The 144179-nt window shown below is 40.4% G+C and overlaps 2 protein-coding genes across 8 annotated transcripts; both read right to left on the bottom strand.

Moving 5' to 3' along the window:
- Positions 1–42440: 42440 nt before the first annotated feature.
- Positions 42441–127692, bottom strand: OMA1 (OMA1 zinc metallopeptidase). 6 transcript variants are annotated; one of them, XM_029229786.1, is made up of 10 exons: positions 127654–127692; positions 124874–124960; positions 109321–109839; positions 106647–106875; positions 103451–103624; positions 103244–103351; positions 100348–100476; positions 96544–96618; positions 69349–69498; positions 42441–42898 (listed from the first exon to the last, which is right to left on the bottom strand). In XM_029229786.1, the coding sequence occupies exons 3-10, from the start codon at positions 109818–109820 to the stop codon at positions 42689–42691; spliced, it is 1575 nt and encodes a 524-aa protein (XP_029085619.1). In that variant the 5' UTR covers positions 109821–109839; positions 124874–124960; positions 127654–127692; the 3' UTR covers positions 42441–42688. The 6 variants fall into 6 exon arrangements, with proteins under 6 accessions (XP_029085619.1, XP_029085616.1, XP_029085621.1 ...); XM_029229783.1 differs by lacking the exons at positions 124874–124960; positions 127654–127692 and adding an exon at positions 116142–116207; XM_029229788.1 differs by lacking the exons at positions 124874–124960; positions 127654–127692 and adding an exon at positions 116180–116201.
- TACSTD2 (tumor associated calcium signal transducer 2) lies at positions 109761–132334 on the bottom strand. Of its 2 annotated transcripts, XR_003794537.1 has the most exons (4): positions 131095–132334; positions 127654–127773; positions 124874–124960; positions 109761–109839 (listed from the first exon to the last, which is right to left on the bottom strand). XR_003794537.1 is itself a non-coding variant. In XM_029229790.1 (2 exons), the coding sequence occupies exon 1, from the start codon at positions 132060–132062 to the stop codon at positions 131091–131093; it is 972 nt and encodes a 323-aa protein (XP_029085623.1). In that variant the 5' UTR covers positions 132063–132334; the 3' UTR covers positions 127636–127773. The 2 variants fall into 2 exon arrangements, 1 of the variants encoding a protein (XP_029085623.1); XM_029229790.1 differs by lacking the exons at positions 109761–109839; positions 124874–124960 and having other exon boundaries at positions 127636–127773; positions 131091–132334.
- Between the last annotated feature and the right edge of the window lie 11845 nt (positions 132335–144179).

Below are 144179 nucleotides of genomic sequence, written 5' to 3'. Positions count from 1 at the left end.
TTCCAGAGAGCTAAAATTGTCCACACTTTATTCCTTAAAGTCTTATTCAGTGCCTAGTAAAAATGAACAATTGCCTACTTGCTTCCTATGTGTCAGGCCACTGTCCCAAGCATTTCACACGCTTTTGTATTTATGACAAACCCGTGAGGAAGGTACGTGTTATCCCTGTTTTATAAATAAGAAAAGTGAGGCACAGACAGACTAAATAATTCACCCAAGATCACACAGCTAGTGAGTGGGATTCACTCTCAAGGGATACTGACTCCAGAACCTGGACTCTTAAACAACATGTTGAAACCAACCCACAGCACCAGCATTAAAAGGAGGTGGGCCTGATGCTCATCATCGCTGTCGTTACAAGATCCCTGCATTCCCAGCCTCATTCTGGTCTCCTTCTTCCCTGCTGGACCTCATCTTGGTCATGCCAATACACCTTTCATCTCCTGCCTGCTTTTTCTTATACACCTTAACAGTCCTTGAAAGCTTCTGTAGCTCCATCAGGCCCTCACAATGGGACGTTCCTGGGATTAGAGTCTCATTTATCTCTATGTGGTACCACGTGAGATCCTTGTCTTCCCGACAAAATTTTAGGGAGGACTAGACACATTGATGAAATTTTGGAACCCCCAAGAGGCCTGTCAACCACATTTACAAACCCTTTCTGCAGCAGGAATGGGAGGAGAAGAGAATTTCCTGGAAAGATTCCCAAGATGCTCCCAGTTGAAATCCGAAGGCCGTGAGACCCATACACAGACTTACACCCTGGGGTTTACGGCGAAGGTTGGGGATGCGGGGGCGGGGGGGAGGGTTCCCTGCCTTGTTTGCTGCTGCTTTATTCAGCCCTCAGTAGAAGCCTACTACATGCAGGGTACCAGGCTAGATGCTGAGTTTACAGAGATGCCAAGGAGGGAAGGTCACAGGCCCCAAGGAGCTCCAAGCCTAGGCAGAAATTCTGACAAGAAAGCAGACCATTTTAATACACTGAGGCAAGTGTATTAAAGTGTATGCTTCCCATCACAATGGAAGCACAGAGGAAGGACCCATGACCTGACCCAGATTGGGAGTATCAGGGAAAACCTCCTGGAAGAGGCCAGATTTGGAGTATCAGGGAAAACCTCCTGGAAGAGGCCAGAAAATGGAAGGAACTTCAAAGATGGATTTGTGTTAAGATCAGGACATTATTCCTTATTAAGCTGCATGACTTTGGGAACATTGCTTAACCTCTATGAGCTTGAATGATCTTATTTGTATAATGGGGGTAATTGTGTGTATAGCATGGAATTCATGAGATAATTAATGAGACAAGTATTTATCAGCCACACAGCTATCTGTTGAATTTCCACTAAAGTTCAGGCACGGTTCTTTGCATTTGCAGCCCACGTAACCCTAACGACAACTGTTTGATACAAAAACATCATTAATAACATTTTATAGATGAGAAAGCTGAGGCACTGTCTTAGCTTGAATGAACAAACCAGATGCAGTTCTTGAGACAAGGATCTGAGTGCAAATATTTTATGGAGAGGTGTGTGGGAAAGAAGGCAGCAATAACAGGTACATTATTAAGCCACAGCTGCTAAGGTGAGTGGATAGAGCTTAATCCTGCAGGGAACGCTGGGAAATGGTGCAAAACACATGCGTGGAAATTATCTCAGACAAGAGGCAAGGGAGCTGGGGCATTTATACCCCCATATCTGTCAGTCATTGGTCAAAGGCTGCCCCCAGAAGACTCGGCCTTCATGTATACTGATAAATTGAGTTCTGGAGGCCCAAGGATAGCCCTCCAACAAAGATGCAGGTGCTGGCCATGGAAAGTTGGGCTGGATTGAATGGGAATATGAAGGGGATGTGAAGAGATAGGTACCAAGAACTGACAATGTCTGCTGTAGGTCCCAGAGGTTAAGTAACTTGCTAAGGTCACATAGCTAGTAAGTAACAGAACAGGGATTTGAACCCAGGCAACCTGGCTCCAGAGCCCATTCTGTTAACTCCACACTAAACTGCTCCTAGATTGTTGGTCACATAAAGTGTAGCTCTTGTGGTTGTCATTGCCATCATGATTGTTGTTCTTTGATCCTGCCTTTAGAGATCAAACCCAAGGGCAAGTAGTCAAGTCATTCATTTTACCGTGTGTGCGTTTGGGAATATAGGGCTGCTTAGTTCAAGCCCTAACTCTGCCCTGCCTAGCTAGACAGATCATTTCCCCTCTACAATCTCGATTTCCTCTTTTATAAAAGGAGGTGTCAGATTGGATGATCTCTATGGAAGTTTCCTGTCTGACAGTCTTTGCTCCTTTCATATGGCTTTTTCACCAAAGTGCAGGGTGCCCTCTGGTAAGCCCAGGTCAGTGGGCTTCTCCGGCTTGACCGTCTCTGCCCCTTCAGACAGCAAGTGCCTGATTAACCAGCACTGATGGTAATTTATGTTCTTACAAAATCCTCCTCATTGGGAACAAGAGAAAATTAAATTGCTCACTGGAGTCCGTAACAGATGGTTGGCTCCATCTTCTTCTGACTGGGACCCCCCCAGAGAGAGTAATTGAGGGCATCCTGTCATATGAAAGGGACTGAGGGGGTGAGGGAGGCTGAAGGATGGTCAGGAGTCCTCTCTTTGGCACATAGTAATTCTGATGTCTCCCCATTTCTCAGTGAAGGACAAAATCAAATACAACCCAGAAGGAACTAAAGCAGTTTGTAAATAGGGCACGCTGGGGTGCCTCCAGCTTTTTAATTCCACGTTATTTGGTTTTGATGTGTGTACGCGCGCGCACATGTGTGTATACCCCCAAAGGCAAGTTGGAGGTTTCCCAAGCATCTGGCCCAGGAAACTCAACTTGGCCAGTCCCAGGGGAACCCCTGGATGGATGCAGAGGCTGACTGGGCCCTGCTCATTCATGCCAGTGCTGGCCACCCTCCAAAAACTCCGAAATGCTAGTTTTAACCAAGAGTTGACACACGATTCCTTATCATTACCCAACTGAGGAAGAAAGGAAGGAGAGGGTGAAATCATTTTCAAGCAATAGTTTCTACTCAGCAACCCACTGACGACATTCACACACACAACCCTACTGTACCTTCTGAAGCTTCTGTCTCCCTTCCTATAGCATCCCTTCAGGCCTTTTACCCAAATGCCTATCAGAGTAGAAGGGTTCTCCTTTGATGCCAAAGTCCAAAGAGGCTTTTTTGAGAGGATGTCAAACAAGTACAATTTGGAACATAAAAGACCAATAGTGTCCTACAGATCTAGTTCTGACCCTCACTCTGCCACTGACAATCTGTGTGTCCTTGGGCAAGTCACTTAGCCTCCCTGACCTCACTCTTCTGATCTGTAGGGACATCTTATTTTGAGGATTACAGGAAACAGCGTAGGTAAAGCATCCAACAAAGGGCCTGGCACACTAAAGATACTTAATACATTTTTGTTCGAAGAATCACAGAATCTCAAGCTAAAAGAACCCACAAAAAACCTTTGGAGTCACTCTCCTAGATTTACTAGGCACCGGTAATGGACCCACAAGGTAAAATTTAAATGCATCCAGCATGTAAATTGATACAGCCACTATGGAGAACAGTATGGAGGTTCCTTAAAAAACTAAAAATAGAACTACCATACGACCCAGTAATCCCACTACTGGGCATATACCCTGAGATAACCATAATTCAAAAAGAGTCATGTACCACAATGTTCATTACAGCTCTATTTACAATAGCCAGGACATGGAAGCAACCTAAGTGTCCATCGACAGATGAACGGATAAAGAAGATGTGGCACATATATACAATGGAATATTACTCAGCCATTAAAAAAATGAAATGGAGTTATTTGTAGTGAGGTGCATGGACCTAGAGACTGTCATACAGGGTGAAGTAAGTCAGAAAGAGAAAAACAAATACCATATGCTAACACATATATATGGAATCTGAAAAAAAAAAAAAGGTTCTGAAGAGCCTAGGGGCAGGACAGGAATAAAGATGCAGACCTACAGAATGGACTTGAGCACATGGGGAGGCGGAAGGGTAAACTGGGACTAAATGAGAGAGTGGCATGGACTTATATTTACTACCAAATGTAAAATAGCTAGTGGGAAGCAGCCGCATAGCACAGGGAGATCAGCTTGGTGCTTTGTGACCACCTAGAGGGGTGGGATAGGGAGGGTGGGAGGGAGATGCAAGAGGGAGGAGATACGGGGATATATGTATATGTATAGCTGATTCACTTTGTTATACAGCAGAAACTAACACACCATTGTAAAGCAATTATACTCCAATAAAGATGTTAAATAAATAAATAAATAAATGCATCCAGCCCCTCCATCTTCCTGTCCTCTCCTTGTGACAATGGTGGTGGCTCAGTCGCCCATCACCTGCCTCTCCCACAGCACACACATACATGCTTCTCCTTTACCCCATGGGGCCAGTAGATAATTTAAGGACTTTTCCAATCCATAACCTGGTTTGTGCTCAACAGTGCCAAATGCCCACAGTCCAGGAGCCTTCTTGTAGTAACATTTCCCATAGAGTTCATGTAACAAGAGTGTTAAAGTTTTGAACACAGAAAAAAAAAAATCACCTATAATTCTACTGCCCTAATATCAAATCCTGATTCCATTAGCAAACAAGCTTTCCCATCATTTCTAAGGCTTTTCTTCACTTAAAATTCAGTAAGCCCTGGATTGGATCCTACAATAGACAAATAACTTTCGTGGAAAAACTGATGGAATCTGAAAACAAGTCTGGAGTTTAGTTAATAGTAGTGTACCAATAGTTTTGACAAATGTACCAGAGTAAAGTAAGATGTTAAAATTAGGCAAAGCTAGTTGAAGGGTGTGTGGGAACTCCCTGCACTGTCTTTGCAAGCTTTCTCTAAAGTTATTCTGAAATGAAGAATTCATTTTTTAAAAGGCAATGTATAGAATAGGAGATGTCGTGTGTTACGCTGTGTAAATAAATGAACAAACATGTTTGCTCTCCTACAAAAACCTTAGTAACCAACACTTTTCATTGTTTAAACATAGTAATCATACTTGATTTTTGTTGCTAAATAACAGTTCACCTCAAAATATCTCATTTCTACTTTTTTCTGACTCTTGCCACCACTTCGTAGTTGTGAAACTTTTTTTTTTCACCTCTCCTGCCTCTGTTTCCACAACTGTAAAATGGGGGTTATAGTAATTTCCAGATGTTACTATGAAGATTGAATGGGATAATGCAGTGCCTGGCAAATGGTAAGTACTGATTAGTGTTATTATTCCCCCGTATTGGCTCTTAATCCAAATCCAGCATTAAAGCCCCATGTGACACTGAACAGACTATTAAACATCTCAGCATTTAGTTTCCTCATCTGTTGCTCAAAACCATTCTTTTGGAGGCAACCTAAATGTCCATCGACAGATGAATGGATAAAGAAGACGTGGTACACATACACACTGGAATATTACTCAGCAATAAAAAAGAATGAAATAATGCCATTTGCAGCAACATAGATGGAACTAGAGATTGTCGTACTGAGTGAAGTAAGCCAGACAGAAAAAGGCAAATATCATATGATATCATTTATATGTAGAATCTTAAAAAAAAAGGCACAAATGAACTTATTTCCAAAACAGATAGAAACTCAGAGACATAGAAAACAAACTTATGGTTACCAGAGGAGAAAGAGGGTGGTGGGGAGAAATAAATTAGGAGTTTGGGATTAATATATACACACTACTACATATAAAATAGATAACCAACAAGGACCTACTGTAGAGCACAGGTAACGATACTCAATATTTTGTAATAACCTATAAGGGAAAAGACTCTGAAAAAGAATATATATATATGTGTGTGGGTATACACACACACACACACACACACACACACATAACTGAATCACTGCGCTGTACACCTGAAACTAACACGATATTGTAAATCAACTATACCTCAATTTAAAAAAAGCCAAAAGAAAAAAAAGAAGAAATCTAAGTGATGATCACTTAAAATTACCATCAGCTAAATACACCAGAGTTATCATATTAAAAAAAAATCATCTGTGACAGCATTAGCGCCATTGGTATGGGTTGTCATACTATCCTAGAGGTAGAGTAAAGCAGGAGAAATAAAAATAGCCAACCAGAGAGCTTACCATCTGCCAAACTGTTATAAGAGCCTTACATGTATTACTCCTTTAATCCTCACATCAGCACCATGAGGTAGGGAATTTCCCTTTTAAAGATCCCAAGACTCAGAGAAGTTAAGTAAGTACCCAGGGTTATTCCTGGTTGAGTTGGGCTTGAACCAGGTCATCTGGCTCTAGATTTGGTCCTCTCAGCCTTGCTGAGCAAGGACAGCTCTGAGCTCTGTCCGACTCTCTCAGCAGCTGGGGGGTGAGTGCACCAGCCAGCAAAAGGGATCTGGGAGAGGCATCTCCAGCATCCACTGTAGGGAAGATGGAGAACTGCACACAGGTTCTCACCTGTTTCTGCCCTGAAGTGACGCCTATCACTTCCAATCACACGCCATTGGTCAAAACAAGTCCTTTGGTCATGCTTAACATCAAAGATTCTGCGCCCAGAAGGAAGAAAACTACAAATATTGCTGAGTAGCAAAAATGTCTGCTGAGCATTATTAAAATAAAGGGGTTTTCTTAAAAGGCTAGAAGCACTTGGCTTATATTGAAAAGGAAGCTGATTTAATAATGATTATTACTATATATTATTATTTAAAAATATAATTATATCAAATTTTTGTTGTTATAATTTTCGTTAACAGTTTAACAAATAATCGTCTTCTTCAAATATTTACAAGCTCACCACTTACTAATTATGCGACCTTGTAACATCACCAACCACTCCAGGCTGTCTGGGACTGAGGGTTTCCAAAAACACGGGACTTTCAGTGCTCAAATCAGAATAGTCCCAGGCAAATCAGGACAGTCGGTCACCCTACCTTTGACAAGTATTTAACCTCTCTAAGCCCATTTTTTACATTTGTAACATGAAAGATAATAATAAAATCTACTTTTCTGTGGGGATTAAATGTATATGTAAACACAACGCAACTCCTTGGGCATGGTAAATTCATTACATTCTGACCATATCGTAAATATTTTTTCCACTTTATAGATGAAAAGCCTGAAACCCCAGCAGGTGATGAGAATCACCCAATGTGCGCGAGTCCATGTGCGAGGTTGTTCTTTGGGCTGTAGAGACCAGGCACTGCCCTCGGCCTGGCCCTGAACAGTGCCACTGGGCTCTGGCCCCTCTTGGGCCTGGGGAAAATTGTTACCCTATAGCATCCAGATGGCTTCCTGCTCCGTGATTTATGCCTCCTGTGGTGAGCTTGCACATGCACTCCTGTTCTTGCATCTGTGGAAAATGTCTCTTGCTGTTGGATTTAGAAACTCAGCTGTATGGCTAGTGACGCTCTCAGAAAATCCTCTCCTGGATGAATGGGGACTTTCCTTCAGGGAGTGATGAATTACAGTTCCCCTGCAGGAATAGTAATTCCTGGCACTTAGGACGCACGTTATACCTGGCAAAGGTCTTCCCCAGCAATCATCCCACTTGCCATTCCAACAACCTGTGAGAAAGCAGAAGAGCCATCACCCCCTTCATTGCTCAGATAGGGAAAGGCAGGCCCAGGGCGGTGAAGCAGCTCCAGAAGACAGCTCTCCACCCTACCAGAGTTCTCTCTGCCACAGTAAGATCCTCAGATAGAACCTCAGAAGTCACGTTCTGCTAAGGTGACCAACCATCCTGGTTTGCCTGACACAGTCCCAATTTTAGCTGTTAAGGTCACCCATCACAGGACACTCCTAGTCCTGGGGAAACCAGGCTGGTTGGTGCATGGCCTCCCTGATTGCCTTCCAAACCGCCTCCCTTATCCTGTTGTATAAATTTATATGCACCCTACACTGCTCTTCTGTAGCACCCATCACAGCTGTAATTTAGCAGTCAATTGTGAAGTGTGTTATTTAATTTTGTCTCGTCCACTAGACTATAGCTTTCAGCAGGCAATGATCAAATCTGCATCCTTTGCTCCTAGCCCATTACATTATGCAGAGTAGTCTCTCAATAGATCTTTCTCAACTAAATGAATAATTATGTGAATGAATGAATGAATGAATGAATTGCTCAGTAAATGTTTGTGGTACGAGAATACCTAGCAACCACCTTTGCTCATATTGGCATTTCCCAAAATGTTCCTTCCAGGAGTCATTAATACATTAGTTACAAAAATTAAGTGTTTCCTTGGTGAAATAAGCACCAGAGCTCTGTGTTAAACAAAGTCCATCAGGTTTCTTTATTTTTCAGGGAACTTTGTGTTTACTGAGTGAAGTATAACTATGTTTTCCAAACAGTTTCACCATGAGCTCTTTTAGCAAAGAGCATTTGGGGGACTTATGCTCTGAAAAGCATCTTTTGAGAAATGCTGGGCTGGATAATGTGTGTGCTTGCTGCCAACGCCATTTCCAGTCTCCTCTGAGGCTGTAGTTATTACTGCTGTTATTGATGCCATCATTGTTAGCTCCTTGTCTATGGATAAGAGAAAGCTGAGGACGAGCTCTGCCTCTCACAACAAGCCCTGACTCTCCAAACTCCCATACCTCCACCTTCCAAGGCAAACTAACGCTTCATGAAAATAAATCACCATGATATGCTGGCTTGTTTCTCTGAAATATTCCAGAGGGATGACAAGACTGTTTCAGCTCTTCTTCCCAAAGCCCCCATATCCCTGTGCAATCGTGGGCCCCATGGCTATTACTGGATAGTAAAAGACAGCTCTTTGGACATCCCGTAAGATTGGAGTTGGTGACAAAACTTCCTTCATTTCATTAGCTAAGAGCTGAGGGCTCAATGGTGAGGTAGCTAGACTCCTACATCGCTTAGCAACCTCCCTGGTCATTATTCACAGGTAATGACTGATCAGTCTCCTAGAGCCTGCAGAAGAAGAAAAATCAAAGAAGGGGTTTGCTTAGCTGTCATGAATGCTAAAGAACAGAAGCGAGAGGGGTGTGGGGAGGAATAAATAGCACCTGCTCCTGAGGGGATGAAATAATGGTGCATTTCAAGGTAAATGTAAAACTGTTTTGAAACCTATCAGCCAATGGTGGGGTACAAAGTCATTTGTCAAGATGAAAAATAAGGAGAGAGTTGATCAACTTTTCAGTCTCAGAAAGGGCATGAAGGTAGACTTTCCTGCCAATGCCAGCTCTTTTCTAAATATGTTCATGCATTAATTTATTCTTTCATTCAACAAAGATTTATTGAGGGTCGATGAGCTGTTGGATGGACACTGCTAGTAGCCATGGGAGATACAAAGGTCAGCAAAAGGAACACCACCTTTGCCTTCAAAGAGCCTAGAGGTCAGTGAGAGAGGGTGTAAATAATTAGGTAGGCAAACTGTGACAAGTGCGATGAAAGAAAAGAAGGAAAGTTACATGGTGCTAGTGACTGATGCATGACAGGATGATATGACCTACTATGAGCAATCAGGGGAGGCTTCCTTGAGGAGGTGACATTTGGGCTGAGCTCTAAAGGATGAGCAGAAAGTCTCACTTGAACTTTGTGAGACAGGCATTATAATGCCACATATCAGGATGTTTTTGGCAGTGAGTGGGAGCAAACCCAACTAAAAATGATGGAAGTGAAAGGAAATTTATCTTGCATAACAAAAAGACCAGAGGAAGTACAGCTTCTGGGTTGCTCAATTAAGTGGCTTAACAACGTCATCCAGAACTAGGTTTTTCCATCTTTCCTCCCTGTTGTCTTCTTCAGGCTGTGGGCTTGTGCTTTTGGTCTGCACCGTGCAGCCTCATGCAATGGCTGTCGTAACTCCAGGCATCACACAAAGGACAGCATTATGAGGCAGAAGGGTGAATGCTTCCTCCCCTGAGACTTTTTCCATTGAAGAAATCCTTTCCCAAAGCCCCCAGCAGACATCCGCCTCATGCCTCATTGACCAGAATTTCATCCCATGTCCTTTCCTAAACCAATCACTGGTAAGAAGAAAGGAATTACCACCACAATCAGCTTAGCTCAAGACTTCAACTCCCAGCCCCCAGAAGTCTGTGACTGCTTAATAGCTAAACAAAGACAGGGTTTTATTAGCAACGTAGAAGGTAAGAATTTTGCTCACAATCAATTTTACAATTAGAAAATTGATATCAGAGAGTTAAACAACTTATCTCCTGCAACCTTAGATTGCAGCATGGATGAATCTGATACCGATTTCACGTTCTCTTCTCATCCAAGCATGCAATGAGGAATGGACTAGATCCAGGGAGGCTTCATGCTGTAACTCAAGATCTGGAGCTGGTCCTGCTGTTGAGTCTGCAGGTGAAGGAGCCCCCATTGTGGGAAGAGCCAACATGCTCAGAGCAGAGAGGGCCCAACACATTTTGTGAGTAGAAGAAACTACTGTGAGCAGAAGAAACTACTGTAACTAGAGATCCCATCAGGGTCTCAGAAATGAGGCAAAAATCACAGCTATTAGAACTGAAGCACTAGAAGCTGGGCTCAGTGACTGAGTAAAACCCTTGTGAGCTCCCCCCATCTCAGCACTGGATTGCACAGCTGCCTCAGCTGGGAGGACAAGAGGGCCAGAGGAGGATGGGGCAGGGAAGACTTCAAGAACAGTTCAAAGGTGAGCCATCCACACTTGTAAAGAAGAGAAAGAAAGGGAGTCCATCAGAAGAGACAGGAAAGAATGGTCAGAGAGGTAGAAAAGAAATGGGAATAGTGTAGAAGGCAGAAGAAGATTTCCATAGAAGGGGATAGTCAAACAAGGTCTGGCATAGAATGTGAGTGGAATACACTTGGATGTACTTGTGCATGTATGAGTGAATTCATGAATGATTGAATACATAAGCAAATATAGGGAAACTGGCAGATCAGATGCAGGTACTGTATATATCAGGGGATGAATGAGCTCCCAGGGGTTGGGATCCAGGACAGAAGTGGGAGATGGAAGGTTATTGAAGATGACTGAGAAATCTCAGGACTTGGCACCTCTTGGATCTGAACATCAGTAGGAGTCAGGTTACACCCCCCCCCACACACACACACGTATTTTCTAGATGCAGCTGCAAAAGCAGGCTCTGTTGCTTCCCTCCTGTTTACGGATGACAGACCGGATGGGCTCCTTGGACAAAGCGTACATTTTTGCTTTGACAGAATACCAAGTAGATGGAACCCACCAGGATGGGTAGGAATAGGAAAGGAGAGACCACCAAATACCAATTTTCTAAACTCAAGGATTATCTTGGAGGAGTCCTTATGTTCTGCTCCAGGATTATTTTCAGTCACACCCCTGTCCTGAAATCCTAGGAAGGCCAAGGTCAAAGACAAGAGACATTACTTCTTCAAACACACCCCCTTGATTTCCCAATCTCATGCTCTATATTCATGCTGTCCTTTCAAAGTGAAGTACCTTCTTACCGCAAATTTACACGTCTCCAAGAGACAACTTCCAGAAGCTAGGCTGCCTTCTTATGGATCCCTTCATTTAAGGCAGTTGATTGCTCTTACACTATCACAGTATCATTCCACTATATTTATATTTATCTGATAATTAATCTCCTTTTTCTCTAGCCCAAATTATTTCGAGGCAGGAACTGTATCTATTTCATGTCTGTATCTGCAGTGAGTAACATAGTACCTGATTAATAGTAAGGGCTCCAAGCAGGTATACTGATTAAAATACATACGACTTCTGAGCAAATAAGTAATAATAAATGAAAGAATTAACAAATGAAGGACGAATGAGTGAACGTGAGTGAGTGAAAAAATTAGTGAATACAAAATGAATGAGTGTTTTCTGGTTCTAGTCAAGATGGAGTCAAGACACTCTCCACTCTGTCTCTCTCCCACTGAAAGCAACTAAAAACTCCAGAAAGAAAGCATGGGGCAGCTCTCTGAGGACTCTGAAAAGAAAATGGTAGCAAAAGAAACAGAACTTCAAGTGAAGCCAAACTACTGGTGAGTTTCCCATTGATTTTTTTTCTCTAGTATTTCCCAGCCTGGACTCGAAGGCAGCCTGAAATCTAGACTATGCATTGGAAGACCATGAAGCTCCTTTTAATTCTGGCTCGAGGAGCTACATGGCTCCAATTTTACACATGGCAAATAAGACATACGGGGTCTCTTTTGTTAGGGCATGAATCTCATTCATGAGTGGAAATGCAAAATGGTACAGCCACTCCGTAAAACAGTCTGCAGTTTCTTATAAAGTTAAACCTACACTTATCACATGATCCAGCAGTCCCACTCCTAGGCATTTACGTGGAGAAATAAAAATATCTTCACACAGAGCCCTGTGCAAAAATGTTATAGCAGCTCTATTCATAGTTACCAAAAATAGGAAACCATGTGGATTGGATAAACAAAGTATGATACGTCCATACAATGGGATACTACTCAGCAATCAATAACAGCAAATAACAACAGCTATGAATGTCAAAGGCATTATGCTGAGTGAAACAAGATGGTCTCAAAAGGTTACGTACTGGGCTTCCCTGGTGGCGCAGTGGTTGGGAGTCCGCCTGCAGATACAGGGGACACGGGTTCATGCCCCGGTCCGGGAAGATCCCACATGCCGCGGAGCGGCTGAGCCCATGAGCCATGGCCGCTGAGCCTGCGCGTCTGGAGCCTGTGCTCCGCAACGGGAGAGGCCACAACAGTGAGAGGCCCGTGTAACGCAAAAAAAAAAAAAAAAAAAAAAAAAAAAAAAAAGGTTACATACTGTATGATTCAATTTATATGACATTCTGGAAAAGGCAAAAGTGCAATGACAGAGAAGTGGTTGCCAGGGGTTAGAGGTGGGAGGAAGGTTTGACCACATAGGGGCACAAGGGTGTTTTTGAGGTGCTGAGCTGTCTGTGTTCTGGTTGTGATGACGATTATATAAATCTCTATGTGTATTAAAACTCCTAGAACTGTACACCCAGAAAAAGGAAGTCAATTTGACTGTATGTAAATTTATATAATAATAATAATTAATAATAATAGTGAATGAATATATTCATATTCCCATGTCTTTGCTCACACTGTCCCCATCCGCAAAGGACTGTTTTCCGTCCGCTCAGCCTATGTGAATCTCTGGCCATCTCCACTAATTACCTGGAATCCCACCTCTCGAGATGCCTCTCCTATTGCAACTCAGGGGTCCCTTGTAGCCTGAGGCATGCTGCCGAGAAGACCTGGTGCAATAAGGCACTCTGGGGTCAGCTTCTCTAGTATGCTGGTGGGAGGGAGTCCAGCCGCACCTCCCTCAGGCTGCCCTCCAGGGCTGCTACATGTTGCAGCGGCAGCTACCCTTGGGTTCTATTTCCTTTAAGACTCTTAACTGTGTGGAAGAGAAACCCACCTGAGCTAGCCTGGGGGAAAGGCATTAACCGTAGGGCTTCTTAGAGGTCTTGAGAACCTATGAGAGACAATTAAGCAGAGCCAGTCCCAGGGGATCTGACACCTGGCCTCTCTTTTTTTTGTTTGTTTTTTGCGGTACGCGGGCCTCTCACCGCTGTGGCCTCTCCCGTTGTGGAGCACAGGCTCCGGACACGCAGGCTCAGTGGCCATGGCTCACGGGGCCAGCCGCTCCGCGGCATGTGGGATCTTCCCGGACCGGGGCACGAACCTGTGTCCCCTACATCGGCAGGCAGACTCTCAACCACTGCACCACCAGGGAAGCCCCTGGCCTCTCTCTTGCAGGGCCTGCGGCTCTCTGCTTCTCTCCATGGGCCTGCTCCATCCTCTGGACTCGCCCTGCTCTCTTCTGTTCGCACACCAGCTTGTACGTGGCCCCCCAATTCCTCCGGCTCCTGGTCCACGCAACCTTCCTGCCCCAGGGCCCACCACATGCTGGCAGCAGTCTCTTACGCTTCCAATTCCAAAGTTTGGGAAAGAAATCAATTGGCTCAGCCCAACTGTTTGTCTGCCACATAATTCCAGGCTTGGGTTATGTGTCCACCTTTGACACAGTGAGCAGCTGAGTGAAGTACAGGATCAAATGCCCTACAAGCTGCTCCTTCCAGGAGCCGTGACAAGGGCAGGCACTTCTAAAAGTGCTGTGAAAAACCAGAATGGAAAAGAATATGAAAAGGAATGCATATATATGTACAACTGAATCACTTTGCTGTTCAGCAGAAATTAAAAACATTGTAAATCAACTCTACTTCAATAAAGCAAATTTTTTAAAAAGTGCTGCTCAAATGAGTGCACTGGTATGTCAGGCTATAAAAACACAACTCCCCCACCGCACAAAGTCAATGCCACGTGTCCAGCTACAGGGGCGACTGCAGTTTGGGGAGAGCCAATGGAGGAGCCTCAGCGTTAAGACACATTGTCCAGCCGCTGCCTGGTGACCAGAAATTCCTTTCAGACAAGCCAGAGCACGAGGACTCAGAAAGAGCGAGGTCAGAAGGCCGGCTGGCTCAGGAGGCCTGGAGCAGTCGATGATCCAGACTCAAAGTTCATCTTGAGCAGAGGCCACGCAGAACAGCTCTGCCGACAGACGAAGGGGCTGGGAAGGGGAGGGTGTAGGAGGTGGGCCTGTGAAGGGCAGACAGATGCCAGGGCACTGGGGGATGAGAGGAGAGGAAATGGGCATCCTAGGGACACCCGCCCTTGCTTTCTGAGTGTCAGCCTCCTCCTTGCCTCTACCTCGGGCCCCTCACTCCTCACCTAGGTCTTGATGGAGAGCCTACCGCCTGTCACCTCTGTTCACACCTATCTGAGACTTCCTCAGCACCGCTTGTTCCCAGACACGATCCTCCAGACCCGGTCGGTGACAGTACGGTGCTGTCCTCCTTTCCTAGGAAAGGAGATATTTTGTCATACACTCTTCCCACCTTTCAGTATTTATTTATTCTATAAAACTCCAATACCTCTCCTTCCCTACCAACTCAAAAGCAGAGCTGAGGGCTTCCCTGGTGGCGCAATGGTTGAGAGTCCGCCTGCCGATGCAGGGGACACGGGTTCGTGCCCCGGTCCGGGAAGATCCTACGTGCCGCGGAGCGACTGGGCCTGTGAGCCATGGCCGCTGAGCCTGCGCGTCCGGAGCCTGTGCTGCGCAACGGGAGGGGCCGTGGCGGTGAGAGCCCCGCGTACCGCAAAAAAAAAAAAAAAAAAAAAAAAGCAGAGCTGACCCGGCCTGCTCTTGGTGCCTCTGGGCCACACCTCAACAGTGACTTGTAGCATCCTGACCTGAGCTGTGTTTGTGTTCCTTCTTCTCCCTCCGTGGTTCGTGAGCTCCTCAAAGATAGTGCATCCTTCTTGTGTGTTTCTCCACCGCCTAGCGCAATTCTGAATAGCGTCTGCATCTGGGTTCCTGCAGAAGCGATTCTGAGATATGGATTTGAGGGCGAGTATCTCATTTGGGAGGGGATCCCAGGAAACATCTGTGGGGCTGGGAGAGTAATAGAGGGAAGGAAGGGAAGGCAGCCAATCGATGGGTCCATTAAAACTCAGCTACTACTGGGGACAGGTGAGGCTTAATCCTCCTGGGAGAACTCTGGCAGGGAAGCATATGCCTCTCAGAGCTACCCCACCAGAGGGGTGAGGCAGCTGGCTGTTATAAACCAACACGTATCAGTCATCAGGCCAGGGCTGCTTCTAGGGGGCCTTAATTCCCTGGGATTACAGCCCACCAAAGCAGGACAGGCAAAGCAGGCTTTGGCAGTCAGAAAAAGCCCTCAGGGCTTCCCTGGTGGCGCAGTGGTTGAGAATCTGCCTGCTAATGCAGGGGACACGGGTTCGAGCCCTGGTCTGGGAGGATCCCACATGCCGCGGAGTAACTAGGCCCGTGAGCCACAACTACTGAGCCTGCGCATCTGGAGCCTGTGCTCCGCAACAAGAGAGGCCGCGACAGTGAGAGGCCCACGCACTGCGATGAAGAGTGGCCCCCGCTTGCCACAGCTAGAGAAAGCCCTCGCACAGAAACGAAGACCCAACACAGCAAAAATAAATAAACAAGTTAATAAACTCCTACCGAAAAAAAAAAAAAGCCCTCAGCAGAGACAGGCAGGCACTGGCCAGTGGAACTCGGTACAATGGAAAATGAAGTCGTAAGGATGTGGGGATAGGGTGAGGTGTGTGTTAAACATCTACCGCACTATGCTCAATTAAGTTCGCTCAGAGTTCTTCGGGAATTAACTTCTGTATTACTACGGAGTGATGTACAAAAGAAGGAATCAATGTTATTATATTTAATTCTTGCCAAGGCACCACAGTATGGTTACTCAAGTATTCTATTTCCTCTTAGCTGTCCTTCTGCTGTACATCTGAAACTAACACAACATTGTACATCAATTATACTTCAATGAAAAAAAATTTTAAATAAAAAAAGGTTTTTTTAAAAAAAGCCACAAATATATCTTCTAATTTGATATATGTCACCCAATGGGCAGTTGTTTCAGAAACTGTGGTTGAGCATCTATGGGTGGGTGTCTCTTTCTTCCCCATCTCCATACCCCCCAGCATCCCTCCCAGAGCTGTGAGGTCAAAGCAGATAAACGTCCCCAAAGAGGTGGCCTTTCTCCCATCAGAAGCACACAGCACAGACTCTGGAGTCAGACAGGCTTGGGCAGGACCCTGGCTCTGCCTCTACTCACTGCATGATTTTGGTTAAACAACTTTTCTGTGCCTTGTTTTTGTCGTCTAATAAACGAGCATATCTTTCTTGCTTATTTTTGTGGGGATGAAATGTCATAGGTATGGAAAATATTCAACATTGTGTCAATACTTTATTTCTCAATTCTCTTTCATTCCCCTACTACAAGGTAACCCTGTTAGAAGGTCTAATGGGGGGAAAAACTGATTTCAAAGATTGCGATCTTTGGGATCCTCAGTAAACAGATGAGGTTACTGAGCACAGAGAGGTTAAGAAAAATATTCAAAGTCACACAGCTAATAAATGGCTCAGCTAGGATTAGAGCCCAGACAATCTGGCTCCAGAGTCTATGCTCATATGCTCATGATATTTTACTGATTCATCTGAGAAGCAGAAAGATAACAGGCTACTGAAAGCATCCCAAAGTGCAATAATGCTTGATGGTCCAGAGCAGAGCAGGGGAAAGGAGGCATGGAGAGGAGAGTCATGGCAATGGAGGAGTATGAGGTCTAGGAAAAGGAGAAAAAAGGAGGAACCAATGGGCATATGTATTTTGCAAGCCCGGGGCTATATTTTGGCTCCTGTAACTTAGGGCCAGAGAGCCAGGTTTCGGAAAAGAGGATGACACAAATGACCTTAAAAAAATCCACTGAGTCACCAAATACTCATTAAGCTTCTGCTAAATATGAAAACCCTCACCAAGCCTTAAACATGATTTAGAAGCACTTGAGAAGTTCATTTTTAAAATCTTAGTGCTTAGACCTCCACACAGGCAATTAAGTCAGTATCTCTGAGGCTGAAGCTGTAGGCATTGGTATTTTTAAAAAGTAACCCAGGTGATTCTAATATGCAGCCAGGGCTGAGACCACCGGAATTCATTATCTCATTTAATCCTCACAGCATCCCTGTGAAGTTCTATTATTATTGTCTCAGAGAGGCTAAGTCATAGCCAAGAGAGAGCAGAGCCAGGGTTCAAACTTTATGTAACTGCAAAGTCCATACTTTCAGCCACTCTGCAAGTTTAGAGGCTTAAAGAGGTCTTAAAGATTGCCGTGTCCAGTCCCATTTCATAGAATAGAAAATGGAGGTCCAGGGAGGGGAAGTGAATTGCCAGAGGTCACCCACACCAGTCGTGTCAGAGTCCAGACTCCTACCTGGATCCCCAGACCCCCAGCCCAAAACTCACTGCTCCCAGCCATGCCGTGTTCTGTTTCAGACTAGAATATTGATGCAGAGAAGGAGTAGTGAGGAAAACCACCCGAGTGCTGGGTCAGAGTGTCAGAGGGCGCTCCCTCACTCTCACGTCTGGGAAGGCAGACTCCGTATTACAGGGAGGAAGCGAGAAAGGGAGCCCTAGCAGGCCACCCTCACTCTGTCCCCTCCCCACATCTACACAGTAGTTCCTGCTCAGTGACAGCCAAAACCCTTATTAAGCGTCCTGTGCCATCTCATCTCCTGCCCCTGCTGAACTTACACCATGCGTGTGGTAAGGATTAGGGGGAAAAAAATCCCTCCACCCCGAGGCAGAACAATAACAACATGGACGTTGACTGGGAAGGCAGTTCTTCGTGTGGGCTTGAGAAATAACGAAGGTGACATTTAGGGGGTCCGCTCTGGCCTCCCTGTCACCGAGCCTCATCATTAATTTAACCATCTCTGTTATAGACAAACTTTCTAGTCAGCCTTGGAGGGGGCTTCCTGTCCTCTGTGGCCCATTAGAGGTGCAGGGGGCTGCTTTTCCTCCTCCCCCAGTCACCTGAAATCCAGTCTCTGTCCAATTCTTGGCTCAAATGACATTTCTGCAGGAGAGCATAATTGGCTGCTGTGGATGAGGGGAGAAAAGGCGAGAAGCGCACAGGCAGGAGGGGCCCGAGAAACATCAATGCTCTGCCGCCTGATAGAAGCTATTTATCGAAGGCCCACAATGGGCCACTCGTTCATGTATATATTCATCCATGCAACAATTAATTACAGGTAGTTCTTTGGTCTCAGGCACTGTGCTAAGTGCTGACTATATGCTGGTGAGCCAAAGGGGCACAGCCCCTGCCTTCCTGGAGCTTCTGGTTTAGTTCTGTGCTACCTAGTATGGTGGCCTCTAGCCACAGGTGGCTACTTAAGTTTAAATTAAATGCAATACAAAGATTCAGTCCTTCCTTTGTACTAGCCATATTTGAGGTGCTCAATAACCACATGTGGCTAAGTGGCGACCATATTGGATAGACAGGATACATTTCCATCTTCATAGAAAGTTCAGTTGGACAGCACTGGTCTAGTGGGACAGGCAGGCACTTCCTGTGTATTCTTTCAGCTCTCCCTCACAGAATCTTTTTTTTTTGCGGTACGCGGGCCTCTCACTGTTGTGGCCTCTCCCGTTGCGGAGCACAGGCTCCGGACGCGCAGGCTCAGCGGCCACGGCTCACGGGCCCAGCCGCTCCGCGGCATGTGGGATCTTCCCGGACCGGGGCACGAACCCGTGTCCCCTGCATCGGCAGGCGGACTCTCAACCACTGCGCCACCAGGGAAGCCCCCTCACAGAATCTTTGTAGTAAGTGCAGTTTCCCCTATTTTAGAGAGGAGGGAACAGTGATCACCTGATCAGTTGTGGAGCCAGGGTTTGAACCCAGGTTTCTCCTACACCAAAACTTTTAAGTAAGTGAAAGGAAATAGGATCAAAGCCACAGGTAGAATGGCAAAGTGGTTTAAAGCACGTGGCTTGCAGTATGACCTACTAAAGTTTAAGTATCACCTTGAGCCAGGTTTTTTTAACCTTTCTGAACCTCAGTTTATTCATCATGTGGGGATAATCATAGGATCACTTCATATTCTGGTAGAGATGAATGGTAAGAAAACGTATGTGTGCACATCCCTGGTATGGGATAAATGCTCAGTGTATGGTAACAACTGTTGGTTTTGATGAGGAAGTTGAGCTCCAAATAACAGAAGTCACAATAGTGATTAAAAACCAGAAATAAAAGGGACACTCAGAAATGATTTGTCTTGGAAAACTCAAGAAAAGAAAAATTAAAATCAGTGAGGAAGGTAAGCCCAGGATTTTGAGCATTATATCATTTGTCTGTATAACAAATTACCCAAACAGTCAATGCCTTAAAACAACAGCATTCATTATTTCATAGTTTCTGAGGGTCATGAATCTGTAAGCAGGTTGTCTGGGTGGCTCTGGCACAGGGTCTCTTCCGAGGCTGCGGTGAAGCTTCTGGCTGGGGCTGCATTATCTGGAGGCTGGACTGGGGCAGAAGAATCAACTTGCAAGAGGATTTTGTCACAAGGCTGTTGGCAGGGGGTCTGGGTTTCACTCCAGCTCTGTTTGATCATCTTGGATCTTCACCATATGGGCCTCTACACATGGCCCCATGAGCGTTCTCAAGACGTGGAAGCTGGCTTTCCCCAGAGCAACTGACCCAAGGTGGAGAGAGAGCAAGTGACAGAGAGAATCCATAGACTTTTTACAAGGTAATCTCAAAAATAACACACTACCATTTTGCCATATTCTATTCATTAGAAGCAAGTTACTAAATCCAGCCCACATTGGACTGAGAGAGGAATTAAACTCCACATCTTCTAAGGAGGAGCATCAAAGAATTTGTGGACATGTGTGACAACTACCACAAGCATGAACTGGGCTGAGTGCCCAGGGCTCCCTTTCAGCAGAGTACAGGATAGCAAAAGGCCTTATCAGATGAAGTTGGCATCAGTGGGACATATCAGTAATATATATGCATATATGTGAGGTGGGGAAAGAAGGGCACATCATCTGTGTTATAATAGGATATAAACTTATTGTACATAAATCCTTTCTCCTAATTGGGGCATTGTGTTTGCAGAGGGAGGCACCAGAAACACTTCCAAAATTGCATTGTTTTATTTCTGGCCAGAGCATCTTCCCTGGATCCATCATTTTTCCTTCACTTGGCCTCAGGCTGAGCAGCAGAGAAGAGGACAGAAGGAATTAATATTTATTGAACACTTACTATGCCATTTTATTTATTTCGCACAACTATCCTATCAGATAGGAGTCAGAGACAGATTATTAAAATATGGTGTCCTCCCACTTGTGTATGTAGCTGTCCGTAGTCCTGAATCTCACTGTTCTCTGAGTGGTCTGCAGAATGAGGTTGACCTACCCAGACGGCATGCAGAATGATGTATGGGAGCTGCGGAAGAAAACATACCAGCCCTCTATTTATATGCTTAAACTTAAAATAAGTAAAATATTAATGTTTACTAAGATGTAATATACAGATGGGCCCTGATGCCCTTACTAAATCTATTTGTCACCTACTCTCCCTGAGGGATCCTGAGGAAAGTGTAAGTGTCCCACAATGCAGAAGAGCTACCCACAGAGTCCTCATTCAATTTTTGGTTTCCAACATTTCATGGTTTACTGTAGTGGACATGTGCACAGTTAAGTGGCTTTACAGATTATATTATCTGAAATACTAGAGTTGGGTGAAGACGATGAAAATCTTCTATACCAAAGAGAGGCTCACTAGTTATCCCAGAGCTGGGTACCTAAAGGGGTTGTCTAGAATAAAGCTGAGATATAAAATTGTTTTTCAAAAAGACAAAGGTTTGCAATTTACTGACATTTTCTGTGATGAAACCAGCTGTTGGCAGTCCCTTACAGCTAAGACAATGATTAAATTCAACCTCTCATATAAATTAAACGTTGGGCCAAACTTTTAAATAACTATTTCAGAAAGTGTTAAAACAAGGTTTTCAAAATCATAATATTTTAGGGCATTTCTGTCTCATTAATAAATTATTTTAAAATTATTGTTCGTTTTTATCTCATGCTTAAAAAAATCCCCATCTTAAAAATCTCCATTTGTGTATATCTTTCACACAAAATATTAGCACATATGTAACTGTACCATTTGTAGACAAAGAAATGTGCATACATTTATACTGGATGCTCAAAGTTTCCAATGCCAATAGAGGCTCATGATCAAAAGGATTGATCTAGAGCCCAGTTATTTGTCTTAATGTGGTTGAGACTCGTACTCATTCTCTTGAAACATTTCTAAATAAGGAAAAGGCAGGATGGACAAGAAAGGAGAGAGCAACGATGAAGACACACAAGAGATGGAAGCTTTGAGGAGTCAGAGCTACTCAGGGATTGCCAAGGAGAAAGCAAGATTTGTTCCTTCTGAAGTTGATTTCATATAAGCACATTAACTAAGGACAAAATCACAACTGACCCCAGCTAAACTACTAAAGAGCTTTAAAAAAAAAAAAGTCAAAATGTGTACATTAATGGATACAGAGGCAGCCAAGCATCGAGATGAGCAATGGTAGTCCCGTGGGTGCCCCAACAGAGCACCCATGAAAAGAATGAGATTTCTCTGTGGCTGAGTTATTCCAAAGGGCTCATGATTTTTCTCTGTTTTTATTTTCTATCTTGATGAGAAATGTGATGATTTCCACCCTGTCTCAGGACAAACAGAACTTTGACACATAGTTCACAATTTACATAACTTATTTCATGTACTTCTGCTGGCTGTATTGTGTTTCTGACCATTACAAATACTTCTTTCCTCACTCGGTGGTGTTGTGGGTTATCCATGATCACCTTGCTGTGCCTTGATGCTCCAGTTATGGGTGCTATTTTTTCCATCTGACACCGCAGGGAAGCAAACTGAGGCTCAGAGAGGTGTGTTACTGGACCAAGGACATATAAGGGGTAAATGGCAAATCCAGGATTTGGACCCAGATCAATAAAGGAGGTACCTTAATTAAATTCCCTTCCACATCTTAAGTGTCTCCAGCCTGAATTTTCTCAATCCCAAGGCATCTCTGTCAGTAGAAATGTTTCAGAGGTTCAGGGTAATCCAAGCTATTCTCAAAACTTCAAAAAGTCTCTTGAAATGGCATAAGACAGGCTATTTCTTAATAAATACAGGGCTTGTACTGGATAAACTCTTTCAAGGGTGGTAGATGTATGAAAATCATATATGTGGTTATTGATGGTCAGAAGAAGGAGAAGTCATTGCTTTAGATTTTTACCCGAAAGACATATACGGGGACTTCCCTGGTGGTCCAGTGGTTAAGAATACATCTTGCAATACAGGGAACACCGGTTCGGTCCCTGGTCAGGGAACTAAGATCCCACATGCCATGGGGCAACTAAGCCCATGCGTCACTACTACTGAGCCTGTGCACCACAACTAGAGAGAAGCCCGTGCACCCCCAACGAAAGATCCCATGTGCCACAACTAAGACCTGATGCATCCAAAAAAATAATAAATAAAGTAAATATTTAAAAACAAACAAACAGGGCTTCCTTGGTGGCACAGTGGTTGAGAGTCCGCCTGCCGATGCAGGGGACACGGGTTCGTGCCCCGGTCCGGGAAGATCCCACATGCCGCAGAGCGGCTGGGCCCGTGAGCTATGGCGGCTGAGCCTGCGCGTCCGGAGCCTGTGCTCTGCAACGGGAAAGGCCACAACAGTGAGAGGCTCGCGTACCGCAAAAACAAACAAACAAACAAACAAAAGACAAATACCTTGTGTCAAGTCCCTTCAACTTCATATAGCATCTGGTGAAGCCAGAAAGGTTGCTCATTAAGTAACCTCAGGCTGTGAATAACACTTTATTGTGTTCAGTTTCCTCAACTATAAAATATGGGTGAAGACAGACCTACCTCTGTGTTGTGGTAGGAATTTTTAAAAATCAAAACATGCAAAGTACTTAGACCAGTGCCTGACATGTAGCTGGAAATCAGTGACAGTTATTGTTGTTTTAGCCTCAGTTTCCCCATCAGTAAAATGGGCAAATTCATATACTACCTACTACCCACAGGCTTATTGTGAGACTCAAATGAAATGGTACAAAAGTGCCTTACAAGCTACAGCATGCTTTGAAGATGAGAAAATATGCTGTACTTTTCACTCTTCTGACTCACACATGAAACAAGTCTAAGAACAGCACATTCCAGCTGGGAAATTAAAAGCTTTGATCCTTTGGAGTCAGAGTATGTCCCTGTACAGATCAATGTTGCTGAAGTGAAAAGAGAGATTTAATTACCTCCAGCCTCCGTTCCTTCCCCGCTGAGAGCAGCAAGCTCCTGGTGCGAGGGGAGTCTACGTGTGGAGGTGACAGGCCGGGTGTGTGCACCTGGGGAATCCCAGACCAGAAGCCCTGGCTCTGTTCCCAGGGCCAGACAGCTTGACACAGGCAGAGCTGACCCCAAAGAGAAGGTGTGAACCTGTGCCTTTGAAAAGGTTACGAGCTGCGATGGAATCCTGCAGACTTAGGAGGTGGCTAAGCTTCTGTCCCTTGCCTCTGCATGCCTGTGCGTGTCTCCATGGAAGGGCACACAGCAGTGAGTTTGCATACACTGCTATCTGCATACTGAGGGGTATGAACACCACAGACTCGGTCTCAAATGCATAAGGTCACATGCACACAGGAGAGTGTGTGTGTGCATGTACCTGTGCATCTGGGCACACTTTGCATGTGAAACACGTGTGGGTTTGCATGCGGGCCCTGGGTCTGCCCCCATGGACATAAATGCATGTCTGTGTCTCTGCTCTTGGCTCAGTGGACATGGATCCGTGTGGCCTGGTGGACCCATATGTCTAAGTTCCTGGCATCACAGGCACATACGAATTTGTACAGCTCTTGCCATGCATCTCAGTAGTGCCTGGGATCTGAGACAGGGCAGGCTGTGGGCTGCTGCCCACAGGATGTCTGTGGAGCCGGGTCTGGGAGACTCTGGGTGAATGCCCCCAAACTAGGAAAAGGCAGGAAGGTGTGGTTGGGAGAAGCTGAGCTCACAGCAAGAGGGGTCAAGGAAGAGTGGATCTAAATGAGAGGAGATGTGGAGCCTGGGCTGTGGGGAGGAGAGGACAGGGAAGGACATGGTGCAGAGACGGGGAAGCAGAGCATCTGGCTGACAAATCCACCGCCACAGGCACAGGCAGAAGAGCATCTTATTTTTTAACCAGAGATGTCTTCTTAAAGGTGCCACACCAGCTGCCCTGAGTGCACACATAGGAAATACCAGTTTGAGGGCTGTCCTGCATACACGGGGTCTGTATCTACACGGGGCTTCTCTGGGGGTTGACGTATGATGCGACTGCATCTCAAGCATGTTGGCTTTTACTCAGGCAGCATTTAGACAGCACCTATTGTATACATGAGGTGTTTGGGTGGGACTAGAATGAAGTGGAATCACATCCCCTGAGCCTGAGGCTCTAAACAGAAGAATGAAACACAATGCAGATAAAGATTATAAGCGACCTAAAGAAAGTGCGTAGGCATTCTACTTTCTAGATTTGTGTTCAAGTCTGAGCTCCGCCTTTTACTACTAGCTCTGTGGTCTTGGGCAAATTTTTAACCTCTCTGAGTTTCATTTCCCTCATCTATAAGACGAGATAATAATACCAATATGACTAGGTCATTGTGAGCATTAAAGGAAGTAAGATATATGAAGTCACCTAATAAAGTATAAATTATGCAGCATATGTGGTGAATGGGGGCCTGGTCCAGCAGACTCCTGGGAGGAGGAGGAGAGGCTGACCAGGCGAGGGGCTGAGAGGATGTGCGGGATCCAGACCTCCACGTGAGTCAGCGCTTGTCCTCAGACCTTAGCAAGATCCAAACAGCCGGCTCCCTCGAGCCCTTGAACGTCAGGGCAGTGGAGGACCTTAGAGGAACACGAACCCAAGCTCTCATATTACAGAGGCAGAAAGAGACTCAAAAGGACTCATGCAAGACTTTCCAGAAGTTTCTGGAAGGAGGCGCTAACACAGTATGAGGCACCATGCCATGCTTTTGCACACATTCTAAGCCCCACTGATTGGCAGAGCTGCTGTTAGCTGGCAGCACCTTTTTCAAATAAGAAAAGGACCCTCCTCTGGGCAGGTGCAGCCCCGCGGGGCCCAGCTTGGTGAGCTGTCACCTAAGGGAGTGAATGCAGGTTAGCGCACCATACCTCCTCCAGGCAGACACATCGCCTCTCAGCACATAGCCTGGAGTCCAGAGCACGGGTGAGACTGCAGCCCCTGCCCCTCTCAAGCAGATGCCCTGCAAGATGGTACAAAGTGGACTTGTGTCTGAGCCTTGCTAGGGTAGCAACCAGCCAGCATGCCAGGCTCTGAAGGTGCAGCAGTGAGGCAGATACAGTCCCCACCCCTCAGGAACTCTCAGTTTAGTGGACAACAATGACAAAATTGCAACCAATCGTTGTGGAAAGTTCCATGGGCGAGGGAAACTGCAGGATCAGAGGAGGACCCCAAACTGAGCCTCAGGGTCAGGAGAAGCTTTGCAAAAGATGGGGAGAGTGGGGCTGGGTGTACCTGTCACATCAGTGGTAGGGCATATGGTGTTTCGCATTCGATGCAGCCCTATCAAAGTGATGCTTTGAAACAGCCTCCGAACCAAAATGGCTCCATTAAAGTCATAGTGGATAACATTTATCGAGCACTTGTCATGTGTCTTAATTCATTTAATCTTACAACAGCCCTATGACATAGTGTTAGTATCCACATTTTCAGATGAGAAAACTGGGGTGTTAAGTAGCTTGACTAAAGTACGCAGCTGGTAAGTGTCCGAGCTGGGGCAATGGCTCCAAGCTGTACCCTTATACTACCTCTGGTCAGACGTGTTTCCCCCATTAGAACTCAGGCCTTGAGGCCAAGGGAGAAGCTGGACTTTGGGGATGAACAAACCTAGGGCAGTGTGGTAGCTATAAGAACATGCCTCTCAGGTGTCCAACCTCAGGGAGTGTAACTGACCAGTGGTCCCACCCACTGTGCTCTGAAGTCCAGCACCGCCTTTGCACCACGCTGGTCCCTGGCTGCTCCCAGCCAGTGGCAGAGCCCAGCAGGGACACTCAGGCAGAGCCATTCCTGGAAGACTTGGGTCTCTTCTCCCAGGCAACTTGGGCTCAAGGACTCCCAGACAGCCTTGCCAAACTTAGGGTTCTCTAAGACCCCTCTACCCAACCCTTCTGCCTTGCCTCTGTCCTTTACTCAGGGTCACATCAACTCCACACACTGTAGCTCCTGCAGCGTCTCCTGGCTTCCCCTTCATTTTCTCTCCTGTTTCAGATTTCCTGCATGTTTAATCCTGTCTCGGTTTCTGGTTTCTACTTTCTCTAAGGACCCGGACTAATACGAATCAGGTAAGTGTGAGCAGAAGCATTGTGGGTGCCCAGCCGAAGTCCCTGGAGCACTGAATTCTGAACCTGGAAGGCAGAGGAAAGGGAGGACGTCCAAGTGGTATCACATGAAGCCCTGTCACTTTACTCTCCCTTCTTCAGGCATCAGAGAAGCAGTTCTTTCTTGAAGAAACAAGCTCCCTCCCCTGCCACACGCTCACCCCTCTTCCTTTCACCGGCTCCACCGGGGTCTCCTCTGGAGGTCACTTCCTCCAAGTAGCCGGGACAACTCGACACTGGGTGATGTGCCACTTTTTGTGCTGCCACTGCCCCTTGACCTTCACCTATCATGGAACTCATCCCACTGCACAGGCACCTGTCTGTGTCTCTGTGTCCCCTGCTAGACGGTCAGTGGGTCCGAGTCTGTGCTATGTGTTCTGGGGCCTGGGACGTAGGAGTGGTAAATGAATAACCGAACACATTATTACCTGGATGATTGGCCTCGCAGCAAACACATCACTTGACTTGTGTAAAACAGACACAGGACCCAGAGGCAGAGCCCCACAGTGGACCACTGGGACCAGAAAGCCCTTTGTGTGACCTGGCTCTGCTAGTGAGCAGCTGGGCGGCTCCAGCTGTTCTCAAATTTGCTGAGCCTCAATGTTCTCATCTGTAAAAAGGGGCTGTAATGCCGAACTCCCCAAGCTGTGAAGACTGAAAATAAAACACACGAAGCATTTAACAAAGTGGCTGGCATAGTGCTAGGAACTCAGGCATCAGACCCTCTGACCTGGCTACCCCGGTGCCCCACAGCAGACCTATCACCCACACGCAGCGCTGCTCAGACGAAGGTGCCTTCTCGGCTTTTGGAAAAGCTACCTATGCTCTGCCATCTGCTCTACCTGCCCTCTCTCTTCCCAGTCCCTCGTTTTACCACCTCCTGATTATTAAAAACATAATAAACACATATTGCTCCCCTGCTACTGTCATAACCACTGGGGATTCAGAAATAAGGAAATGAGAGTCTTCTTAGAACTCATGGCCCAGTGAGGGTCAGGGAGAGAAAGAGAGTAGAACAAGCATAAAAATAAGGAATTGCTACTCAGTGCAGGAAAAGCCACAGTAGACTAAGGCTCCGTTGCTGGCATGTGACAACATAGATCCGGGATTTTCCGAAGCAGAGCCAATTTCAAATCATTTTAATATATTTTCAAAAGAGGCGAAGCACAGGGAGATCAGCTCGGTGCTTTGTGACCGCCTGGAGCGGTGGGATAGGGAGGGTAGGAGGGAGGGAGACGCAAGAGGGAAGACATATGGGAACATATGTATATGTATAACTGATACACTTTGTTATACAGCAGAAACTAACACACCATTGTAAAGCAATTATACTCCAATAAAGATGTAAAAAAAAAGAGGCGATTTGTTGGGTATGAATTAATATATATTAATTTTTTTTATGACATACTTTAGGCAGATAAAAAGCACAGGTGCAATGAGCAACCATGTACCAACCACCCAGCTTAAAATAGAAAACCTGGCTGCATTCTCCTTTCTTTCTCTCCCCGGTGGCAGCCTCACTCCTGAAGTTGGAGCTTATTACTACCTAGTGTGCTTTTATACTTTGATTACATATGTACATATCTACAAATGATGTAATGCTTTGTTCTGCATGTTTTAAAACTTTATATACATATTACATCCTGCATCTATCACTCGCAACTTTTTTTTGTTTTTGCTCAATATTGTATTTTTGAGATGTATCCATGTTGAGGCCTTTATCTCTAATTCATTCATTTTCACTGCTCGATAGCATTCCACCGCATGTCAGTATCATCATATCGATCTGTTTTCCTGGTGATAGACATTTGGGTTGGGGAAATAGAATCACCATGTTTGTCTACTAGAGTCTCCCAAGAAGCAGACACCAAGACGGGATTAGATGTGCCAGAGATGTGTTGGAGAAATGTAGGTGAATGATGTGTGGAGGGGAGTAGGCAGGGAGAGCCTGCAGACCGTGATGAGGTCTGACGCATAGGAAGGGAGAGTGGGAAGGAAGGAGGACTGAGTCGGGAGGACTTCTGACTAGTGCCATTGTAAGAAAGTCTCAGCTAGACCAACAGGGAGTCCCCAAGCAAAGGCTGTCTATTACAGGTGCCTCCTGTGAGGCAGGAATGGCCCAGCCCAGAGCTAGCACCCCTGCTGTGCCCAGTCACTGGCTGGGAGCCATCCAGGTGAAACTTACGGATCACCAGTAAGCTAAGCTCCCCACAGCAGGTTCTCTTGAAGGGGGTGCTGAGTGGGTCCACACCCTCCGTGGCTGCCATACTGTGCATGAGCAGAGAGGAGGCAGAGTCCTACTCATCCATCCATTCATTCATTCTCTGTCTTATGAAAACATGTGAGATGTTTGAGAAGGCCACCACAGAACAGTGCCGTGAAAGCTGGCTCCTAGAGGACTGTTTCAGACGTCATTGCTGGGGCCAGCAGTCTCAGGAAACCGCTTCCAGTTTTGTCTTGGCGACTACATGGAACTCTGCTGCCAGGGATCTACAGTCAAGGTCCTGAGAGGCCCCGTGGTAAGATTTTGCAGTCATACAGACCTGCATTTTATTCTCATCTCTGCCACTTGGTCATTTGTACAAGGCATTTCCCTGCTCTAGGTCTCAAAAATGAGGGTAACCAGACCTATCTCATGGAGTTGTTATGGGGATTAAAACAGATGATGTAAACATAGCGTCTGGCACATATAGTAGGTACTTTAAAAAAACATTAGCTCCTTCCCCTGTCCTTCTAGGCCATTGTTAGGGGTATAGAAGAGTTCTGGTTGCAATAATTTTTCTCAAACAGAAATGTTAAAAACTTAGAGCCCTAGTTCTGCAAACTCCAGCTATCTATAGCAATCGGGGTAAATCGAAATGATCTCTACTGACCCTTCTTATTCACACCCATCACTCTTTCTAAAGAAGCATTTGTGATTAATCTCACTCTAGGGCTAAATTGGTCCCAAGCGCTTCCAAGGCACTTGATAAAGAAGCTCTCTGATTTATAGCAAACACCATTATTGAGCGGTGGCAGAGAGAGGCCACTGGGGGATTTGTATTGCTGGAAACTGTCTGTTGGAGCCATTTCTTCTATTTTCCTGGATAAGAGCTCAATTTCTTTCAAAATAGATAAATGGGGTCCTTGTTTTATTCCCTTGGTGGGGTGGGAAGGAGAGAAGAGTTGGACAGTTTTTTAAAATAAAGAATAATACTTAACATTTTAAATTTGGGGAACCCTTTACAGCTGACACAGACATCAGGATTCAGCAGAAGGCTAGGCACATAGTAGGTCCTCAATAAATCTTTGTGGACATGTACAATCATCTCATTTAATCCTCACAGTGGCCCTGCGAAGTATACCAAGTGCATTCTTCCCATTTGACAAAGGGGGAAGCTGAGGTTCACAGGTAAGAAATGGAAGAGCTAGGACCCTGATGTAGACTCAGACCTGACCTTTATGGGTCACCACATCATTGCCCTTGGTGGTCCAGAAGCAGAGCCATCATACCTGTTCCTTGAGCACAGATGACTGAGATGCTGTCTCAGACTGAAACCCTGGTTAGCCAGGGCTGCAACTTCTTTTTACCTAGTCTTTGGATCCACTTGGTTCTAATCCAGAACACATTCACAGAACATTTGCCTCTCACTCACAGTCCCACTTCCTCACTTGTCCCTACTCAGAGCCAGACTCTCTTTTCCAACAAACCTTACGGATGGTAGTCTTGTCTTTGCTTGACTATTTCCAGTAACCTAGAGCTCCCTCCCCGTCGAAACTGTCTACTGTTGAGAGTTCTTCTTATTTGGTTGGGCCAGCATAGTGCCCTTGGAATGTAATTCCCCTGGACCTTAGACTTGGCCCCAGGCAGAATGGCGGCAGTGAAAAGCTCAGGCCCAGACAGACCTGGCTTGAAACATATTTACTCGCTGGGTGACACTGGGAGAGTTAACTAATTTGCAAAATGGAACCAAAAATGTTTTATCAGTAGGACTTCTTTCAGGTGCAAGTAAGAGAATACTTAATTAGCAGTGGCATAAACAATACAGACATTTAATTATCTCATTTCATAAAAGGTTTCAAGGGAGGCAGTGCCAGCATTGGCTCAGCAATACAGGGATGTTGGCATTCTAGGTTGGTATCTTCATGGTTCTCTTGGCCTGTTCTCAAGTTCATTAAAAGGCCACAGCAGCAACAGACATCATATCTTAACACAAAACTTGCAAAGCAGGGATAGAAGACACAGGTTTATAAAAAAAAAACAAAACAGATGAACAACAAGGTCCTACTGTATAGCACAGAGAACTATATTCAATATCCTGAGATAAACCGTAATGGAAAAGAATATATATATGTATGTATGTATAACTGAATCACTTTGCTGTCCAGCAGAAATTAACAGAACATTGTAAATCAACTATACTTCAGTTAAAAATGTAAAATAATATAAACAAACAACAACAAAAAACCAGCGTTTTCTGTGGCCTCTCTCATCTTTCTCGGCCGGGGAAAATATTTGCCATCCTGGAAAACATTAGACTTTTCTCTATTTCTCATTGGCCAGATCTGGTCACATACCTACTCCTAGACCAATCACTGGCTTAGGGAGACAGCATTGCTATGACTGACTTAGATGATCATGATTTATCTCCTTGGGCAAGGCACACTGCCATTTAAACAAAATAAAGCTTTGCTGGAAGGGGTGGGGAAGAACGGCTGTTGGCAACAATATTATACTTGAGGGTAAAATGGGATAATATATGCAAAGTGCTTAGTAGAATTTCTGACAAGTTTTACTCCTTAAGTGTTAACTATTACTATTGCCTACTGTGATTATAAACATTAATAAAGGCATCCAGGTTCTCTCTGACCATCTCTTCTTCCACCTAGAACTTCAGTTCACCCTTAATTATGTTCTACCCTGATGATCATTCTCCTTGACAGAAAGGATAAAAGCATCATAGGTAGGGCTGCCTTGTTGTATAACTCTACCAGGTGTTGTCCACATTGTAGTTTGGGTGGATGGCGCCCTTTGGAGGTGTGCAGCATATAACTTGTGTGACCATTAGCCTCAGTCCTATGAGTAGTAAACCAGCTCTGTCTGTGTCGTCCACCTTCACCATACCATCTTCTCCAAGAAGTGGCCCTCTCCTGTTTGTGGTATATTTGGCCCTAAGAAAACTTTAGTTTTAATTTTTGTTTTATTTTGATCATTATTACTTTTCATAAGTCTCACGTAGAAACTTAGCCTAGTTCAACATCTTATCAACATCTTGAGTAAAAACAGGGAGAGGCAGTTCCCTTTAAGGAAGAGAGTCAGTGACCAGTTGTGGTCATTGAACTTGACCATGGGACCTCTGTCTGCCATTCATATGTCAGCGAGGCTGGGGGTAAGGAAGGCGCTCCAGCTCTGCTGCCACCTTTGTAATAGTTCAAAGAGAGACAGCTCACTGGCAGAGGGCAGAGAAACCAGGGAAGGTATTGCCTGAATATTATGTAATATTACCTTGAGTAGAAAACAAAAGACCTCATTGAAAAACCCGTCTTGTATTTGTCTCTTGACATTCTCTGCCTTACAAAAGAATCTCTTAAACCATTTGAAGCCTGGCAAGAAGTGAATCTCCTCTTAGATTTTGGCCCCAAACTTTCCTTTGCAAATCATCTTTGGAAGTAACTGGACTATAAGCCATAAGTTTGAAAGGGAAAGAGAAACATCAAGTGGTGATTGGTCACCATGTGCCAGGCACATACATGCATAAACTCACTACCTTCTCGTGGCTGCTCTGTGAAGAAGATATCACTGAATATTTGGTAGGGGTGAAATTAGTCCTGGGAAAGTGAGGGAATTTGTCTAAGGTCTGTCTGATTCAAAAGACACTTCTCCACATCACACTGTATTTTTGTGCATTATAAACCAACCAACAAGCCAAACAGCTAACGCACCCTCATCTAATGGCATCAGATGGCCTTAAATCTGGGGCCCACGAGCTTGGAGGATGGGGACAGTCCACACTGTGACTCTGGGTCAAGTCACCCAAGCTCTCTAGGCTCTGATTTCTGCATTCATCTATAAAGTGAGACGATCACATCCACTTCACAGAATGGCTGCAGGAATCAAAGCAGCTCCTGCACGTCAAGTGCTTTCGGCGCCTGGCTCGTAAGAGGTGATTCATTATTCATCCACTCACGAATGGTGGCTCTTGTTATTGCTCTGGTTACTGGTCTTATTGTCAGTGACTCAGGACCTTGCTGAGCCCTAGTGACCGCATTTCCAGAACAATCCAGCCTGAATGTCCCCTGCAGAGTAAGTTGGAGCGCTTCTGAGCAGGATTCCCCAAAACTGGTTTGTCTCCCCAGCCTGCGTTTCCTTCACATTTCGACCCCCGACAGATTTCTGCGTTCTGGACAAGGCCTTTGAGTGTTACTCCGCAATCTCTTCCGGCTGTTAAATAAACTTCTCCTGCCCCCAGGCGGGCTGTCGCGTGTGTGTAAAAACCACTTTATGCCTGGACTATGATTTCCAGGTCAAAACTCCCACTGCAGGGGCGGCTATTAGGGTCACTCCACGTCCAGAGTCTATGAATCACGGGTAACACGTTCAAACTCTGAGGCTGCTCTGGGGACTGATTACGGGGCCTGAATGAGGAATGATTAGCTATTGTACTTGGGCATCAGAGGATCACTTTCCGTGTCACCATCATTAGAAGAGGTGGCATTATGAAGGGACAATAAACAACTCGTGCCCAATACTACAGTTTATGAAGCCCATTTATATTTGAGAGTTGACTCATTACTTCCTCATAACAACCCTGAGAGGTAAGGATTATTAGAACTATGTGCTGCGTAACCATGGGCCAGTTCCCACCTCTCTGAACCTCAGTTTTGTCATCTGTTAAGTGGGATTGTTATGGGGACTCAATAATAATAATAATGTTTGATAGCTAACTTCCCAGTTTGGGTCTCCCCAAAAGCAGGCCCTCAGACAGGCACCAGGGGAAAGTAGGTAGGCACCAGGTCGTTTATCTGGCCTTGCTCTCAGGAAGCTCACATAAGGAAGTGGACACAGAGTGGGGAGGGAGAAAGCCAATGCAGGATGCATTAATGAGTGGGTTAAAGCTGTGGGCGACTGGGACTCAGTCCCACAGGGGACCCTATGATAGACTGGGGAACACAACCTAGAATCATCCCAAGAGGATGTGACATTTATCCACTGACTCTGATGCCCCACTGTTTGTGGAATACCCCGGGGAGCTCCCCTCACCCTGCACTTGTGGGTTGCCCCTGCTTGAGGCTGAGCGAAATCCTGTAGTGCCAGAGAAATGCCTCAGGAGGGGCATTTCAGGAAGCAGGAGGGTGAGGAGAGCAGTGGAAAAGAAACTCTCCACTGCTGCTGCAGGCCAGCCCGGGGGGCTGAGGGCACACGGGTGTGGCCTCACCTGTGACGCTGACACTCACTGCTGGCACTGACTTCTTCATGCCAGCACTGGACACACATGTGGTCCTCACACCGACCCCCAGGAAGCATCGACTCCATTTTCCAGAAGAAGCAGATTGAGCCTTACAGAGTAAAGTAAGTCACCTAGAATGAGCCAGCCTCAGATCCGGGTCTGTCTGGCTGCAGAGGCTGGACTATGGCAGGATTTGGTGGGATTTGTCCATACCCTGCCATGGAGTGTTTGTGGTAGAGCCGAGGCTTACACAACCCTAGGGCTGGGAGGGGGTGAAGTAGAAACACCCCTGTGCACAAACGTTAGGGCAAACCTAAAAGGAAAATTAGCCTCTTCCACAGAAAGATGGAGACTCCCATTGTGAGGAATTTGCCAGACAACATTAAAGAGTTAATACTAGTACATATAAATTAGGTAATAAACAAGGACCTACTGTATAGCACAGGGAACTATACTCAATATCTTGTAATAAACGATACTGGAAAAGAATCTGAAAAAGTATGTGTGTGTGTATACTGATCGCTTTGCTATACACTTGAAACTAACACAACTTTGTAAATGAACTAGACTTCGATAAATAAAAAAGGTAATGTTAGTTACTATTCTTTATACTGATTTAGGAAACAGGTATGGAGCAGACCTTTGGCTTGAGGATAAAAAAGAAGGCTGTGATGGAGCCCCTGCCCTCGAGGAGGACCCGGGCACGGGGCGGGCTTGCAGTGCCATGAGGCAGGGGTAGTGGCAAAGCTCTCTCCAGCCTCACAACGTACAGTAAGGATAAGCTGAGGCCCAAAGGTGCAGAGTGACCCGAGCCGTCACACAGTGGTGAGGAAGGCAGGATCTGAACCCACATCTTCAGCCCTTGAATCGTCAGTGTTTCCTGAACCAGTTCCCTTGGGAGGAGGAGTTAGCTACTTGTGATCAGCTCAGATCAAACCTGGTGACCCCAATGACCTTGGGTAGCCATAGAGTCAAAGAGGTCTATCACTTCTGATGGAGAGAAGTCCTATGAAGACACATAAAGCAGAGCAGAGGGTGAGTGAGATATTAGAGCATGCAGAACTGGCGGGGTTTGTCCATCCCCTGCCATGGAGTGTTTGTGGTAGAGCCGAGGCTTACACGACCCGGGGGCTGGGAGGGCGTGAAGTAGAAACACCCCTGTGCGCATGCGTGAGACTTTCCAAATCTTCACTATATTATAAATAAAGCTCACCCCGAAACTGTCTCAGCATTAAAATGACTCCTATAGCTTGCTTGTTTGGATTCATTTATACATCCCTCCAGTCACTCATTCTTTCAATCCTTGGACTTGAATTCACTGAGCACTTACTATGGGCCAGTTTGTGTTCCCGAGGGCTGCTGGGCCTTTGTCGTGAACACCCTTCAGTTAGCTGGTTGCCTCCTGGCAAGAGATGAGTGTTGAGAGGTGAGATCATGGGAAGTTTCAGAGCTTATGGAGCACAAGAAAAGCCCTGGGTGCAAGAATGAAGGGCCCCGAATACATGTTTCCCATGTTGCCCTGGCAACTGCTCTCATGTTCAGTGTGAGAGACAGCGTGTGAAGGGCAGTAAAGTCTTGTGAGTCTCACAAACCCAGTTAAACTCCTGGACTATCTGTGTGACCTTGGCCCAGTTACCCAGCCCTGGGAGCCTCCGTTTCCTTATACGTAGGTGGGGAGAATGCCCTGTGCCTTGAGAGCTGCTGCCAGGATTAAAAGGAGGAAACGTTGTGGCATCTTGTCCTCAGTAGTACTCCGCAAATATTAGTCCCCATCCTCCCAATCCATCATCTGGAGAATGGGCTGGCCCTTCCAGAAAACATTGATCTTAGTTCTCTAGATTTAGGCATCAGAATGTTGAAATTGATGGAAATCAGGGACACTGATTAATTATTACTCATAGTAGGATTAATAGAATAACTAGGTTAAACACACACACACACATGCACATTCCTAAATTAGACTAAGCCAAAACATGCTACAAATAAGTTTCCCTTTTTCTCACCCTTGGATAAGAACAGATCATCATCAATTCTGGGTTGTATCGCATCAGGCAAACGGCCATCCTTTTGGAAATGGCCTATCCTAAATAATAATCTTATCACCCAGGCTAAGACAACGCTAGAATCAACCCGGGCACAGCATTTTGGATGTTGTACAAAGCAGATACACATTATTTTACTTAAAACCCCTAATAACCCTAGGAAGCAGGCAGGGAAAATGTTATCATCCCATTTTCCCAAATTAAAAATAAGACTAGTCATGTTGCCCTTGCTTCTTCTCAAGGTATTCTAACATCAGAGGGGAAGAGTTGTGGAAAAAATTAAATTCCACTTGTTTCTCCGCAAAAATAATACTTTAAAAAATCCTTAAATATGGAACAACAGAATCCTTGGGTAGACCATCCATCATCACTAACCCACAAAAATATGGTTATAATTTGATATATTGGTCAAAATTAATACATGTTAATTTTACTTTCTTTTATATTCTGGAGAGAAAAAAGCAAATCTGATTGTAAACCCACGCTGCCCAGGAAGAAGTCCCAGGCCCCTTGGGGCCTGTGAAGTTGTTATTGGAATCTGCCAGTTATGCTTAATATTTCAAAGAACCTAACTAAAAATGTTATATTTTCTCTCATATAATTAGGCCACTCAGACTAATTAAAATCACCAATCTTGCTTTTGGCTGGAATTTGGTAGCACCAGAGATCACATGATGATCAGCGGTCCTGATTGGTCTTTGATGACATCATAGCAACTCTGAGACCTGGAAGCAGGACCACACTGTGACTTATGTGCCCCATGCCCAAGGATCTCAGCTCCTAAACAGCCAGCGCAGCAAGAGGCCCTGGTCATGTGTCTAGACCCTCCAACCCTTCAAGATAGAGAGAACTTGTTTGCACAAGTCCATGCACGTACAGCCAGGTCATATAAAAGGAGTTCTTTGTCATTAAAAAGCTAGAGTCGCTGGCCTACCTTTGAAGGCTATTGGTTTTACGATGGAAGTTAGGGAGTAAGGTACAAAGGGGAAGCACACTGATGGTGTTTTCTTTCCACAGTGAAATGAGAGATATTTCTTACCAGATTAAGGAACTCTCTCGGTCTCAAATAAAAACACGTTATACAAATGCTGGAGAGGGTGCAGAGAAAAGAGAACTCTCCTACACTGCTGGTGGGAATGTAAGTTGGTGCAGCCACTATGGAAAGCAGTATGGAGGTTCCTCAGAAAACTAAAAATAGGATTACCATATGATCCAGCAATCCGACTCCTGGGCATACATCCAGACAAAACTCTAATTTGAAAAGATACCTGCACCCCAATGTTCACAGCAGCACTATTCGCAATAGCCAAGACATGGAAACAACCTAAATGTCCATCAGCAGATGAATGGATAGAGAAGATGTGGTGTGTATACACACACACACACACACACACACACACACAATGGAATATTACTCAGCCATAAAAAAGAATGAAATAATGCCATTTGCGGCAACATGGATGCAACTAGAGATTATCATACTAAGTCAAGTAAGTCTGAAAGAGAAAAACAAATACCACATGATGTCAATTATATGTGGAAACTAAAATATGACACAAATGAACCTATCTACGAAACAGAAACAGACTCACAAAGAGAACAGACTTGTGGTTGCCAAGAGGGAGGGGGAAGAGGGAGGGGATGGACTAGGAGTTTGGGGTTAACAGATGCAAACTATTACATGTAGGGCTTTCCTGGCGGCACAGTGGTTGAGAGTCCGCCTGCCGATGCAGGGGACACGGGTTCGTGCCCCGGTCTGGGAAGATCCCACATGCCATGGAGCGGCTGGGCCCGTGAGCCATGGCCACTGAGCCTGCGCGTCCGGAGCCTGTGCTCCGCGGCGGGAGAGGCCACAAAAGTGAGAGGCCCGGGTACCGCAAAAAAAAAAAAAAAGAAGAAAAAAACATAATGGCAAAGAATATAAAAAAGAATGTATATATGTATAACTGAGTCTCTCTGCTGTACAGCAGAAATTAACACAACATTGTAAATCAACTATACTTCAATTAAAAAAAAACATTATAGGACAATTACCAGGAATTTTATCTCCATGTATTGGAATATACTTAAAATAGATAATTTTTACCACCTGCCATAGAGTATTACAGTGAGTGCTTTTAAGTGAGGGAAGAGAGGGTATTGCCCCACTGTTCACAGGAGAGGGGTGAAGGGAAAGAAACCCTTTGCATTCCCACTTCCTTTATGAGATTTGCCAACTGAAGTAGTAAATGGTTGAGCACAGACTCTGGAGTCAGAAGATGAGGGTTTGAATCTCAATTCTGCTGTTACTTGCTGAGTAGTGCTGGGCACACAGTTGCTTAATATCTTTGAGCTTCGGTTTCCAGATAAAAAATGGAGGTAACGCCTCTCTCTCCAAAGAATGTGGTATTGCTGAATGAGCACAAGATTACAAACCAATGAATCCTTTCCTTCCAATCCCAGTTCAGCCATTTACTTGGAGTGCATACTTGGGTAATTTGCCTAATTACTCCAAGCTTTAGTTTTCTCCCCTGTGAGTAAATGCCACTTGTCCTTCCAATCTCATAGGTTGGTGTTGAGGATATAATTCAGGTCAGAAAAAAATACCTTGTAAATAGTAAAGCAAATGTGTCAATGCAAATCCACTATCATATCAATGTAAAATTTTGCTACATTGTTTTTGTTCAGATTAAATATACTTTCAGACCAATCTTCAAAGGATCATCTTGTTACTTTTTTTGCTCAAAGAGGACAAAGGTAACAGGTTTTTATTCATTACTTACAGACCTCGTGGTTGCATGTCCCTCACCATGCGGTAGAGCTCTGTTTAGGTACTGTTGACTGTGCCCATCCTTGGCTCCAGTCAGTTAGGACAATCCCATCCCCTGCCATGGTGATTGCTTCTGGGATGCTCTTTAGAGGCTGCAGTTAGTGTTGAAGGCTTTGTTTCAAAAGTTGCAAGATGGGTCACTCTTTCCATCTAGATGTGAAGTAAACCTGGCAGCTGCCTACAGCCATGTTGGTATCATCAGGGGAGAGAAGCCAGAGCTGAGAAAAATCACAGGGAGAGAGCCATTGCTCTGATGATATCGTGATCCTCTGGACCAAACTGTGTCCAAAGCTAGTGCACTTCTGGGCTTTTCTGTTAGGTGAGGCAATAACTTTTCTTGATTGAGTTGGTTTTTCTGTTCTTGCAAGTAAAATAATCTTAAGAAATATACTGTGTAACCTTGAGCAAGTTTCGTTAACCCCCTAAACTTCAGTTTCCTGATCTGTAATGGGGGATCATATAATACCCATCATCTATCAACTATTACTGCAACCGCAGTGAGGTGCAATAGTGCTTGAAAAATGCATAGCACAGTGCTTAGTACAAAGTAAGAATTCAATAAATTGGAGCTATTTTTATTATGTTTGGAGCTCTAGACACTGTGCTAAATGCTTTCAGTACATCATTTCCCTTAATCATCACGTCAACCTATAAGGTAGGATTTATTATCGCCATTTTAGAAATGAAGAAATGAGGGTTAGAGGGTTTAAGTGACTTGCCCATGCTACCAAGAGGCAGAGATTTCACCAGGTATGATTATTTCTTTTTTTAAAAATCTTTTGACCAGATGATGTTGAGGGTACGTTATCAGTAAAACGCTAATATGCCAAAAATGGTTAGGTATTAGGGACATAGCAGTAAATACACATATTTTCTTTGAGTTTAGTTTTAGAGGATACAGTCTTACAACTATCTGGATTATAAGAGATTAGACTGAATTTGTGCCTTGGATTTACTAGCATCATGTTTCTTACAACTAAGCTAACCAGCCAATAACATCTAAATCTTACAGGCACGTAAAAAGCAATAAAAGTAAGTTATGAAACTAAATGCTGGACATACAGAGGTCGTTTCCATGTACAACTTAAAGCATACATACACATATTACATTCCAATTGTTATTTAATTTCTCCTAAAACCCTGAGCTGAAATGTAACGTTTCTCTTACATTTGATTCCATGGGTTAAAAAAAAATCTTTTTCATATGTACTATAAAGGTATTATCTCTATATTTTCTCTGCTCTTTCTGACATGATGTCAACTTGTACGTGGTTCTAGGAAGTCTGAACAATTAGACGTGATAATGGAAGAAAAAAAAATAGACTTAGGATCCCCACTACACTATTTTCTTAGGAAACCTACAGGGAAATCTAATGGTGTGTTTTACTGTTTACCTGTAGGTGACATTCTCCAGATGTCTTTACATGTCATGGAGTGCCCGTGACAGAACATCAATCACTAGGGAGAGGAAAGAACAACCGTATGGAGAACAGTTAACCTGAACCTCTGCCTTACAAGTGTTGTCTTGCGGGCGGATCAGGAAATTCCTTACAAGCAATCTATAGTAAACCCCGAGAAACATAAATAGGCTCTGGACTTGTCTTCTTAACAACTAGGTCAATATTTTGTCTAAGAAAATGTAATAGTGTCAGGACACACCCCCAATGAGAAGTCACAGGCTTTCATCCTGCCTCACTCCAGGCTTTCGATGTGAAGTTAGATGGAAGGGTCTGAGAGGAGGACCTGGAAAATCGTCCTAGAGATAATATAAGCGATCACTGATTTTGTACTGAGGAGATTTTCATCTGTATCGAAGTCATACATGAGGAAGCTAACAAACAACTGAAAAGAGTTTGTTCTTTTCCTTTTGATAGCTTAGTTTTTAGATACCGAGAGTGTGGAAGTGGACAGATTTGTAGTCAGACAGATCTAGCTTTGATCTTTCTAGATGAGAGACTTTGAGTATATCATTTAACCTCTCCAAGCCTAATTCTCATCGTAAAATGAAAATACAGGCATACCTTGTTTTATTGTGCTTCACTTTATTGCACTTCACAGATATCATGTTTTTTACAAATTGAAGATTTGTGGCAATCCTGAGTCACAGTTTCCCAACAGCATTACTTTTTAAGTAAGGTATGTACATTGTTTTTTAGATATAATGCTATTGCACACTTAACAGACTACAGTATAGTATAAACATAACTTTTATATGCACTGGGAAGCCAAAATATTTGCGACTCACTTGATTGCGATATTCGCTTTCTTTCAGTGGTCTGGAACCGAACCCACAGTATCTCTGGGGTATGCCTGTAATAAAACCTGCTTCACAGGGTTGTGTAATACATGGACACAGCTCATAGTAGAAACTCAATAAAAGGTAGTTTATTTCCCTTTGATTCTAAGAAATGATTTATTTGATTTAATGTCTTATAAGAAAAATGTCTGTCTTAGAAATATAACCTCAACATCACTGGACTTCACCAGCATGGGAATACTAATAATACATAAATACTAATACATTTTTAAAACCTATTTCCACATTTAACTAATACAGTGATTCCTGGGTATCACTAGGGATGTGTCTTGTGCGTCTCTCATCTTCATTCAGCACTTTGCCGATGTCTGCTGCCCAGGAAGATCAACTTGGGGGCCGCGCCTCGCCCCTGCGTCTCCTGGTGATCCTCAATGAGAATACGCTGGTTGTGTTTTCTCTGAGAACCCTAGAGATACCCAAACTAATACCGTCAAGAGGCCAAGATGACATGACTTCCTGTTAAGATTTCAGTGCAACACAAGCACACTATGTATGCAGAGATTATCCTCTCTCCCCATTTTCTCCCTTGGCCACTTGGACCACAAACAGCACTACTTGTGCCTCCCTATGAAAAAAGCTTCTTCAGCTTCTTCTTAATCCCTCATCAGCCATAAGCAAGGACCAGGAATCTCTCTATCTCAAGGTCCCCTATTCCATATAATCCCACCCTAATGCAAACCGATTTCTGCATATTTCAGACTGTCAGTTTCCCAGTTCATCATAACCATCCAGACTCTGAAATGCAGTTTAGGCTCAGTTGGAACCCTCTCGACAGTAACAATTACCGCACATTCCGATATTCTGATTCTTCATCCACTAGAGTTCTGCCCTCCAAATCAAAAGTATACAACAGAGGGCTTCCCTGGTGGCGCAGTGGTTGACAGTCCACCTGCCGATGCAGGGGACACGGGTTCGTGCCCTGGTCTGGGAGGATCCCACATGCCGCGGAGCAGCTGGGCCCGTGAGCCATGGCCGCTGAGCTTGCGCGTCCGGAGCCTGTGCTCTGCAACGGGAGAGGCCGCAACAGTGAGAGGCCCGCGAACCCCAAAAAAAAAAAAAAAAAAAGTATACAACAGAGTAAAATGTGTAATATAAATTTATTCTGTGACATTTTCCTCATTGAAGACATTTTAAAATAGATTAACATATATCAATATTTTATGAAAAATAAATACCTAGTATAAGAATTTAGATAATACCTGTAATATACATGATTTGACCCTGAGTATCCTTTTTTTCATTTCAAACAATATTTTTTAAAAAGTAACATGAAAATGATAAGGATTACTGCATTCTTCATATACCTGGTGTCTCATAAATTTTAATTCAACTGCCAGTTCTTTTCTCAACTATACACGTTAGTGCTATTTGCTTCTCGTTTTGAATGGGGAGAGTATCCATTTTCGGTTTAACAGTGATATTTAGGTCTTCTTTCTCTGCTTCTTCAAGAAAATTCTTCATGCTGAGTTTGAACAGTAATCGAGGGTCTGGTCCAGAAAGTGGTGGGCAATTACAGATCTCTCTAATTTTGAGTGCCTATAAAGAAAGGATACAACACAGAATATATACACATATATAAATTAATTAAGGTTATTCCAGTAATTCCTAATATGCTCTATGTAAAACAATGAAATATAAGAATACATTCTGTATTTTTGCAATAAAAGGTATCTTAATTACAACATATGAAAGAGAACCATATATAAATTCATAGTAAATAGTTATATCTACATGATTTGTTTATATAATAACATATCTGCAAAAAACAACTGTATTTGCAATGACTGCCCACTGTCCTATTGGGGATAAATAAGCCTTCTTGGAAGTATCTCTATGATTTGTCAAACTCGAGCCAATCCTGAGAACATTATTCAGATTAGAGAATATCTGAAGACGCAGAGAGATTTTTTTCAAGAGAGAGAAAACAACAGAAAATAGATGTGAACATACTGAAAGAAGATATACATGACTGGGACAGTCTGGGGTGGAAATGATGCTAATAATCTAGAAAAGTAAGCAAATCAAAATCATGACAACTTTTAACTCCAGGAAAAATAAAATGATGCAGGGAAAAGCAAGCACAGTATACGACATGGCTCAGCTGTGATTAGTGTTTACAGTTTTAAAAAACTGCATCTTTATCTAACCAAAATCACAACTTAACCATATTGGGAAGGGGGAGAGCTGGATACATGTGTGCGTGTGCACAGGGTGTGACAGTGGTAAGGGAGAACTTAATTCTCATCCTCTATGGGGGAAAAGAAATAGATAATACCTAAAACCGAAAAGTTAGGAAGTAGCCATATAAGCACGTTATACAGATAAGGTGGGAAATACCAAAAGAATCATTTAACAGAGTTGCAAATGGTTACCCTTGAAACTGAAGGCAGGATCGGGAGACTGCAGCTTTAAGTACTAGCCTTAGAGAACTATGTGCTTCTTCAAAGCGGGTACATGAATGACTTTAAGACATGAAAACTAAAATAGCAATTTTTTTAAGGGAAAAAAGTCTTAATACCCAAGGGGTTTTAAAAGAAAGATGTTTAAGGGGAAAAGCTAGTTTAGGTTTTTACTACTTCTAAATGTTTGATAGTGATGCATGTTAAGGGAGGAAAAGCAGGGGAGGGGAGAGTCAGTGCTTGGGGAGTAGGAAAGTTTTAAAAATGTAAGGTCTCACTGATGAAATAATGACTTGGAGCAGTGGGGAGAAGACCTAAAGGACAAGGACCTGAGGGAAGAGGTCGCATGGGTACCTAGAAGAAGAGAATTCCAAGAAGCAGCAGTGAGTGCCAGAACCTGAGAAGGGAGCATGGCTGGAGTGCTGTGGAGGAAGCCAGGGCAGCCGCAGCAGAGGCGGGAAGGAGGCAGGAGCAGACTGCGGGATCTCACAGGTCACGCTGCGGATTTTAGGTTTTCCTCTGAGTGGGCCTGCTCCTGATATGTGTGGGGTCCATGGCCAGAATGCAAATGGAGGCTCAGATACCATATATTTAAACATCTAAAATGACTACATAAAAAAATGTTCTATTCTACTTTGAGGAACAGACAATCAAAATGACTCTGACGGGGACGTTCCTGGTGGTCCAGTGGTTGAGAATCCACGTTCCAATGCAGGGGACGCGGGTTCAATCCCTGGTTGGGGAACTAAAATCCCACATGCCGCAGGGTCAACTAAGCCCGCCCACCGCAACTACAGAGCCCATGCCCCACCTAGAGAGAAGCCCGCGCACCACAACAAAAGATCCCGTGTGCTGCAACTAAGACGCAATGCAGCCAGAAATAAATTAATTAATATTAAAAAAAAAAGTAGCTGTACCTTTTTAAAAAAAATGACTCGGACAGCCAAGTGCAAAATTAGAATTCTTTAATTTCACATGTAAGGTTGCAGGGAGCCTACCCCAGCTGCTGCCACTGGCCTGCTGTCCACTCCCTTCTCCTCCCACCCCTGGCCTACCTGGCACAGTGAGGGACCTTGTGTGCGTGCGTCCAAAGGAAGAGGTCCATGCAGGCCCTGAAAGCGGGCTCCAAAGTGTTTGGGCGAGGAATTCCACTATCCCAAATACCAGAGTGCCATGTGGTGAGGGCACAGGTTCTTAAAACAGACTACTCCCTTAGCTCCCATGGGAGAGGGGGGCATGCAACCAGAGGCAAGCCAGAAAAGGGTCTTTTTAAATGGTCGAGGCCAGGGCAAGAGCTTGGGTCTAGGAGACCTTTGACCCTGAATGAGGCTATAAGTTACCAAAATAAACTGAAGAGGAAAAAGCATTAAAGTGAAATTCTTTGGTGATAGGGGCCTTGTCTGAAGTTTCTTTGTATCTCACAATACAGTAGATTTAATATGTATTGAGTGTTAAATAAATGTTAGTTAAAGTAAATTGAACTGAAAAAAGGAAGAAATGTTTCCCAACTATAGCACTAAAGTAAAAAGAAATTCAGGCCCTCAGCTAAATGGTGACCTACTGTCCAAACAAGGATACCTTTGGGAGTGAAAGGAAATGCTATTAAAATAAGATTTACACTGAGACATCAGGCATAAACTGAGATTGTCTTGTCAAAACTGGGACGCACAGTTTACTCTTGCTTTAACTCCTTTACAACCATGTTGATGTTCTTTTCCAAGTGAGAAGCCAACCTGTCACGGCTGGTACATCACATGCCTAAGGCCTTCAGTGGTATCAGTAAAGGGCCAGGTGTGGAGTTCAGCAGGTAGTAGCTGGCACAGCTGAATTTAGCAATGAGAGATGCAAAGCAGCAAACAAAGAGAAGAGTGCCATATCCTACAACCTTTTATATTCAGTAAAAGCTCTTCTCTTTCCCTTAAATTATTTTATTCAGGACTTTCACGTTCAACAAATATTTAGAACGTCACACTGAGTAAGGTGATAGGTACACATTGATCAGAACAAAGTCATGATCCCTGCCCTCATGCAATTTACTTTGCGTTTCCCCACGACTGGGCATTTGAATTGTTTCCATAGTTTTGTTTTATGTGGGTTTTATAAATTACCCTGCTATGAAAACCTTTGTTTAAAAAAAAGATGTTATTTTTCTAACCTCCATTTGGGTTTACTTGAGGGAGACTCCCTAAAATAGAATGATCTAATCAAAGAGTAAGAATAGAGTAAAATGTTTGTTATATAGGACCAGACTGCTTTCACCAGAAAGGCTTTACCACCTTATAATGTCATCCGCGTACATACATACCTGAGTTATTCATAATCAACAGAACATAAGATTTTATGATTTCTATCTAGATAACCACATAATTTCAAACCTCAGAATCCTTAGAAATCATCAGTTAAATTTTACGGAGAAGAAATTGAGCCCTAGAGAGGTTAAGTGACTGGCAGGAAACAAAAAACTGCTTAGCATTTGTTTATTCACTTGTAATTGCCAAAATTGGAAGCAACCAGGATGTCCTTTAGTAGGTTACTGCATACCTGTGATGCAAGCAGACAATGAAATATTATTCAGCACTAATAAGAAATAGTGTTGGCTACTTTTATGGCTCTTATCAAGCCATAAAAAGACATGGAAGAACCTTAAATGTATGTTTTTAAGTGAAAAAACAAAAGCTAATCTGCAAAGGCTACATAGTGTATGACCCTAGTTACATACATGACATTCTGGAAAAGGCAAAACTATGGAGACACTAAAAAGATCCATGGTTGTCAGGGGCTGGCGGGAAGACAGGGAGGAAAAGGCAGAGCAGAGAGCATTTTTAGGGCAATGAAACTACTCTATGTGGTACTATAATGATAAACACATGTCATTATACATTTGTCAAAACCCATCGAATGTACAACACTAAGAGTGAACCCTAACGTAAACTATGGACTTTGGGTCATAATAATGGGGCAATATAGGTTCAACTAGTGTAACAAATGTAGCACTCTGGTGCAGGATTTTGATAGTGGGGGGAGCCTGTTTCCATATGGAAGCAAGAGGTATATGGGAAATCTCTACCTTCCACTCAATTTTGCTATGAATCTAAAATTGCTCTTAAAAATAAAGTCTGTTTTTTAAAAAGCTGGCATGGAAGTACTGATAAAAAGGCTTAGAAAAAAGGGATTAGAACACACTTTTGTTGTTTTTAATACTTTTGCATTACATGTACTAATGGGGTTTTTTGTTTTTTTGGGTTTTTTTGCACCACATTATATGTTTCTTGAGTAAATCTTTTACTGAATAAAATGCACTTTGGAGATGTCTGAGCTACATTTCCTTAATTGCTAGAAAAACTATACATACTTTATAAAGGTTTTCTGTTACTATCTATTCATCTGTGAACTGTTTTTCTCCTCTACCCATCAAGCAGAATCCTGTTACAGACCATACATATTTCCATCAAATCTTCACCTGCTTTGCATAGTAAGATTTTATTGCATATGTTGGTAAAATATTATTTTCTCACTTTCGTTTCCACATTAATTTTATTACGTTTTGCCGTGTCAACATCTTTTATTTTTTATAAATTCAAATCTTAGTAAATATGCCTTCATCTCTTTTAAAGTAAGCAAAGTTTTCCCACTCTACAGCTAGAATATGCCTTTCTATTTCCTTTGTTTTCTGTGTTTAACTTCATGCACTGCACATAATAGGTACTTAATAAATGCAGGCTGAATTTTAAACAACCATTTATAGAACACAAGCTATGAATAAATAGTTATGATAAATGTCATAAGAAAAACACTCTTAAGAGTTTACAGTCTAAGAGAAAACAGGAACACACTCTCATAATAAGAATATACAGTTCTAAGAATCCCATGTAGGGCTTCCCTGGCAGCGCAGTGGTTGATAATCTGCCTGCCAATGCAGGGGACATAGGTTCGAGCCCTGGTCTGGGAAGATCCCACATGCTGCAGAGCAACTGGGCCCGTGAGCCACAACTACTGAGCCTGCGCAGCTGGAGCCTGTGCTCCGCAACAAGAGAGGCCACAATAGTGAGAGGCCCGCGCACTGCGATGAAGAGTGGCCCCCGCTTGCCGCAACTAGAGAAAGCCCTCGCACAGAAACGAAGACCCAACACAGCCAAAAATAAACATACAAATAAATTAATTAAAAAAAAAAAAGAATCCCATGTAAGATCTAGAGTTAAATATGGGATTATGGGATTAGCCAGCCTAAAGATTCCAACTAGGAGTAAAAGGAACTAACATTTACTGTTCATTTTCTATGTACCTTGCACTGTGCCAGGCATTTAACCTGTTATCTAAATTGGTATTATGATATGAACCACTTTTGAAATCTTGGGCTCAGTGTTGAATACTTATCATTAAAGTGTCTTATAAGGGAGGGAGGGAGGGAAGGAGGCAGGACCTTACCCCACAAACATACAAGTACATACATAAAACATCCAGGACTTATGGCTATCCTAATATTACAGATGAAGAAAGCTGAATGTTAGATTAGGTAGCTACCTCAAAGTTAGGTGAGTGGGTCAGATTAAAACCCCAAACTCCTTAGACCACTGCTATTTTTTCACTACTTCCTATAAGCATTCTTCTCCCATCATGGACTATTAATCTGCTGCATGCTAAACTTCTGAAAGAATGTAACTGTTATTCAACTGCATTGCCCAATTTTTCTATTTTTAACACAATATTTTATTACTTACCTTTCCTATTATTACCATCATGCAATAATTTAACAAATATTCGCTAAGTATCTCAGAAATGGTCTCAGGCACTACGGATATAGCAGTGAAAAGGGGCCTTACATTCTGGGGGAGGAGACAGATAATAAGTAAACAAGGGAACTTTAGTTACGTACACAAAGAAATTAAACAGTAAACTGCGTTATAGAATGACTGCATGGAAGAGAGGCTACTGGAGATTGGGGGATCAGGAAAAGCCTCCCTAGGCACATAACATTTGTGTAAAGAGCTGAGGGAAGAATGTTCCAGGCTGAGAAATCGGCAAGTAGAGGGGTTGTAAGGAGGAAAGAGGCTCCACGTGAAATAGCTGGAATCAAGGAAAACCTGGGGAGAGTGGCACGTGAAAAAGCTGGAGAGGCAGGCAGTGGCCAAATTACATGATTTAAAGACCAAGTAAGGAGTTTGGATTTTTATTCAAAGTTAAATGAGAAACCACTGAAAGCATGGAAATGACATTAAAAAGAGCATTCTGGCTACTGTATTGAAAATACGTTGTTAGGGGTTGAGGTGAAAAGTGGAACAAGAAGATTAAAATAGGAGATGGCTGCAGTTAACCTAGGGAAGAGATGATGGTGACTTTTACTAGGGCAGTAGCAATGCTGATGGAGAAGGGAATACATCCCTAATGCCTTGTGGAGGCTATCGACAAAATTTTCTAGTTGGCAAGATACAGAGAGGAAGGGAAGAGAGAAATTAAAGATGAGTCCTAAATTTCCTCCTCTGTGTTAATAGCTTCTTTTATTATGCTATCCGTGCATCTGGGGATAGTTTACTTGCTCACTGTAAATCATTATTGTTAAGCAGTATTGTATCGTTGGCTGGTTAATGACACCAGTCCATAAATTCTTTTAAAGGTGTTGTTCTTATCAAATTGTCAAAACAAAATCTTTTTACTCACAAAATGATTAACATTTTGCTCATCAAATAATTAACAATGCCCCTTTCTATATTTTGAAGCTAGAATTAATTATTCACCGAATATTTGTTCTTTGAACTTTTAAAAAAATTCTCCAAAGTTAATCCCCATCAGGGCTAGGTGTCCTTTTCTCTACTTATTTGTTATGACTCTTTGGGTTTCTAATACAGTTGTTTTTATTTATTTGATTTAATTACACCTTACCACTTTCCTCAAAATTTAATTTGAGGAGGTTCATTCTAGTTATAATTTCTACTTCTAGCTACATCCATTTTGGCAATACTCACAAACACACACACACTCATGCATGCACACACTTTATTTCTGATTTTTGACCTGGCCCATTAACTAATATCCAACTAAAAATAACATTCTTCGAAATATTTTTGGTTCTCCTGTGTGTTAATTATTGTAGCTCCTCTCCTGATCATATTTACATTTCATTCTTTGTCTAACTAACCAATGATTCTCACTTTGACTAAATTTTCCAAAGAAACAACTATTGTAATTTTGCTTATTTCTGCTTAATTTTATTAATGGTATTTTCCCTATCTGGGACACATTACTCTCTTTCTTTTCTCTTCTTCTGTCTTATTAATATAGACATTTAAATTGATAAAATTTCCTTTACAAATCAGTTTGACAGCAACCCATGAAAACATAACTATATCACTGCTCTTATTGTTTATGGATTTCTCTCTTGCCTTATACACAATTTTATTTTAACTTTCACCCATCTTTTATTTTTTGTTATGCTAACTTTAATGTACTGTGTTCTGTCAATTTGAACCATAACACTTTTTATATTACATACACATATTTTTTGTCCAAAAAAGTTGTATGACCAATATTGCTATAAAAGATTTATGCACATTTAAGAAGAAAATATACATCTATTTCTAAGCATTTAGTCTCTAATGTTGGTTAAATCTTATTTTTGTCCTATTCAACTCATTTCTTTGTTAATTCCTTTACATGATCTGTGGTTTTCTAAGAACAGCAGGGTGCAAGCTATAATCACAATCATACATAAACAAACGAAACTATATATTTTATCTAATTCTCGAGAGTCAGTGGATTCTGTAAAGAGCACTACTGCTTCTGAGCACTTCACTGACAGATTGTTTTATGTGTTTCATTTATTAAGGGATCTTCCACCTTAAAAGAAAGAAAAGTTGGTTTGGCTAGATACCATAGCAAAGTGTATTAGCTCCGCTGGTTTCTGTTTGGTTGGTTGGTTTTGTTTCTTTCCCCCTTAAGCCCTTACAGTTCTCCAAAGTCTGAAAAGTAAGATCCAAAGTCACTCTTACTATTGTTTTTAAATTTTCTCTTTATACCTTGGCATCTTTAAGAGCCTATCTTTGCAATGACGATTAAACACTTGATAAATTAACTATATAGGGATGTTCATATCAGGCTTCTCATGCATGATGCTCTGGGATTCTTCTAAAAACCTATCTTTAGAAATGTTATCTAAATCAAAATATGGATATAGAAACCAAAGTCAAAGAAATAGAGACATGAATGAATCCTTACCACTGTTAATGCAGTTTGGATTTCCTTGTGTCTTCAATATGCTTCCATTGTTTAGACACTTTTTAGCTTTGGATGTTTTAATTTGGTTGTGCTATGTTCCTCTATCTCCAAGCATCAATGAGTCTTTGCTCTGGAGCATCAATTCTTCTCTTTACAACCTCCAATGAAAGTTTTACAAGCTTCTCTGCTGTATTCACAAGTTTAGCAATTTTTTGAAATGGATGTATCTTACATTTGTAAAGTCATTCTTCTTCTGTCACTTTCAATGTAGTTAAGTCAGCCTTATCATGCCAGCTTCACGTGGTGCTGCTTCTGTAGTTTTCATCACCTAGGCTGTCCTCTCCAATGAAGTAACATTTTTAAATTAGACTGAGATTTGAGATTTGGTTTTGTTTTTAAGATTTTTCTACTCTTTGAAGCTTATCTTACTGGGGGAAAATGGGCATTTCAGGGGCTTTGTTTTTTGGTCGTTATTGTTGGATTTAGTTTAGACGAGGGTCTTTGTGGTGGTATTAGTTAAGGACACTCACACACTACCTAGTCTTTTAAATACAATTACCTATGATCAACTTTCCTTTCTTGCCAACTCTTATGCACTCATCATCATTCTGATTTTTTTAAAAAATCTGTCGTACCTACATCTTTTTTTTTTTTTTTGCGGTATGCAGGCCTCTCACTGTTGTGGCCTCTCCCGTTGCGGAGCACAGGCTCTGGACGCGCACGCTCAGCGGCCATGGCCCACGAGCCCAGCCGCTCCGCAGCATGTGGGATCCTCCCGGACCGGGGCACGAACCCGTGTCCCCTGCATCGGCAGGCGGACTCTCAACCACTGCGCCACCAGGGAAGCCCTTACCTACATCTTAAATCTACTCTTGAGTAGGAGAAAAGTGGCTGCAACATCTTTTATTCCTTTAGAGTTGACTTGGCTGGTCTGAGCTCCTTCTTCACTGTTCTAATTCCTCCTGAAGACACACATTTAGCTAAGCCTTTAGAGACAGAGGAGGATGATATTACCTTAATCAAAAAACTTCTCAGGTTGCCAAAGAATTGGATCTTTTGCAGAGCGCCAAATCACCACTCCACAATCACTTGTTGGTCATAAGGGGGAAAACCACATTTCCAAAGGAGGCGTTAAGGCCATCACCATCCAACGCCCCTGATCAAACGTGACATCACTAAACATGGAGCAGCCAGATTAAGAGAATCCTGATGTGAAGCAATATGAAGCACAGTTGCACAACCTATAAAATATTCTTGCCAAAAACGTAACTTTCACTTACAGGTATACAGAGAAACAAGTTGGTCAAAATCACAAAGAAGCAATCAGATAAATCTACAATGTGGGACTAGATCTATTCAACACGTCAACATGTTTAGAAACAAACAAAACAGAGGGGAGGGGCACTGTTCTAAAGTCAGACTTAAGGGACACAGCAACCAGATGCTGTGTATGGATACTGATGGATTATGATTTGAACAAAACAATCAGAAAACTATATTTTGAGACAGAGAAATTTGAATATGCACAGGATACTTAACTGTGTTGAGGAGAATTACTTGATTTTCTTAGCTATGATAATGGTATGATTATGAAAGAAAATGATACTACTTTCTAAAATACATACTGAAGTAATTAGAAGGGAAAGCCCTCATGTCTAGGATTTGCATTAAAATACTTCTGGGGAAAGAAATAAGAGAGGAGGCAGATGAAGCAAGTGTATAAAAAGGTTGCTACTACTGAATGTAAGTGAAAAACGGGGGTTTATTAAATTATTCAAATTATTCTCTATCTTTACATATGTTTTTCAATTTTTATTATCAAAAGGTAAACTAAAAAATTTTTCTTTAGAACAAAACTTTTTCCTCTGTAGCTTCCCTTTTCCTCTGTCATTTTTGCATTTCTATAACTTCATTCTTGATTTTACATCTACATCTTCAGTTCTAAATGGCTCATGAGAGGTTTAAATGTTTCTTCTGAAAAATGAAAGCAGTCTCTTTACACCCTCTCAATCTCCAACTCTTTCCCTTGATTTCTGAAGGTTAAGCATATACTTTTCAAAAGATCTGAAATTTTAGCATCAATAATCTCAATGCAAAAACTCACTAGAAACAAATTTAACAGAAAATAGTGACAATAGTAGGTTACCACTTTAAGAGACAGAAAATACAAGGATAATGTCTACGTGGCTACTTAAAAATAACAAAACAAAACTTCTGTTTATTATTAGTCTGACAGGATGATTTGATTTGGTATCAACTTGAAAGGCTACTGGAAGACAACAGGAAATAAAAACAGAGAAAACTGTGAAAGAATTTGAAACGGGCATTAGAAGATCATTTGGTATCCTGTCAAATGCATCCTTTGGTATTATCCCAGCCTTTCATGGCTTTAGAGAGATTTTACCACTCTGTAAGTTGTAGAAAACTTAAAACAATGTAAATGATACTTGTCCACAGAAAAGGAAATGAACTATGTAAATGATACTTGTCCACAGAAAAGGAAACGAACTATGTCTGGTGAAATGCAACTGATTATTGCCTTACGCATGCATCAGTTTTGCACCTACTTGTACAGTCATCTGAACTAGTTGTAAGATATTACTGGCTCCCTCATTAATAATAAGTTAAATAAAATCTCAGATGTGGTTCATTTTATATTTGTGTAAGTCATGATTTTACCTTAAAAATTTTTTTTTCTCCTCTAACTCATTTCCTTTCATAAACTGCAATGGAAATTGGAGTCTGACTAATTTTTTAAGTGGTCTAATTAAGTATAAATAACTAAAACTTTGAATAGATACAAAAAATTAAAAATTAAGCCACCTTGACACGGGTCAATTATCCTCTGGAATGATAAAATAATATGGAAAAGCTTTCAAATAAAATTTTATGATCAACCACTCTTAACATATGAGAATCAGGTATTAAGAAATGGCTGTATTTATTCCCAGTAATAACAGAAATATTTATAAAACAACTGCTGGTACATATCAGGATTCTTCTATTTACTATATATCAAGTAAAACAGCAATTATTTATGCATAAAAATATAAACTATAATAATTAAGTTCAAAAAAGGAAAAAAGACAGGAAAAAAAATTAAAGCCAAAGAAGCCTCATAATTAGATTAAAAGCTTCCTTTGAAAATAGAAACCAAGATGTTTCAAGGAAAAAAAATCACCTCAAATTTTAAACATATTTTTCTAAAAATATCATTACTTTTCTCCCCTTTCCCTATAAAAGCAAGTTTTTTCTAATAGCCCATTCATTTCAGCCTCAAGTAGATACACATCACATGCACCATAATATTTTTTTAAGGTTTTAGACAATGTTACTGTCAGGCTTCCTGGCTTTATATAATTCAGAGGCCAATTCAATTACAGTAGCTGCTATGATATTTGCCTTTTCCTCAACACTCTTCTTGTCAGACAAAATGAAATTCTGCAAGGTGAACAGTGTATGTTTGTGTACATTGGCCAACAACGACATTTCACTTCAATGTTAAACACACTCATATTTTCTACTTATGAGATGTATAATATTAATGATTTATGCATTTACTTTGTCCAATTATAAATGTGTAAGAATGATTTACACATGAGTTAAAATCCCCAGCTTCCTGAAAGTTTAAAGAATTTGAAATAAAATGAGATTAAAATGAATGTGTTTGTAGTCTGCCACTGATTCTCATGTCTAAATATTAAATGTAGTAACGTTGAAACTCAAGATTTAAAAAATAGTTTACAAATAAAGCTGACATTGCAAGTTCTAAGAACGTTAAAAAATAAATCCTATTCAAAATTATGACTACAATAACATAACCCCAGACAACTAGTAAGTCCAAATTAATCGTTTTTCCTACATATTCTGTTATTCCCCATCCCCTTCCCCCTCACCAAGGAAAGGATGGCATAGAGTTAGTTGGTGAGAGAAGAAATAGTACAAAATTCAGTATAAATGCTTTCAGTTGTAAAATAACTCTTTCAAGTAAATTTCTACCCTGGGTTATCATACAGTTTCTCTTATTCACACCTATTCATATTGTATAATGATACTTACAGAAGGAAAATTAAATAAGGTCTTTCGAGGACAACGTATGGTATATATATATATATATATATATATATATATAAATTTAAAATCTGAACATTGTAACTATAATTTCAAAACTGTCATACTATTAAACCTCAACAGGTTGATATAACATCTGTTCTTCAGTTTTTCTCCCAAGTTGTTATGGTAACCGAATATGTGGAACATGTGTTTCCTAAATTTAACTGATTATTTCAAGTAAATAAAATTATAACATATCATATTATTAACTACAAATAATATTATTACTATAACCCTATTTTTATCCTTTTTAAATGCTAGTGGATCACAGGATTTTAACTAGGCATTTACACATGCTTTATCTCAGAATTCACATTTAAAAAAAAAAAAAGGGCATTTTTTTTTTCTAATTTGGGGGCGTTTTCTTGATTTAGAAACAAAACAATAAAGGAACTAGTCTATTTTCTGAACAATATACTATACTAAAATATTCCAAAATTATATGATTGTACTGCTTTGTAGGAGCCGTAGATCACATTCTTTTCAAACATAATTCAGATCCTGTTACTCCTCTAGTCCTCAGCTCAAAACCCTCCAGTGGTGTTCCATCTCTGACAAAAGCCAGTCTTTTTTTTTTGCGAGGCTGTAGAGCCTTGCACCCTCCACCTTCCCTTGCTTACCCCATCCAATTACACTGATTTCCTCGCTGGATACCAGGCTCACTACTGCCTCAGGGACTTGTACTTACTATTCCCTCTGCCTGCAAGGTTCTTCCTCCTGGGAAGGTACATGGCTCACTCTCTCACTTATTTCAAGTCTTCATTCAAATACCATCTTCCCAGTGAAACCTCCTCTGACCCAACCCCAATTCTTTTTTTCTTTTTTTAACATCTTTATTGGAGTATAATTGCTTTACAATGGTGTGTTAGTTTCTGCTGTATACCAAAGTGAATCAGCTATACATATATCCCCATATCTCCTCCCTCTGCATCTCCCTCCCAACCTCCCTATCCAACCCCTCCAGGTGGTCACAAACCACCTAGCTGATCTCCCTGTGCTATGCAGCCACTTCCCACTAGCTATCTACTTTACATTTGGTAGTGTATATATGTCCCTGCCACTCTCTCACTTCGTCCCAGCTTACCCTTCCCACTCCCCATGTCCTCAAGTCCATTCTCTATGTCTGCGTTCTTTGTTTTTTTTCCTGTTTTTTAACATCTTTATTGCAGTATAATTGCTTTACAATGGTTTGTTGGTTTCTGCTTTATAACAAAGTGAATCAGTTATATATATATATACATATGTTCCCATATCTCTTCCCTCTTGCGTCTCCCTCCCTCCCACCCTCCCTATCCCCCCCCCCTCTGGGATTCCAAAAACCCCCCCGAAAAAAAAAAAAAAAGGTCATGAAGAACCTAGGGGTAAGACGGGAATAAAGACACGTCTGCGTTTTTATTCCTGTCCTGCCCCTATGTTCTTCAGAACCTTTTTTTTCTTTTAGATTCCATATATATGTGTTAGCATACGGTATTTGTTTTTCTCTTTCTGACTTACTTCACTCTGTATGACAGTCTCTAGGTCCATCCACCTCACTACAAATAACTCAATTTCGTTTCTTTTTATGGCTGAGTAATATTCCACTGCATATATGTACCACATCTTCTTTATCCATTCATCTGTCGATGGACACCTAGGTTGCTTCCATGTCCTAGTTATTGTAAATAGAGCTGCAATGAACATTGTGGTACATGACTCTTTTTGAATTATGGTTTTCTCAGGGTATATGCCCAGTAGTGGGATTGCTGGGTCGTACGGCAGTTCTATTTTTAGTCTTTTAAGGAACCTCCATACTGTTCTCCATAGTGGCTGTATTAATTTACATTCCTACCAACAGTGCAAGAGGATTCGCTTTTCTCCACACCCTCTCCAGCATTTGTTTGTAGATTTTTTGATGATGGCCATTCTTACCGGTGTGAGGTGATACCTCATTGTGGTTTTGATTTGCATTTCTCTAATGATTAGTGATGTTGAGCATCTTTTCATGTGTTTGTTGGCAATCTGTGTATCTTCCTTGGAGAAATGTCTGTTTAGTTCTTCGGCCCATTTTTGGATTGGGTTGTTTGTTTTTTGGATATTGAGCTGCATGAACTGCTTGTAAATTTTGGAGATTAATCCTTTGTCAGTTGCTTCATTTACAAATATTTTCTCCCATTCTGAGGGTTGCCTTTTTGTCTTGTTTATGGTTTCCTTTGCTGTGTGAAAGCTTTTAAGTTTCATTAGGTCCCATTTGTTTATTTTTGTTTTTATTTCCATTTCTCTAGGAGGTGGGTCAAAAAGGATCTTGCTGTGATTCATGTCACAGAGTGTTCTGCCTATGTTTTCCTCTAAGAGTTCTATAGTGTCTAGCCTTACATTTAGGTCTTTAATCCATTTTGAGTTTATTCTTGTGTAAGGTGTTAGGGAGTGTCCTAATTTCATTCTTTTACATGTCACTGTCCAGTTTTCCCAGTCGCACTCATTGAAGAGGCTGTCTTTTCTCCATTGTGTATTCTTGCTTCCTTTATCAAAGATAAGGTGACCATATGTTCATGGGTTTATCTCTGGGCTTTCTATCCTGTTCCATTGATCTATATTTCTGTTTTTGTGCTGGTATCATACTGTCTTGATCACTGTAGCTCTGTAGTATGGTCTGAAGTCAGGGAGCCTGATTCCTCCAGCTCTGTTTTTCCCAACCCCATTTCAAACAGCTATTCCAGCACCATGATCACCTCTGCTCACACATTACCTATCTTCTATGGAATGTACTGTGTCCTCCCCAAATTCATATGTTGAAGCTCTAATTCCCAATGTGATAGTATTTATAGAGATGGGGCCTTTGGGAGGTAATGTTTAGATGAGGTCATGAGGGTGTGGCCCTCATGATGGAATAGTGCCCTTATAAAAAGAAAAGACACTACTGCAATCACTGTCTCCACCAAGTGGGACATAGGGAGAAGGCAGCTAGCTGTCTGAAAGCCAGGAAGAGAGACCTCACCAGAAACCGAACCGGCCATAACCTTATTATTGGACTTCCAGCCCTCAGAATTGAGAAAAAGTGAATTTCTGTTGCTTAAGCCAGAGCCCTGACCTTGTACTTCTAGCCTTCAAGCCTGTGAAGAAATGAATTTCTGTTGCTTAAGCTACCCAGTCTATGGTATTTTGTTATGGCAGCCCAAGATAATACACTATTCCTCCTCCTTTATTTTCCTCCCTAACACTTATTACTGACTAACATACAATATATTGGTGATTTATTCTGTACAGTACTAGTTTATTCTATTCATTGTCTGTCACCCTTTACTACAGAATAAGCTTCCTTAAGGCAGGGTTTTTTGTCTATTTTGTCACTGAACCTACAATTCCTACAATCTGGCACATAACAAGTAATCAATAAATATTTGTTGAATGCATAAAATACAGATTTAAAACATCTTAAATGTTGATATGGTACGGTAAGAAATAATACACTTCTGTGATTATATTCAAGGAAAACATTAAAAAAATAAAAATATGCAATCTTTAATAAGTTAAATTAAAAAAAAATCAAAGTTACCAAGATTTGTATTCTCAGAGGACCAAAGAATCTTTCCTAATTTTCTTGATCTTTTCTCCTCCTATGGACCTCATCTACTTCCTCAGAGGAAGGCTCTGTCTTCCTCTTACCACTTAAATGTGGAATCCACCTAATACTGCTAACTGTCTAGGATTATTTTCTTTGCTTATTTCCTAAGTGAACTCGCTCTCACTGCTTCAACTATCACCTTTTTTTGGTGACTTTGAAATCCTCATCTCTGGCCTAGACACCTCTGTACTATGGTGCTAGATTCCCAACTGCCTTAGAGGTATACATTACTTCAGGCATACTGTCAGGAATGTCAAAGGACATGAGCTTTAGGTAGAATATAACATTGTCCTCACTTAAGTAGGAAAAAACCTTAAATAAAATCTAACCCAAAATAGGAAGTCTTTAGTAGTATACAGACTCACATAATTCTATATATTGCCTGAGGAATCACTTTCTTCCATTACAGAAATTAGACCTATGATAGTAGGGACTTCCAATCTCTGAATTATGACTACGTGTTCTAATTAACAATATTCTCACGCCTTAACTGTCAGTTTCACTTCAACCACTGAATTATTCCCAATATTGTAGTAGAGCTTTATTACTTTCACTTGGGGGGAAAATACAAGAAATTATATGAGTTTTTCAAATTAAGTTTCTGAACTAGCATAGTTTATTTTTAGAAGAAAAATATCTCTCAGTTTTTTTCTTTGCCATTGGCTTCCAAATAACATATCAGTTTCTCCAACCATTTTTTTTCATACTCACTAATCAATTCGTTATTATTTTAAAGACTTTTCAAAGCACATTTATTACTTCTTTAAAGATCCTTAGTTATCTGATAATGAAATGAAAACCTGGAATTTAGGACAGGCATCAGATAAAAGTTGGGTAGAACTTATTATCCATTTTAAGCGAACCATATATTTTTAGAATTTCACTAAGCAAAAATAAAAAAGAAAGGAAATTCTAAGAGAAAACCATGTGGTTATTATGGCTTTAGAGATAGGTTAAGCCTCCCAGGGTAGTATGAGGTCCCTGGGTGTTGGATGGCACTGAGAAGACTCTCAGAGTCAGTGCTCTTCAATACAAACCAGTTACTAATGAAACATGTATTGTCCCAGTCCTATGTTGTCTTTTAAGACAAATAATTACTACACATTATATCAAGTAAATTTCACTGCTGTTTCTTTCTCACATATTTTTTCTTCAAATTAAGAGTATAAATGAAATATATTTAGGATAGGTCTCAAGAAGATATGTCTGGCTGTCCCCAGTGTTCATAAAAGGCACAAAGTATGCTCAAAGTATCAACAAATCTTGTCATCATTCTTTTCAAAATAAATCCAAAATCTGACCACTTCTCTCCCTCTCTTCTGCCTCCATAATCTCTTACCAGGATTATTTCAAGAGCCTATTAAATAGTCTTCCTGATTCCATCCTTGCCCCACTACAGCCCACACAGGAGTTCCAGCTATCACTATAAAACACTTGAGTCAGATCAAGTCCCTCCTCTGCTCAAAACCCTCTCTTAGCTTCCCATATCACTTGAAATAAGAGTCAAGTTCTTACAATGGTTTAGACAACCCTTTACCGCCTGGCCCCCCTACACCTCAATCATTCTCCCCTCCCTTACTACATTCAGCCCCAATGTCTTCCTTGCTATTCCCTGAACACACCAAGCATACTTTCACTTCAGGTCCTGTGATTTGCTGCTTCCTCAGCCTAAAAGATTCTCCTTCCACATACCCACAGGACTTGCTCCCCTGCTTCTTTCCAGATTCTGCTTAGTGAGGTCTTCCTTGACAAATGAACAATGACTAGTACACATTCTCTGCTTCCCAGCCTTCTCTCCTACCTTTAACCTGCTTTGTTTTTCTGCAATGTGCTTATCGCTGCTTGACATACTGTATGTATGTCTGTTTGCTTGTTTATTGTTTGCATTACCTAACTAGAAAGTTATCTCCAAGAAAACAGAGACTGTTTTGCTCCTTGCTCATTCCCCAGCAACAGAACACAGAATGGTAGATTAGCAATGAACACGAATAAATATTCACAAATGAATTAATGCACCTTATGGTAATTTCTTATCCCAAATGAGATGCAGGCTATTCTTCCTTCAAAATGTATACCACTGTATTTCTACTTTTCTTAAGGTAATTCATATTCTTTAATATATTAAGAATCATTCTGTACTTACCTTAGCATCCGCAAATATCAAGACCACGTATTATTTCTTTTGTATCTTTCCTATAATAGGTAGTCAATGTTTGTTCATCTGAATTTGAAGACATATTTAAGGATAGTTTTATAATACATCTGTATTTGTTGTGTTATCCTTTAGCAAATAAGCCCAAAACCAATTCTTAAATTGGTAAAGAATATTCTGCTTTTATAACCAACCAGCAAATTTAATGCAAGTGAGACAGAAGGGAGCATATAGCCTGGCTTAAAGATGTCTGACATTCATTTTGTACCTATGTGGAAAGCACAGAAAACATTCCGACTGATGTTAAATCAAAAGGTTTTTAGAAGATAGGGAATACTAGTTGGGAGAAAGCTGCTTCAGCTTGATACATTAATGAATTCTACAAAAATAAAAGAGAAAAAGAAGAGCACATGGCACATGCTTTATTCTATTTTAAAAGAAATAACCAGAAAGCAAACTAATAATGAAGGATTTTTTTTTCCCTAAGAAAACAAATTCCAGTGTCACTACTGGAATTAAGACCCAGTTGACCCAAAATTTTTGTACAACTCATTAACTGGTATGTTTAATGATAAGCTTAAATCACTAAGAAAAGATTATGATCAGTATGATGAAAAATACACCTTGAGTTTTAGACTTTCACCAAATTTTTTTAAAATTAAGAAGTATGATACTAAAAAGGGTAAAGCTCCACCATCAAGAAAAGTCAACTAGGGGAGAGGGGGAAGATGGCGGAAGAGTAAGACGCAGAGATCACCTTCCTCCCCACAGATACACCAGAAATACATCTACACGTGGAACAACTCCTACAGAACACCTACTGAACGCTGGCAGAACACCTCAGACCTCCCAAAAGGCAAGAAACCCCCCACGTACCTGGGTAGGGCAAAAGAAAAAAGAATAAACAGAGACAAAAGGATAGGGACGGGACCTGCACCAGTGGGAGGGAGCTGTGAAGGAGGAAAGGTTTCCACACACTAGGAAGCCCCTTCGCGGGCAAAGACTGCTGGTGGTGGAGGGGCAAAGCTTCGGAGCCGCGGAGGAGAGCGCAGCAACAGGGGTGCTGAGGGCAAAGCGGAGAGATTCCCACACAGAGGATCGGTGCCGACCAGCACTCACCAGCCCGAGAGGCTTGTCTGCTCACCTGTCGGGGCGGGCGGGGCTGGGAGCTGAGGCTCGGGCTTCGGTCGGAGCGCAGGGAGAGGACTGGGGTTGGCGGTGTGAACACAGCCTGCAGGGGGTTAGTGCACCACGGCTAGCCGGGAGGGAGTCCGGGGAAAAGTCTGGACCTGCCGAAGAGGCAAGAGACTTTTTCTTCCCTCTTTGTTTCCTGGTGTGCGAGGAGAGGGGATTAAGAGCACTGCTTAAAGGAGCTCCAGAGACGGGTGCAAGCCACGGCTATCAGCACGGACCCCAGAGACGGGCATGAGACGCTAAGGACGCTGCTGCCGCCACCAAGAAGCCTGTTTGCGAGCGCAGGTCACTATCCACTATCCGCTCCCTCCCGGGAGCCTGTGCAGCCCACCACTGCCAGGGTCCTGTGATCCAGGGACAAGTTCCCCGGGAGAACGCACGGCGTGCCTCAGGCTGGTGCAACGTCATGCTGGCCTCTGCAGCCACAGGCTCGCCCCGCACTCCGTACACCTCCCTCCCCCGGCCTGAGTGAGACAGAGCCCCCGAATCAGCTGCTCCTTTAACCCCCTTCTGTCTGAGAGAAGAACAGACGCCCTCTGGCAACCTACACCCAGAGGCGGGGCCAAATCCAAAGCTGAACCCCGGGAGCTGTGAGAACAAAGAAGAGAAAGGGAAATCTCTCCCAGCAGCCTCAGGAGCAGCGGATTAAATCTCCACAATCAACTTGATGTACCCTGCATGGGTGGAATACCTAAACAGACAACGAATCATCCCAAATTGAGGAGGTGAGGTGGACTTTGAGAGCAAGATATATTATTTTTTCCCCGTTTCCTCTTTTTGTGAGTGTGTATGTGTATGCTCCTGTGTGAGATTTTGTCTGTAGAGCTTTGCTTTCACCATTTGTCCTAGAGTTCTGTCCATCCATTTTTTTTTGTTTCTTTTTTCTTAAAAAATTTTTTTTCTTAATAATTATTTATTTTAATAACTTTATTTATCTTACTTTATTTTATCCTCTTTCTTCCTTCCTTCCTTCCTTTTTCTTTCTTCCCTCCCTCTTTTTTCTTTCTTCTTTCTTTCTTCCTTTCTCCCTTCCTTCCTCCCTTTCTTTCTTCCTTCCTTCCTTCCTCTTTCTTTCTTCCTTCCTTCCTTCCTTCCTCTTTCTTTCTTTCTCTCTTCCTTCCTCCCTCCCTCCCTCCCTCCATCTCTCTCTTCCTTCCTTCCTTCCTTCCTTCCTTCCTTCCTTCCTTCCTTCCTTTCTTTCTACTTTTTCTCCCTTTTCTTCTGAGCCATGTGGATGAAAGGCTCTTGATGCTGCAGCCAGGAGTCAGTGCTGTGCTTCTGAGGTGAGAGAGTCAACCTCAGGACACTGGTCCACAAGAGACCTCCCAGCTGCACATAATATCAAATGGTGAAAATCTCCCAGAGATCTCCATCTCAACACCAACACCCAGCTTCACTCAACGACCAGCAAGCTACAGTGCTGGACACCCTATGCCAAACAACTAGCAAGACAGGAACACAACCCCACCCATTAGCAGAGAGGCTGCCTAAAATCATAATAAGGCCACAGACACCACAAAACACACCACCAGACGTGGACCTGCCCACCAGAAAGACAAGATCCAGCCTCATCCACCAGAACACAGGCACTAGTCCCCTCCACCAGGAAGCCTACACAACCCACTGAACCAACTTTAGCCACTGGGGACAGACACCAAAAACAATGGGAACTACAAACCTGCAGCCTGCAAAAAGGAGACCCCAAACACAGTAACATAACCAAAATGAGAAGACAGAAAAACACACAGCAGATGAAGGAGCAAGATAAAAACCCACCAGACCTAACAAATGAAGAGGAAATAGGCAGTCTACGTGAAAAAGAATTCAGAATAATGATAGTAAAGATGATCCAAAATCTTGGAAATAGAATAGACAAAATGCAAGAAACATTTAACAAGGACCTAGAAGAACTAAAGAGGAAACAAGCAATGATGAACAACACAATAAATGAAATTAAAAATACTCTAGAAGGGATCAATAGCAGAACAACTGAGGCAGAAGAACGGATAAGTGACCTGGAAGATAAAATAGTGGAAATAACTACTGCAGAGCAGAATAAAGAAAAAAGAATGAAAAGAACTGAGGACAGTCTCAGAGACCTCTGGGACAACATAAAATGCACCAACATTCAAGTTATAGGGGTCCCAGAAGAAGAAGAGAAAAAGAAAGGGACTGAGAAAATATTTGAAGAGATTACAGTTGAAAACCTCCCTAATAAGGGAAAGGAAATAGTTACTCAAGTCCAGGAAGCACAGAGAGTCCCATACAGGATAAATCCAAGGAGAAACACACCAGGACACATTAATCAAACTATCAAAAATTAAATACAAAGGAAACATACTAAAAGCAGCAAGGGAAAAACAAGAAATAACACACAAGGGAATCCCGATAAGGTTAACAGCTGATCTTTCAGCAGAAACTCTGCAAGCCCGAAGGGACTGGCAGGACAAATTTAAAGTGATGAAGGAGAAAAACCTACACCCAAGATTACTCTACCCAGCAAGGATCTCATTCAGATTTGATGGAGAAATTAAAACCCTTACAGACAAACAAAAGCTGAGAGAGTTCAGCACCACCAAACCAGCTTTAAAACAAATGCTAAAGGAACTTCTCTAGGCAAGAAACACAAGAGAAGGAAAAGACCTACAATAACAAACCCAAAACAATTAAGAAAATGGGAATAGGAACATACATATCGATAATTACCTTAAATGTAAATGGATTAAATGCTCCCACCAAAAGAAACAGACTGACTGAATGGATACAAAAACAAGACCCATGTATATACTGTCTACAAGAGAGCCACTTCAGACCTAGGGACACATACAGACTGAAACTGAGGGGATGGAAAATGATATTCCATGCAAATGGAAATCAGAAGAAAGCTGGAGTAGCAATTCTCATATCAGACAAAATAGACTTTAAAATAAAGACTATTACAAGAGACAAAGAAGGACACTACATAATGATCAAGGGATCAATCCAAGAAGAAGATATAACAATTGTAAATATTTATGCACCCAACACAGGAGCACCTCAATACATAAGGCAAATACTAACAGCCATAAAAGGGGAAATCGGCAGTAACACATTCATAGTAGGGGACTTTAACACCCCACTTTCACCAATGGACAGATCATCCAAAATGAAAATAAATAAGGAAACACAAGCTTTAAGTGATACATTAAACAAGATGGACTTAATTGATATTTATAGGACATTCCATCCAAAAACAACAGAATACACATTTTTCTCAAGTGCTCATGGAACATTCTCCAGGATAGATCATATCTTGGGTCACAAATCAAGCCTTGGTAAATTTAAGAAAATCGAAATTGTATCAAGTATGTTTTCCGACCACAACGCTCTGAGACTAGATATCAATTACAGGAAAAGATCTGTAAAAAATACAAACACATGGAGGCTAAACAATACACTACTTAGTAACGAAGTGATCAGTGTAGAAATCAAAGAGGAAATCAAAAAATACCTAGAAACAAATGAAAATGGAGACACGATGACCAAAACCTATGGGATGCAGCAAAAGCAGTTCTGAGAGGGAAGTTTATAGCAATACAAGCCTACCTTAAGAAACAGGAAATATCTCAAATAAACAACCTAACATTGCACCTAAAGCAATTAGAGAAAGAAGACCAAAAACACCACCAAAGTTAGCAGAAGGAAAGAAATCATAAAGATCAGATCAGAAATAAATGAAAAAGAAATGAAGGAAACGATAGCAAAGATCAATCAAACTAAAAGCTGGTTCTTTGAGAAGATAAACAAAATTGACAATCCATTAGCCAGACTCATCAAGAAAAAAAGGGAGAAGACTCAAATCAATAGAATTAGAAATGAAAAAGGAGAAGTGACAACTTTCACTGCAGAAATACAAAAAATCATGAGAGATTACTACAAGCAACTCTATGCCAATAAAAATGGACAACCTGGAAGAAATGATCGAATTCTTAGAAATGCACAACCTGCCAAGACTGAATCAGGAAGAAATAGAAAATATGAACAGAGCAATCACAAGCACTGAAATTGAGACTGTGATTAAAAATCTTCCAACAAACAAAAGCCCAGGACCAGATGGCTTCACAGGCGAATTCTATCAAACATTTAGAGAAGAGTTAACACCTATACTTCTCAAACTCTTCCAAAATATAGCAGAGGGAGGAACACTCGCTCCCAAGCTCATTCTACAAGGCCACCATCACCCTGATACCAAAACCAGACAAAGATGTCACAAAGAAAGAAAACTACAGGCCAATATCACTGATGAACATAGATGCGAAAATCCTCAACAAAATACTTGCAAACAGAATCCAACAGCACATTAAAAGGATCATACACTATGATCAAGTGGGGTTTATTCCAGGAATACAAGGATTCTTCAATATATGCAAATCAATCAACGTGATACACCATATTAACAAATTGAAGGAGAAAAACCCTATGATCATCTCAATAGATACAGAGAAACCTTTCGACAAAATTCAACACCTATTTATGATAAAAACCCTGCAGAAAGTAGGTGGGCCATATATGACAAATCCACAGCCAACATGGTCCTCAATGGTGAAAAACTGAAACGATTTCCACTCAGATCAGGAACAAGACAAGGTTGCCCACTCTCACCACTCTTATTCAACATAGTTTTGGAAGTTTCAGCCACAGATATCAGAGAAGAAAAAGAAATAAAAGGAATCCAAATCGGAAGAGAAGAAGTAAAGCTGTCACTGTTTGCAGATGACATGATACTATACATAGAGAATCCCAAAGATGCTACCAGAAAACTACTAGAGCTAATCAATGAATTTGGTAAAGTAGCACGATACAAAATTAATGCACAGAAATCTCTGGCATTCCTATACACTAATGATAAAAAAAATCTGAAAATGAAATTAAGAAAACGCTCTCATTTACCATTGCAACAAAAAGAATAAAATATCTAGGAATAAACCTACCTAAGGAGACAAAAGACCTGTATGCAGAAAATTATAAGACACTGATGAAAGAAATTAAAGATGATACAAATACATGGAGAGATATACGATGTTCTTGGATTGGAAGAATCAACATTGTGAAAATAACTCTACTACCCAAAGCAATCTACAGATTTAATGCACTCCATATCAAACTACCACTGGCATTTTTCACAGAACTAGCACACAAAATTTCACGATTTGTATGGAAACACAAAAGACCCCGAACAGCCAAAGCAATCTTGAGAAAGAAACACGGAGCTGGAGGAATCAGGCTCCCTGACTTCAGACTCTACTACAAAGCTACAGTGATCAAGACAGTATGATACTAGCACAAAAACAGAAATATAGATCAATGGAACAGGATAGAAAGCCCAGAGATAAACCCACGCACAAATGGTCACCTTATCTTTGATAAAGGAGGCAAGAATATACAGTGGAGAAAAGACAGCCTCTTCAATAAGTGGTGCTGGGAAAACTGAACAGGTACATGTAAAAGTATAAGATTAGAACACTCCCTAACACCATACACAAAAATAAGCTCAAAATGGATTAAAGTTCTAAATGTAAGGCCAGAAACAATCAAACTCTTAGAGGAAAACATAGGCAGAACACTCTATGACATAAATCACAGCAAGATCCTTTTTGACCCACCTCCTAGAGAAATGAAAATAAAAACAAAAATAAACAAATGGGACCTAATGAAGCTTCAAAGCTTTTGCACAGCAAAGGAAACCATAAACAAGACCAAAAGATAACCCTCAGAATGGGAGAAAATATTTGTAAATGAAGCAACTGACAAAGGATTAATCTCCAAAATTTACAAGCAGCTCATGCAGCTGAATAACAAAAAAACAAACAACCTAATCCAAAAATGGGCCGAAGAACTAAACAGACATTTCTCCAAAGAAGATATACAGATTGCCAACAAACACATGAAAGAATGCTCAACATCATTAATCATTAGAGAAATGCAAATCAAAACTACAATGAGGTATCATCTCTTACCAGTCAGAAGGGCCATCATGAAAAAATCTAGAAACAATAAATGCTGGAGAGGGTGTGGAGAAAAGGGAACACTCTTGCACTGCTGTTGGGAATGTAAATTGATACAGCCACTATGGAGAACAGTATGGAGGTTCCTTAAAAAACTACAAATAGAACTACCATGTGACCCAGCAATCCCACTACTGAGCATATATCCTGAGAAAACCATAATTCAAAAAGAGTCATAAACCAAAATGTTCATTGCAGCTCTATTTACAATAGCCAGGAGATGGAAGCAACCTAAGTGTCCATCATCGGATGAATGGATAAAGAAGATGTGGCACATATATATAATGGAATATTACTCAGCCATGAAAAGAAACGAAATTGAGTTGTTTGTAGTGAGGTGGATGGACCTAGAGTCTGTCATACAGAGTGAAGTAAGTCAGAAAGAGAAAAACAAATACCGTATGCTAACACATATATATGGAATCTAAGGAAAAAAAAATGGTCATGAAGAACCTAGGGGTAAGATGGGAATAAAGACACAGACCTACTAGAGAATGGAGTTGAGGATATGGGGAGGGGGAAGGGTAAGCTGTGACAAAGTGAGAGAGTGGCATGGACATATATACACTACCAAACATAAGGTAGATAGCTAGTGGGAAGCAGCCGCATAGCACAGGGAGATCAGCTCGGTGCTTTGTGACCGCCTGGAGGGGTGGGATAGGGAGGGTGGGAGGGAGGGAGACGCAAGAGGGAAGAGATATGGGAACATATGTATATGTATAACTATTTCACTTTGTTATAAAGCAGAAACTAGGGCTTCCCTGGTGGCGCAGCGGTTGAGAGTCCGCCTGCTGGAAGTCGTGTCCCGGTCTGGGAAGATCACACATGCCGGGGAGCGGCTGGGCCCGTAAGCCATGGCTGCTGAGCCTGCACGTCCGGAGCCTGTGCTCCGCAACGGGAGAGGCCGCAACAGTGAGAGGCCCGTGTACCGCAAAAAGAAAAAAAAAAAAAGCAGAAACTAACACACCATTGTAAAGGAATATACTGCAATAAAGATGTAAAAAAAAAAAGAAAAGTAAAGTCAACTATACACACCAATTTATTCACTAAGACTTGCGGACTAGCAGGATTTTACTTTTCAGTCAAATGCTTTGAAAACTGATGGTAATCAAAATAGGTGATTATTTATTCTATGTTTTTAGCAGAATTAGCAGAAAGCAAACTAATACAAAGGATTTCTTTTCTAGTGCTCTTTTTCCAAGCACAAGAAGTAAAGTATTAAAAATAAATGATACAGTAAAAATAATGTCTTGCCTTACACAGTGTTAGCTTACCTGAGGTATGAGTCTATCCAAGTGCTCAGCTCGATTTCCATGAGAAGGGTGTGTAGATAACCATTCTGGCAACTTGGGAAGACCATGGAGGCTTTCTGCAAATTCCATCTGTTGCCAAAACACTGAACTGGCTCTGACGTCCACACAAGCCTAAAATCAAAATTAATAAAAGCACAAAGTAAGCTTATTTATGAGGACATTATTTTAAATTTACCTTTATGTCATTACATGTTTTAAAAATATTTTCCATTATCATTTTAATAAAAGTAGAATATGCTCATTGCTTTAAAAAAAAACTTCATATAAAGATTTTGAAATCTAATCTGCTATTAAACTGTACTAAAGAAATTTTACTCTTCATCTATACCACTAGAATAATTAGGAAAAGACGTCAAATAAATATGAAGAAAAGACAGTTTTGCCCATTTTTGAATCAGGATTTTGTTGTTGTTGAGTTTTAGAAGTTCTCTATATATTCATATATTAATCCCTTATCAGATATATGATTTGCAAATATTTCCTCCCATTCTGTGAGTTGTCTCTTTTTACTCTGTGGATGGTGTCTTTTGATGCAAATTTTTTTCTTTTCTCATGAAGTCCAATTTGTCCATTTTTTCTTCGGTCAACTGCACCTTCGGAGTCACAGCTAAGAAATCATTACCAAAACCAATGTTGTGAAGCTTCTGCCCTATGCTTTTTTCTAAGAGCCTTATTGTTTTGGGTCTTACACTCAGGTCCTTAAAAAATTTTGAGTTATTTTCTGTATATGGTGTTATGTAAGGGTCCATATTCTCTCTTTTGTATGTGGATATCCTGCTTTCCCAAGCACTATTTCCTGAAAAGATTGTCCTTTACCCATTTTCCACCCTCGACAAAAAAATGATTTGACCATATGTGTGAGGGTTTATTTCTGGGCTACCTATTCTATTCTATTAGTCTATATGCCTTTCATGCTAATACCACATTGTTTTGATTACTACAAATTTGTAGTTAGTTTTGAAATCAGGACGTGTGAGCCTTCTAAGTTTTGTTCTTTGAAAAAGATTGTTTTGGCTATTCAGGTCCCTTAAGATTGCATATGAACTTTAGGATGGGTTTTGCTATTTCTGCAAAAAAGAAGTCATTGGAATTTTGATAGGGATTACATTGAATTTGTAGATTGTTTTGGGTACTGACATTTTAACAATATTAAGTTTACAATCCATAAACACAGGATGTTTTTCCATTCATTTATGTCTTCTGTAAGTTGTTTCAGAAATGTTTTGTAGTTTTCACCATACGAGCCTGTCACCTCCTTGGTTAATTCCCAAGTCTTTTATTCTTGTGGACGCTACTGTAAATGGAATTATTTTTGTAGTTTCCTTTTCAGATTGTTCACTGTTCATGTATAGAAATACAACTGATTGTGTGCTGACTTTATATTCTGCTACTTTGCTATATTTGTTTATTAGTTTAAACAACTTTTTTGGTAGAGTCTTTTAGGATTTTCTACATACATGATCATATCATCTCCAAAGAGAGATAATTTTACTTCTTCTTTTAAAATTTGGATGCTTTTTATTTCTTTTTCTTGCTGTCTAGAAACTTCCAGTACTTTGTTGAATAGAAGTGAAAGTGCACATCCTTGCCTTGTTCACTATCTTAAAGGAAAAGCTTTCAGTCTTTGCTGCTGTGGGCTTTTCATATATGGTTTTTATTGCAGTGATGGTAAGGTAAGTTTTCTTCTTACCTCTATTTTGTTGCATGTTCCTTACCATGAAAGGGTGTTGAATTTTGCCAAATGCTTTTTCTGTATCAATTAAGATAATCATGTGGCTTTCCTCCTTCATTTTGTTGATACAGCATATCACTTTGATTAATTATATGTTGAACCATTCTTGCATTCCAGGGATAAATCTCTTTTGGCCATGGTGTATAATTCTTTCAATAGGCTGCTGAATTATATTTGCTAGTATTCTGTTGAGGGTTTTTACATCAATGTTCTTAAGGGATATTGGTCAGTAGCTTTCTTTTCTTGTAGTGTCTTTGTCTGGATTTGGTATTAGAATTATACTGGTTTCACAGAATGAGTTAGGAAGTGTTCCCTCCTCTTCAGTCTTATGGGAAAGTTTGAGAAGGACTGGTATTAATTCTTCTTTAAATGCTTGGTAGAATTCACCGGTGATGCTGTCAGATCCAGGACTTTGCTCTGCTGGAAGATTTTGATTACTGATTCTCAATCTAATTACTAGTCACCCTTACTACTGCTTTTACTGTGTCCTATAACTTTTGGTATATTATGTTTTCATTTTCATTCATCTCTAGTATTTATTAACTTCCCTTGGGATTTCTTCTTTGAATTCATTGGTTGTTTAAAAGTATACTGTTTACTGGAGGCTAAATAATATGCTACTAAACGACCAATGGATCACTGAAGAAATCAAAGAGGAAATAAAAAAGTACCTGAAGACAAATGAAAATGAAAACACGATGATCCAAAACCTATGGGACACAGCAAAAGCAGCTCTAAAAGGGAAGTTTATAGTGATACACTCTTACCTCAGGAAACAAGAAAAGTCTCAAATAAACAACCTAACCTTACACCTAAAGAAACTAGAGAAAGAAGAATAAACAAAACCCAAAGTTAATGGAAAAACTGATGAATTCATAAAAGTGCTAACAAAAGATCAAGATGAAAAAAAATTAATTACATGGGACTGAGTGAACTGATGAGGATGATTATAATTTTTGTGACTTTCTGTTTGGAAAAAAAAAAGACTGCCAAATGTTAAATAAATAAATAAATTTGAATTCTTAAAAAAAAAAAAAACCCAAAGTTAGTAGAAGGGAAGAAATCATAAACATCAGAGCAGAAATAAATAAAATAGAGACTAAAAATAAAACATAGAAAAGATCAATGAAACTAAGAACTGGTTCTTTGAAAAGATAAACAAAATTGATAAACCTTTAGCCAGACTCATCAAGAAAAAAAGGGAGAGGACTCAAATCAATAAAATTACAAATGAAAAAGGAGAAATTTACAACTGACACCGCAGAAATACAAGGGATCATAAGAGACTAGTACAAGCAACTATATGCCAATAAAATGGAAAACCTGGAAGAAATGGACAAATTCTTGGAAAGGTACAACTTTCCAAGACTGAACCAGGAAGAATTAGAAAATATAAACAGACCAATCACAAGTAATGAAATTGAAACTGTAATTAAAGGTCTTCCAACAAACAAAAGTGCAGGACCAGATGGCTTCACAGGTGAATTCTAGCAAACATTTATAGAAGAGCTAACACCTATCCTTCTCAAATTCTTCCAAAAAATTGCAGAGGGAGGAGCACTCCTAAGCTCATTCTACAAGGCCACAACACCCACCACACCCTGATACCAAAACCAAAGATATCAAAAAGAAAGAAAATTACAGATGAATATCACTGATGAACATAGACACAAAAATCCTCAACAGAATACTAGCAAACTGAACCCAGCAATACATTAAAAGTATCATACACCATGATCAAGTGGGATTTATCCCAGGGATGCAAGGATTTTTCAATATCCACACATCAGTCAACGTGATACACCACATCAACAAATTGTGGAGAATAAAAACCATATGATCCCAACAGACACATGAAAGAATGCTCAACATCATTAATCATTAGAGAAATGCAAATCAAAACTACAATGAGATACCATCTCACACTGTTCAGAATGGCCATCATCAAAAAATCTACAAATAATAAATGCTGGAGACGGTGTGGAGAAAAGGGAACCCTCTTGCACTGTTGGTGGGAATGTAAATTAATACAGCCACTATGGAGAACAGTATGGAGGTTCCTTAAAAAACTAAAAATAGAACTACCATACGACCCAGCAATCCCACTACTGGGCATATACCCTGAGAAAACCATAATTCAAAAAGAGTCATGTACCAAAATGTTCATTGCAGCTCTATTTACAACAGCCAGGACATGGAAGCAACCGAAGTGTCCATCAACAGATGAATGGATAAAGAAGATGTGGCACACATATATAATGGAATATTACTCAGCCATAAAAAGGAACGAAGTTGGGTCATTTGTAGAGACATGGATGGATCTAGACACTGTTATAGAGAGTGAAGTTAGTCAGAAAGAGAAAAACAAATATCGTGTATTAACGCATAATATATGTGGAACCTAGAAAAATGGTACAGATGAACCGGTTTGCAGGGCAGAAATAGAGACACAGATGTAGAGAACAAACGTATGGACACCAAGGCGGGAAAGCACGGGGGATAGAGGGGGGTGGGGGGATGAATTGCGAGATTGGGATTGACATATATACATAAATATGTATAAAACAGATAACTAATAAGAACCTGCTGTATTAAAAATAAAATTTAAAAAAAAACAATAAGTGAAATAAACCAGTCACAGAAGGACAAATACTACACAATTCCACTTATATGAATGAGGTATTTAAAACAGTCAAACTCACAGAAGCAGAGGGTAGATGGTGGTTGCCAGGAGCTAGGGGTAAGGAGAAATGGGAAGTTGCTATTCAACAGGCATAAATTTTCAGTTATGCAAGATAAATAAATTCTACAGATCTGCTGTACAACATCATGGCTATAGTTAACAGTAATGTATTATATACTTAAAAATTTGTTAGGAGGGTAGAGCTCATGTTAAATGTTCTTACCACAATAAAAAAAGAAAAAGAAGTGATAATTGTAGATCAAAATACAAATATTTTAAAAATAAATATTTAGCCCATCACAAGCATAACTCGCTTGCCTCAGTAAAAATTATGGTAAAGTAAGGAATTTGTGTTTATCAAGTGTCTGTAAGTACATAAAGATAGAAAGAATGAGACTTTCTAGACAACATTTCCTTTTTAAAAGAGAACTAGTAATGGCCACAGCTGTTCAAAGGAAACATAAAATATGTTTTAGTAAAATACATTGGTCCTGGAATACTTTTTGAGACATTATGCTGGGGTAAGGGGAAGAGACTGGGTGTTAGAACCAGAAAGACTGGGTTCAAAATACCAGTTATTTATTTTATTTAAATAATAATCACTTACATGATACTATGTTACAGATATTAATTCATTATATTAACTCATTTAATTGTAACAACCTCATGCAGTAAATCCTATAATTATGCTCATTTTATAGATCAAAGAAACCAAGGCCCACAGAGGTCAAATAATTTGCTAAGGTAACACAGCCAGTAAGTGACAGAGCTACAATTTGAACCCAAGGAGACCGATTCCAGAGTGTGTGAACTTGGGCCAATAATTTAGTCTGCAGGAGTCTCAAATTTATCTGTAAAAATGAAATTAAAGCAGTGGATCATTGGGATTAAATGTGGTAACTCTTGTAAAGTACCAAGCCCAGAATCTAGAACATAGTAGACACTATTTTTACTCTTCTTTTCCCCTGGTGAGCAACCACAGGCCTATGGTTATTGCAGGATCCTCAATACGATCATAAGTGATTATGTCATGAATTTACAACTAAAGAAGGATTTAGTTTATTTAGCCTATAATACCAATATGCAAGAATGTGCATTAGGGGATATATTAATTGACAAGTTGCTACTATTCAACTAAAAACTCATATTCATGAGTACAATAGTATAAGAGCTATTCTTATAATCTGAACACTTCCCAAGGTCAAAACAATATTAGAGAGAAATATATGATTAGACCTAGACCTAGTACACCCTACCTGTAGCCAAAATTTTCATTAGAAGTACAAAGAAGAAAAGTGTCTCTGAATTGTGCTCTCTCTATTCACCTAGACTCTCCAACCAAACTCACGCCAGCCATGACCCTCTCCAAGAGGTAAATTCTGACACTAGCAGTTCTGAATTTTTTTTGGAATGGCATTAACACCCTACACTTGTCCCAGTCATTCTGGCATTCTCTCCTCTATTCCATGTAGACATGTGGTAAATAAAATAGCCATCTGAAATAATACTACAAAGGACTGTGGGAGAAGGGTAACTGGACTCCTAGATGTAGAAGAATACTCTGAGGCTATTTTAAAATTAGACTTAAAGGAACTAAAACAGATAGAGAAATGGTCATCTTAGGGGCAATACTGCAGATGGCCAAAATTGTTCCTAGCAGGTTAAAGTATGATAAAAAGTTCCATTTCAGAAACAGAAGGGGAAAACTTTACTATATGTGAGCCCTTTGACAAGTTACTTGCTTTCTCTATCCCTCAGTTTCATACGTAAAAACGAACCTATACTTCACAGGGTTGCTATGAAGATTAAAAGAGTTAGCACATTTAAAACACTCAGAACATGTGCAGCACATAAAGAAATGATAACTATTATCATTGTTGTCAAAATCATCATCAGTGTTACCAGCACTCCTGTTATCACTGTCATCACCATCTACCAGGGAACTAGTTTATTTCAGTCTCTCACTTTAACAGGTTCATTCTCCCAATACTGCTGATAGATGACATTGCCTGTTAAAGCTCACTTTACTTAATAACCCACTTCTTGTCTAAACAATATTTTTCTAGTCAATAGTTTAAAAAAGCTCTTTTCCAGCTAAATGTGATATAGTCTTGGGATGGTAACAGCTAAACCATCCTCAAAATATGCCAATCTCTCTTATTTAAAAAGAAAGGAAAAACTTTGACTTGTCAAAACTATTTTACGTACCCTAACAAAGAGGAAAAATGAGACTGCCATTATTTTATAATTCATTTCATTTTAAAATTTTCTGCATCTTTTGATTTCCAACATGTCAGTTCATCATCAACATAATTTTAATAAATTTCATGTATTTATTTTTTTCTCTATCCTGAAGTTTTATCATAAGATTCAATACTAGTGCTGAAATCACAGCAACTAAAAAAATTAAACACAAAAGCTTGTCTCATTTCTCTAGGTGGAACAATTAGGTTCAAAATGAGATGTAATGCATAATATTTGCATTATGAAAGTTTACTTCATAACACACCTAGTAAGTGAAATGTTCTCATTTATTATTTTTTCTTTCTTAAATGAATCACTGAAAAAGAACCTAAGATATTAACCCAAATAGAACACAAAGATAGTCTGCTATGAAGAAGGCTCAGATTACTAACCTGGAAAACTCGGAGACCTGAATTCTAGCCCCGGCTTTTGCTACTAACTAGCTGTATGTTATCAGACAAATCACTGCAACTCTTTGGAACCTAATTTCCTAATCTGTAAAAGGAGAAGGTGGATCAGATGATCTCCAATTTTCCTTCCTGCTCTAAAAGTCTGTGATTCTATAACCTATTATTTTACAGAAAATTTAGAATTTTGAATTTTCTCTTATTCCTATGATGAAAGTAGATTTTGCTTATTACCTATTTCTCTCACTAGATGGTGCTACCTGCCTAGTTATTCAGGTTACTTGAAGAAATAACCCAGCTATGTATCTCAAGAGCTACAAGCTCTTGGGGCTACACTCCTCTCTCTGGAGAGCTCTCCAGGCCACCATAGTATATTTAATATCCCTGCCCCCTCCATGCCCATTAAACACCAGTAATCCTACCTCCCAGTCACTGTGACAATCAATAACAATCATATACAGTGCCCTAAGAGACTGTCCTCTAGCGTAGGACCACTAAAAGAAAATTAGTTTTCTTTCTCATCTTTAAGAAACAGATATTCAAAATTATAGTTTTCTGTGAAATCAAATAAACAAAAGTCATTTCTGTAAATGACTGTAAAGTGTCAAATTCTCTTTACAGTGACAAATGAATACACACACAACAAAACCAAATACTTCACGGGACACCTTTTTGTCAGCTGATAACTGGACAGCTAGCTGTTATTCTGCACTTGGGACACCTCAGTCCTACCAGTTTTTATAACTATATTTTACATTCTGATTATTTATGTAATGATAAAATATCTCATAAATGAAAATTTAAAACTACAACTATAAAAATGTAAAGATACAAAATAAACTCACAGCCAACAGCAGAGCAGATATAGAGTATCTCTAGAGGAGGCAAGCTGTATATTTTGAAAGAGGCCTCAGAGTAACTTGATTTTAATGAATTTTCCATATTGTTTAGCTCTTGGCCTTAAAATCTCATAAACCAGTGGGACAGCACATGACCAATAGATCCATCTCTCAGGAACAGTTCCCCTTAATCAAGCTCACAAGATTGACATAAAATAAGAATGCCAACTTACTAGTTTACAGCAGTAACTATAACTGCCCAAACTACAAGGGCACAGGGCATTTGTGTCCTCAAGTCAGCATGTTCTCTCCCTCGTAGGCATGGTACAAAGGAAGCCAGACTATAATCAGAAGGTTGCCTAATAAGGATAGAATTAGGAATAAGAGAATTATGTGATCTGAATATTAAATGGCAAGAAGTCAAAAGAGTCTGATGCATCAGTGTCCAAAAAGAGGACACAAGCCACAAATAAGAATCAAATTCAGGATGTTCAAATTAACCTTTGAGGTAAATGTGATCATTATTGCTATTTTTCAGAGTAGAAAATAGACTTGAAGAGGTTAAAGGATTTACCTACTCATGTCGAGGAGACAAGAGCTCAAACCACAGGTCTGACTCTGGAGTCCAAGGTCCCGACCGTCATGCTGGATAAGGTATAAAATCCTAAAATTGCTAACGAGAAGTCTCTACCTACTTTTCAGTTTTATCTCTTGACACTGGTGCTCTTGAATACTACCTACATTTTAGCCATACAGAATTTTCAACCCCTGGACTAGACCATCATTTCTGTTGCCTTTGAACATGCTGCCTGCCATGCCAAAAACACACCCGTCAACATCTTCACCAGGCTAACCACTTGTGTAACTATTGTGTATCCCTACATTGTAGTAAATGATAGGTACACACTAAATATGTTGATCTAATAAATGAAAATTAACCCAATAGGTCAGAGAAAAGCTATGTACATCACTTAAAGAGAGTGACATCTGGGCCTCAAAGATCTGTCTTCTACTTGCTTGTATTAACAAATAGGAAAGAGAATGTGCCAGTCAGAAGTAGGGAGTTATTCAGCCCAGAAACTGAAGAATCTGGTGGAAATGCTGGCCAATGACCATCTAAGTCTTACCTTGAGAAAGTAAGTGAGCATCCTAACTCACTGAACCTGCCTCTTATATGTGGCATGGGGGAGGACAGAATGCAGGTGAGTATGATTGGAGTCAATGAAAGCTATAAGGAGGCTGTGCAGACGCTGACAGCGGAAATGGAAACATAGTAAGATATACTTTATAGAGAGAACAACCAGGACTTGGTGAAAGATTACGTGCAAATGATAAAGAAGAGGGAAGTACTAAGGAGGACTCCAGATTTTTTCCAAAAGCAACTGAATAGAAGGTGGTATAATCTGGGGGAAAGGAAGACTAGAAGAGAAATAGGTGTGAGGAGAAATCAAGGATTTAACATTGAATATATCAGGTTTGAGATACTTGTGAAATAGAAAGAGGAAATAACAGCAGACATTTGAATATAAATAATTAGAAGATTCACGCTCTTAGGACCTTAACTGTATTAACTCTGTGACACAGGTCCTATTATTGTTCGTTTCATACTGATAAGGAAAACTGAAGTACAGAAGGGGAAGATAACTTGCCCAAGATCACAGAGCTAGTACTGTCTCTGGCAAAGCAGACTCTCAAGCTTAGGAATTCTGGCCCCAGAGCTCACTCATTATCGCTAGGCTATTATTGCTTCCACGGCAGCTGACCGACAGCCCCACACCGCAGGAACTCCAGAACGGTTCAGCACTTGGCATCCAGGAGAAAAGGGTTGACATAAAAAGACTCAAGTAGAGAATTAAGTAAAAGTCTCCACAGTGAACAAGAAAACGCCCACCTCCCCTCCCGGCTCAACCCGTAAACAATTTATAAGATTCTTCTGCAAAGACACCTGAATAGCCACAGAGAAAAGACACATATATATATATATATATATAAATTCCATATGGAAATTCCCAAAGAAAGAGCTATAACCTTACAGTGAAGTCCACTATTTGGGGATTTACACTTCCATCCACCAAAGTAACTAGTACTGGACCTGTCCTCCCAAAATGAATAACTATAAAATGGAATGAATCTAAAAGGCACACGTTTTCAAGTACTAAACAACAGGCAGGACAAGACTATGATCCTTGAGAGAAGAGAAAAACATGAGTGATTCTGAGATTTACCCCTGTTCTCTGCCTGGGGGCAGTTTCCTGACCACACCACAGGGAGGTAGAACCCAAGCAGAGAATGGTGAGCTTGACTGAGCTAAGGTATTAGAAGACAGGAGTTTAAAGCTGCAGAAGTTGCAGGAATCTGTGGGGCAAGCTGTCAGAAAGAGCTTGCCCCAGAAACTGGTGTGGAGTTTACTTGGAGATTCCTTAAACTAGATTTCATCAAAATTAAAAATGCTTGCTCTACAAAAAAAAAAAAAAAAAAAAAATCCGTTAAGAAAAGATGACCCGGAGATGAAGAAAAACAATTTTCAAATCACATATCCAACAAACGACTGTATCCAGAATATGTAAAGAACACTCTAAAGTCAATAGTAAGAAAACAATCAGACTAAATCTTTTATAACAAGAAACTAATAATGTCTAAACTTAATGAGTCAAGAAATTACAAAATAAACTCATTATGTAGAAATATAGAGGTAAATAGCAAAAAGAAGTTAAGGTGATTTTCATCTCTGGGGTATAAGGCAGGGGGCAGTAAAGGCTGTTATTTCCCATTATGAGTTTATAATACTAAATTACTTTCCATGCTATAATGAAATGTGGGCTACACAAATGGATACATATATTTTTTAAAGGGGAGTACGGTTAATAGTATCAAATGCTACTAAGGAGAAGAACATGATAAACATGGCAAAGTAAGCATGGGATACAACAATATACAGGTAGACAAGCAGACCTTGAGAAATGTAACTGTGGTAGAGGGATAGCAAACTGGAGCATGGATTTTGAAATCAAACACACTCAAGTTTGAATCATGGCTTTACCATTTTGTACCTGAGAACAAGAAAGTAACAATATCTGGGCTTCAGTTCCTTTATCTATACAACACAGGTAATGATAACAACTACTTCATGGAGTTACTGTAAGGCTTAAATTAGGCAATGCATATAAAATACTAAGCAAAGTACTGGAACACAGTAAGTATTAAATGGAAGATGACGGTGTTATTATCTAAAAAGGTGACAGAGTAAGCGGTAGTATAAATATAATATTTGAGGTTTTCATACTATTTCTCCCTTTGGCAGGAAAGAAATACTTGTATTCAGAGATTGCATCTTTATATCCTAAGTGCTCCATAACAAAGATGTTATCTTATCAATATAAGATAACATCTTATATTGAAGATGTTGAATTGAATATATATATTCATGACTTTACATCTGTAGCAATATCATATTCTCCTTTGAACTAAATAAACCGTAATACCAAAAGGTCACTAGTCCATAACACAATATTTAGTGTGCTTTAGAACATAAGATCATAGTTTCATCTATCAAGATATACTTTTAAAAAAATATATGGCTTGCATTTATAAATAATCAAAGGAATATCAATATTTCTTTAATAACTTCTCTAATTTCATTCCTCTTTTTTTAAATAAAACAGGAAATTTACCAAGTCACCTCAAAACACAAAACAGGCATTTGATTACTCAAAGTTGTAATTTCCAAATCTGCCTGGATATCAGAATCACTTGGCAGCTCCTAAACATTTTCAGGTTCAGACTTTCATCATCTAGCTACTGAATCAGAACTGCCAACGGGGAGCCTAGAATATGTATTTTTAAAATCTACTAATCAAAACATAATAAAAGGCCATCTGCAAAAGAAGAAATAAAGGCGCCAATGAAAATGAAGCATTATGTTCAACCTGACTGCTAAGCAAGAAAATTTAAGTCTTAAAAGCAATGAGATTTCATTTTTTGTCCAAATTAACAAAAAGAGATTGAAAACAGTACTGAAGTGGGTATTAAAAAAATGCATCCTGAGTTGTCACTGGTAAGATTTGCTATTAACATTTTGAAATAATTGGGAGTATCTTTTAAAATTAAAATTGAAATGCCAGTAATCCCACCCTATAGCTATTAAAGCCCAAGGAGCAGAAGGATATGAGTATAAGGTTGATGATTTCAGAATTATTTGCAATAAAAACAACAACCAAAAAAAAAAGACCAATAAATAACCCAAAAGTTCATTAATAGATACCTAATTAAATGAGTTATCCAAATTACAGAATATTAGGTAGCTATTCAAAAGACTAAGTTAGGGACTTCCTCTCCTAACAGTGATGGAGTCAAGTAGCTTATTATAGCAGACTGACGTTCCTGTCAGAAAAGATTAGAAAATCTGGATAAAATATAAATAATATTTGTTCAAAGGTATTGAAGAGTTACCAAGTCAACCAAGACTAGAGAAGACAAAATCCCAGAAAGAAGGAAAACTCACTGAGGTGAGTCTGATCTTCTGTGTCACAACGCCATCCAGCAAATCTATTCAATTTTAAGCAGTGAAGAGCAAGAAACTGAGAATACAAGCAGAAATCAAATGAAATCCAAGCAGAAGCAGAAGGAGGTGACTAAGAGCTTTTGACTGTCTATCAGGGTTAGAGAGCCAAAATTTAGAAGTCCAGATTGACAAGGCAGCCAAATTTGAGAAGTCAATATTTGAAAGTATGGAGACAGAGACACTTGACGCCAGTTCACCAAAGTAGCTGCACAGGGCACTTTTTAAAACAAAAAGTAGATGAAAAACTAAGTGAAGATTTCAACTGTCTTATGGCGCCATGAGAACAAAAACTGAAGTTCAGGAACCACTACAGAGAAGGAACTCAGTATATACTTCAAGCCTTCAATAGGCTTTGCTAGACAGTAATACCCTTATGAATGACGGTGAACTAGAGGTAAATTGAAACTTATAAAGACTCAGCTCAGGCTCTGACTGACTGAAGTGATCTGCTCTATTCTAGTTGTCCACCAGACTACAAGGAGAATCCCCAATGACAGAAGAAATCACCACTCAGAGTCAACAGCACTGTTTATATAAAATGCCCAGTATTTAATAAAAAATAAGCAAGCATTAATTTCCAAAATACACAAACAGCTTATACAGCTCAATATCACAAAAACACACAACCCAACCAAAAAATGGGCAGAAGATCTAAATAGACATTTCTCCAAAGAAGACATACAGATGGCCAAAATGCACATGAAAAGAAGCTCAACATTGCTAATTATTAGAGAAATGCAAATCAAAACCACAATAAGGTACCACCTCACACTGGTCAGAATGTCCATCATCAAAAATTCCACAAATAATAAATGCTGGAGACGGTATGGAGAAAAGGGAACCCTCCTACACTGTTGGTGGGAATGTAAATTGGTGCAGTCACTATGGAGAACAGTATGGAGGTTCCTTTAAAACTAAAAAAAGAGTTACTATATGATTCAACAATCCCACTCCTGGGCATATATCCAGAGATAACTATAATTTGAAAAGATACATGCACCCCAATGTTCATAGCAGCACTATTTACAATAGCCAAGACATCGAAGCAACCTAAATGCCCACCAGCAGATGAATGGATAAAGAAGATGTGGTGTATACACATACACACACACACACACACACACACACACACACACACACACATGAATATTACTCAGCCATAAAAAAGAATGAAATAATGCCATTTGCAGCAACATGGATGGACCTATAGATTATCATACTCAGTGAAGTCAGACCAAGAAAGACAAATATCATAGGATATCACTTATATATGGAATCTAAAAAAATGATACAAATGAACTTATTTACAAAACAGAAACAGACTCACCAACACAAACTTATGGTTACCAAAGGGGAGGGGGAGGGATAAATTAGGGATTTGGGATTAACAGACACACACTACTATACATATAATAGATAAGCAACAAGGATCTACTGTATAGCACAGGGAACTGTACTCAGTATCTTGTAATAACTTATAATGGAAAAAATCTGAAAAAGAATACACATATTCCATAAATATACTTCATTAAAAAAAGACAATATAAAGTCATAATTTAAAAAAAATAAGCAAGCATACCAAGAACAAGACCAAAGGCAAAAACACACAACAGAAACAGATTCAGAGATAATAAAAATAAGTTAACAAACATGAATGTTTAAAGAAAATTGTGATTAACACATTCAAGAAAACATAAAGAAAATTATGCAAAATGGAGACTTTTACCAGATAATTGAAATTTATAAAAGAGAATCAAATTAAAACTCTAGATGGAAAAATATAACTGAAATTTAAAACTCAAAAATGAGTTTAATGGCAGAATGAACACAGCTGAAAATAAGATCAGTGAACCACAAGACAGGAGTGGAAAACATACATTCTGAAATGTAGAGAGATAAGGACAGAAAATTAAAAAAAAAAAATTCGAGAGACAAATGAAAGTATAAAAATCCCAAAGCTACAGGGGAAAAGAGAAAAATATTGCTAAAACAATATGTTAAAAAATAATGCCTGAGAATTTCCCAAACTAGTGAAACATTATAAGCCACAGCAAGCACAATAAATACAAAGAAAAGCACACCTAGACACACAAACGATAAAAAAGCAAAGACAAACAGAGAATTTTAGCAGTCATGGAAGAAAAAGACCCACTGCCTTCAAAGGAACAGAAAAAGACTGACAGCTGAAACCTGAACAGGAACAATAAGCTAGAGAAAATCGAAATGTCATCGTTAACATACTCTAAGAAAATAACTGCCAATTAAAAATTTTATGCCCTGCAAAAATATTATTTTAGGAAAGGTGAAACTTTGACTAACGCAAGAAAAGGGAAGCAAACATGTGAACCTTCCAGCAGATAACAATTATAAAAACGTGATTTAAAATAACTATTTAAAGATAATGGAAACTGTACAAAAACAGAAGCCAGAAGAGAATTTAATCTTGAAAAACTTCAACAGAAGAGATAAGACAAGAATTCTTGCTTTCTGGCCTGAAGGTGTTGCCCAGCTTCCACTGACAAAGCTACAGAAAATGGCAACAGGCTCATCAGCCAAAGTGCCAGAGATCATAGTTCAGGTATGTTAAAGCAGTGAGAAACCTAAAGGAGGAATTCTGACAATGAGGGAACTACAAAAGGAATGAGAAACTCTGTGTCAACTCCACCCAAATCCCTGACTGGCATCTAAATTACATTTAAGGCAGGGAGATACAAGGAGGGTGGGTGGGAGTTGTAGAAAAGCAAGCAAAGACCAGACACAAAGGGACTCTTGAAAAATAAAACTGTGGGGGCAAAATCTGTAAGTCTGCTGCCTTTTATCTTTCTTTCTTTCTTTCTTTCTTTTTTTTAAACTCAGTGTACTCCTCAACCATGAGCAATTAGGATGACAAAAAGCTGAAGCCTTATGGGCTTCAAGTCATTAACAAAACTGGAAGCGAGGGCTTCCCTGGTGGCGCAGTGGTTGAGTGTCCACCTGACGATGCAGGGGAAACGGGTTCGTGGAGCAGCTGGGCCCGTGAGCCATGGCCGCTGAGCCTGCGCATCTGGAGCTTGTGCTCCACAACGGGAGAGGCCAGAGCAGTGAGAGGTCCGCATACCACAAAAAAAAAAAACAAAACTGGAAGCGAGTAGCACAAATGGAAATTAAGAGGAAATCCTCAGAATCAAGAAAACAACATGAAGGGTGAACTACATCTTGGCTTAAATTCATGACTGACAAATACACTATCGCAAAGTTTGTACATTTTGCCAGAAATTACTCACTATCAACCTGAAGTAGAGAGAGGGCAGACAGCAGAAGCAAGAAGAACTACAATCCTGCAGCCTGTGGAACAAAAACCACATTCACAGAAAGACAGACAAGATGAAAAGGTAGATGGCTATGTACCAGATGAAGGAACAAGATAAAACCCCAGAAAATCAACTAAATGAAGTGGAGATAGGCAATCTTCCAGAAAAAGAATTCAGAATAATGATAGTGAAGATGACCCAGGACCTCGGAAAAAGAACGGAGACAAAGATCGAGAAGATGCAAGAAATGTTTAACAAAGACCTAGAAGAATTAAAGAACAAACAAACAGAGATGAACAATACAATAACTGAAATGAAAAATACACTAGAAGGAATCAATAGCAGAATAACTGAGGCAGAAGAACAGATAAGTGACATGGAAGACAGAATGGTGGAATTCACTGCTACAGAACAGAATAAAGAAAAAAGAAGGAAAAGAAATGAAGACAGCCTAAGAGACCTCTGGGACAACATTAAATGCAACAACATTCACATTATAGGGGTCCCAGAAGGAGAAGAGAGAAAGGACCCGAGAAAATATTTGAAGAGATTATAGTCGAAAACTTCCGTAACATGGGAAAGGAAATAGCCACCCAAGTCCAGGAAGTGCAGTGAGTCACATACAGGATAAACCCTAGCTGAAACATGCTGGGACACATAGCAATCAAATTGGCAAAAATTAAAGACAAAGAAAAATTATTGAAAGCAGCAAGGGAAAAATGACAAATAACATACAAGGGAACTCCCATAAGGTTAACAGCTGATTTCTCAGCAGAAACTCTACAAGCCAGAAGGGAGTGGCATGATATACTTAAAGTGATGAAAGGGAAGAACCTATAACCAAGATTACTCTACCCAACAAGGATCTCACTCAGATTCGATGGAGAAATCAAAAGCTTTACAGACAAGCAAAAGCTAAGAGAATTCAGCACCACCGAACCAGCTCTACAACAAATGCAAAAGGAACTTCCCTAAGTGGGAAACACAAGACAAGAAAAGGACCTACAAAAACAAACCCAAAACAATTAAGAAAATGGTCATAGGAACATATGTATCGATAATTACCTTAGACATGAATGGATTAAATGCTCCAACCAAAAGACACAGGCTCGCTGAATGGATACAAAAACAAGACCGCTATATATGCTGTGTACAAGAGACCCACTTCAGACCCAGGGACACATACAGACTGAAAATGAGGGGATGGAAAAAGATATTCCATGCAAATGGAAATCAAAAGAAAGCAGGAGTAGCAATATTCATATCAGATAAAATAGACTTTAAAATAAAGAATGTTACAAGAGACAAGGAAGGACACTACATAATGATCAAGGGTTCAATCCAAGAAGAAGATATAACAATTATAAATATATATGCACCCAACATAGGAGCACCTCAATACATAAGGCAAATGCTAACAGCTATAAAAGAGGAAATCGACAGTAACACAATAAGAGTGGGGGACGTTAACACCTCACTTACACCAATGGACAGATCATCCAAAGTGAAAATAAATACGGAAACAGTAGCTTTAAATGACACAATAGACCAGATAGATTTAATTGATATTTATAGGACATTCCATCCAAAAACAGCAGATTACACTTTCTTCTCAAGTGTGCACAGACATTCTCCAGGATAGATTACATCTTGGGTCACAAATCAAGCCTCAGTAAATTTAACAAAATTGAAATCATATCAAGCATCTTTTCTAACCACAATGCTATGAGATTAGAAATCAATTACAGGGGAAAAAATGTAAAAAACACAAACACATGGAGGCTAAACAATATGTTACTAAATAACCAAGAGATCACTGAGGAAATCAAGGAGGAAATCAAAAAATACCTAGAGACAGATGACAATGAAAACACGATGATCCAAAACCTATGGGATGCAGGAAAAGCAGCTCTAAGAGGGAAGTTTACAGCTATACAAGCCTACCTCAAGAAACAAGAAAAATCTCAAGTAAACAATCTAACCTTACACCTAAAGGAACTAGAGAAAGAAGAACAAACAAAACCCAAAGTTAGCAGAAGGAAAGAAATCATAAAGATCAAAGCAGAAATAAATGAAATAGAAACAAAGAAAACAGTGGCAAAGATCAATAAAACTAAAAGCTGGTTCCTTGAGAAGATAAATAAAATTGATAAACCATTAGCCAGGCTCATCAAGAAAAAGAGGGAGAGGACTCAAATCAATAAAATTAGAAATGAAAAAGGAGAACTTAACAACAGACACCGCAGAAATACAAAGCATCCTAAGAGACTACTACAAGCAACTCTATGCCAATAAAATGGACAAACTGGAAGAAACTGACAAATTCTTAGAAAGGTATAACCTTCCAAGACTGAACCAGGAAGAAATAGAAAATATGAACAGACCAATCACAAGTAATGAAATTGAAACTGTGATTAAAAATCTTCCCACAAACAAAAGTCCAGGACCAGATGGCTTCACAGGTGAATTCTATCAAACATTTACAAAAGAACTAACACCCATCCTTCTACAACTCTTCCAAAAAATTACAGAGGAAGGAACACTCCCAAACCCATTCTATGAGGGCACAATCACCCTGATACTGAAACAAGACAAAGATACTACAAAAAAGGAAAATTACAGGCCAATATCACTGATGAGTATAGATGCAAAACTCCTCAACAAAATACTAGCAAGCAGAATCCAACAACACATTTAAAGGATCACATACCATGATCAAGTGGGATTTATCCCAGGGATGCAAGGATTCTTCAATATACACAAATCAATCAATGTGATACACCATATTAACAACTGAAGAATAAAAACCATACGATCATCTCAATAGATTCAGAAAAAGCTTTTGACAAAATTCAACACCCATTTATGATAAAAACTCTCCAGAAAGTGGGCATAGAGAGAACCTACCTCAACATAATAAAGGCCATATATGACAAACCCACAGCAAACATCATTCTCAACGGTGAAAGACTGAAAGCATTTCATCTAAGATCAGGAGCAAGACATGGATGTCCACTCTCACTGCTATTATTCAACATAGTTTTGGAAGTCTTAGTCTCAGCAATCAGAGAAGAAAAAGAAATAAAAGGAATACAAATTGGAAAAGAAGAAGTGAAACGGTCACTGTTTGCAGATGACACGATACTATACACAGAGAATCCTAAAAATGCCACCAGAAAACTACTAGAGCTAATCAATGAATTTGGTAAAGTTGCAGGATACAAAATTAATGCACAGAAATCTCTGGCATTCCTATACACTAATGATGAAAAATGTGAAACAGAAATTAAGGAAACACTCCCATTTACCATTGCAACAAAAAGAATAAAATACCTAGGAATAAACCTACCTAGGGAGACAAAAGACCTGTATGCAGAAAACTATAAGACACTGATGAAAGAAATTAAAGATGATATCAACAGATGGAGAGATATACCATGTTCTTGGACTGGAAGAATCAATATTGTGAAAATGACTATACTACCCAAAGCATTCTACAGATTCAATGCAATCCCTATCAAATTACCAATGGCATTTTTTTATGGAACTAGAAAAAGAAAATCTTAAAATTTGTATGGAGACACAAAAGACCCCAAATAGCCCAAGCATTCTTGAGGGAAAAAAGTGGAGCTGAAGGAATCAGACTCCCTGACTTCAGACTATAATACAAAGCTACAGGAATCAAGACAATATGGTACTGGCACAAAAACAGAAACACAGATCAATGGAACAAGATAGAAAGCCCAGAGGTAAACCCACGCACCTATGGTCAACTAATCTATGACAAAGGAGGCAAGGATATACAATGGAGAAAAGAAAGTCTCTTCAATAAGTGGTGCTGGGAAAACTGGACAGCTACATGTAAAGGAATGAAATTAGAACACTCCCTAACACCATACACAGAAATAAACTCAAAATGGATTAGGGACCTAAATGTAAGACTGGGCACTATAAAACTCTTAGAGGAAAACAAAGGAAGAACACTCTGACATAAATTACAGCAAGATCTTTTTTGATCCACCTCCTAGAGTAATAGAAATAAAAATAAATGAATGGGACCTAATGAAACTTCAAAGCTTTTGCACAGCAAAGGAAACCATAAACAAGATGAAAAGACAACCCTCAGAATGGGAGAAAATATTTGCCAACGAATCAACGGACAAAGGATTAATCTCCAAAATATATAAACAGCTCATGCAGCTCAATATTAAAAGAACGAACAACCCAATACAAAAATGGGCAGAAGACCTAAATAGACATTTCTCCAAAGAAGACATACAGATGGCCAATAATCACATGAAAAGCTGCTCAATATCACTAATTATTAGAGAAATGCAAATCAAAACTACAATGAGGTATAACCTCACAGCAGTTAGAATGGGCTTCATCAGAAAATCTACAAACAAATGCTGGAAAGGATGTGGAGAAAAGGGAAACCGCTTGCACTGTTGGTGGGAATGTAAACTGATACAGCCACTATGGAGAATGGTATGCAGGTTCCTTAAAAAACTAAAAATAGAATTACCATATGATCCAGCTTTCCCACTACTGGGCATATACCCAGAGAAACCACATTCAAAAAGACACATGCACCCCAATGTTCACTACAGCACTATTTACAATAGCCAGGTCATGGAAGCAACCTAAATGCCCATCGACAGAAGAATGCATAAAGAAGATGTGGTACATATATACAATGGAATATTACTCAGCCATAAAAAGAAACAAAATTGGGTCATTTGTTGAGACGTGGATGGATCTAGAGACTGTTATACAGAGTGAAGTAAGTCAGAAAGAGAAAAACAAATATCGTATATTAACACATATATATGGAACCAGAAAAATGGTACAGATGAACCGGTTTGCAGGGCAGAAATTGAGACACAGATGTAGAGAACAAATGTATGGACACCAAGGGGGGGAAAGCCGCAGGGGGTCGGGTGGTGTGATGAATTGGGCAATTGGGATTGACATGTATTCACTGATGTGTATAAAATTGATGACTAATAAGAACCTGCTGTATAAAAAAACAAAACAAAACCTGAAGTAGATTTCAAAAGGTTAAAGATGCATATTGTAATCCCACAAGGAACCATTAAAAATAATGCGAAGTGTTATATCTAAAAAGCCAATGAATGGAATACTAAAAAGTATGATTAACTCAAAGAAGGAATAAAAGGAGGAACAGAGCAACCAAAAAAATAGACAAAAGAAATAGCAGTATGGCAGACCTAAATACAAGCATATCAATAATTACATTAAATATAAATTGACTATACACTTCAAACTAAAGGCATAGATTGTCAAACAATAAAAACGCAAGAACCTAGTTTATGCCATCTGTAAGAGATGCATTTTAAATACAAAAACTGAAAGAGTTTGAAAACAAATGGGCAGAAAAAGATATTCCAAGTGAACAATAACACCTAAGAAAGCTGGAGGGTCTATATTAATGTCAAGCAAAATAATGTCAAACAAAATTAATTCCAGGATATATGCCCAGGAGTAGGATTGCTGAATCACATGGTAATTCTATTTTTAGTTTTCTGAGGAACCTCAATACTGTTTTCCACACTGGCTGCACCAACTTACATTCCCACCAACAGTGTAAGGAGGGTTCCTTTTTCTCCACACCCTCTCCAGCATTTATTATTTGTAGACTTTTTAACAATGGCCATTCTGACCAGCGTGAGGTGGTACCTCACTCTAGTTTTGATTTGTATTTCTCTAATAATTAGCAATGTTGAGCATCTTTTCATGTGCCTATTGGCCATCTGTATGTCTTCTTTGGAGAAATGTCTCTTTAGGTCTTCTGAGCATTTTTCGATTGGGGCATATATCTAGACAAAACTATAATTCAAAAACATACATGCACCCCTATGTTCATAGCAGCACTATTCACAATAGCCAAGACATGGAAACAACCTAAATGTCCATTGACAGATGACTGAATAAAGAAGATGTGGTACATATATACAATGGAATAGTACTCAGCCATAAAAAAGAATGAAATAATGCCATTTGCAGCAACATGAATGCAACTAGAGGTTATCATACTAAGTGAAGTAAGTTAGAAACAGAAAGACAAATACCATATGATTTCACTTACGTGTGGAATCTAAAATGCGACACAAACCTATCTATGAAACAGAAACAGAAAAAGGGACATAGAGATTAGACTAGTGGTTGCCAAGGGGGAGGGAGGCGGGAGAGGGATTGTGAGTTTGGGATTAGCAGATGCAAATTGGTATGTACAGAATGGATAAACAACAGGGTCCTACTGCGTAGCACAGGGAACTATATTCAATATCCTGTGATAAACCATAATGGAAAAGAACATGAAAAATAAGGGACTTCCCTGGTGGTGCAGTGGTTAAGACTGCACGTTGCCAATGCAGGGGGCCTGGGTTCGATCTCTGGTGAGGGAAGTAGATACCACATGCATGCCACAACTAAGTAGCCCATGTGCCGCAAATAAGGAGCCTGCAGGTCACAACTAAGAGCCAGCACAACCAAATAAATTAATAAAAAAAAAAGAATATGGAAAAGAATGCATATATATGTATAACTGAGTCACTGCTGTACGGCAGTAATTAACACAACATTGTAATTCAACTATACTTCAATAAAAAATAAATTTAAAAAAATTAATGCCAAACAAAAAATACTTCAGAGTATTGCTAGAGACAAATAAAAAAATACTTCACAATAATCAACCAGTTCAATAAGAGGATAAAATAATCCCACATGTGTATGCACCTAATAGAGAGCTTCAAAATTCAGGAAGCAGAAACTAACAGAACTGAAAGAAAAAATAGACAAATCCACAGTCACGGTTAAAGATTTCAAAACTCCTTACTCAACAGCAAGTAGACAAAAAATCAGAAGATATAGAAGATTTAATGACTCTATAAACTACCTTAACTTAATTGATATTTATAGAGTATACACTCAGCAAATACTGAATACACATTTTTTCAAGTGATGGAACAGTCACCAAAATAGACCAAATGATACACCATAAAACAAGTCCCAACAGAGTTGAAAAAATTAAATTCTCACAGAGTATATTCTCTGACCATGAAATAATTAATTAGAAATAAACGTTTAGACAAACTCCAAATACCTGGATATTAAATGACTCACTTCCAAACAACACATGGATGAAAGAAGAAATCACAATGGAAATTTTAGAAAATATTCTGACTTAACTGAAAATAAAAATACAACATATCAAAATCTGTGTAACTGAAAATAAAAATACAACATATCAAAATCTGTGTCTAGCTAAAACAATGCAGAGTGGGAAATTTAGAGCTTTAAATGCTATTCTAAATAAGAAGAAAGTCTAAAACCAATGATCTAAGCACCTACATTATAAAACTAGAGAAAGAGTAAATTAAACACAAAGTAGAAAAATTAGATTTCATAAAAATTTTAAACTTTTATTGTTCAAAACACACTAAAAAAATAAAGCAAAAAAAAAATAAAAAAAATAAAGCAAGTCACAGAATAAGAGAAAATATTTGCACAAATATTTGACAAAGGACTTATATCCAGCATATGTATAAAGAACTCTTACAGTGTAAGAATAAGAAGACAACTCAATTTAAAACTGAGTAAAATATCTAAAAAGACAGTTAACAAAAGGAGGTACATGAATGGCCAGTACACACATAAACATATCCTCCACAGCATTAGTCATTAAGAAATACAAATTAAAAATATAAACAGACTAAAAACATCCAAAATACAGCACGGACGAGAAAACAACTATGTGTTACTTATAAGAGACACACACATAAGAACACAGAAAACTTGAAAATAAAAGAATGGAGTAAGATATGACAGGCAAGCACTAACCAAAAGAAAGCTGTCATGACAATACTAATAAAGGAAAAAGAGAACTTCAGGCAAGAAGCATTACTAGAGACAAAGAGGGATTACATATTGATAAAAGGATCAAGCTACCAGTAAACTCTAACAATCCTATATGAGTATGCTAAAAATAGTATTAAAATATAAAAAGTAAAAATTAATAGGACTAAAAGGAAAAACAGAAAAATTCAGAATCACGAGAGACTAACCTCTCTTGGTAACTAGAAAAAAAAAAACGCAGAGAAAAAAATTCAGCAAGGATATAGATGATCTGAAACAACAGATTTAACAAACTTGACAAAATGGACATACGCAGAACACTGCACCCACAACGGCAGAATCCACTTTCAAGTGCATACCATTTTAACAAACTAGGTAACATGCTGAGCCAAAAAGCAAAACTGAACAAATTTTAAAGAATTCACCATTCAGTATATTCTCCCATCAGACTGTAATTAAGCTAGACATCAAAAACAAAAGGTAAATGTTTAGAAATCAAGGAATGTTTAGAAACTAAGGAAACCAACAAATGTTTAGAAACTAAGGAATATACTTCTAAACGACCCATGGGTCAAAGAAGAAATTACAATGAAAGCAAGAATATATTTTAAACTGAAGAAAACAAAAACATATCAACACTTGCAATATGATGAGATATTCTGAAAAGAAAACGGCTAGGCATAAATGTATACATTAGAAAAGAAAATGACAAATCAATGACATAAGTATCTATCTAAAGAAGTTAGGAAGAACAGCAGATAAAGCTCAAAGCAGAAGGAAATAATAAAGATAACAACAGTAACTGAAACAACAGAAAACAAATATAGAATAGAGAAAATAAGCAAAGCCAAAACATCTTTTTGAAAAGATTAATGAACGTAATAAAATCTAGCAAAGAGACAAAGCATATATCACCAATACTAGGAACAAAGGGGACATTTAAAAAATATATCTGTAGAATGCAGGAATCCTTGAGACATTAAAGATATAAGAAGAGTATATCAAAACAACTTTATACCAATAATACTGAAAGTTTAAACAAAACCTAAGTTCCTAGAAAAACAAAACTTATGAAAACTGATATAAAAATCTGAATAGTAGTTTTACATCTATTAAAGAGTAGTTCCACATCTACTGAATCCATAATTAAATACCCTTCCACAAAGAAATGTGTAGGCCCATATGGCTTTATCCAAACATTGAAAAAATAAATATCACTATTCTTACACAAACTCTTACAAAGAAGAAGGAACACTACCCAACGCATTTTATGAGATCAGCATAATGTTGATACCAAAACCTGACAAGATATTACAAGAAAATTCCAAGCCACTACCTCCTATGAACACAGAAACATTCTAAGCTAAACATGAGCAGACCAACTCCAGCAATACACTAAAAGGTTAATATAATTGACAAAACTGGTTTATTTCAAAAATAAAAAATTGTCATTTTTTAAACAAAAAAAATTATTGTAATTTGCCACATTAACAGATTAAAGGAGAAGAACTATAAAATCATCAATAAGTGCAGAAAAACCATTTGAAAAACTTAATATTCATAATTTTAAAAAATCTCTTAGCATATTAGAAATAGATGGGAAACTCTTATCTGACAAAAGTCAGGTTTAAAAAAAGCTTACAACAAACATCAGAATTAATGGTGAAATACTGAATGCTTTTCCACTAAGATCATGAAGAAACAAAGGTGTCCACCATCAACACTGTGCTGAAGTTTCTGGCCATTGCAATTAGGTAAAAAAAAAAAAAAAGGAAGTATACAGAATGGAAAGGAAGCAATAAAGCTGTTATTATTCCCAGACAACATAACTATGTATATGTAAAAATCTAAAAGAATCTACACACTATTAGAATTAAGTGAATTTATTTAGCAAGGTTGCTGGATACAAAGCCAATGATAAAAACAAACTGTATTTCTCTATATAGGCAAATATGTTTTTTCAGTGACATTGCTTATAACATCAAAAATGTCAAACACTAAGCAATAAATCTAACAAAAGATGTATAAGTCCTACACACACCAAAAAATTTCAAAGCATCACTGAAAGAAATTAAAGAACATCTAAATAAATGGACAAATATACCATCCCTGGATTGGAAGACTCAATACTGTTGACACTAGTCAGCTGTCCCCATATTGATCTATGTTTGATGCACACAATTCCCATCAAAATCCCAGGCGTGTTTTTGTACAGGTATGTGATTTAACAAGCTGATTCTGAAATTTATATGAAAAAGCAAAGGACCAAGAATAGCCAAGTCAGTATTGCAGAACAACATTGGAGGACAGAAATCAAGATATCAAGATATCAGATATCGAGACTTGTAACACAGCTACAATGACAATGTGGTATTGGCTCAAAGATAAATAACAGGCCAATGGAATACAACAGGGAGTCCAGAAACAGACTTACATATAGCCTCCCACATTAATGACAAAGAGACACTGAAGTATAGTGGAGAAAAGATAAACTCTTCAATAAATAGTGCTGAGTCTATTAGATATCCACATGAGAAAAAAATTATCTTGACCTCCTCCTTATATTTAACAAAACAATAAAACTTCTTGGAAATAAAACAGGAACAATTTACTGAAATAAGCAAAGATTTCTTAATCAGAACACAGAATGCACTTACCTAGAGGGAAAATTTCACAGACTGTAGTACATTAAAATTAGGAAATTCTTGATAGAGCCAATCTGTGGCCCATCATTTGGGAACCTCTTAATCTATGCAGTCTGATAATTCACTTAATTCTACTTATGTAACATTCAAAGAACACTGCTTTTGTGAATGAGTAATATCTTGATTTATGAAATTAAATCCATAAAACTCATAATGAGAAATTCAGATAATAGTAATTTTCAATAGTTAGGACTTTTAATAACTACTGAAAACTCAACAAAGAATCAAATACAATTTGAATTTAATATGTGAAGTGGCACTGTTTTCATTCATTTTTAAAAATACAGTTTTACTTTTAATGTTAAATCCTACTAATAATACGCAGTTATCACAGGTGATTAAAAACAGCAGCCAGGCATGAAGTGCCCTGTTAGGTAGATACGAACAAAGCCAACGTAAACCAGAGTAAAGGCCCAGAGCTGCTCTCTGTGGCTAGCAAAAATAAGCCATCTGCTGCAACAAAAATAATCTGAAAGATACAGAGTAATAAGCCTGCTCTTCTACCGTTTATTTAAATGGTGAAAATTCAGGTTGCTTAGCCAGGAATACAGCTACAGTAAGGTAAACCTTTCTCCAAGTGGGGAAAAACAGCTACACATCATCTTACTTACTCAAAAAGCCTCCTTAGATCAGCAAACTAAGGGAAAGGAATAAAATAAAGATAGCAAAGACGGCACAGACTTAAAAAGGTATTAATGAAAAATTATATATAGCCCAACTTTCATTCTATGCCCACGCCAAACCTCATTAAGATGATACACATTTATCTTTTACTATGTGAAGGACACTGTGTATTCTCAACTACTAAATATTTTACCTTTGCAGCAAGTTGTAGTCCAATTTTGTCAGCTTCAGCCTCCAGTGTTCTACTATATGGTCTATCAAACATAAACTAAGAAGAAATAAAAAAGAAAAGTTCCATTAAGGCTATTTCATAACAAAAGGAGCAAAAAATGAGATTTTAAAAATTAATTTCATGAAGTACCTAGGATATAGCTTTTATGCTCTCCATGATTAACATTTAAAGAACACCATGGTATAAAACAAAGTGCAGCCTTTATTTCCTCCATCAGAGATTAATTTTTTTTTTTTTTTGCAGTACGCAGGCCTCTCACCATCGTGGTCTCTCCCGTTGCGGAGCACAGGCTCCGGACGCGCAGGCTCAGCGGCCATGGCTCACGGGCCCAGCCGCTCCGCGGCACGTGGGATCTTCCCGGACTGGGGCACAAACCCGTGTCCCCTGCATCGGCAGGCAGACTCTCAACCACCACGCCACCAGGGAAGCCCAGAGATTAATATTTTTAAAACATGGAAAGAATAGGAAAAAACCATGCCTGCAAACTTTTGGAGAGTCCACAGTATCATACAGTGGACTTGCATTTTTCCAATTATAATCTCTACTTACTATGTAGAGGATTCCCTAAGAAAGCTTATTGATGCAGGATTTTTAATATGACCAAGGAACATTGTGATCTTGCAGTTTTAAAAGAAAATTGAAAAACTATAGCTATATAATAGCCAGTGACACTACTAGAGGATTTATTTCAGTTAGAAAATTAACCATATAGCAGAATGTTCTTTCTTTGACATACTATCTTAATTTCCTCTTTGTTTTCTAAGTATCGATTAGTTAGGAAAATGAACTTTTCTTCCAACTTCAATAAAAGAATACAAATAGATATTATAACTGTAATTTTCCTAATTACTTGTATTTATGTGAATGCTTTCCAGTTAAATACTAGTTTTCAGTAAGTACTAAAACTTTGTAGAAGATGGATCAATAGGCAGGATTTTTGAGAGAAGAGCTATTAATTGGGGAAGCAATTTTTCAGAGGTAGCTGCATGTCAGTAATGGCTAGAAATAGTAAAATCAATCTAATCCATTGTATATGACCACTAGATATGACTTGCTTCCTTCTCGATCATGTCTGTTGTAGGTTGCTGAACTATATTATATAGTGTCTGCACTTTCCATAAGCAGTCTGCAGGTGTCCCAACAAATCTGCCGGTAGTATAACCAATTAAAAACATTGGCTTTAAAAGGAAAGAAACGTGTTCAAGCCCAAATGCTGATGTGTATTAACTATTAGTTCTGGGCTAATTTTTTAACGCCTCTAAGCCCAACAGCATCATATGTAAAATGGAGCAGTAACAGTACCAAACTCCTAGAGTTGCAGAGAGAATAAAATGAGCAAATAATAATAATAATAATAATAACTCCCATTTGTTGAGTCCTTACTTGGTACCAGGTACTGTGCTAAATGCTTTCAATCAGTGGTTCTCAACTGGACGTGATATTGTCCCTCAGGGACATTTGGAAATGTCTGGAGATATTTTTGATTGTCACAACTGGGGCTGGGAAGAGAGGGGGGAGTGCTACTGGCATCTAGTGGGTAGAGGCCAGATGTGTAGAGGCATCTAGACGTGTAGGAGCCACTGAACATTCTGCAATGCAGAGGACAATTCCCCACAACAAAGAATTATCTTGTCAATTCTTTGTCAATTCAAAATGTCAATAGTGCCTATATTGAGAAATGCTGCTTTAAATGTGTAATTAAACCCGCAATAATGTTTGAGTTAGCCACTACTATTATCCAAACTTACAGATAAAGAAACTGAAACCTATAATAAGTGAAGTAACCTGCTGAAGTTCTACAAAATTTAGGTCTAATAGAGATTAAATTCAAACACAGATCCATCTGATCAGAGCCTGTATTCTTAACCCCCGTACAAAATTAATCTACAGTGTTTATCCTAGTGCCTACAATACAGTAAGTACTCAATAAATGTTAGCTACTATAATCATTATTAATAGCTCTCAAAACCCTACCTGGTAGCGCTCTATGAGGGCTGCTACATTGTACCCAGACAGTTAAGTGAGGGCCCCCTACTTCTTCCTTCCTCTCTTCCTTTCTCTGACAAAAAAATGTCAGCAATTCCCCCTCAAGAACTTCACTATCAGCATTCCCCTCTGCTCTCCAATCACAATGAGCAAGCTTCCAGAGAAAGAAATATTTCCTTGTCACCAAAATTGCTGGGAGGGGGTCCTGATTTAGGGAAAAAGAGTTCAAACAGAAGTAATCCTTACTTCGTTTTCAGTTTAATTATTAAAGAATTATACTCAAATAGGATCATCAAGTATTTCAAGGGAGAAACAGCTTCCAGTTATCTTTCTTATGACTTCATCTCCTGATTCCATTACAGAAAAAGCTATTTATTGATAAATGGGGGGAAAACTACATTACCTTCTCTGACTTCCCAGCACATCAATGATAAAAATAAAATTCAAAATATGAGATTCTATAATCTAAGCAATAACCATTCTTTCTCTTTCCGTTTAAGAACCTTTATTTCAATATAAATGAAACCAAATTATATGCTAACACTGAATAAAAGACTTAGTTATTCAATTTCTAAAGCAATTTGTCTCAAAGAATTTTACACATTGGATTTAAACAGCACCCAGATGGCACTCTGATGGGTGCTCCACAAATCACTGAATAAACAAATAACAGATTGTTCCTAAATAACCAAACCTCCCAGGACAAGAAGAAATATCTGATGAAAGACATAAAATAAAATAGCTAATCATAGTTAAACAAAGCAAATATTAAGATTGCAAGACCTCCTTTCAGTAGTGTACTGTTTTGAACAAGATGGAGGACTCAAAAAAGTTTATCAGATGACTATCATTACGCATAAGTACTAAAAACAAAAGTTAACAAACACCTATTAAGACTGTCCTTTCAGTATTTTCCAGGCAACATTAATTTAACTGGGAGTGAGGAGATGAAGGTAGTCAAGCAGCTTCTGCCAACCCTGCGCCCATAAAAGTTTACAGGTTTTAAGAGTTCCCCATTAAAATGCAAATATTTGGGGGAAGGGAGAGTCGTCCAGTGAGTACACCACTGTTACTAGGAGACAAAAGGGGAACGTCCGAAGGTAAAGCAACAGAAGGAAAGAAAGGGTTGTGACTGGGTTTCTCTCTGTAAGAACAATAACTATGCAAAAAAAAAAAAAAAAACCTAGCCAAAAGTTGCCAAGCCCTTCTAATCCATCTATCTCCATCATATAAGAGATGTAATATTTTCTAATTTGAATGCTCACTATTAAGAATATCCCCTAAGGGCTTCCCTGGTGGCGCAGTGGTTAACAATCTGCCTGCCAATGCAGGGGACACGGGTTCAAGCCCTGGTCCGGGAAGATCCCACGTGCCGCGGAGCAGCTAAGCCCGTGCGCCACAACTACTGAGACTGCACTCTAGAGCCCGCGAGCCACAACTACTGAAGCCTGCGCGCCTAGAGCCCGTAGTCCACCACTACAAGAGAAGCCACCACAATGAGAAGCCCATGCACCGCAATGAAGGGTAGCCTCCACTTGCCGCAACCAGAGAAAAGCCTGTGCACAGCAACGAAGACCCAATGCAGCCAGAAACAATAAATAAAAAATAAAAAAAGAATATCCCCTAAAAATAAGAAGACGTAAGACGCTAAAAATTAGCACCCGTTTTTCGTGGTAAGACTCATGATAAGGTATGAAAACATTTCTGGTACTTTTTCCTTTACAGTAAAATGTCCTCACCACAGGCCATTGCAAATTCAACTTATTGTTTCAGACTTACCTCCTGCAATTTAGACTGAATCCACTGGCCCAAAAGTGCCAAACTATCTCGAGGACAAATGGCCCAAATCATTGTGAGAAAAATCAGACCTAGGAAATCCAGGAAATGAACCAAGCTAGCCTTTTCTGCCTGAGAAAAATCAAAATAATGAAAATTACACTTAATAAGTTCAGATAGTACATGCTAACATTTTCTAGTTCATCGTGTGTAACAACATTAAATAATTACATGTGTTTAACTGAACTTCGCCACGTAAGACTGCAAATTCGTTTTCTTCTGTGTGCTTTATCCTTTCCCAGTCTGTTTTTCCCATCTCTTGTGTACATACTTATGCATTCATTTATTCATTCAACTAATATCTACTTGAGCCACTACCACCATTCAGATACAATGACAGGTTCATTAACCTACAGTGTCTTATATTAACAAGCATAATAATCTTGTAAAATAGGTACAATTGTTCTCTATTTTATAGATAAACTAAGATGAAGAGAGATTAAAAGAGTTGCCCAAATTCAAAAAGCAATTAGTAAAAGAACAAGGAATCAAACCCAGGAAGTTATAGTTTCTAATACAGTCACTAAATCTTTTTAAAAAATCAAATAAATATGTTTATTATGCTTATACTTTTAGACAGAGACCAAACACTAGACCTAACATATGAAGCAGTTAAAACAAGGTCAATTCAGGAAAATATTAGAAATTTATTTTTTAAATAAAAGTCTTTTGACTTCATGACCTAATATGTGAAGAGTCATGCAAGTCTGCAACTTTATCAGCCTGGTATTTCCCACCAGGAAATTTAGTTATATGATTTTTTTGTATTTACTTATAGCAGTAACCAAAAAATGTTTTACTTAAAATAGTTGTTTGGAGTAGTAATATCTAAATATAAGTTTAATGCACTGGACTGTTCGTTGTTCCTCACTAAAGTTGCTGAATAAATTTTATTGTAGTGCTGATACTGATAATATAGGAATCATTACTTGAATGTATGAAACATGGCTAACAACTAAAAATAATCACCTAGAATACTTCTGAATATAATCTGCCTTCACAAAGCATTCTTTGCTTCATTATAAGACTCATGAAAAACAATTATGGAATTATTTTAGCACTAAATGATGAAGTCATTATACAAGAGAAAACCCTTGTAATTAATTATTAAAGAATATAATTGTTATTACATAATCTTAGAAAACTAAAAATTTTTTTAAATTTGTATTTGTGAAATGATGAAAACAACATAAAATGGAGACTCCTAAAAGAGAAAACATAGTATTGACAGTGTCTAAGACCTCTAACAAAGAAATATTAATAACTATTTCCTATTTTTAAGACCATTTGCTTTTTATGTCTCGTCTAATTATTGCTCTTGCACCGACAGAGATGACAACATTATGCTGAACAAGGCACTGACCCAAATGCCAGAAAAATTAATGTGCTGAAATGAACACCTTTTAAAAACTAAAAATGGCCAAAATTGATTGATTTTGCAGTTATAAAGCCATTTCTAGAACGATATAACGTATTTCAACTGCTTAGATTTATTCTTGTATGTATCCGTTTAAGGAAGAAATTGTTTTCTATTTTCCTGTAACTCAGAAGAAATAAAGGAGATAATTACTATTTGCGCTCTAGAATAGCACAACTTTGGCCCACCTCATCTTACTGATACTCTAAGGAAAAGACAGAATTTGAGATGACATTTAGAGGGATTAATAACATTATCATTTCCACTTGCATTTCTGATATATTCACAATCCTTCCACTATTTACCTTTGTGTTTTCAATTAAAAAATACACCTCTCGCTAATCATACAAACAAATGAGCCATGCACAATTTCTAACGAATAAAAATAAAACTATGAGTAAACAAATATATTATTTTTCTAGATTCACACCAAGTCAAACAGATGTATATTCACAAGGGTATATAAATCTACCTGAATTCTATGATCTATGAGAAAAGTGCTGCCAACAGCCGGGTAACTGTGGGAAAAGGAAGCAGTGCCAGACTTGCAAACAGAAAACCTTGATTAAAGTTCCAATTCCGCCAGTTTGTCACGTTAGTCATGTTATTTAGGGTCTTTTTAAACATTAGAGACCTCGTATATAATATAGCAGCAGTCCCCAACCTTTTTGGCACCAGGGACCGGTTTCATGAAAAACAATTTTCCACGGACAGGGTTGGGGGATGGTTCAGGGGGTAATGCGAGCGATGGGCAGCGGCAGATGAAGCCTCGCTCACCCGCCTGCCGCTCACCTCCTGCTGTGCAGCCCAGTACCAGTCGACGGCCCGGGGTTTGAGGACCCCTGTAATATAGGGATATTAAATACTTACCTCATGAGGATAGTATTAAAATTATGAATGAGAAGGTATTAAAAAACTCAGTAAACTGTAAAATGGAAAGGTATCATTATTATTACTCTGCCTTAATTATACATGGCATATCATTCTAGACATTTTCAAAGATGCTCTAAGCTATCCTCTGAGAATGAATAAAAAAGTAAGAAAACATTTACCACTTGAATAGTAATATCACTTTCCTACAGTTGATTTGCTGACTAGATTCTAAGTATGTTAATAATTATGGAAAGTTTAAAATCTAATTTGAAATAATTACAGGTTGAGAATAATCACTTCTTAGCAAAAAAGACAGATGATAAAAATAGTATTTAACAGAAACACTAATTATTCAGTATCAAACACTAAAGATGATAAAAATTCTCAAAATTAGCCAATCATACTTTCTCAGGTAACAGAATAAGTCAATTATTAAAAACTAAAATTCCATCACAAAAAATAACTGAAAAGATTCAGTTCTCTAAGAGATTTAACTTGCTAATTTCAAAGGAGTGTTTCAACAACTGAACATTCATTTTAGGTACTTACGGCATGTTCAAGTACTGCATGTGCTATTTCGTGGCCCAGAAGGAAGGACAGCTGATGAATATCAGTCACACTATTTAAAAGCCCAGTGAAGATAAACACTTGTCCGTTCTGCACCATAATGAAAATAAGGTAAGGAATTAGAACAACATAAAAAACAAGGACGTTAAATTTAACAATTAAAAATTAGGCTGGGTAACATTTACTTACTGGAAGCACAAAGGCATTTATATCTGGGGAATCAACCACGTGAATTATCCAATTGATCTCAGAGATCCCTGGAATATCTTTATTGCATTCAATTAAATGATGAACCACTTCTTTAACAGCCATGTATCGGGTGTCTTTCTCAGTTAGCATATCATTTTTAAATTCTTCCATCCACTGAAAGATTAAAAAGAAAAGTAGTCTCTAAGAGAGTGTTAGCTCTACAAAATGTTTATATTGCTTTAAGGAGTGCTATATGGCACTTACTGTTGAACACTTTAATTTTTAAATATGTAAAAATATGCACATATTAAATACTCAAAAAATTTCAAATTTGAATTATTTATGCAAGGGCAATCTGGTTTCTCACAAAGAGAATAAATTCTAATAACTAAGATTTTTCATATAAATTGGTTGAAATAAAAATTCACTCATCTTTTCTATTAGTCTATGAACAAAAAAAATGCTTAAATATTATTTCTAAATTCCTAAATATTTTAGAAAACAAAACATTGCCTAGAGAACAGAAAGATTTCATATAAGAAAGTAAAATACAAAAGAAAATTACTTTCATAACATACTGAATAGAAAAACACCCTATACTTATTAAGAAAGTTAAACTTCCGCCAAAAAAGGACACTTCATTAATTTTAAAGTGCTTTAGCCAGATAGGTTGAAATTACTAAACTTTTAGAACTAATGGGCATACGATTTTCTCTATATTATGCTAATTAAGACTAACCACCATACGAAGACACTTTTTCTGAAGCTATATTCATGAGACTCTTTCAAGTGTACTTCGAAAAGTGAGGATGTTCTTAAAATATTAAATTTCCATAAAATGTATAAATTCTTTCATATATGAATCAAGAAGTCCGTAACCTTCCTCCTTGAGATGCATTAAAAACATGATTTTATAGAATATGAATTTGAAAGTCTTTATATAGCATTTTTTAAAAGTACAAGTCACCAGTGTAAACTGTCTGAAACAAAGAAAAACACTGAAGTAGATACAACAAACAAAATTATATGTAATTACAGTACTTTATAATAATCCCATAAGAGCATGTGTTTGAATTTTCATAACAAGCAGGTATTACATTTGTAGGCTAAAAAATAAGAAAAAAATATATGTACATGTATATAATTTTTTAAAGCTTCTTAGTGATATAAATGGTAGAAGATAACACTAATTTAACACTAGGCCTTTTTCAATCTTAACAGACCACTTTCCTCAAACTTGCTTCTAACTAGACTATTCTAAGAAACATCTCAAATCTCTGTATAAACTGTATAGAAGAGATTGGTCTTATCTTTATTAAGAACAATCTTTTTAGTGAAAAACCATTGTTATTTCCTTTTTTATGGTAACTTTCCATTAACAAACTCAGAAGCTCAATTGAAATAAAAATCTAACCATGACAAAGCTGTCAAGTGAGGTTATAAATTCCACAAATATTAATTGAGCATATACAGGCACACCTCAGAGACACTGTGGGTTCAATTCCAGTTCTCGATATCTTTTTTTTTTTTTTTTTTGCGGTACGCGGGCCTCTCACTGTTGTGTCCTCTCCCGTTGCGGAGCACAGGCTCCGGACGCGCAGGCTCAGCGGCCATGACGCACGGGCCCAGCCGCTCCGCGGCACGTGGGATCTTCCCAGACCAGGGCACGAACCCGTGTCCCCTGCATCAGCAGGTGGACTCTGAACCACTGCGCCACCAGGGAAGCCCTCGATATCTTTAATGAGATATTCACCACAAAGTGAATATCTTAGTAAAGTGAGTCACATGAATTTTTGGTTTCCCAGTGCATATTGTGTGCAACAGCATTATGTCTAAAAAAAAACAATGTACAGGGGCTTCCCTGGTGGTGCAGTGGTTGAGAGCCAGCCTGCTAATGCAGGGGACGCGGGTTCGTGCCCCGGTCAGGGAAGATCCCACATGCCGCGGAGCGGCTAGGCCCGTGAGCCATGGCCGCTAAGCCTGCGCGTCCGGAGCCTGTTCTCCACAACGGGAGAGGCCACAACAGTGAGAGGCCCGCATACCGCAAGAAAAAAAAAAAAACAAAAAAAAAACAATGTACATACCTTAAAGAACACCTTATAGCTAAAAAATGCTAACCATCATCTAAGCCTTGAGCAAGTCATAATCTTTTTTGCCTAATAAATATAATAATAATGAAAAGCCTTGAAATATTGCAAGAATTACCGAAAAGTGACATAGAGATACGAAGTAAGCAAATGCTGTTGGAAAAATGGCACCGATAGACTTGCTTGACACAGGGTTGCCACAACCCTCCAATTTTTAAAAATGCAACATCTGCAAAGTGTAATAAAGCAAAGAACAATAAGATGAGGTTTGTCTATACTGTTTATGTGCCAGGCATGAGAGATAGAAAGATGATCCGTCCTCAAGGAACTCACTAGTGGTATAAAGTGTTTAACTACTTGAGTGACTATACTTTCCAAGGAGGTTAAGACTTCTGAATTCCAACTTTATTTTGCATTCAAAAAATATAATAAATAGCCAAAATTGATGTGCGGGGGGGGGGAGAGAATATCTTATTCTACTTTATTTTCAAGGTACAAAAATTCAAATTACAGATCTATTTATTCAAAAAATATATACTAAGCACTACTTTGTACACTGTGCCAGTACTTAAGATGAAATGATAAACAGAATAGATAGGGTCTCTGACCCCCTGGAAAGGGAGTCTAGAAAGGGAGACAGATCAACAGATAAATAATTATGCAAATAATTATGGTGTTACCCTCACGATAAGTGTTTTAAAAGAAAAGGACAGTATGCAAAGAGAAAAGTAGGAGACCTAGCCCCAATATAGCCAAGCACAAAGAATAGCTACAAATGACTAATTCATAACGCAGTCTGTATGAAGGATACCCCCTAGAGCCTAACGTAGCCACCCTGCCTAACCCAGTCAGGATAATCAAGGAAGGCTTTCCTGAGAAAGTGACATTTAAGGTGACATGTGATGAACAGGAGTTAGCTGGGTGATACAAGGAAAGGCAATGTAGGCAGTAGGAATACTAAGCATGAAAGGTCTGAGGCCTTTTGGAAAAAATGCTAATTTGCTATCAGAGATTAAATTAAAAACTAGTGCATCTTTCATATTTAAGAAACTTTCCTCCTTTGAGTATTACATCAAGCAATGTAGTTGAAAACAATTCTTTCTACTTACTGCTTCATATTCCAGTTCTGATAAAAGTCTGAAATGTTCTTTCCCCAGTAATAGAAGCTTGCTCCTTCCTGTGACTGGACTCACTTCCAAGTGTGTAAAATAAAATACTACAAAAAGCAATCCAAAACTACTCAAACCAAGGAATAACTTCCATTTATTCTTCCTTACACTTTCTTTAAATAGTTCCTTCTTGTTAGGAGGAAGTGCCTGCCACCATTTCCTTATGCCCCTGGAGCAAAAAGAAAAATTCAAAGTTCTGACAATAGAATCAGTACATATCACCAAAACTTAATGCTTATGCTAAAATTCTGTCATCAAATACTCGAATTTTTATATTTTTCTGTATAGATGGTTTTTTCAATTTTTAAAAATTCTTAGCTAAATGATGAAAATGTAATCAATTATATGGAGCTATAGTTAAAAATTCTAATGCTCATTTGAATTTTCTTCAGTTATTTTAAAGGTAAACGCTAAATGAGAAGCTGTTTTACTATAACTACCATTAACATTTATTGACTGTTCAGCACATTCAAGGTACTCTTCTAATGCTATACGTATATCACCTCATTTAATCTTCATAATAATCCTGTTACAGAAGAGAAAATTGAGACTTGAGAGAAGTTAAACAATTTATACAAGGTTGTAGAGTTAATAAGAGGAAAATGAGGCAAGGGAGGCAATATAATAGGGATGAATTGCCCAGATAAACATCTGAAGGCGTTATGGTACAACAAATCTATACCTTTAACCACCACTGCCCCCACTGCTTGTCAGACATCTGAGACAATGTGCCAGTACTTCAGTAAGGTACAAGGGAAACTATCTGAGCACTGATTTTAGAAACAAATATTGCTCAGTAGCAGAAACTCTACTAACCCCTCAAGAACATGACAAAGGAGAGGTAATAAGAGCATAAGCACTGTAAATGCGGAAATGAGAGATTTTATAGATAACATCTGGGGAGGTCCAATGCTACCAGGCAACAATAGACCCTCTGCTGCTTATTAGGGTTCATGGACATTTTGACAACCAGTAATGTTTTCAGCGCTGGAACAGAACTTTTCCCCTATGAGTTCATCTGTGAAATTACAACAAGAATTTAAAATATATACATCATTCTCCTGACAAAAGTTATTTTATAAAATAACTTCTTTGAGTTATCTTAATCTTGTTAAGTGACACACCTAAAATGCCTTTAAAGTGTTTCAACCTAAAAAGATTCAGATCAAACTATGAAGTATACTTATTTCCAATTTAAAAGTTTATGACATTATCATTTAAAATGTATGAAAACATATCCTAAAATAAAATTTTAGGTGATTTACAATAGTAATATCAACAAAAGGTTAAAAATAAATAAATAATTTAAAAGGATGAAAAAGAGTTATTGGCCCAAGAACTTGGGCTGAGTTGTGACAAAGATTCTCTCCTACCCCGAACTCTACTCAGACTCCCCTGAACTCTTTTTCAAACAGGCCTTGTCTTTTGGACTACTGTGTTCATCTCTGCATTGTCCAATTTTAGCAAGAATCCTGCTAGGTCAATTAACTCAGAATCCCTCATCCTCCATATCGGATCACAATACCCAATCTGTCCTTACCATTCATCATCCCCCAGGTGATATCTGATCACCCTCACCTGCCTTCAGCAATAAATCTAGTAGGTCAGTTTGGGTGGAATCCCCCCTTGCTCCTGATGTTTCCTCTCTATAGTTTTCCATCTACCAACCCCCGCCCTGCCCACATAGCCCATGGTGTATTCAGAGCTGACTCTGGTTCTATGCAGAAGAAGTTTTCTCCTACTGCAGAAGTTCTGAATAAAGTCTGTTTTTACTTCTTTAACTATTGTCTAGCTCTGGCTTTCTTTGATAGTCGTTACTTAAATTGAGAACTAAATTAGCTGAATATTTTCTGAGTGCCAAAGCCTAGTCATAAAGAACGCAATAAATTACAGAGTACAGGTCCTTGATTTTTGATAAAAAGAAAACTGGGTTGGTTAGTATGGAAGTAAGAAGGCTAGAAGGCACTTCATAGTTATCAAACATAAGAAAAGTTTATAAGGAGACAATACTTAACTTTACCTTTCTTCAATCTTCATGGAGCAAATAAGAGAAAACAGAATTATGAGGGGGAGTTTTCAATTAAATATGAAGTATTACTTAGCTGAAAAATAACATTAACTATTATAAAGGATCACAAAGAGAAAATAAAGATTTGTCGGAAACAGAATAGAAAAATAAATAAATAAATAATAAATACTAATTAAGAGTGAACGTGGCTAGGAATGAGCTCTTTCTTAAGTAAGCAAAGTTCTTCAGTTTCATGCTCCATTGTCTCAAATTCCATGAACTAAAAAGGAATGCTCGTAAGTACAGTTCTTATATGTGAGTTGTAACAAACATTTCTGATTCTTGTAATCATAAATATAAGACCTTTTAAATAGTGTCTATATAAAATATACAAGAATAATTTTTAAAGATCACATTTCTGTGCTATAATATGCAATAGATGATTTTAAGATTATTAAGGCATACATAAAAAAACTGAGTAGAACCAACTGTTTAGAAACTGAATTCTGAGCTAATTACGGGAGGGAAATCTATCAAGTTTTCTTTAAAAGTGAGTTTTACAGATACTTTTTAATATAAGAGTTTATGTTTTAAAGAGCATTTTACCTGCCCACAATGATAGCCAGTAGCTTCTGCACTGGTTTAAGAATCATCAACAAGAGAGGAACCGGAGCAGCTTGAAACCGTGGAGAAGTATGGAAACTCCTGATGTCTCTTGCGGGTAAACAGTTTAGAGGATGCACCACTGAAAGCGCAGGAACTACTAGAACGTCTTTCATCAGTAGCTGTCTTGAGAAAGAGTTATTCCACGCAGTACATTTTTGGGTAATCATCCAAGTTTCCTTACTTCTGATGCTCAAGAGGCAGCCTGTTCTTTTGCTATTAAAAGTCCTACAGAAATGAAAGTTTTCAGGCAAAAATGTCCATCTATCACCCTGATTTACTCCTGGGCCCGGAGACTTATTTACTATACTGTTAATTTTCACTTGATGACGGTCCAGTGAGGTTACAGCTTGTGTGTTACATTTTCTCCAGCTGGTCAGTAAATTAAATCGGAAGAAAACACAGTTTCTAGCAGCAAACTGCAGTCCACAGATGAAGCTCATCTTTGTTTTGCTTGATTATCTGGAACACAAAATATAAACTATAAATATCTAAGCAAAATACTTATTACCAAACTGGGAATATAACACTTATGAAAAAGGTGTTCTTCCTTTAACGTATCTCTGACTAAATTACCTTGGGTTTCAACTCACTGCCCCCTGCAGCAACTCCTCTTAACAATAAAAACCAAAGAGGCTTTACTAACTTTTAACTCAACAACATGTACTTTCAAAATCTGGATTTTTTCCTTCGTTTCATTTTTTAATTTTAGTTGGGGGAGTCTATTTTTATTTTAACAGCTAAATTAGTTGGGGAATAAGAAATGGATTAAACAAAAACAGCACTAAGTCTCAGCAATCGGCAGCAATGGGGGGAAAGAGTATTTAATGGAATAGTAAAGTCTAACATAAAATGCATTTTAAAAAATACAGATTTGTGGGACTTCCCTGGTAGTCCAGTGGTAAAGAATCCGCCTTACAATGCAGGGGAAGCAGGTTCGATCCCGGCTCCAGGAACTAAGATCCCACGTGCCGTGGGGTAACTAAGCCTGCACGCCACAACTACTGAGCTCGTGTGTCTCAGCTAGAGCCCACCGTGCCACAATTACAGAGCCCACGTGCCCTGCAGCCCAAGCACCACAACTAGAGAGAGAAAACCTGCACGCCACAACTAGAGAAGCCCACACACTGCAACAAAAGATCCTGCACACCTCAACAAAGACCCTGTATGCCGCAACTAAGACCTGACGCGGCCAAAAAAATAAATTAAATATTTTTTTTAAAACCTAAAAAAAAAAAAATAACAATAAAATACAAATTTGTTCCTTTCAAATATAATACTGGCACTTCTGATTCAGGTCAATACAGAGTAAAAGGGACTTACCCTGTCACTGAAAATAACTAAAAGAACAGAAAGAATATGTAGACCTAAATAGACATTTTTCCAAAGGCGGCACACAGATGGCCAACAGGCACATGAAAAGATGCTTGACATTGCTAATTATTACAGGAATGCAAATCAAAACCACAATGAAGTATCACCTCACACTGGTCAGAAGGGCCATCACCAAAAAGTCTACAAATAAAAAATGCTGGAGAGGGTGTGGAAAAAAGGGAACCCTCCTACACTGTTGGTGGGAATGTAAATTGATACAGCCACTATGGGAAACAGTATGGAGCTTCCTTAAACTAACAGAGCTACCATATGATCCAGCAATCCCACTCCTTGGTACATATTCATAAAAGACGAAAACCCTAATTCAAAAAGCTACATGCACCCCAATGTTCATAGCAGCACTATTTGCAACAGCCAAGCCATGGAAACAACCCAAGTGCCCATCAACACAATGGAATATTACTCAGCCATAAAACAGAATGAAATACTGCCACTTGCAGCAAGATGGATGGACCCAGAGAATATTATACTTAGTGAAATAAGTCAAATATTATATAATATCATGTATATTTAGAATCCAAAAAAATAATACAAATGAGTCTATATACGAAACAGAAACAAATTCACAGACATAGGAAACAAACTTATGGTTGTTGGGGAAAGGGAGAGGGGAGGGATAAATTAGGAGTATGGGATTAACAGTTACAAACAGCCATACATAAAATAGGTAAGCAACAAGGACTTTCTGTATAGCACAAGGAATTATATTCAACATCTTGTAATAACCTATAATGGAAAATAATCTGAAATATATACACACACACACAAACTGAATCACTTTGCTGTACACCTAAAACTAACACAATATTGTATATCAACTATACTTCAATTAAAAAAAACAGAGACAATAAGTAAAACAATGGTTTCAACATACTGAACATCAGGCAACGAAGAACAGTCATCCCTGAGAAATGGGAAACAAATTAGGCGAGCCCTACAACTGCCCCAGCCTTCTGCCTGGAGAGAGTTTCTAGGCCACCATGCAAAGAGGGGAAACCTAGCGCAGCCCAATGGTCCTCCTAAATTAAAGAGATGAAGCTGGGAATTCAAGGATATTAAACTAGTTATACATATTGCATATGTTTAAGAAGTTAAAGGAAAGTTTGGACATGTTATGTAGAGACATGGAATACATTTTTTCAAAAGATCAACACTGAATTTCTATATTTGAAAACTATAATGTCTTAGATAAAAATTACACTGGATGAGACTAACACCAAATTAGACATTGTATAAATAAAGACTTATGAACTGACGTATCAATAAAAAACTATCCAAAATGAAATGCAGAGAGGAAACAGACTTTAAGAAATGCATACAGCATCACTGAGGTGTGGGATAACTCAAGTGACCTGATATATGTGTAAATGGAGACCCTGAAAAGTAGAGAGGGATAGTAGACAGAAAAAAAAAAAAAAAAAAGTTGAAAAAATAATGACCAAAATTTTCCAAATTTGATGAAAACTGTAAACCCACAAATCCAAGAAGTTTAACAAACCACACACACAGGAAACACAAAAGAAACTACTTTAAGGTATATCAAATTTCTTAAAACCAATGAAAGAGAAAATCTTAAATTTGACACCTTGGATTAAATGGATACATTCATTGAAAAATACAAACTACCAGAGCTCACTCAAGAAGAAATAAACAACCTGAAGAGCCCTATACCCAATTTTTAAATTGAATTTATAGTTAAAAACCTTCCCACGAAGAAAGCTCCAGAACCAAAAGGCTTCACTGGGGAATTCTACCAAACATTTAAAGAAGAAATAATAATAATTCTATATAAACTCTTCCAAGAAATTAAAAAGGAATAGTTTGCAACTCCTTCCATAAGACCAGCACTACCCTGATACCAAAGACAGAAAAAAAATTACAAGAAGACTATAGAATAATATCCCTCATGAACATAGATACAAAAATTCTTAATAATATTCAGGAAATCTAATTCAAAAATATATTAAAAAGACAATACCTCATGACCAAGTGAGGTTTGTCTCAGGAATGCAAGGTTGAATAAAAATTCAAAAATCAATCAATGTAATTCACCCTAACTGAAGAAGGAAACAGTACATGATCATCTCAAAAGACACAGAAAAAGCAATGGATAAAATCCAACAACCAACCCTGATAAAAACTCAGTAACTAGGACATCTACAGGAACCTATAGGCAACAGTACGTTTATTGGTGAAAGATTATACTTTCCTCCTCAGATCAGGAGCAAGGCAAAGATGTCTGCTCCCACCACTTCTATTCAACATTATACTGGAGATGCTAGGCAGTGCAACAGAATTAAATAAATAGATACATAACTAACTAAATAAATGGCATCCAGATAATAAAGAAGTAAAATGATCTTTATTCCTAGATAACATGACTGTCTATCCAGGAAATCCAAAGAAATCTACAAAAAAAACCTATTAGAATGAGTTTAAGGTGGCAGAATACAAGAGCAATACACAAAAACACTAGCAAGTGAGAAAAGCCAGACTCATACACAGGAAAAAAAATACACAGGAAAGGACACTCCTCTCTCTCCAAAAATCATGCTCTATGATTTCAGCTTTATAATATAAACTGAAGTTTATATATATATAAACTAACTATATATAACAATATATAGTTAGCAGACCAATTTATACTTATAGAGAAATCAGAGGATGGAAAGGTAAAGAGGGGCAAGAGGAGGGATTACAAAGTTTGGGGGGGCAACTAAAATGTTCACTATTGTGGTTGTGTTGTTGGTTTCATAGATATACACGTAAGTCAAAACATGCACGGTTCAAATATGTCCAACTTATTGTACAATATCAACTATACATTAAGCTATTTTTTTAAAAGGTACTAAAAAGAGACAATCAAATGCAATGTGTGATCTCTGATTAGATCCTAATTTGAAAGAAAAAAATTTGTTTTAGAAGACAACTGGAACTATTGGGGTAATTTGAATATGAATTTGCTTTTAGGTTATTTTAGATAAGTACTGCTTATTTTCTTAGGTGATAAAGATGTGGTTATGTAGGTGGATATCTTATACCTGAAATGCTTGCTCAACTCTCTTTTCATGATGAATAAAACTTTCAAATTTTATAATAAAAATACATTCAGACATACACACAGGACATAAAGGCAATACAGAAAAATGCTAACAACCTTTGTATCTAAGTGGTGGTTATATATGTGCTCATTAAATTTTTTTTCAGTTTTTTTTAGTGTTTCAAATCTTCATAATAAAAGTTGCAGGGAAAAATACATAAATCTAACTCAGTCTAGGCTAATACAATATTATCTGGAAAGATGCTTCAGAACATCAATTTTCATAAATAGTATTATCTATACATCAAATTATTTGAAAATTACTCAAATTTTTTACATACTCAGTAATGCTTAAAACACACTAGTATATACAAATATAAGTAAATCTAAAGGAATACACACCAAACCATTCACAGTGGTTATTTGGGGTGGCAGGATGATGGTTGTAAGGGATTCAGTATTTCCATCTCATATATTTCCGTGCTGTTTAAACTTTTACAGGATATGTTATTACTTTTGTAAGCCCCAAATCAATAAAGGCAACTATATTTGTAATTACCATTGATTTCCATGGGCTTCAATAAACTGCATATTTCAGACCAAGCCCCTCATAACACCACCTCCCACTGTTTCTCCAGGCACCTTCCCTACCCCTCCTTCACCCATTCCGAAGCTCCAGACCCACTGATTTACTTACACCTCTCAGAAAAGAAAAGCTCTCATCTGTCTGTGCACATCTATTTATACTGCTTAGCTCTGTTCACATGTCAAGCAAACTCCTGCTCACAGCTCACAACTAACGTGAAATTTAAAGTATTCTACTGACACAGAAGTTAGCAAAAGCCCCAAACACTGTATGTAGTACACATATAAGCAAAAACGCTATCATTTATATCACCTGCAAGTGTCACCTGAAACAGAAATAGTGCCTGATATTTTGTAATCCCTGCTGTATCCTTAAGAAAGGGTAAAGAATGGGAGAAGAAAACTATACATTTTCAAAGATCCAATCACTAGACTACACAGAGCAGAAGAAAGAATCAGGGCTGACACATCCTCTTCAAAGAACTGTAGCAGGTCAACAAACATAGCTGGCAGACTTCCAGGATTACTAAATTAATGATGTGAGAAAACTAAACAATTTGGATTGTTAGCCTCTACGAACGTTTCAGATCCTTAATTCTTTAAGTACCATCTCAGAATGAGCAAGTACAGCGCTCACTGGCACTCACGGCTGAAGCCTGGAAGACAGTTTTAACAACTATTCTGAAAGTGACTATTTCTTCCCTAGTTTCTATGGAAACAGCTGTCAGATTGGCAAAAATAGCACATGTACTTTAAAATAATCATTCAAGCAAAGTACACACATGATGGAAAGCTTAAAAAAATAATAATAAATTAGAAGGCAACAGAGTTGGTTCTTAAGCTTCCAAATGCCAGACTGCACCCCTTCACTACAGCTGAGAATGATGGATATGAACCCAAATCCTTTTCGTGAGGGTTACATGGCATTGGTCAGAGTCACCATAGTTGTTCAATCCCTGAATTCCCAATGAAGTATTTTCATCTCCCTGGACTAAAATTTCTCATTGAGCACTGCATGGCACAACACAACTGTTGTTCCACTTTACGCAGGCAAGTGACATTATTTAAGGAGCACAAAAAGTGAATTTGTAGACAAGTTCATGAAGAAATTATTTAAATACCCTACAACTGTTGAGACAGGGAATTTCCTATTTTTCACTGCGGGGTTTGGGTAGGAAAACGTTTACTTTCTCTGCTTTAAGAGGGACAGGTAAAAGAGATGGTTTGAGTCTCAAGATACCAAAAGCGGCTGGAAGAGGTTTTCTACGGGTGAAGGTGTCACTGTGACGCACACGATACTGCGGTAAAAAGAACCACAACTTTTTAAAAAGCGCCGCTAATGAGAAGGCTGCGAGGAGAGGGAGCTTATCTTCCCGGAAAATGCAGCCACCTGCCTATTTGCAACTCCCGCGCTGCCAGGGTAACACCCTGGGGTCCCCGCAGTTCAACACCAGGACGGGATCAGGCGGGGAAAGGGGACTTTACCGCCACGTCCTCCTTTCCCACTCGCCCTCTCCCCCGACTCCACACGCCGCCCTCGTGCTTTACTCCAGCCCGGCTCCCCGTCGTCCCTCCTCCACCCCAGGCCTCGCCACCCCAACCCAACCGAGCCCCCAAGTGTCCCCGCTCCTAACCCTCAGCGGCCCTCCAAGCTCCCTCCACCCCAACTCCCGTACTCTGCCCCCTCCCCTGGGCCCGGCCCACTCTTAATAGCCGTGCAAAGGCGTCCCCCACCAGGACAGACCCTAACAGTAGCGAAACCGAAGGTTCCTCTGACCCGACCTATGCGCAAGCGTACGCCCCGCCAAAGAAGCCCGGCCTCCTCACTTCCTGCCCTCGCCTCGGACGTGGACGCCTTTGGCTCCGCCCACACCGGGTAGTCAATACACCCGCCCAGAGTCTTCCTCCCAGAGGGCCCCGATCCCATGTGGACTGTGGCGCTCTAGCGCCCCCGCGTGGCCGGAGGAGGGACGTGGCTGCAGGCAGAGCTGCTCGCCTGGAAACATCTTCACCTGCTCAGGTCTCGGAACCTGACTTGGGTCCCTCTAATGAGTGATCCAGGCAAGCCTGTGCCCGCTGTAGATTCTAAGGCAGTGCTGACCAAAAGGAAGGAGATTCGAGGGCTGCCAAAAGGCTAAGGTTTCTTGGTTCAGAAGTTGCACTGATAGAAGTAGTCTTTGGGCTGTGAAAACTCTGTTTTCACATGGCACATTCTAAGGAAGATGAAGAATAACCTGAAGCATCTGGAAGTTAGTTGAAAATAGCTGGCTACAAAGTGATGTGTATAGTACACTTCATTCATTCCACCAAAAAGTATTTATTGGGCACCAAATGCCTTCTAAGTGACAGGGAAACAGAGAGCAAGACAGACCCTACTTTCATGGAGCTTATATCACAGTGAAGAACGAGACAACAAGCAAGTAAACAAGTAAATAAATATCAGATAGTGACATGATCCCATAATTTCAAAGTCAGTTTGTTATATTTATATTCTATGCACAATGAAGAACATCCTAAAGGATGTAAACACTATTTTTAGGTATCACTTTTAGAGTGTTTTAAAGTAATTTTTTCTTTTATCTTGCTTGTCTATAATTTGTAATTTGCCTTTTGCTTTAAAGGAACTATGTTGGCATATCTCTGACCACTGGTTCCCTAAAAACTGAAGGGGCAGTTCCCTGAATCTTCGTGGGCTTATCTCCCACCCTCTGAAGTGCATGTTTCTTACCAAGGTTTCCAATATACTAGCCACCTCTTGCTCATCCTGCCTGATTAGCATGATGTCATCAGTGAAACAGGTGTGACATTCTGTGGGTTGACCAGGTGGTCCAGATCCTGTACTATGATGGATCACAGAGCTGACACAACAGCTGTGATCAGGGATATTACATGATTAGGTCTGCAGTAGTTTGTAAGCCATCCTCCTGGTTTCTGAAGGGGCCAGACAGGCAAACTAAATGGAAATATGACAGGGACGACCATCCTTTGGGTTGTTCATGGGCATTAACTCCACCATCATCCCCCGCTTCCCCTTGGATGAAATACAGGTTTTGATTTACTATCTCGACTTGATAGGGAGGGGACAGTTTCAGAGGCTTTCACTTGGTCTTCCCCACATGAGAACTCAAGGCCAAGGACCTAATGTGGGGGCTTCCTTCAGCTTCCCAATATATATACTCCCAGTTATGCACTCAGAGTCTGGGGAAATGACCACTGGGTGGGTCTATGGGCCCAGGGACCCACTGTAAGCTGGATGTTATCCAGGACTCCGCTTATTACCTGACCCCTAGAAGTCCCCAGTCTTAGAGAAAGGACTTGATAACACTTGGATTTCTGAGTGACAAGATCCTTTCAGACCCTGGGAAATGTCTGGGTATTCCTCTTTCCCCAATATATAGTTAGCTGAGAAAATGGTCATAGGCCATGGAGCAATCATTACTGTAAATACTTGTTTCAGTGTTTTAGGGTTCTTCTTCCTAGGGACCCAGCCACCTCTTTGGTCAATGGGTTCTGTGGTCTGGGTCTGAAAATTGACTCAGATGTGAGAATTAAGCAAAGAACATGACTTTTTATTGGGGTAACAACTCTGAGCCTCCTGTTCCTCCATTCTTTTCTTTTTTTAATTTTATTTTATTTTATTTGATTGGCTGTGTTGGGTCTTTGTTGCTGTGCGCGGGCTTTCTCTGGTTGCGGTGAGCGGGGGCTACTCTTCCTTGTGATGTGCGGGCTTCTCATTGCAGTGGCTTCTCTTGTTGCAGAGCACGGGTTCTAGCCGCGTGGACTTCAGCAGTTGTGGCACGTGGGCTCAGTAGTTGTGGCACGCGAGCTCTAGAGCGCAGGCTCAGTAATTGTGGTGCACAGGCTTAGTTGCTCCGCGGCATGTGGGATCTTCCCGGGCCAGGGCTCGAACCCATGTCCCCTGCATTGGCAGGTGGATTCTTAACCACTGCACCACCAGAGAAGCCCTGTTCCTCCATTCCTGTGTCTTTCTGGTCGTAGACGTTAAGCAGAACCCAGTTGGCTGCCCATCTATTTTTTCCCCTAGGGACACCTTGTATTATTAAACACCTTCACAACCTCTGTGGATCAAGCCCCCTAAGGCTGCCCCCTTGACCTTGCCAGCTGTTATAGTAATCACAGCCCCCAGACTTCTGGTGGTTAAAGCCACCACCTGGCTTCTATTGCTTCAGGATGCTATCATCCTCCTGGATATTATCAAGCCCAGCCCTGTGACTGCTTCTCTTGCCATCATCCCTAGCTGGTGCTCTCCTCATCTGTGCCTTCCTTGCTGTCTTTGTATACTATCTGTCTTTTGGGCCTCCAATGGAACATAATCCTCTGTCTGGTCTTCTGGCTCCACAAAATAAATCATTCCAGCAAGCCCACTTCCCTTGGGCTTTTCTTTTCTTCTAGAGTCTGCCAGAGCGATTCAGATGGCTTCCTCTCTGGAGATTTCCCTTGGATGAAGACACCTGCCTCATCCAAGAATATGCCTTCTCTCCAGGGACAGTGCACATCCAATGACTGGTTAATCTGGGGGGACAAAGCCCTGACCCTTGGATTTTAATTGAGGACAACTCTGCAGGGCCATCCCAGGTCTCCATGGGACTGGCGGAGAAGCCCCACTTTTTCTGCCCAGTCCTCTTTCCCTTCCTCTCCAGCAACTCTGCACACAAAGAATTCTTTCAGAATCTGTTTCTGGGGAACCCAACCTAAGGCAACTCGAGTTTCTCCAGAAGTAGAAGCTGCTCTGATACAGAAAGACTTTCAATCTCACCTCCTAAAGGAAGTACTGGAAACTGAATACTGAATTAAAGGAGAGACTAACTCTGAAGAATTATGAGGGATGAATTGTTTTAGCACCAGGCATAGACAGAAGCGCAACAGACAAGAGGGCTCTGCTGAACTAGATTCGGGCTGAGAGCCAGGTGAGATGAGCACAGGATTTGATGAGGGTCACATATTTGATTGTCTGCAAGGCACGAGCAGTCTTGACTTAAAGTGGCCTTTCCTTTTTCTTGAATACGTGCTAGGCCTGACCATTCCGGATGTTGGAGATGGCTGGCTCTGCATCTGAAATGCACCCCCACATAGACAGTTGCTGCATCTTCATTTGCATATTCCACTCCAACAAAAATTAGCTTAGTATTTTCTCCATCCACATTTGACTTTTTAACTTTCCTCTCCTTTTTTACCTTCTTCTTCTCATATAGCATGAACAGGCAGGCCATTTCATTTTTTAAATTTATAACTTATAATTTTTTCTTTCTTTTTTTTTTGGCCGTGACGCGTGGCATACAGGATCCTAGTTCCCCAAGCAGGGATTGAACCTGTGCCCCCTGCAGTGGAAGCAGGGAGTCTTACCACTGGACCACCAGCGAAGTCCCTTTTCTTTTTCTTTCTTTCTTTTTCTTTTGCCCAAATAGAATTGTCACACCAAATTCCAGTGTGTTCTTTTTATAAATTGCCACGTGGATTGTCATTGCACTAGCTTGCTGACTGGTCTCCCTACCTCTGTCTCATTCCCCTTGTATAAACAGCAGCCAACCAGACCCACTTCCTGAAGTTGGGGGCCAAGAGGGTTCAGTATGGCTCAGCAAGCTCCAGGCTGGGCCCAAGAGGAAGCCACAGCTTGGACACGTCCTTGCTCACTCTCCAGAGGTTAGTTCTCCAGAGATCCCAGCTGAGCACTTTTCTAAGAGTCAGTGCAAACTACTATTTCTTTACTGCACAAGTAAAATAACACCACAGAAGAGCAAAAAAAAGTACCCTTAACCCCACTACCCAGAGATAATCACTGTTAACATTTTGATACGTAACCTTCTTGAAAAGCAAAATTAAAATTACTTTAGGACGTCCCTGGTGGCGCAGTGGTTAGGAATCCACCTGCCAATGCAGGGGATGTAGGTTTGAACCCCGGTCCGGGAAGATCCCACATGCCACAGAGCAACTGAGACCGTGAGCCACAAGTACTGAGCTTGCGCCCTGGAACCCGCGAGCCGCTACTGAAGCCCGCGTGCCTAGAGCCCGTGCTCCGCAACAAGAGAAGCCACCATGATGAGAAGCCCGCACACTGCAATGAAGAGTAGCCCCCTCTCACCACAACTAGAGAAAGCCCGTGTGCAGCCAAAAATTGATAAATAAAATAATTTTTAAAAAAGAAGCAATGTTTAAAATAAACAGAATTAAAAAAATAAAATTACTTTAAATACTTAAAACTTTGATAGGATAAAACATTTCTTACTGTTGTTTTAATGTGCATTCCTTTGATTCCTAACAATGTAAGCAATTTTTTATGCTTATCTGCTCTTTCGATTTCTTCTTTAGCAAATTGTCTGTTCATGCCTTAACCCGTTTTTCTATAAAAACATTCATTTTTATCTTATCGACTGGTAAAAATATTTTATATATTTAAGAATTGTCTGTCGTTCACGTAGCAAACATTTCCCCTGCTTGACAGTTGCCTTTCAATTTTAATTCATGTCTGCATATATAAATAATTTTTAAAATTGTGGTATAGACAAATCTATCCATCTTTTCATTTTGGTTTTTGCCTTTGAGGTCATATTTATAGTCTGTCTTAATCCCAAAATTATGTATTTACCAATATTTTCCTCTAGTATCAATATTTAACGACTTTGTTCTTAAATCTTTAGTCTACTAGGAATTTATTTTGGTGCAAAGTAGAATAGAAAAATATAACCTAAAATATTTTCTGAATGATTAGGCCAGTGGAGCTTTTACAAAAGACACATGCATATGCCCTTCCCATGGTGAGGACACCAAGGTAACTACTGTCCCAACAATTTATTGAACAGCCCATCCTTTCCTGACTCAGTTGAAGTGTTGCTTTTGTTACATACTAAATTCTCATAAATACCCACATCTTTTCCTTTGTCTGTCTGTTCTGGCACTAGTATAAGATTCTAATTATTCTAACTTCACAATATAGATTTTATTTTCAAATATTTTCTGGCTCTTCTTATCCATTTCACCTTTAAGATGAACTTTAGAAATTTTTTCAAGTCCTCCCCCACCAAAAATGCATTGAGACTTTGATTTTGTTATTGCTGTTGTTTTTAAACTTAGATTAATTTTGAAGAAATTTATATCTTTGCAATGTTGACTCTATCAGTCCAGGAAGCTGGCATATGTCTCCATTTATCCAGGTTTTCTTTTATGTCCCTCCATAAAGTTTTACAGTTTTCTCATATGAGTCAAAGCAGTATATTTTCTAAAGGAACTATAAACTTTGACTTGTCATCTTAAAATTACAGAATATCAGAACTGGAAGGGACTTAAACATCATCCCAGCATCCCACTCGATCTGTAGCTGAGTTTGCCTCTCAAACAAGCAAAGATATGGGGTGTATTTTGGTGAGTTTTTTTGACATGATGACATCATATTACATGTATTTTCTGTGACTTCAGTTTATTGCTTGAACAGCAAGTCTTGGAGAAATTTATATATCAATGTATAGAGATAACTTAATTCATTTTAATCACTGCATAGTGTTCTATGGAAATGATACTGCATCACTTATTATTCCCCTGTTGTGGACATTTAAACTATTGCTGTTGTTTTGTTCTTACAAAGAACTCAGCTTACAACCTTGCACCCTAACTAAAAGTTCTCAAAATTCTATAGCACACAACCAGTGCCTGCAAAGGCCCCCTCCTCCAGGTGGCACAATGCCTGTTCAAAGAAAGGCTTTCCTTTGGCTTTCCAGTGGCCTTCAGTTCTGTTCAATGAACATTTAATGAATGGGTGTTGTATAGTGAGCCCTGGAGTTTTGTAATACCCCAATTTCAACACAATAAAATTCATTACTTCAAAAAATACTTGCTGAGTGCACACTATGTGCCAGGCACTGTGTAGGTGTGAGGGCTCCAGGGAAAATTAACAATCCCCAGCCATTCTTCTGAACTCCAACAATTCCCAAAATATAAGAGGGGTCATTACAACATGGTACCCGTTTATTTCTAAGCCCTGGATAATTATTTACCCATTAGACCAGGGGACCAGGCAGCAGATTCTCAAATAATTTGGATAATCCCTTAAATGTGTTGTGAGATGTCCATGCTTATAATTCCTATGCTCTTGCACATGCTGTCTTTTCTATGTGGAATGTTGTCTAATTTGGGTCTCCCTCAGAAGGATACCCTGAGACAAGGAATCAAATGTAAGTAATTTATTTGGGAGATGATCCCAGGAAGCACCAGCTGAGGAGCAGAGAAGTGAGACAGGAAAAGGAAGCAAGCCAATACATGATGCATTAACCAACTAGTTACAGACGGGGTCAAATGGAGTGGAGTCTCTCTGAAGAGTGTGGGGAGACTATGTAACACACAGAGTTTTCCTAACTGGAGGAGAAAGTCGCCAGGCTATTTATCTACCAATTCCAGCCAGTCATCGGTTGAGTGCTGTCCTGGGGGTGATTAATTCTCTGCGCTTGCGGCATCTTGCATACGCTTCTGAGGGATCCAAAAGCCTCAAGAAGAGGGATGCAGATGCTGGCTGTTGCAAGTAGAACCAGCGTGTGCAGAGTTATGGGCCAGACACCAACAGCCATCCAGGGGGATCTGTGTGGGCACCACTGGCATCTACTACAAATGCCTTTTCTACCGTCACCTGGCTAATTCATTCTTCAAAACACAGGGCAGAAATCACACCCTCCGGCAGGTCCTGCACGCTTCTGCAGCAGGCCTGGTGAGTTGCCCCACTTTTCTGTGTACCAGCAGCACTCCATGCTTATGTTTTTCCTACTAAGAGATTGTAAGTGGTGGCTCTGAGACCCAAGCTGGCTCCTGACTCCAAATCCCACAATGAAACCACTAGCACGCTCCCGTACAAGTGAGCCCCTTGACTTGGAGATGCATCATAACTCCAGTCTCTGCCTCTGTCTTTTTTTTTTTTTGGAAATTTAGAATTTTATTTATTTTTTTATACAGCAGGTTCTTATTATCTGCCTCTGTCTTCATATCACCATCTTCTCTGTGTTTCTGTGTCCTCTCTTCTCATAAGGACACCAGTTATTGGATTTAGGCCCCATCCTAAGTCAGGATGATCTCCTCTCAAGATCCTTAGCTTAGTTAAGATCTACAAAAACTATTTCCAATGGGAATTTGAAGGAGAAAAAGTTCTTCTGTGTGGCTCTTAAATTAATAAAATACGAGACTGGAGCTGCCGGTGGCCCTATTGCCCTAGATGAGGAGGAAGTTGGCCTAGAAAATGAAAGCCAAGCCATGAGCAGAATAAAGATATAAAGAGAGAAACAGAAACCTGACATTATTTGAGCCCTTGGACCCAGCCATGCCTAAAGCTAATACCTGTCCTTCACTTTCCAGTTACATGAGTCAACAAATTCCTTTTGCTTAACTGGTTTGAGTTTAGCTGCTAACAAACACTTGCACCTGAAATAGTTCTTAATAATACAATCAAGTATTACATACCTGCTTTCCTCCTTGATTGATCCATTTCCCCTTCTCTTCTTCTTATACCTGACAAATTCCTATTTATCCTCAGGTCTCAGTTTAAACTTTCTCAAGTAGACCTTCCCTAAACTGATCCCCACCTCCACCCCAAATTACATCAGTTTTACCTGATGGATGTTCTCATAGCCCAGCATTCCCTTATCACAACACTTATCTCACATGATTGTACTTGCCTGTTTAGTTTATTCCCCTATCCCAACACTACCTCTGTGCTGAAATGTAAGATCTTTGAGAACAGAAAAAAATTCTGTTTATTGCTCTATTCTGGTTTCTAGCATAGTGATGAAAAGTAGTAGATGACTAATGTCTGTTCATTCACAACTTTGAATCTTCATTTGTTTTTCAAAGTGTGGTAAAGTAGGCTATGACCAAATATAAGTTATGGCTGCTGTATGTGTGTGTGTGTGTGTGCGTGTGTGTGCGTGTGTGTGTGTGTGGCTACTGGACAATTGTAATATGTCCTGATTAATTTTTAGTAGAGACACTGGTAATTACTTTTACCTAGGGATTTCTTAATAAAACTATAATAATAATTTTTTGAAAACACACAGGCTGATCAAAGGGAATAATTTGAAGAGGATAATTATACTCATGGAGGATGAAGATTATTGCTTTAATAGTATTAAGCGGTCTGATGAGACTAAAGAAAGGAAGAACTCAGTTTGCCAGCTCCTTAGGCATTTTCTGAAGATCTGGATTTAAATCTAAATAATACATCACCTTGAATTGTCCTTCTTTTAAATAACATTTGTCCCCCTGATTATTGAAGCAAATTATAAGCATCATAGAAAATTTGGAAAATATGTAAAAGTATATTTGGAGAAAATGGAAAGCCCCAGTATCCCCACTGATGAGTCTTTGTGTTTTATTTTGTGTGTATCTGTAACCAGGTGTCAGTTCAGATCCTGGCTCTTGCCCCCAGGGACACTCCTGGCCTTACCTTCTCAGGGTCCCTCCTCCGGGATTCCTGATTTCACTTACCACGGGTGTCCCCTTTTTATCCCACAGAAACAAATAGATGCCTTTTCCTTGATTTCCACACTTGCATAGCTGACTTATCCTGAAAATCTGGGGGTAAAGACAAGGAGGAAATTTACATCGCAGTTCCGTATTCATCATTCATTCATTCATTCGGCAGGCACTGCCTTTAAAAGAAATGAAATATTAGAATTTCCTTTGCTTAGTCAAGTCACACACTAGTGGTCTGGATGGAGTTGAATAGTATCCCCCCAAAATATATGCCCGCCTGGAACCTATAAATGTGACCTTATTTGGAAATAAGTTCTTCTCCGATGCAATCAAGTTAAGATGAGGTCATACTAAACTACAGTGCATCCCAATCCAATGACTGGTGTCTGATAAGAAGAGGGAAATTTGGACATAGACACACACAGAGGAAAGACAGCCATAGGAAGGAGAGATTGAAACTATCTGTCACAGGCCAAGGAGCGCCAAGAAGCTAGAGGATGCAAGGAATGATGCTTCCTTAGAGCCTCAGAGAGCATGTGGCCCTGCTCACACCTTGATTTTAGACTTCTAGCCCCTAGAACTGTGAGAAATTACTTTCTATTATTTTTCAGCCACTACATTTGTTGTGCATAGTTATGGCGGCGCCAGGAAACTAATACAGGGGTCAACCCCATGCTGAATGATCTCTCCTCCTTGCCTCTCCATCCTCTCCTCACCCTCATCCCCCAGCTTCTACCCAACTCCAAAAAAATATCCTCCCACTTCTTAATACAAATCAGTCTGGGTTCTTTCTCCTGCTCCCCAAGCAAGGGGCCTCCCTTTGTAAATCCAAAGGCTTATCCTTTGCTTCACCAAATGGGCGGTGGCCAAGGAGGGATTCCCTTTCTCCCATCCCAGTAGACTGTTCAAAGAAAACCAAGTGGAATAATGATTGATTTCTACACTGATAAAAATTATACCATTGCACTTGAAGATTAAAAACAGAAAGAAGAGAAAAAGAGGAAAACAAAAGCAGTTATGGTCAGTTTGGATTTAAAACAGCCAATTTTGCATTTAAATTACAAATGTGTTCCCATTTTTCTTTTTAAAAATGGAGCGGGGTCATTGTGCCACTTTGGTACTATTCCCCCTGCCCTTCACTTAACAATATACTGTGAGCACTTTCCCATATTAAAAAGTCCTCAAAAATTAAACCATAATTTATATAGATCCACAATCCCTTATCCACAAATTCAGAATGCTCTGAAAACTGAAAGCTGTTTTGAAACTTTGGTGCCAACCCATTTGATGACAAAACTGACCTGAAGTGGCCTACAGCTATCTATGGTCTATTTATACCAATTAGTGTGGCTACTAATAAGTTGCATGGCAGAAATCTGGATGTGTTGATGACGTTGCTCCAGACCCTATTGAGAGTGCTAAATAATACATGCACGATTATGACCAGACCTAGGAGGACCGCTGCAAAGGATCCCAGCACCAAGAAGTTTGCAACAACCAGCCATACGCTCTCCCCTTTTAGTATAAAAGAAGCCTGAATTCTAACTCAGCCGTGTGGCTGACAGGGTCTTTGTGCTCTGGCCGGGTATCAGGCCTGTGCCTCTGAGATGGGAGAGCCGAATTCAGGACATTGGACCACCAGAGACCTCCTGGCCCCATGTAATATCAAATGGCAAAAGCTCTCCCAGAGATCTCCATCTCAATGCTAAGACCCAGCTCCACTCAATGACCCGCAAGCTAGAGTACTGGACACACTATGCCAAACAACTAGCAAGACAGGAACAAAACCCCACCAATTAGCAGAGAGGCTGCCTAAAATCATAATAATGTCACAGACACCCCAAAACACACCACCAGATGCAGTCATGCCCACCAGAAAGACAAGATCCAGCCTCAGCCACCAGAACACAGGCACCAGTCCCCTCCACCAGGAAGCCTACAAAACCCACTGAACCAACCTTAGCCACTGGGGGAAGACACCAAAAACAACAGGAACTACGAACCTGCAGCCTGTGAAAAGGAGACCCCAAACAGTAAGTTAAGGAAAATGAGAAGACAGAGAAACACACAGCAGATGAAGGAGCAAGATAAAAACCCACCAGACGAAACAAATGAAGAGGAAATAGGCAGTCTACCTGAAAAACAATTCAGGGTAATGATAGTAAAGATGACCCAAAATCTTGGAAATAGAATGGAGAACATACAAGAAACATTTAACAAGGACCTAGAACAACTAAAGAGCAAACAAACAATGATGAGCAACACAATAAATGCAATTTAAAAATCTCTAGAAGGAATCAATAGCACAATAACTGAGGCAGAAGAATGGATAAGTGACCTGGAAGATAAATTAGTGGAAATAACTACCGCAGAGCAGAATAAAAAAAAAAGGATGAAAAGAATTGAGGACAGTCTCAGAGACCTCTGGGACAACATTAAATGCACCAACATTCTAATTATAGGGGTCACAGAAATAGAAGAGAAAAAGAAAGGGACTGAGAAAATATTTGAAGAGATATAGTTGAAAACTTCCCTAATATGGGAAAGGAAATAGTCAGTCAAGTCCAGGAAGTGCAGAGAGTCCCACACAGGATAAATCCAAGGAGAAACACGCCAAGGCACATATTAATCAAACTATCAAAAATTAAATACAAAGAAAAATTATTAAAAGCAGCAAGGGAAAAACAACAAATAACACACAAGGGAATCCCCATAAGGTTAACAGCTGATCTTTCAGCAGAAACTCCCAGAAGGGAGTGGCAGGACATATTTAATTCAGGTTGAAAAGGAACCTTCAGGTTGAAAATTCAGGTTGGGTAAATCTATTCTCCTCTCTGGGCCTCAGTTTCTTCATCCGTAGAATGGAGTCTTGGACTACATGATCCTTTTTCCAGCTCTGACATTCTGTGATTCTGTTTGAAAAACAGTGAAGACAAAACTATGTAAGTAGGGAGAAATTACATGATTTAAAGAATTGCTCCAGGAACTCCCTGGCAGTCCAGTGGTTAGGACTTGGTGATCTCACTGCCGAGGGCCTGGGTTCAATCCCTGGTCAGGGAACTAAGATCCCATAAGCTGCAAGGTGTGGCCAAAAAAAAAAAAAAAAAAAGAATTGCTCCAATTAAGGAAATAGCAAGAGTGGAGAAAGCCCCGTGTGACCCAAACAAGGAAATCAGATGAGCCTCCCACAGGGCTCAGAAGACAAGTTGTGACATGCTAGGTGAGTCACACCTGCTCTTTACATTCCTTCCAAGGGCAGCCCCAGGCCTGTGCCCAAAACAGTAAATGTTAATTTGGGGGGCGGGGCTGGAGATCTGGAGGTGGAGACTAAACCCCTACAGATAGCCGGTTCTGGATAGTATAATCCTGTGATTGGCAGAGACAAGCTGAGTTTCAGAACAGAGCATGGGGGGCTCTTCCTTGGAAGAAATGAATAAGAAAGGTGTCTCAACCTGTTTGGTATCTGGGGTAGCAACCTGGGCTAGAAAGCCAAAACAAAGGCTCTAAACTCTGGCTTTGGCACATGGAGGATGTGTGATCATGAGTTACTCAGCCTATTTGGACCTCAGTTTTCTGACATGTGAAATGGATGTAATCTATAGGAGAGGAAAAAATTTAAGATATACTGAACTCTAAGTGCCCAGATCATTCTAGGCACTCCTATCAATTACCTTCATTTAATTTTTTGTAATAGACAGAGATTTGTAGTTTTCAACAGATGAGGAAACTCGGGAGAGTTAAGTGACTTATTGCCCAGTAGAGCAGGATTTGAACTCAGGTTTGTCAACACTTGGGTTATTACCAGTAAACCTATGCCTCAGAGGTGATACATGTGAAAGTGCTTTTAGAACCATGAAGTGCAATAAAGTGCAAGGACTCATAGTCCAGAATTAATGCAGAAATTTAGAAATTATCCAGAAGTGACATTCTGATGAAGGAATGGGCTTTCTCAGGACTTTTTTCCTTTGTTCAGCTGCCCACTCAATCCTTAATCTGTTTATTTTCTGGGCAGTCAAGTGATTGTTTTCTGTTTTTTTTGTTTTGGCCACGTCTTAATTCCCTGACCAGGGATCGAAGCCATGACCCCTGCACTGGAAGCATGGAGTCTTAACCACTGGACTGCCTGAGAAGTCCCAAGTGATAGTTTTTTGCAGTGACTCTTGAAACAATGGCAGTGTGATGTAAACAAAAGAATACTGGAGGAGGGATCAAGAGACTGTCTAGTTTCAGCTGTGCCACAGAAACATTAATCTTGAGAAGTCACTAACCCTTTCATTTGTAAGATGAGAGGCTAGGTTAGAGGTGATTGCCAAGGTCCCTTTAGCTAAGGAATTCAGTGACCTGGAGGGGTGGGGGAAGGGGGTTGCCTGAGAGTGGTTTCACTCTGTTAAGTTTCCCATTCTATCCTCAGGCACTTAAGCTGTCCTTTCCACTTTGGGGAAGCCAACCCACATCAGCCTTCTCCCCTTGTTAAGCCCCATTTTAGCCTGAGAGGATGTTTGGAGCCTGATGGGCATTTCTCCCTAGCAGGAATGCTTATAGAGTTAGAGACTCTGGCGATCATAAGGTATCACTCCACCAGCACACACCAACCACAGCCCCAAGCTGCCAAGGCAGCAGCTAAGAGCTCCCTCGCCCCAGTTCGTACTGGTGCTTCATTCTTGAGTGGTCGGCATAGACTACCCAGTGGAAGTGGGAGGAGGAACGTGGGATGGATTCCAGGGAAGAAACTGATATCCTGGATCTAGCTATTTGGGGTTGGATATACCAACCACCCTGTCCTTTGTGCACACCCATTGTTGCAGCAATTTCCCAGGAATTGCAGTAATTTGTTTACCCCACAGTGACCTTCTAACACACCCCGCTTCACATAAATGAGTGAAAACAAGGAGATAAATGTGAAGGAGACAAGATGTTTTGCAGCTAAAATGAAGTAAAAGTTTTTAAAGCACATTACTAGTAGAATCTTAGGAAAACAGACTGTGTACATATGCACACACAGCCAGAGCATAAGCCCTCTACAGACTGGCTATGACTATGTGAGAAAGTCATTTAACTCAGAGCCGCAATACTTTGGGATTAAGTCAATTGCCAAGGACTAAATGGGAATAGCACAGCTACTTCCAAGTATGGCAGGGATTCAAAGGAGATACAGCTCCTAAAACAAAGGTAGTTTTCCTTCTCCAAGGGAGAATTCTCATTTAGAGATAACCTAAAGTTGGTCCCCTTCCCCAACAACAGTAGCTAGTTCTAGCTTCCTCCCTCAGACCCACCCTCCTGCAGGGGGTTTCCAAACAATCTTATTTAGAAAGACCTGCGTTTACACTTGCCAGTTCAGGGATCTCAGAAACACCAGAGTGGCTATAGGAAATGACCCATCCTGCTAAAAAGTGTTAGAATTTTGAAATAAGAAATCTGAGTAGTGGGAAATTAGAGGAGACCAAAGTGATCTAAACCTGGAGCAAGTTTTCACAAACTCCATCTTTTGGTTTGTGCCTTTTTAATATTTTATTACATTCTTTTTTTTTATTTTAAAAATCACAACAGCATTATCAAAGACAACCTATATACAAACATTTTACAGAAGAAACCTTACTAGTATCAGCTGTAACAAGGGCAAGTTGAAGAACAGATGCTGAGTTTCTGGGCCAAAGTCTGCCGGCAAACAAAGACATCTAAAATGTGTTCAGGCAGCTGAAACAGGCTTCTTTCCCGATGACAAGCATGTGTGGTCGGTAATATCAGTACAAACGATGGTAAATGAGGATACTACACGGGGCCAAGTTGCGAACTCCTCATCAGGAAAGCCACAATACAAGTGGAGCTAATCAAATAACTTAAACCCAAGACGGTAAAAGCGCTGTTTCCCATCTAAACGCATTTAGCCGTCAGCATTGATTTTGCGTCACTTGTAAACGATGCTGAGTTGTCATACAAACACTTGACCCTTATACATAACCCTATGCCAAACTTCCCTTAACCCTTCGAGTCAGGTTTCTGGTTGGACAGAAAGGGGAGGAATTTTAGAAATGCTTCCTTCAGGACAGAAGTCAGAAAGAGGTGACGCAGAGAACAGGATCTATTAAATTTGGTGGTGGCGGGGGGAGGCAGGAATCTGGGGGGAGAAAGCCCTCCTTGGGGCCAAGAATCAAGAAGCGTGACTCACTTGGGTCTGGGACCTTGCTGAAATCCGATACCCTACCCCACCCCACCCCAGCCCCATCGGTACCTACAAGCTCGGTTCCTTTCTCATCTCCCCCAGTTCCTTGATCTCCACCTTCTTGTACTTCCCCAACTTCCTCCGGTTGGTGATTACCAGGACGGCCACGCCGGCGGCCAGGGCCACCAGGACCACCACGATGACGGCGATGAGGCCGCTGGTGAGGCGCTTCATGGAGAACTGCGGGGACTTCTCATCCAGGTAGTAGATGAGCGTCCGCTCCAGCAGCAGGGGCTCTCCGCGCACGCGCACGTCGAGGCCGCTGTGGCCCGGGAACAGCGACTCGCCCTTGATGTCTCTCTCGAAGTAGTAGGCGGCGTCGGCGATGTCCACATCGCCGGCGACCTTCTGCGACGTGTTCTGCTGAAGCTCGATCTGGATGGTGGGGTGCTCGTAGTGCACGGCCGCCACGAACTTGGGGTGCAGCAGGTAACGCTCCCAGAAAAGCCGCCGCAGCTCGGCATCCAGGTCTGAGTGGTTGAAGGCGCGGACGGCCGGGCGGCGGCGCAGGTCGATGAGGATGTGGTGGGTGCGCACCAGCTCGTCGCAGCGCAGACTCAGGTCGCCCTTGTCCGTGCGGCGCACGCCCACCGAGTTCACGCACCAGCACACAGACGTCTGGTTGCACTGGCGCGGCTTGAAGCGGCCCTGCTGGTCGCAGTCCGGGTCGTACAGGCCGTCGTTGTCCACGAGCGCGTGCTCGCTCGGCTGCACCAGCGCGCGGCCGCTCTTCTCGGCGCGCATGCGCGCCTTGAACAGCAGGCACTTGGACGTGAGCGTGGAGCAGTCGACCTCCAGGCCCGAGCCGAGCACGCGGCACTGGCAGCGGCCGTCCGGGCCGCTCCGGTTGCACACGGTCATCTTGTTGGTGGGGCACGTGCAGTTGTCCTGCGCGGCCGCGTGGCCGATCACCGCCGACAGCAGCAGGAGCGGCGGCAGCAGCGACGGCCACGGCAGCGCGAGGCCCGGACCCCGGGCCATGGTGGGGCGGAGGAGCGCGGACGGGGCGCGGGCTGGCGAGGGCTGGGGACTGCGCTGGGTTCCGGCTCCGCCGTCTGAGACGGTCTCCAGGCGTCTGCCGCCCGCCACTCCCTCCCGCTCTTATGCTCCACCGGACCTGCCTGGCTGGTTCGGCCGCCGACTCACCCGCTGGTATTTGGGTGACACATCCCGCCGCCCCCCATCCTCGTCTCCGTCCCACGGAAGGCCCAACCCGCCCTGCGCAGCCTGCGGCAGGATCAGGGGAGCGGAGGCTGTCCCGTCTCCTGTGGACCGAAAGCCCGGGAACGGAAAACCGATACTCAACTGAGGGCTGCGAGGACCCGCCCCCGGCCCACCCGGCCCCACCTGCGGAGCGACCCGCCCTAGGCGCGGCCTCCAGCCGAGGACCTTGGGCGTCTCGGCCGCTCTCCGGGGCTGGAATTCTCAGAAGTTGTACTGAGAGATAAGGCGTGGGACTGTCACTCTTTTGTCCCCCTTCCCCGCTTTTCTCTCCCCCCTTCCCAGCCCTTGTCCCTACTTTAAGTTCTTTCACTTCCTCGCCTCTTTCCCTACTTCCTGTAATAGCACACATTTATATAGTTTACAGTTTGCAAATATTATCTCACCCTCACATCAGGTCCCGACAGGTATGCATTCCCTATCAGACCCATTTTAAAAGTGGTGTGGTTAAACTTTAAAGTCTCCCAGCCATCAACTTCCTCAGATTCCTCGGAGGCGCGGTTGGGACTCTGCCTGGCTGTTCTGAGACCTTAAACAAATGCTTATGGAAACGGAGTGGTGCAAAATCTGAAGAAAGGTTAGGGAGTCTTTCTGTTACCATAGCATGGGTAAAACCCAGGTGGCCTGGTGGCCAATGTATTAGAAGTTCTGTTAAACACCTTTTTCCCCTCTCCTTCACACACGCAAACCCGGAATATTTACGCATGTACTCAGTATAGGGAGATGAAAAGGAACAAATTCTTTCAAAGAATCAGCAAGGCTATAAGGAGTTCTTTGTACAATTTGATTCTAAAAGAGCAAGTCATTGCTTTCTTTCACTATATCCCATATAAGTAGCTGAACCACTGCAAACAATGAAAGGCTAGAGCCCGTGGGATATTGCCTGTGTGTGGCTGCTTCCATGGGATGGAGGAGTTGCCATCTCTTTTTTTGACTCATCAAGAAGGTCCAGGGTTTCAAAGCTGTGGTAAAATTAACAATAAATAGCAAGCTATAATTATTCCTGGTGAAAGCACATTTTATATGTTCAACATTTAAAGAACACCAGCAGTGGTTCAAGGGTGTTGTTTCACAGCTGAAAGCCAGCCAGGCCTCTACCCCATTAATTTTCTAGCAATTCCTGAGGCAGGTAGGTGGATATATATCATTCTGCCTTTACAGGCAGAGAAAGCAGAGACATGTGGGGGGCAATTTCTTACCCACAAGCACCAGGCCTTGTGGGAGCCCTCCTCTGCTGTCTACCCACACTGTCTCTGTTCAGGTTCTTGAACCAGGAGCCTAGTCAGTTTTCCCCTCTCCAACACACAGTCTACCCTGAATGAGAGAAGGACTTCTAAGTCACAAATCTGTGCCCATCTCCTCTCTGCTGAGAACATTTCAGGCACAGAGTCAGAGGGGCCCTTGACTCTTAGGATAAAATTCATACTTGTTAAGTTAGCACACAAGATCGTATGTGATCTTGGGCATACTTCTTAAGTTATATTACTTAACTTCTCTGTGCCTTAGTTTCCTACCCTCATCTGTAAATAAAATGGGATAATAAAAGTACCTACCTAACAAGGTAGGTGTTAGAATCCATGTAAATGAACCTAAATAAACCGCTTAGAACAGTATCTGCACTTGGTAAGCATAGATAGGTGTTAACTGTTTTGGTCACCACCATCATCACCATCTTTATCTGGCTTCATCTTGCCTCTCCAGTCTTCGTCATGTTTTCAAACCTTTGTAAAGTCGTCTACCTGGACTCTCCCCTTCTTCACCTATTTAGTGCATAATTTTGTGCTTTTCACTCAGCTCTTGGGTCACCTCCAGGAAGCCTTCCCTGATTGGTCCTCCTATTGCACTCAGGGCAATGCCCCTTCTCTGTGCTTTCCTAATTCCTATAACACCAGAATGACAACACCAACTTTTCTGGGCTTCTGGCCTCCCCTCTAACATGGAGATAATAGTAATCCTCTATTTCATAAGTCATTCTGAGAATCAAATGTAAATAGATGAGATGGTAGATGGCAAATCTTTGTAAACTGTAAGACACTGTAAAAATAATACGCTGCCTTTTTACTTTTTAAATATCTATCCTATCTTCTCACTCTTCCAGCTACTGACTAGGTAGCCACAATCCTCTATAACTGAGAGCCACCTGCTTGATATTCCAATGGGTCCTAGGCTGGCAAAAGGAAAGCTGATGGGGAAGGGGTCTCAGGGATGAGGAACGTATACAGTGGTGTCTACTTAGCTAGGACAGCCCCAGTGCCTGGGCCTTACTTGGGCTTGTGCTCCGCGGTCTCCAAACCTCTGGATTTTCTAGCCACGTTATGCATTGGGAAGAAGGGGATGAAAGGAACCCATCCTCAGTATCTTATGTGGAAGATGGAGAGAAGCAAAGATGACCTCCCCTCCCCGCCACACACACTTTCTTAAATTTTGTGGTTCTGGCAGACTTTCTCCAACAGGTACACAAATACCAAGATGAGTTTATTAAGAGCAGCCCCAGCTCTGATTCTCCCTTCTCCCTTTGTCAGTTTCCTGCCTAGGTCTGCAAAATATCACGTGTTTTTGTGGGTTGTTTTTTTTTTTTAATTTTTAAATATTTAACAAAAGCATGCCATGAACTCAGGCTTCTCAACTGTATATCAAGGGCAGGAACCACATCTAAGTACTGTAGCCCCAGCACCAGCATATATTAGGCATGCAGTAATATTTATTGGCTTAACATTGAGTTGTGCCCAGAGTGTTGTAGTATCAATATACGCTCCTAGGAATGTTCAAGTTGACCATTTCAATAGTTCCCTTCTAGTGCAATTCTCATCACCTACCCCAGCCACGAACCTCTATCCCCACCATAACCCACCTTTCAAACACCCAGTTTCAAGGAAGACTGGGTAATGATACATGAGTGTTATTTTTGCTCTTAAGCATGATCCTAGATTTTATTAGCTGTAGGGAGGAAGGATGTAGTCTGATGAAGGTTAGAGCAGACAGGGATTCTGGAGGCAAGCAGTGTAGTATGGCTGAAAGAAAATGAGCTTTGGATCTAGTAATACTTTGCCTCAAATTCTGGTTTTATATCACTTCACTGCCTGTGTGTTACTTCATCTTTCTGAGTCTCAATTTCCTTAATTATAAAATGGGGATAATAAGGCCTACATTTCCCCACCATCCGTGAAAAGGATGATTTCTCACCTTGTTCTTAAGAACATGCTTTTCTCCCATTGGACTTCATACTTCATCTATTCTTGTGCTCTGTTTTCTAAACTGGTGTTGATTATCTGATTTTCCTTGGTATCAGACCAATACCATCACATCAGTTTTATATTTAAGGAGGTGATTCACAGAAAGAGAATGCAAAAATAAAAGTGCATTCAATTAATAAAAATAAAATACTTACCATCCATAATTATTTTAATGATTCAAGATAAAGAATATAAGATACCCAACAGGGTGTTTAGCATATACTAGATGGAATTAATCTTAGCTGTCATCATCGGGCCGTCTCAGGAATGTGAGGTTGTTTTGAGACCATAAAAGCACAAAGCTGGTTATTGTGTGGATTGCTGACCATATGGTCCAAGGGGCTGGCTGTTAGGGAGGGTAGCTGCCCAAGAGCACTTATCATTCCCCCGCCCCCACTGGATACAGGAATATGGAGAGTATCTAGAGACAGATAGTGGTTTAGCGTTTCTACTCCCATTTTCTGTTGGAATACCTACAACACCCTTGGGTGTAGGCAGAGGAGATATTATTATCCCTATTTTACTGATGTGGAAACAGAGACCTGTGGAGGGGAAGAGAAGGACTCGTTCATGGTCACAGGTTTATAAGTGGAGAGGCCAGGCCTAGAATCCAGGTCTCCCGACTGCAGATATACATACAGATTAATTAAGATGGAGGAGGATTGAAGGAATGGAGAGGTGAGACTCTCATCTCATGTTCCTTGGGCTGTCTTTTACTATTTTTCTTTCCCTTAATTGTACAAATGCTTTTTAGAAAGTTCTGGTTCTGGGAAGAGCACAAAATAACTAATTGTGTAAGGTGCACCAGTGAGCTCACATCTGAAAACGCTGGGACTTAACGCCACTAACCACTAGGTCCTCTCACATTGGAGTGGAAGTAGTCCCTGATGTCTCCGCTTTGCTGAAAAAACAGCCTACATTAGAATTCTGCCTGGCTATGGGCAGGTTCTTCACCTTGGTTTCCTTTTCTGTAGAAGAGGGGTAATGGTTACCTCTTAGGGATATTGTGGGGGATTCAGCCGTGTAATGTCTGTGAAGCTGCCTTGTGCCATGTTGGGAAGAGCACTCACTCTTCTTTCTGGCCTGGCCAGGGCCAGCTTCAGGCTCTGTAAGGAGCAGCCATTGAGACAGTGGACAGTGCTTGAAGGCTGGTGAGGGTTTCCCTTCTTCCTCAGAGGGAGTTTGGAGCCCTGGAGGAATCAGGTGATCCTTCAGCCAGAATGTAGAAAATGCAGAGAGAGAAGGTGGCTGTGGTGAGCATTGGCTCGGGATAGAGGACAGAGGCCCCAAGAAACAAACCACAGAAAGAATGGGAAGTCAGCCCAGGGGCTGGAGACAAGGGTGGAGAGAATCAAATAGACAAGAGGTACAGGACTCTATCTTCAATGTTTCGTTTCTTTAAAAATGTGACTCAAGTATTACAAACTATTAGAATTCAAAAGAGCCAGGCAACGGGAACACTCTCTGTATTTCCTTGTTTGCTATTACGAAAATGTTTATAATAAAAAAATTTAAATCAAGTTAATCCCTCAAATTAGGTTTTAGAGGAAATATGTGGGGTGAAGTTTCTGGTTTTACTTCTACTTTTTTTTTTTCCATTACCATAGTTTCTCTTAATACGAACTAGCATTTATTGATCACCAACATTGTGCCAGGCACTTTATAAATACATTACATAGAATCCCCCCAACAACTCTACAAAATAAATATTCTTGTCCCCATTCATCTGATCAGGAAGCTGAGGTTTAAGATCACTCAGTGAGGAATCAGTAGAGGAGGGATTTGAACCCAGGTCTGGTGACACAATCATCTGTACTTCTCCATGGCACAGTTTGGTCTCTTGCTGAAAAGTCTTGAATGAGTGAGAGTAGTTTAAAGATGTCGGGATGGCAGACTGGGTGTGTTTTGGGACCTGGCTGCCTAGGAAATGGAAAGTCTGATCTTTTCACTTTTCTGGCAAGACAGCATGTGTCTCTTTGCACCTGCTCATTTTGGTGGGACTTCTGTTTTTAGGGGAGGTTGGCTGTGATGTCTATGGTTGTGCTTGGTTTTTGTAGTTCATCAGACTACCTGAAAGTCTGTGTCATGGTCGTTTCAGTATCTTCTGCCCATGATCTTCTCATCATGATCTTGTCATGATCTCCTTGCCATGAATTGCAAACCATAAGTGGCTCCCCTCTCATTCTGGTCTCTTCCTGTAGGGGTAATTTGCCTCTTTCCCCAGGGCTTTATGACTGAGGAAAAGCTAATAAAACACCCAGTAACTTTGTAATTAATCTCACTGGCTCGGACTTCCCTGGTGGCGCAGTGGTTAAGAATCCGCCTGCCAATGCAGGGGACACGGGTTCTATCCTGGTCCGGGAAGACCCCACATGCCGCAGAGCAACTAAGAACACGAGCCACAGCTACTGAGCCTGTGCACCACAACTACTGAAGCCCACATGCTCTAGGGCCCGCGTGCTGCAACTACTAAAGTCCGTGCACCTAGAGCCCGTGCTCTGCAACAAGAGAAGCCACCGCAATGAGAAGCCCGCACACCTCAATGAAGAGTAGCCCCCGCTCGTGGCGACTAGAGAAAGCCCGCGCGCAGCAACGAAGACCCAATGCAGCCAAAAAAAAAAAAAAAGGTTAAAATCATCATCATCACCGTCATCTCACTGGCTCTCGGGCCCATCAGTTTCCAGAGAGATTTGGCAACAAATGGGGAGAGACTGGGAAATCTTATCACAACGTTCCCCAGGCAGCCACGTTTCTTGAAGCCCATGTTTATGAGTCATGGCGTTTCCTTTCTCTGAGCCGGCCAGGTGATGTGTGATACCCCATAGAGGGGAGTGAAGGTGTGTGCTGTTTCTTAGCACTTCTCGCTGTTTCAAAGGTGAGGGCAGGTGGTGAGAGCACCCCACACTAACCTGCTCCTCTGGGCAGTCCTGGTCCAGGTGATGCTCCTTAGAATTATTGAAAAGGATCTCAGAGGTCATTTATCCCAGTCTCCCACCCAAAGAGAAGAACCTTTTCTCCAAATCCTAAACAGGTGCTTGAGCGTTACCTGGGCTGACGAATCATCCATTCTTCACCACAAGACAACTCACTCTAGACCTGAACAGCTTTATGAGAAAGTTCATCATAATATTTAGGAAAATTCTGTGCCTCTGTAAGTTTTACAAACTGATCCGAATTTCCATTCTTAGAGCACTAAATAGTAAGATTTTCACCCTCCACTCAATGGTTCCTCAGGTATATATTTGAAGCCAGCTCTCCTGTCCCCCAGTTCTCTTCCTGTTTCCTTCTGCCTCTTCCCTTGCCTTTGTCTCGGTGAGACATCACTATTCCCTCATCCTTCCTCCTGTGCCGACCTCACACCCTGGGTTGCGGCATTTCCACCAGTGCCCCTGTTCAGCAAATGATGTGTGTAACCGGAAGGCTGCCAGCAGAGGATCCCCAGGAATCTGTGGAGGAGGGCTTGTTCCTGTTGTCTCACCTCTCTACTCCTTTGCCCAGGAAGGTAGGTGTAATCCAAACTATCCCTTACCCAGCTACCAATTTCCTCTTTTCTAGAAACACATGGTTTCTGGGCAATGCTTATAATATCTGCAATTTATTGAGAGCCTATTATGGGTCAGCTTCTGAACATGTGTTATCTTTATCCTTGCAACATCTAGGTTCTGTTATTCTCACTTACGAAAACTCAGGAAAAATGGCACTTGCTCAAGAATACATAGACAGTAAGCGGCAGAGCTGGAATTCAGATTCATCTTGTCTGGTTCTGAGATGATGCTCTTTCTGTTACACCATGCTGTTACAGACAGTGTGAATTTCCCAAACCCACAGGTTTTCAACTCCACCACACTTAGTGTACAAGTTCAGACTACATCCAACCTCTTGTTCTTCTATAGTTGCCAGATCAGGGCATCAAAGTCATCTCTCCTCTGTTGTTTGCACTTCTGCTCTTCCCTGCCTCTGTGGCTGTTTGTCTTTTTAAATTTTTTTAATTGACACATAGTTGACATACAATATTATGTTAGTTTCACCTATATTACATAATGATTTGACATTTGCATACACTGTGAAATGATCACCATGATAAGTCTAGTAATCGTCTGTCCCCATACGAAGTTATTACAGTATTATTTCTTATACATCCCCATAACTTATTATACAACTAGTGGTTTGTACCTCTTAATCCCATTGACCTATTTCATCCACCTGCCCCCCACCCCCTTTCTGCTAACCATTTGTTTATTCTCTGATTCTATGAGTCTGTTTTCATTTTGTTTTGTGCTTTGTTTTATTTTTCTTAGAGTCCAAATATATGTGAGATTATGCAGTATTTGTCTTTGTGTGACTTATCTCACTTAGTATAATACTCTTCAGGTCCATCTATGTTGTTGCACGTGGCAAGATTTCATTCTTTTTTATGGCTGAGTAATATTCTATTATATATATACCTATATATATATATATAAAACCTATCTTTTTTATCCATTTGTCTATTGATGGACACTTATGTTGCTTCTATATCTTGGTGATAGGGATAGAATAGGCTAGTTATATAGGTAGTTGTGGAAGTCCCAGTAGGGGACTATAGATAGAGAGGGAATCCTAGGAAACTTTAGGAGACCACTGTAAGTAAATGATCACTCAAGAAAGCTATTGGAACGTTCGTGGAACGAAGCAGGCTTGCTTAACTATAAAGCCATAAATAAAAGCATGAGATATGTCCCAGGCCATTAGGTGGAAGAAAAATGTCACCACCCTTCTACTGATTTGAATAAGAGCTATGATAATCCTAGTTTGACCTCATAGGGTCAGACACTCTCCTGCCTGATAAGAAGGAGGAACTAGTGATGTAAGCCTCATGTCTATTTGAAGAAGACTTTTTTCCCCTCCCCCTTTCCTTTGACTATAAAATTGTAGCCCACTTAATCTTCAGGGCAGAGCTCCCTCGCCTGCCTGCTTACATCTCTTACAAGCGTCCTACATTAATAAATCTACTTCTTGCCTATCACTTTGCCTCTCACTGAATTCCTTCTGTGCTGAGACACAAAGAACCTGAGCCTCAGTAAGTCCAGACACCAAGTGGGTGATTCTAATTAAAAGACCATGGAGGGTTTCCCTGGTGGCGCAGTGGTTGAGAGTCCGCCTGCTGATGCAGGGGACACGGGTTCGTGCCCCGGTCCGGGAAGATCCCATATGCCACGAAGCGACTGGGCCCGTGAGCCATGGCCACTGAGCCTGCGCGTCCGGAACCTGTGTTCCACAACGGGAGAGGCCACAACGGTGAGAGGCCCGCGTGCCGCAAAAAAAAAAAAAAAAAAAAAAGACCGTGGGTTCAAGTCCTGATCTGAGGGGCACTGTTTCATTGGCTATTGTAAATAATGCAATGAACATTGGAATACATATATCTTTTTAAATTAGTGTTTTTGTTTTTATGGGTAAATGCCCAGAAGTGAAACTGCTGGATTATATGGCAGTTCTATTTTTAATTTTTTGAGGTAACTCCGTACGGCTTTCCATAGTGGCTATACCAATTTATAATCCTACCAACAGTGCACAAGGTTCTCTTTTCTTCATATCCTTACCAACACTTGTCATCTTTTTGATGACGTCCATTCTGACAGGTGTGAAGTGATATCTCATAGTGGTTCTGATTTGAATTTCCCTGATGTGGAATATCTTTTCATGTGTCTGTCTGCCATCTGTACGTCTTCTTTAGAAAAATGTCTATTCATGTTCTCTACCCAGTTTTTAATTGCTTTTTCTTTTGTTTTTTTGTCTTTTTGATGTTGAGTCGCTTTGTATATTTTGGGTATTAACCCCTTATCAGGGGTTACATCATTTGCAAATATCTTCTCCCAAGTGCCAGGTGTGCTGAGGGGTTTGTGCTCCACTACTGCTCTCAGCAGTGTTTTGTTTGTTTGTTTTTTTATTATTATTTATTTTTTTAATTTTTTGTGGTACGCGGGCCTCTCACTGTTGTGGCCTCTCCCGTCACAGAGCACAGGCTCCGGATGTGCAGGCCCAGCAGCCATGGCTCACGGGCCCAGCTGCTCCACGGCATGTGGGATCCTCTCGGACCGGGGCAAGAACCCGTGTCCCCCGCATCGGCAGGTGGACTCTCCACCGCTGTGCCACCAGGGAAGCCCGTCTCAGCAGTTTTGAGTCATTAGGCTCACACTGGGGACAGATGTAGTGGCGAGGAGGAGTGGGACAGAGGAAAAGTTCAGAAGTCTAGGGAGAATGTGCAGGCCAGGCGGGAGAGAGGAGAACCCGTTGTTCTCTAATGTGGGAACAAAGGGCCAGAAAGCCCTCATTGTTCCTATGGCCTGAATAGGATGCAAGAAATTGGACTCATTTCTTTGGATTCGTGTGGGAAGTCCTGACTCCATCAGCTAACCTTCAGCCATAACCTTTCAAACCAGGACTGGACTGATGGGAAAATGAGGACTGCCCTCCCATTCTCCCATTAGCTGCCCCCAGCGGCTTCTCCAAGAACACGGGGGCTGCTGATTAGAAGGCAACCAGGAGCCAACAGAACCAACCTGCTCAGCACCCTGCACCTCCTTTCCCTACCCACGTGACTAGTCTCCCGTACATCCATTCAGCCAGTCAGCCAGATATCATTAAGTCACTCCAAACCCTTTCTGAGTGCCCACCATGTACCATCTCTGTACCAGGCTGAGAGGATGAAAGACAAATAACACCTAAGCCCTGTCTCTCAGGGGCGCACAGTCCACACAGCAGTGGCTGCCTAGTGGGGTCTCAATACAAATAGGTTGGATAAATACCATAGGAACATATGAATAATTACAATAAAGTGTTATAAAGCGCTGTTCCTGTCCTCCCCCACTAATACGGATTATGTACCTAGAGTTACAGAATACAGCAGTAGAAAAGCCTAACTTGCTCTTAAGTGTGTATGTTTTTCTCATTTTTGTCGATGAGGAGTATGTAATGCTTTAGGGATGCAGAGAAAAATATAACCCAATAGATAACATTTGCGTTAAAAAGGCAACTGAAATATTTGGGCAGAAAAGACAACTGAAGAGATAACACGTGAGGCACAAAGATGACAACCCAACCTAGTAACATCAAAGAATGTTAAAGTTAGAGATGACTTTCCAAGAAAACTAGTCCAGTAGCTCCGATCTATTTTGAGTTATGGCATCCATTTCTGAGGAAATTGATGGATTCTCTCCTCAAATAAATGCAACTGTGCACAAACACTAAACTTTGTAGCTTGCAGTGGAGGTCGTGGAGTCCCTGAAGTTTATCCATCTCAAGGATCTTCCCACTCCCAATTTAGAATCTCTGATAGAGTTCATTGCCTTCACCTCATTTAACAGAGACAGTGGAATGATTTTTTCAAGGTCACACAGCCAGTTAGTGAAAACATGAGGCAGTTTGGTTTGAAGAAGGAACTTAAAAACCAGCTGTCTGAGTTCAAATCCTGATTTCACCACTTGGAAAGGGAATGTCGCCTGCCATTCCACGAAACAACGAATGTTTGCCCCTGCAGGCCCCTCTCTCGCATCAAGCCACCAGCTACTGTGGCCATCCCCCACACACCCACAGTGCACCCTGAGGGGAATTCAGGAAGGAAAAAAATAGGAAGCATTCTGTGCCCTGAATACTGGCCCTACATAGTTAAGATGCATATCTAAGGAATACTTTCAATGAGCCCAGACTCTTATATCTTCCCATACACAGAAAAGCACTAAAATCATTAACTCGAGGTGTCTGCTTTTTTAAAATTATTATTATTATTATTTTGGTCACTGCGTGGTAGGCAGGATCTTAGTTCCCCGACCGGGGATCAAACCCGTGCCTCCTGCAGTGGAAGCTCAGAGTCCTAACCACTGGACCTCCAGGGAATTCCCAGGTGCCTGCTTTTTGTGATTAGAGTAATCTTTTGATGTTCAGCTACATGGTTCTGTGTTTTGTTTTGTTTTGTTTTCAGCAAAAACTGCTATATATCCTGGCTCCTCCCTTTCCTCTTTGAAGCAGTTCCTCAGAGCTATCTGAGAGGCTGTCTCCCAGGCTATAGTCCTCAGTAAGGTCCCTAAATAAAACATAACTCTCAACTTTTAGGTTGAGCATTTATCAGCTATTTGACTTTCAATAAACCACTTAACTTCTCTATGCCTCTGTTTTCTCATCTGTAAAATGGGGATAATAGTACAGTAAGTCCCATACATACAAACGAATTCTGTTCCAAGAACATGTTCGTAAGTCCAATTTATTCGTAAGTCCAACAAAGTTAGCCTAGGTACCCAACTAACACAATTGGCTATATAGTACTGTACTGTAATAGGTTTATAATACTTTTCACACAAATAATACAGAGAAAACAAAGAAAAAATAAAGAAAACATTTTGAATCTTACAGTACAGTCCCTTGAAAAGTACAGTAGTACATTATAACAGCTGGCATCCAGGGGCTGGCACTGAGTGAACAGGCAAGAAGAGTCACTGACTGGAGGAGGGAGAAGAGGTGGGAGATGGTAGGGCTGAAGTGTCATCAGCAGTAGGAGACGGAGGGCAAGCTGCGACTTTATTCACACCTGACGCTGATGGAACACATGTTCGCACCTTTGAAAGTTTGCAACTTGAAGGTTTGTATGTAGGGGACTCACTGTAACCTACTT

The sequence above is a fragment of the Monodon monoceros genome, unplaced genomic scaffold (assembly GCF_005190385.1).
Source record: "Monodon monoceros isolate NGI ecotype Baffin Bay Population unplaced genomic scaffold, NGI_Narwhal_1 Super_Scaffold_18, whole genome shotgun sequence".
Lineage (NCBI taxonomy): Eukaryota > Metazoa > Chordata > Mammalia > Artiodactyla > Monodontidae > Monodon > Monodon monoceros.
Note: the sequence above shows the minus strand (reverse complement) of the source record. Positions and strands in the feature narration are given on the sequence as shown.

Excerpts from the sequence above, each read along its gene's own strand:
- OMA1 (XM_029229786.1), bottom strand. The coding sequence starts at position 109,820 with ATGAGCTTCATCTGTGGACTGCAGTTTGCTGCTAGAAACTGTGTTTTC. Across the intron at positions 106,876-109,320 it reads CTGGCTATCATTGTGGGCAG|GGGCATAAGGAAATGGTGGC; the intron begins GTAAAATGCTCT and ends TTTTTGCTCCAG. Across the intron at positions 69,499-96,543 it reads GACTACAACTTGCTGCAAAG|GCTTGTGTGGACGTCAGAGC; the intron begins GTAAAATATTTA and ends TTTTGATTTTAG.
- TACSTD2 (XM_029229790.1), bottom strand. The coding sequence starts at position 132,062 with ATGGCCCGGGGTCCGGGCCTCGCGCTGCCGTGGCCGTCGCTGCTGCCG.